We start from the raw sequence: 144,179 nt of genomic DNA, 5'->3' as shown, positions 1-144,179 counted from the left end.
ACTTACAACACAATCAAGTTGCATTGGAATGAACAATGTCTTTCTCACCATAAGTGACCTTTGGATTATTACGAAAGAGATCGAATTTAGAACCTTTCACATCCAATTCCATTTTTCCAAAAAACTTGTTAAGTTCTAACATCATGGATACTTCTTTCTCCATAATCATGGAATTTTCTGGAAGATCATTCCTTTTCACACTCAAAGCATCATTGGCTTTCTTTGGTACCCACTTCTGAGTGCATTTAGGAACAACCAGAACCTTCTTCCCATTACTCTCTTCAAGTTTCTTGGAAGAGAATTGGATTGACTATTCTTTTGCAAGTTAGTATTTCTCCAATTGGGAGCTTCGGATCTTGTCTTAGTCTTTACGAATTTATCCTTTTGATAACCATTACGATTGTGAAAAGGATTCGTATGATGTTTATATGAAAATATAGGTCTATCACAACACTGATTCCTTTACCTAAAGGTTGGACAGTTATAACTTGTAATGTTAAGGGGATTAGTCTTAACATATGATCTTGGTTTCACAACTTCTTGTGATGCCCAAACAAGAACATCATGAAGTTTCTCATTCCTTATACGGAAACGACATCTCCTTTCCAGATGACCTTTATTTCCGCAATAGTGGCAAACATAAGGAATGTTCTTACCTCGATCTGTATGTGCTGTTTTTGGAGGTTGATATATATTTCTCTTTCGAACTTTAACTACCGGTGAAGGTATTTCACTTTTGCCATCACCGGAAACCTTTTGTTGAGAAGAATCATTAGCCTTGACAAATTTTACCTCTTTGCTAATACTTGGAGCATCTATTCCATTATAGCCCAATCCTCGTGTATCACGATGATTTTTACTTGCTCTTAGCATAATGGTTAACTTTCTTGAACTAGTATTGAACTTTTTCAAGTCATCTTCCAACATCTTGATTTTATCAAGAGCAGCTGCTAAATCAGCCTCAAGACATTTTTCTCGAGTGAGAAAAGCGCTTTCTCTGTCATCAAAACTAACTTGTTGAGAGTTAATCCCTGCTTCAGATTCTGCAAGTTTCTCTTCCAAAGAAAGAGTACTTTTGATTAGGGCTGCACATGGGCGGGTATGGGCGGGTACAAGATCAAACCAACCTCGCACCCACAGACTGCGGGTTTTTTTTCTTCAAAACCAACCCCACACCCACAAACAGCGAGCAGGTTTTGTTACCCGCCCGCTGCGGGTTGGGAGGGTATGGGTTTAAACCCGCTTAGACCCACTTTATAATTAAATACTCATTCACACACACATGTTTTACTTAAGTTCACAGATGAAGATTAAGTGTTGAATCTGTTGATTTTTCGATTGTTGTCGATTTCTGGTGAAGATTTGAAGTTGTTGTTGTTGATTTCTGGTGAAGATTTCTGGTAATTGTCGTTCGTAGGTGAAGAAGAAGAATTGAGGAGGAGGAGGAAGAGGAGAGGCCGAACATAGACAAGAGTGTAGAAAGTGAATGAGGGTTATCGGTTATCCTATCTACTAGTATTAGGGTTTCATAATGGACGGTTAGGATTAGTTTTATCTAATGGTATATAATCTACGGGTTTTTTGGGCGGGTAGTAGCTTAAACCAATCTCGCACCCACAGACTGCGGGTTTTTTTTCATAACCAACCCCGCACCCACAACGGGCGGGTATGGACTAAAAACCCACGGGTTTAGCGGGTACGGGCGGGTTTGGGTTTGGTGGGCGGGTCTTGTGCAGCCCTACGTTTGATAAAGATTATCTTCATACGTAGGTTTTCCTCAGAATCCTTGAGGATCGATTCGTTAGAATGATTCGAAACATAAACACCTGTTGTTGATGGTGGTTTTTATCTTAGGGTTAAAATCGTAAAACTTTAGTCAAACAGTGACGTCACACTTGAGTAATAATGTCGCCACCAACACATTTATTGAACCATTCAACATGTCTGCATAAAATTACCGGGGTACCTTTTTTATGTATATGCCATGCTCCACGGCAGAGCCCTCGGTACTGACTGGTATCATCTCTGCACATGCCAGCTGCGCATGCTAGCCAAATGTGCCAACCATGCATGTCACACCACCATGCCAATGGCATGCCATGCCAGCCACATCTCCGCGCCAAAGTCATACTATGCCATCCGCACCACCGTGCCAATGGCATGCCATGCCAGCCACATCTCCGCGCCAAAGTCATACCATGCCAGCCGCACCACCGTGCCAACGGCATGCCAGCCATGCCAGCCACATCTCCGCGCCAAAGGCATACCGTGCCAGCCGCACCACCGTGCTAACGGCATGCCAACCACATCTCCGCGCCAAAGGCATACCATGTCAGCCGCACCACCGTGCCAACGGCATGCCAGCCATGCCAGCCACATCTCCGCACCAAAGGCATACCGTGCCAGCCGCACCACCGTGCCAACGGCATGCCATCCATGCCAGCCACATCTTCGCGCCAAAGGCATACCATGCCAGCCACATCTCCGCGCCAAAGGCATGCCAACCATGCCAGTCGCACCACCGTGCCAATGGCATGCCATGCCAGCCACATCTCCGCGCCAAAGGCATGCCAACCATGCCAGCCGCACCACCGTGCCAATGGCATGCCATGCCAGCCGCACCACCGTGCCAATGGCATGCCATGCCAACCACATCTCCGCGTCAAAGGCATGCCAACCATGCCAACCGCACCATAGTACCAATGGCATGCCATGCCAGCCACACCTCCGCACCAAATCCATGTCGGCCATGCCTCCATGCTGATGGCTGCCAAACGAGGGGTTGCAACAATCAACGACCACCCTTCCTTCTGAGATGCAAATCTCAGTCGTCCAAGTTCGCCACCAAACGCGTGGAAACTTTTGGCCCAATGCCAAGCCTTAATTTTGGCCGCGCCTAAACTATGCCAAAACCCTAATTTTGGCCGCGCCTAAAACTATGCCAAAATCCTAGCTTGGCCGTGCCTAAACCATGCCAAAGCTACGCCGGCCATACCTCGATGCCGCTGGCTGCCAAACAAAGGGATGCAACAATCAACGACCACCCTTCCTTCTGAGATGCAAATCTCAGTCGTCCAAACTCGCCACCAAACGCGTGGAAACTTTTGGCCCAATGCCAGGCCCTAATTTTGGCCGGGCCTAAACTATGCCAAAACCCTAATTTTGGCCGCGCCTAAAACTATGCCAAAATTCTAGCTTCGCCGCGTCTAAACCATGCCGCTGGCTTCCAAACGAAGGGTTGAAATAATTAACGGCCACCCTTCCTTCTGAGATGCAAATTTCAGCCGTCCAAGTTCGCCAACAAACGCGTGGCAACTTTTAGCCGAATGCCAAGCCCTAATTTTGGCCGCGCTTAAACTATGCCAAAATCCTAGATTGGACGCGCCTAAACCATGCCAAAGCCATGCCGGCCATGCCTCCATGCCGCCGGCTGCCAAACGTAAGGTTGCAACAATCGACGATTATCCTTCCTCCTGAGATGCAGATCTCAGTCGTACAAACTTGCCACCAAACGACTTCTGGCAATCTCTTGGCTACGGTGCCAAAGCCCTAATTTGGCCACGCCAAAGCCATGCCTCCATGTCGCTGGCTGCCAAACGGAAGGTTGCAACAATCAACGGCTATCATTCCTCTTGAGATGCAGATCTCATCCGTACAAACTTGCCACCAAACGACTTGTGGCAACCTTTGGCTATGCTGCCAAATCTTTGGCCACGACACATACTTAGATATGCCAATTCTTTGGTCACGGAACCAAACCCTAATTAGCCACGCCAAGAGCATGCGCAATCCAGGCCAACACCGTGTCCACGCCACTGGCTACCAACGGAAGGTAACCACAATCAACGTCTAACCTTCCTCTCAAGATACGAAATCTCGGGCGTCGAAAGTCACCACCGAACCGGCAAGCCTCTGAATCTTAACTTGCCAAATAATAGAAACATGCTACACGTTTTCCACGAAAACACTTGAGACATCAAAACATGTCACAAACTGGGGGATGCTCATCAGGGTATTGGTCTGGAGGTTTACAGCGTGCGGCGTACACTACGCCCGTTACAAGAAAGTGTCATAAGAGTGAGGCGGTTAGTAAACACAAGAAGTAATGGTGAAACATTTCCTTTATTATGGAAACATCAATTCCAGACGTTACCCATTATCGCTTTCTTCCATTTAATCAACCGTTTCCAATTCTTACGAGACCAGGGTGCGTTTCGTTGCGACTTGTATAAATAGTTCTCACCTATTTCCACCAAAGAACAAGTTTTGGTCAGGAGAATACAACACTCAGAAATCACTTGTTAGCTTCCCAATCTGCTAGCATTTCACTTTCTGATACAAGTCATCAAACAACCACTCTTCCAGAATCAACTATTCTGGTCTCAACACTCTCTTCGCTTCCCTCCCTAAGACCAACCCTTCTCCTTCACTTTGTGACCGAAGCAAGCCTGGAACGGCCATTTATTGGTTTAGGCCGGATTTGTACATATTGATCTCTCGAATCAAAGTACTCCCTTGCAGTACATTTTTTAGGGTTTAGACTCGTTTCTCACCCACAACACACGAAATTACCGAAATCAGAAGAAATCGTTTTCACCCTCAAACAGTTGGCGACCACAGTGGGAGATTAATATCTCGTTTACAATATCAATTTCCAATTACCGATTTCATTCTTCTACCCAGATATCAAGGTGGTAGAAGCAAACGATCCGCTCAAGGATCAATGACTCAGTTACCAGGCGGCCCAGTTACCAGTTATCACACGAAAAGGAGTGACTGGGGATTTCTACGATGGTAGAAGCAAACGATCCGCTCGAGAATCAATGGCTCAGTCACCAAACGGCTCAGTTATTTATTATCATACGACGGGGAATGACTGGGGACTTCTCGCGAGAAACACGACGTCGCCAATAAAACGCGGACTTACGCCCTGGGATCCATTTTATTGGGGGGGGGGGGGGGGGGGCTAAAAGCAAGTAAGTCTTGTCAGGAAAAATACTTAACCGATTACTTTAGGTTTCCGCATTGAAACCAAACACCATGTTATTCCCAAATTTCATTTTATACTTTCCACTGTCATAAAACATTTACGGTTCCATGACTCTCCTGGAATTTCTGTGCTACTTACAGTCATAATCAAAACAACATTATTCTAAAATAATTCATCCCAAAGAATAATCCAAAACCCTCATTAGCAACAGTTATCTATCAACCCAAAAATCCAGAAAACCAAACCATAAACTAGGCGTTTTATTTTCCTTTCAAAAATAAAAAACTAAGCAAAAGAAGTTCAGAAGACAGAAGTACATTCAAGGGAAGACATTCAGCAATGGCTTGCTCTTCTTAGAGAAAGCCTCTTTCGTGCTTTGGAGAGCCGCCCGTTTCAGATTCAACTTTTTGGACAACCTTTCGATTTCCGCTTCCTGTTGTTTGATCACATCCGCGGAAGGGTCTTCGATCGCCTCGGCCTGCAACTTTTGGATCTCGGTAAAACCCTCCACAAACCAGGGAACGTCGAACTTGTAGTCTACTCACATGTCACAATGGAACTTCCAAATTGAGATTACATCCTCGGAGTGTGGTCAGTCACATTGCACATGTCGTCAATCGAAGATAAGAAGGCGCTTCAACGTCCTCAAGCAGCGGCTCCGCTTCAACGTCCTCCAGCAAAGGCTCCGCTTCAACGTCATCCAGCAACGGCTACGCTTCAACGTTCTCTCCATAAGTCGTTCCACTTCAACATCCTCCAGCAGCGGCTTCGCTTCAACGTTCGCTCCAGGATCCGAAACCGAAGCTTCAGCGTTTTTCTCCATAAGTTTCAACGACCTCTCCAAGATCCGAAGCCGCTTCAACGCCACCTTCCTTCCAAGGTTCGTGCTCGTGGCCGCCGCTCCCCCTGTCATGGATCATAATCGTAGCCAGCCAATTTTCATAGTCGTGGCCACCTTTTGATACATCCCGCCAAAGCTCGTGGTCATGGACAGTTTGCTCTCTTACGCATCCAGCCAATCCCTTTACTTCCATGGACTCCCATATAATTCCAGCCAACCTACTTTTTTCCCACGACAATGTATTCTCTTCTGATCACATCTGCTGCCAAGAACTGTTGTCGCTCGTTTGTAAATACCAGCCAGAGCTTCACCGTAGAAACAATCACTACAAAGGTGGAAACATGTAAACCACACTTGGGGACTGAGAATCTATACAGAATCCCTTCTCTGTCAAATATCAGAAGACACGGTCAACCAAAAGGTCATAGCCACGATAAGGACATCTACCCTTCAAGGGTATAGCGTAAGAATATCTTCACTTCTCTGTCTAGAAGACTCCTGCAACACTTTAAGAGGCCGCGGTGTATCCCAAGCCTGCTTAGAGGAAAAAACTTCATAAACTAAAAAAAAAAAGTGTGACTGGGGACTGCTCATCGCAGTCCATCCCGACAACCGTCAAAGACTCATGAGATAACTCAAGAGACGCGGCTGAAACATTTTCTTGAAGAAACAGAGAGAGCCACGATAAACAACATAGCTCTCTCATTTCTACCACTTCTTTATCCAGAATATTTCGTCCATGTGATATTCCGGGCATCCCAGCGTCACATCCAGAAGAGTACAATAAGCTTGTATCAAATCCCGTGGACGTGGATGCAAGGCGATGCAATGAAAGAAGGCTACACATGGGGACTACCAGCATGATACGCTTTCACTCCCCTCAACCAGGTTAGTTCTGATTTCAACATCATCACTGTCGAAGTTTTACAAGCCGCAGGGATTTCTCAACATGAATCCGTACATGTGCATTGAAGACTCCAAAAGCACGCCACAAAGATATATTCACCAATTCGGCCGTGCCATCGGATCTAACAGAAGTATAACTGGGTACTGCTCATCGCATCCCATACCATACGATAGTCCAAGATTCAGAAGATGGTTCGAAGGATGTCGCTTGGAACAAAGTCCTTGAAGACATGATAGCAACACATCAGCAACAGAACGTCTCCCAACTCATCTAATTCATCCAGTGGCTCCGGAAGATTTCGACCATACAATCATCCACAACATATTGTAATTGCGATCAGAAGGGTCAGGCACTGAACAACCTAAAGTCAAGGATGGACCGACAACGCAACCACAATCTCCAAGATTAGACCTGAACATGATCGTTGCCGAGCATATGTTTCAGCCATCCGTCCTAATAATGCAGTGGAGTTTGGTAAATTTTGGAATCAACTGGAGAGACATTGCAGACAAAAGCACGGATTCGGTCGGGCAACAGAAAACATAAGAGGGTCGATACCTCTTTTCATGCGGACGAAGTTTCTAGATTTTTCACAAATTAAATATTTCTTATTGCTCCATGAACGGGAATAGATGATTGGGCGCGACTATGCTACCTCGGGCCCGCAATATCCCTCCTAAATTCTTCCTGAGTTTTACTGTCGGACTGTTTTCACCTCCTAAACGAGCTCAAAACCTAAACATACTCGCTCAGGGAGATAGAAAATTCTTTTCCGATCAGAATGGAGGGACGGACCATCAAAATTCGAGTTCGTATGAGAATTCTACAACGATTTTAGTAAAGGGCGCTAATTAGGGTTTCGGCATGCCAAACCCTAATTTAAACAAAGTTTCCAGGCTCCATCACCACCGTTTGATAGCCGAAGTTCCAGCAGTTTGCATCCTTCCAGCGCCATCAGCTTGCATCCTTCCAGCGCCAGCATCTTGCATCCTTCCAGCGCCAGCAGCCTACATCCTTCCAGCGCCAGCAGCTTGCATTTTTCCAGTGCCAGCAGCTTGCATCCTTTCCAGCTGTTTGTGGGTGAAAACTGTTTCTGCTGATTTCGGTAATTTCACGTGAGTGCGGGTGAGAAACGAATCTAAATCCAAAACAATGTACTGCACGGGAGTACTTTTGATTCGAGAGATCAATCTATACAACCCTGTCCTAAACCAAGAAATGGCCGTTCCAGGTTTGCTTCGGTCACAAAGTGAAGGAGAAGGGTTGGTATTAGGGAGGGAAGCGAAGAAAGTGTTGAGGCCTGAATAGTTGATTCTGGAAGTGTGGGTGTTTTGCGACTTGTATCATAAAGTTGAACTGGCGAGCTAAATGGAAAGATACCAGGTGATTTCTGGATGTGTATTGTTCTCCTGACCAAAAAACTTGTCCTTTTGTGGAAATAGGTGAAACCTATTTATACAAGTCGTAATAGAACGTACCCTGGCCTCGTAAGAAATGGAAACGGTTGAGTAATGAAAGAAATCGGTAACGGGTAACGCCTGGAATTGATGTTTCCATAATGAAGGAAGCATTTCACCATTACTTTCGTATTTACTAACCACCTCACTCTTATGACACTTTCTTGTAACGGGCGTATTGCACGCCGCACGCTGTAAACCGCCAGACCAATACCCTGATGAGTATCCCCCAGTTTGTGACATGTTTTGATGTCTCGAGTGTTTTCGTGGAAAACGTGTAGCAGGTTGATATGTGTGGCATGGTGGCATGCCAGTGGTCGTGGCATAACGACGTGCTAGTAGTTGTGGCATGGTGGCATGCTAGTAGCTGTGGCATAGCAACGTGCTAGCAGCTGTGGCGTGGCAGTGTGTAGAGACGTGCTAGTAGGTGTGGCATGGTGCCAGCAGCCGTGGCATATCGACGTGCTAGTAGACGTGGCATGGTGGCGTGCCAATAGACGTGGCATACCGACGTGCTAGTAGCTGTGGCATGGTGGTATGTCAATAGCCGTGGCATAGCGACGTGCTAGAAGTTGTGGCATGGTGGTGTGCTAGTAGTCGTGGCATAGAGATGTGCTAGTAGCTATGGCATGATGGCGTGACAGTAGACGTGGCATAGAGACGTGCTAGAAGGTGTGGCATGGCGGCGTGCCAGTAGCCGTGGCATAGTGACGTGCTAGCATATGTGGCATAGCGACGTGCTGGTAGTCGTGGCATGGTGGCGTGCCAGTAGCCGTGGCATAGCGACGTGGTAGTAGTTGTGGCATGGTGGCGTGCCAATAGTCGTGGCATAGCGACGTGGTAGTAGATGTGGCATGGTGGCGTGCCAGTAGTCGTGGCATAGCGACGTGCTAGTAGATGTGGCATGGCGGAGTGCCAGTAGCCGTGGCATAGCAACGTGCTAGTACATGTGGCATGGTGGTATTCCAGTACCGTGGCATAGCGACGTGCTAGTAGCTGTGGAATGGTGGCGTTCCAGTAGCCGTGGCATAGCGACGTGTTAGCAGCTGTGGCATGGCGGTGTGCCAGTAGCCATGGCATATCGACGTGCTAGTAGATGTGGCATGGTGGTGTTCCAGTAGCCGTGTCATAGCGACGTGCTAGCAGGTGTGGTATGGCGGCATGCCAGTAACCGTGGCATAGCGACGTGCTAGCAGTTGTGGCATAGCGATGTGCTGGTAGCTGTGGCATGGTGGCGTGCCAGTAACCGTGGCATAACGACGTGCTAGTAGTTGTGGCATGGTGGAGTGCCAGTAGCCGTGGAATGGTGGCATTCCAGTTGCGGCGTGTCGAAAGTTAAAATTAGCATCATGGACGGATTCGGTTGCAACTTAGCCTGAATTAGGATTTGGCGTGTTGAAACCCTATTTAGTGCGTGTAATATGCGTTTGCAGGCACGTTTGAAAGCTAGCACATTTTTGGGAAGCTGACATGATTTGGGAAGCTAGCAAATTTTTGGGAAGCTGGCATGATTTGGGAAGCTAGCAGGCTTTGGGAAGCTAGCACATTTTTGGGAAGTTAGTGTGGTATAACGACCTATTTTGAGACCGTGGAAGGTTTGGAGCAACCTGATTGGTCGATGGGAAGTGGGGGCAGCACGCTAAGGACGTGGCTACACTATCAATGTGCGGTGGCGGATTTGAAGATGCCTAATTGGTCAATGGAAAGAGGGCCGACATGCTAGGGCGCGGACGCACTTTTAGTGCGCTGTGGCGAATTTGGTTGCCTAGCTTGTCTAAGCATGGCTTCGACCAACAGGGTCTAGTATACGGCGCGAGGCGCAAAACCCTAATTTGTGAGTTTGTTGGGTTTATGAGTTCTTTGCGAGTTATCACAATGATTAGCTGGATTTTTGTATGTTTGCCACAATCTACAGAATGCAGTATGCTTTCTGTTTGAGCCTTTCATGCAGTGGCCTTAACTTTGGTACTTGGAGGTTTCATGCTACTCCACTGCGAGTAAACATAAATTCGTCATGCTATACCGATTTAAGGGTTCTGCTGAGGAACATAGCACACAAAAGTACTCAGCGAGTCTAGTATTGGCGAGGCACCAGAAAAAAGTATATTGAGCGGTTCAATAAATGTTCCGGTGGAGAGGTTAGTACTCGCAACACCGTTTCCTTGTAGAGTGACGTCACATATGATGCAATGTTTTATGATTTTAACCCTAAGCTAAAAATCACCATCAACATTAAGTCCCCTGCTTAGCTCGGAACATGGGCCTTGTTGCGAGGTAAGCATGAGATGGTGACAGACGAGGGCAAAATCGAAATGGCAAGTTATGAGAAGATGGTCAGGAAGATCTGACTAAACTTTTTCGGGAGGTAAAGAGAATTCATAACTCTTGCATGGGTGACTTTGCTTAAATTTTGTGATGCTGGCTAGGCCACGAGGTGGTAGAGATGGTTGCTGGCTGAGACGCAGAATGTTGGCATCAGCTTAGAAGGGAGTCTCTAGCATAGAATTGGCGTGAAAGGGAGCTGTTGGCATTGCGCGGCTTGAAACAGAGCCGCTGGCATCGGTCGGCTTGGCTTGGCTTGGGAGCGGCTTGGACGCGGCTTGGATTGGCGCGGCTTGGAATGGGAGCCGCGGGCATTGTGCGGCTTTGTAAGCGCGTCTGGTAAGCACATCTTGTAAGCGCGTCTGGCATGCGCGTCTGGTAAGTGCGTCTGGCAAGCGCGTCTGGCATGCACGTCTAGTAAGCGCGTCTGGCATGCGCGTCTTGTAAGCGCATCTGGTAAGCGCGTTTGGCATGCGCGTCTGGTAAGCGCGTCTGGTAAGCGCGTCTGGTAAGCTCGTCTAGCATGCGCGTCTTGTAAGCGCGTCTGGCATGCGCGTCTGGTAAGCGCGTATGGTGAGCGTGTCTTGCATTGTCTTGGCCGCGGACTGTTGGTGCTGGAACTTGGATACCAATCGGTGATGATAGCGCTAATGGATTCAGTCCGTGGGACGATGGAAATGGAACTTGGAAGGCTTGCAGGGTGGATCACAGAATGCTGGAGCATTGGCGCTAACTTAACCACAGAGTGCTGGAGTCATGGAGAGTTGCATGTTGAGCGACTGGTGTTCTTCGTGCTGTCGCGCTGTTGGTTCGGTCATGGAGCGGAGATATTGGCACACTACTTGTTAAGCTATGGAGCATGAGTGTGGTGCGCCCAGTCATCTATTCCCGTTCATGGAAGTAAGGAATCCTTATTATGTTCAAACTCTAAAAACTGCGTTCGTATGGAAAGGGGTATCGACCCTCTTCTGTTTTTGTTGTTTGTCCAGCTCCGTGCTTTCATCTGCAGTATCTATCTCCTCTTTGTCATTTGTTAGCGGTGGTAGAGAGAGCATTAATGGTAACAAAGCAATCTCCAAATCAGCATCAAGGCGATCCAGGAGAACTCAAGGTAGGTGCTCTCGCATGTGCCCGCACAACAGTTCCATCGATCTTCTCCAGAATGTGTAATAAGGTTCTGACTCTAGAAGGATGAGTATCTGACAGTGGATTTCAAAATTTACCAAACTCCATTGCACTCTTGGGATGGATGGATGAAATAATGTCAGGGCTAACTTTGAGATTGTGGTTGCATTGTTAGTTCATCCTTGACTTTAGGTTATTTGGTACCTAGACTTTTGATTGCGATGATGATATATTGTGGATGCTTGTATGGTCGAAATCTTCCGCAACCATTGGGTGAAGTAGATGAGTTGAGAGATGTTCCGTTGCCGATGTGATGCTATCAAGTCCTCAAGGACTTCGTTCTAAAAGACATCCTTTGAATCATCTTCTGAACCTTGGACTGTTGTATGGAATGGGATGCAGTGAGCAGCGCCCAGTTATACTTCTGTTAGATCCGAGGGTGTGGCCGGATATGTGAATGTATCTCCGTGGCGTGCTTTTGGGGACTTTGACGCACGTGTACTGCTTCATGTTGAGAAATTCTTATGGCTTGTAAAACTCCGACAGTGATGATGTTGAAATCGAAAACAACCTGGTTGAGAGAAGTAAAGGCGTCCCGTTCTGGTAGTACCCATGTGTAATTATCCTGAGCCTATTTTCTCGTAGAAGATATGCTTCTATTGCATTCGTTGGTAAGGTGGTGACTGCGTTTAAGCTTCTAAACACGAAGGAGGCTTCAGTCCCCAAGTGTGGTTTACATGCTTATATCCGGTATGGTCGGTGAGTTGACCATGATAAGGATATCACCATCTCGCATCTGTAGTGGTGACTCTATTACTTCTTCTATGTGAAACTAAAACATGGAGAAGTACGGATTACCCTTGTAGCAATTGTTGCTATGGTGAAGTTCTAGATGGTATCGACAAACGAGCAATAACATTTCTTGGCAGCATATGTGATCAGAAGAGACTACACTGCGTGGGAAACAAAATAGGTCGGCTGGAATTGTATGGGCGTCCATGGAAGCAAAGGGATCGGCTGTATGCATAAGCGAGTAGACTTTCCATGACCACGAGGTTTGGCGAGATGGATCAAAAAAGTGGCCACAACTGCGATCCTTGGCTGGCTGTGATCACGATCCTTGACAGGGAGGAGTGTGGTAGCTACGGGCACGAACCTTGGAAGGAGAGAGTGTGGCGGCTACAACACGATATTTGGAATGAATAAGTGGCGTTGGAACGGCTTCGGCTCTTGGAGAGGACGTTGAAGATTATGGAGAAAAACGTTGAAGATTCGGCTTCGGATCCTGGAGCGGATTATGGAGAGAATGCTGAAGCGGAGCGGCTGCTGGAGAGAACATTGAAGTGGAGCCGCTGCTGGAGAACGTTGAATTGGAGCCGCTGCTGGAAAACATTGAAGTGGAGCCGCTGCTAGAGAACGTTGATGCGGAGCGACTTCTGGAGAGAACGTTAAAGCGATTCCTGGAGAAAACTCCGATGAGGGCGCCATTAACCCTTGACTTCGAAAAATGACTTGATACGATATGGTATATGGGAAGACGTCACAAATAGTGTTGGTCGACAAGTAGTGTTTTTCTCCTCATGGGAAAGAATACGCTTCTTCTGTTTGATTTTCTTGCAACTCTCAGAGCCTTGACGGTTACAATGTTGAAGTCGGAAGCCGCGTCAATCAGCATGCTGTCAAACTCGACATCCTTCAAGTGAACAGTAGTTAGGAGTCCCCAGTTCCATCTATCAATCGTGTTTTCCAAGAGAGGTTGGGGTTCGGGAACGGCTTCAGCTAGTGGAGGCTTTCCTGATGCAGTGCGGTTGAGGGCTGCAAATATGTCTTGACGCCGTGACTTAGAGAAATACAGAATATCACATAAATGTTTCATCATAGACTGCACGATTTTGTGGGAGAAGTCCCTAGAAATCATGCAGCTCCTGATGGGAAGAGGGTCTATGTGAACTCAGGAGGGTTGCTGATTTTCTTTGCCCCGATTTTGAAGAAGTCGTTCCTGATCTTCATGTGTGATGGAATTGGATTGTTGATTCCTTTCTACTGGGCGTTTAAGAGCAACGCGAGCCTCTTCATCTATAAACGCGCGTCCTGCTGAAGTTCCTGCGTCGGATGTTAAAAGTATTCCTTGTCAGTTCCATCTGGGGTTGACGTGAATCTTGTGGTAATTGCTCTTTTAGTGTCTTGAGGAAAATAGGTATCTCTTTATGAGTTGTAGCCATGTCTGTCTGATCCTTACGAGAACCTTTTGTCTTTCTATCAAATCAACAGTGGTAAGAGGAGATCGGATCCTTCTGGCTCCTCCAGTATCTCTTCTTGATGGTGGAGTAGCAGCGTCTCTGGTGATGGTTGGAGCTGTCACACTTGAAGAAATGTTGGGAGCGGCGGCATCGGCTTTGGCTCTGATGATCGGCGGCGTAACACCTGAAGGAACGTTTTCCGCGCCGCTGGTGTTGGAAGGTGTTAACCCCACTGGAAGGAACGTTAACACCGGGAATAATTTCAGTACCAGTGTTCTCAAGGTTTGTTGCTAATCCGGACCGTTTCCGAGGATGTAATCTCGAGTTGGGAGTTCCACCGGGGCATTGCATAAACTTTGAGTTCAGCGCTCCATGTTTCGTTGAGGGTTTCACCGAGATACAAAAGTTACAAATTGAGGCGACTGAGGGCTCCTCCGCGGATGTGATCAATCAACAGGAAGCGGAAATTGGAAGGTTGTCCAAAAAGTTAAAGCTGAAACAGGCGGCTCTCCAAAGTGCGAAGGAGGTTTTCTCTAAGAAGAGCAAGCCATTTTTTAATGATTTTCCTTGAACATCTTCTGTCTTCTGAATCTCTTTTGCTTAGGTTTTTTTTTTGTAAGGAAAACGAAACGCCTAGTTTATGGTTTGGTTTTCTGGTTTTTGGATTGGTAGATGATTGTTACCTACGAGTGTTTTGGCTTATTCTTTGGAATGAATTTTTGGAATAATGTCGTTTTGATTGTGACTGTTAGTAGCATAAATATTCCAGGAGAGTCACGGAACCGCGAATGTTGTATGAAGGTATAAAGTATGGGATGAGATTTTTGGGGGATAACATAGTTGTCGGTTTCCAATGCGAAAACCTGAAGTAGTAGATTGTATACTCTGTCTACTAAGACTTACTCGCTTTTAGGGTCTCCCAACAAAATGGATCTTCCGGGCGTATGTCTGAGCTTCATGAGCGACGTCGTTGTGTAGTGATAAGTCCCAGTCATTCCTCATCATGTGATAACTGACAACTGAGTCATTGAACCCCGCGCGATCGTTAGCTTTTACCATCTTGATGTCTGGGTTGAAGAATGAAACTTGGAATTGGAAATTGATATTGTAACCGAGAGATTAATCTCCTGTGGTCGCAAATTATTTGTGGGTGAAAACCATTTCTGCTGATTTCGGTAATTTCGTGTGAGTGCGGGTGAGAAACGAATCTAAACCCAAAATAATGTACTGCACGGTAGTAATTTTGATTCGAGAGATCAATCTATACAACCCTGGCTTAAACCAAGAATTGGTCGTTCCAGGTTTGCTTCGGTCACAAAGTGAAGGAGAAGGGTTGGTCTTAGGGAGGGAAGCGAAGAAAGTGTTGAGGCCAGAATAGTTGATTCTGGAAGTGTGGGTGTTTTGCGACTTGTATTCGAAAGTTGAACTGGCGAGCTGAATGGAAAGCTACCAGGTGATTTCTGGACGTGTATTGTTCTCCTGACCAAAAAACTTGTCCTTTGGTGGAAATAGGTGAAACCTATTTATACAAGTCGTAATAAAACGTACCCTGGCCTCGTAAGAAATGGAAACGGTTGAGTAATGAAAGAAAGCGGTAACGAGTAACGCCTGGAATTGATGTTTCCATAATGAAGGAAGTGTTTCAACATTACTTCTCGTATTTACTAATCGCCTCACTCTTATGACACTTTCTTGTAACGGGCGTATTGCATGCCGCACGTTGTAAACCGCCAGACCAATACCCTGATGAGTATCCCCTAGTTTGTGACATGTTTTGATGTCTCGAGTGTTTTCGTGGAAAACGTGTAGCAGGTTGCTATGTGTGGCATGGTGGCATGTCAGTGGCCGTGGCATAGTGACGTGCTAGTAGTTGTGGCATGGTGGCATGCAAGTGGCCAGGGCATGGAGATGTGCTAGCAGCTGTGGCATGGCGGTGTGCCAGTAGTCGTGGCATAGCGACGTGCTAGTAGTTTTTGGCATGGTGGCGTGCTAATAGTCGTGGCATAGCGACGTGCTAGTAGTTGTGGCATGGTGGCGTGCCAGTAGCCGTGGCATAGCTACGTGCCAGCAGGTGTGGCATGGCGGCTTTCCAGTAGCCGTGGCATAGCGACATGCTGGCAGCTGTGGCATAGAGACGTGCTGGTAGTTGTGGCATGGTAGCGTGCCAGTAGCCGTGACATAGCGACGTGCTAGTAGTTGTGGCATGGTAGCGTTCCAGTATCCGTGTCATGGTGGCGTGCTAGTAGCCGTGGCATAGCGACGTGCTAGTAGCTGTGGCATGGTGGCGTGCCAGTAGCCGTGGCATAGGGGCATGCTAGTAGCTGTGGCATGGCGGTATGCCAGTATCCGCGCCATAACGACGTGCTAGTAGTTGTGGCATGGATGCGTGCCAGTAGTCGTGGCATAGCGACGTGCTAGAAGGTGTGGCATGGCAGCGTGCCAGTATCCGTGGCATAGCGACGTGCTAGCAGCTGTGGCATAGCGACGTGCTAGCAGCTGTGGCATGGTGGCGTGCCAGTAGCCTTGGCATAGCGACGTGCTAGTAGTTGTGGCATGGTGGCGTGCCAGTATCCTTGGCATGTTGGCGTGCCAATTGCGGCGTGTCGAAAGTTAAAATTAGCATCATTGACGGATTCGGTTGCAACTTTGCCTGAATTAGGGTTTGGCGTGTTGAAACCCTATTTAGTGCGTGTAGTATGCGCCTGTAGGCGCGTTTGGAAGATAGCAAGTTTTTGGGAAGCTGGCATGCTTTGGGAAGCTGGCATGCTTTGGGAAGCTAGCATGCTTTGGAAAGCTAGAACGTTTTTGGGAATCTAGTGTGGTATAGCGACCTCTTTTGAGACCGTGGCAGGTTTGGAGCAATCTGATTGGTCGACGGGAAGTGGGGGAATCACTTTAGGGACGTGGCTACACTTCCAGTGCACGGTGGCGGATTTGAAGCGACCTAATTGGTCAATGGAAAGAGGGCCGGCATGCTAGGTCGCGGCCGCAATTTCGGTGCGCTATGGCGAATTTGGTTTCCTAGCTTGGCTAAGCATGGCTTCGACCAACGGGGTCTAGTATACGGCGCGAGGCACAAAACCCTAATTTGCGAGTTAGTTGGGTTTATGAGTTCTTTGCGAGTTATCACAATGATTAGCTGGATTTTTGTATGTTTTCCACAAAAAATCCTTATCTATATAATGCAGTATGCTTTCTGTCTGAGCCTTTCGTGCAGTGTCCTAAACTTTGGTACTTGGAGGTTTCGTGCTACTCCGCTGCGAGTGAACATAAATCTGTCATGCCATACCGATTTAAGGGTTCTGCTGAGGAACATAGCACACGAAAGTACTCAGCGAGTCTAGTATTGGCGAGGCGCAAGAAAAAAGTATATTAAGCGGTTCAATAAATGTGTCGGTGGAGAGGTTAGTACTCGCGGCACCTTTTCCTTGCAGAATGACGTCACATCTGATGCAAGGTTTTACGATTTTAACCCTAAGCTAAAAACCACCATCAACACCAGCGCCAGCAGCTTGCACCTTTCCAGCGCCAGCAGCTTGCATCCTTTCCAGCGCTAGCAGCTTACGTCCTTCCAGCGTTAGCAGCTTGCGTCCTTCCAGCGCAACTTCTCCACCCATAGCCGATTGCACCAACAGTCCGCATAGCAAGCGAGAGACAATAAAAGCCCATGCCAAGCCTATGCCTACGGCTCCGTTCCGTGCCAAGATTAACTAACAATTTCGCGTTCCCAAGCCAAGCCAAGCTGATGCCAAACGTCCACAACTTCAGCCAGCGAATCCTCTTTGCCTCCCGAAAAAGGTTAGCCGGATCTTCCTAACCATCTCTTCATGACTTGTCATTTCGATTTTGTCCTTGTATGTCACCATCTTATGCTTTCCTCAATGCCCATGTTCCGAGATAAGCAGGGGACTTAATGTTGATGTTGGTTTTTAGCTTAGGGTTAAAATCGTAAAACCTTAGTCAAACAGTGACGTCACACTTGAGTAATAATGTCGCCACTAGCACATTTATTAAACCATTCAACATGTCTGCGTAAAATTATCGGGGTACCTTTTTATGTATATGTCATGCTCCACGGCAGATCCCTCGGTACTGACTGGCATTATCTCTGCACATGCCAGCTGCGCATGCTAGCCAAACGTGTCAACCATGCCAACCGCACCACCGTGCCAATGGCATGCCAAGCCAGCCACATCCCCGCGCCAAAGGCATACCATGACAGACGCACCACCGTGCCAACGGCATGCCAGCCATGTCAGCCACATCTCCGCGCCAAAGGCATACCGTGCCAGCCGCACCACCGTGCCAACGGCATGCCAGCCACATATCCTCGCCAAAGGCATACCATGCCAGTCGCACCACCGTGCCAATGGCATGCTAGCCATGCCAGCCACATCTCTGCGCCAAAGGCATACCGTGCCAGCCGCACCACCGTGCCAACGGCATGCCAGCCACATCTTCGCGCCAATAGCATGCCAACCATGTAAGCCGCACCACCGTGCCAACGGCATGCCAACCATGCCATCCACATCTCCGCGCCAAAGGCATGCCAACCATGCCACCACCGTGCCAATGGCAGCCATGCCAGCCACAACTTCGCGCCAAATGCATGCCAACCATGTCAGTCACACCACCATGCCAATGGCATGCCATGCCAGCCACATTTCCGCGCCAAAGGCATGCCAACCATGCCAGCCGCACCACTGTGCCAATGGCATGCCATGCCAGCCACATCTCCGCGCCAAAGGCATGCCAACCATGCCAGCCGCACCACCGTGCAAATGGCATGCCATGCCAGCCACATCTCCGCGCCAAAGGCATGCCAACCATGCCAGCCGCACCACCGTGCCAATATCATGCCATGCCAACCACATCTCCGCGCCAAAGGCATGCCAACCATGCCAGCCACACCATAGTGCCAATGGCATGCCATGCCAGCCACACCTCCGCACCAAAGCCATTCCGGCCATGCCTCCATGCCGCTGGCTGCCAAACAAAGGGTTGCAAAAATCAACGGCCACCCTTCCTTCTGAGATGCAAATCTCAGCCGTCCAAGTTCGCCACTAAAGGCTTGGCAACTTTTGGCCCAATGCCAAGCCCTAATTTTGGCCGCGCCTAAACTATGCCAAAACCCTAATTTTGGCCGCGCCTAAACTATGCCAAAACCCTAATTTTGGCCGCGCCTAAAACTATGCCAAAATCCTAGCTTGCTCGCGCCTAAACCATGCCAAAGCCATGCCGTACATGCCTCCATGCAGCTGGCTGCCAAACGAAGGGATGCAACAATCAACGTCCACCCTTCCTTCTGAGATGCAAATCTCAGACGTCCAAGTTCGCCACCAAACGCGTGGCAACTTTTGTCCCAATGCCAGGCCCTAATTTTGGCCGCGTCTAAAACTATGCCAAAATCCTAGCTTGGCCGCGCCTAAACCATGCCAAAGCCATGACGTCCATGCCTCCATGCCGATGGCTGCCAAACGAATGGTTGTAACAATCAACGGCCACCCTTCCTTCTGAGATGCAAATCTCAGCCGTCCAAGTTCTCCCCCAAACGCGTGGCAACTTTTAGCCCAATGCCAAGCCCTAATTTGGAAGCGCCTAAAACTATGCCAAAATCCTAGCTTGGTCGCGCCTAAACTATGCCAGCCATGCCTCCATGTTGCTGGCTGCCAAATGGAAGGTTGCAACAATCAACGGCTATCCTTCCTCCTGAGATGCAGATCTCAGCCATCCAGACTTTCCACCAAACGACTTGTGGAAATCTCTTGGCTACGGTGCCAACTCTTGGCCACGGTGACAAATCCCTAATTTGGCCACGCCAAAGCCATGACGGCCATGCCTCCATGCCGTTGGCTGCCAAACGGAAGGTTGCAACAATCAACGGCTATCCTTCCTCTTGAGATGCAGATCTCATCCGTACAAACTTGCCACCAAACGACTTGTGGAAACCTTTGGCTACGCTGCCAACTCTTTGGCCACGACGCATACTTAGCTATGCCAATTCTTTGGTCACGGCACCAAACCCTAATTAGCCACACCAAGGGCATGCGCAAGCCATGCCAATATCGTGGCCACGCCACTGGATACCAACGGAAGGTAACCACAATCAAAGGCTAACCTTCCTCTCAAGATGCGAAATCTCGCCCGTCAAAAGTCACCACCGAACTGGCAAGCTCAATCTTAACTTGCCAAACAATAGCAACATGCTACACATTTTCCACGAAAACACTCGAGACATCAAAACATGTCACAAAATGGGGGATGCTCATCAGGGTATTGGTCTGGCGGTTTACAGCGTGCGGCGTACACTATGCCCGTTACAAGAAAGTGTCATAAGAGTAAGGCGGTTAGTAAACACAAGAAGTAATGGTGAAACGTTTCCTTCATTATGGAAACATCAATTCCAGACATTACCCGTTACCACTTTCTTCCATTTACTCAACTATTTCCAATTCTTACGAGACCAGGGTGCGTTTCGTTGCGACTTGTATAAATAGGTCTCACCTATTTCCACCAAAGAACAAGTTTTTGTCAGGAGAATACAACACTCGGAAATCACTTGTTAGCTTCCCAATCTGCTAGCGTTTCACTTTCTAATACAAGTCGCCAAACAACCACTCTTCCAGAATCAACTATTCTGGTCTCAACACTTTCTTCGCTTCCCTCCCTAAGACCAACCCTTCTCCTTCACTTTGTGACCGAAGCAAGTCTGGAACGGCCATTTCTTGGTTTAAGCCGGATTTGTACAGATTTTTCTCTCGAATCAAAGTACTCCCTTGCAGTACATTGTTTAGGGTTTAGACTCGGTTCTCACCCACAACACACGAAATTACTGAAATCAGCAGAAACTGTTTTCACCCTCAAACATCTGCGTAACATCTTCTCAATTGCTTATTTTTTCGACAGAGAGGAGTCAGAAGAGGTATGACATGAGAAGTTGTCATTTTCTTCTTTTCCAACGAATTCAAAACCTTAATATACTCTGAGACTTCCTCATCAACCTCTCTATCAATATCTGAATCACCTTCATCAGAAAGTTCATCCAACTGTTCTTCTAGGAGCGTTTCCCAGTTATCAACAGTTTTTACATAAAGAGAATGTTTAGATTTTGACATAGATGTGACAGTTCTCTCAGGTGAATCCAAGGTTTGAAAACATCTGGTAATTTCTGACATGGTACGTTATTAGAGATAGACTCGTTCATAATCAGATCGCAACAAACACAAACTTATGAGTTCTTTAGTGTGTTTGCCTTCTCTGATACCAATTGAACAAGCGGGGGTCTAACAAACACACCCAATATTTCGATTAGCAATCTGTATGGACTAACTTCAATATACTTTTAAGAGAATCAACTAGACAGTCAGACTCAATTTAATAAAAGTATATCAAAGAGTTATATCTCACTTTTTATATTCAATACTTACTTAAGCAAATAGAAATCTGTGAATCTAATTGAATACAAGATAAATTCACTTGAACAGTACCAAATACCAATGTTCAAGGATCAATCAATTTCAATCAACAACCAACTTTTGGATTTCCCAATTGATTGATTCAACGCACAACCTGTAATATTTCAATTATATAAACAAATATAATACTGAAAAGAAATAACACAGACACCAGAAATTTTGTTAACGAGGAAACCGCAAATGCAGAAAAACCTGGGACCTAGTCCAGATTGAACATACAATGTATTAAGCCGCTACAGACACTAGCCTACTACAAACTAACTTCGGTATGGACTGTAGTTGAACCCCAATAAATCTCACACTGATCCAAGGTACAGTTGTGCTCCTTATGTCTCTGATCCCAGCAGGATATTACGCACTTGATTCCCTTAGATGATCTCACCCACAACTAAGAGTTGCTACGACCAAAGTCGAAGACTTTAATAAACAAATCTACATCACACAGAAGTCTACAACAATAGATAAATCTGTCTCTCACATAAATATCTACGAGTTTTATTCCGTCTTTTGATAAATCAAGGTGAACAAGAACCAATTGATAAACCAGACCTATATTTCCGAAGAACAGCTCAGTATTATCAATCCCTTCACGATAATCTTAATCGACGCGGCGAAAGAAGATATTGTGGAATCGCAAACGATGAGACGACGATGTTTGTGATTACTTTTATATCTTTCCTATCAGAGATATCAATCTCAAGCCAATCGTTACGATTATACTCAACACGATAGAATCAGCAAGATCAGATCACACAACTACAAGAAGGTAGTGTCGGTCTGGCTTCACAATCCCAATGAAATCTTCAAGTCGTTAACCTACAGGGTCTCGATAAGAAACCTAAGGTTAAAGGAGAACCGACTCTAGCTTATACAACTAGTATCACACAAGAGGTGTGGGGATTAGGTTTTGCCAGTTGCTAGAGTTCTCTCTTATATAGTCTTTCAAATCATGGTTTGCAATCAATGTTAGCTTAGTAACAAAGCATTCAATATTCACCGTTAGATGAAAACCTGATTAGATTCAAGCTAATATCTTTCGACCATTAGATCGAAAACTTAGCTTGTTACACAAAAATGAAATGCACGATTTTAGGTTTGTGTAACCGTACCCAAACATGTTCATTTGTTGGTTCAACAATAGTTAACCAAATGGTTAGCCATATGAGCACTTTCATATCTACCATATTCTTCTTTACTATAACTAGTTCAAATGACTCGAATGAACTAGTTAGAGAGTTTTTCAATTGCTTAGATCTTATAGAAGTATACAAGACACAATCGAAGCAAAAATGATTTGATTCACTCGAATCGATTCATGAACATTATAGCCACGGTTTGCAAACTTGCATTCCTTAGTTTATATAAGTATAAGTTCACGAATAATCTTTTTTAGAAATAACCAACCTAAGTACGCGGACTAGGTACGCGGACTTAAGTATCCAGAATAAATTTATAAAAGGTTTATAAACTCCAGCAGATTTTCTCGGGAAGAGAACCTCCGTCAGTTCGCGGACTGGGTTCGCGGACTCTGTTCTGGTTTTCCTGAGCAGCAAAGTACGCATACTTTGGTTCAAGGAATAAGGACTTATACATATATGTTTTACCACATAATGCTTATATACAACAATGGTTATATAATCTAAACTCTCATTTCAATCATTGAAACATTCTTAGAGGACGTTATATAGTTGTTATTCACAAACTATTTTTTGTCAACGCCATTTTCAAGTGATTGAAACTTAACATGACTTTCGTCACTAGGTAAAGATGAACTTGGCCAAAGCAAAAGCTTACCAACACATATTTCGAGAAATAGATAAGCGAGATAAACTCGGCTCAAAATAGCAAATGTGTATAATCAAAATTTATACAGGAAAACGAATTTTGTCTCAATATAGGAGATAGAGTACATAGACTTATGAGTGATAGATAAGTTCAAGTCTCCACATACCTTTTATTCGATGAAGTTCCACCAGTTCCTTGAGTAGTTCTTCGTCTTGTATTATGATCGACATGGAGTTCTTGAGCTCAACTACACTTTCTATCCTAGTCCGAGACTTAGCTATAGTAGACTAGACTTATAGTTTTGGTCACTAACATTGACAAACATGCTTGAGATAGCAACACATGCGAGTTCGACCGAACAGTGCTCTAACATAATATTATACAGTAATTTTTTTTTTTAAATAATACTCGTTAAAATAATAATCTCTCTAAAATAAGAAAAATTCTTTAGTCCCAATTAGGCTTGCACAGGTTAAATTTCTTCTCGCTAAAATAATAATCTCTCTAAAATAATAATTTTTTCCGGTCCCAACGCTATTATTTTAAAGCAGTTTTACTGTACTCACAAATATCTAAAGTTTTTTTCAATGCTTGGAATACCTTTTCTATTCTTAGAAAAATACTTTCGATCTTTGGAAAGTCCTTGAGAAAATTTTGGAAAAATATTTTCAGATCATCTCAATCATACTAGTTCGGAAATATTCTAATGATGTTTCCGAAAGTGTATATTTTCACAAATAATATACCTTGATTAGGTATCTCAATCTTGGAAACCAAGTTTGATTCATTATATAAACCATTTATACGACCGATACTTCCCTCTATGTTTTGTCTGCGGTCAAAGATGAGTGAAAATACTATTGATGTTGAATCTCAACTTTGAAAACTTGAAAACTTTCAAGTTGAGCTTAAATGCTATTTCACAAAAGAACACAAAAAGAATCATATTTCTTTTAAACTTATGCTTATGTTGACGGGAGATTTTGAAGTTGCTCGTGAACTTATGGAAACTGCAGTTTTGAATGAAAAGTTTCTTGAGTCAAAACTCTTAAATTTGATCGTGGAAGTAAATCTCTTGAAAAAGAGACTCAATCATCTGAAAGAAAAGAGAAGACTAAAAGATCAAATCACTGAGGAATCTTCGGTGAATAATGAGAGCACTTCTAAGGATTAAGTTATATGTTGTAATACATAATCAAAGAAAATAGACATCAGCTTTTTATTTCTTTCAATAATTGTATAAGGTCAATTTTATTTTGAATAAAACTATCTTATTTATGAATAAAATTATTATTTTATAATTTTTCTTGTGATAGTTTTTGATTACATAGCTTGTGCTTGAATGCTTTATATTATTGCTATGTATGTTTATGGTTTGGGTGACTTTTTGATTTAGCGGGATTGAGTTCTAGCCCATGTTGGTAGGCTTTATCAAAGGATCATGAGGGGTTCTGATTGAAACAATATGTGAAAAAGTGACAATATGTTGAATCGTTTGGTTTAAAAGCATATGTGTTTCGAGGTTTCAACTTTTGCATTGCATTAGTTAAAACCAGTTTTCAACCTTTCTCTGGTAAAGGTTGGTTGTTGTTGTTCCTTTGTTCTTGCGAGAGGATGACAACATGATGATATCCGCCCCGGAAAGATATGAAGAAAAAGGGAGAAGAGGATGCGGAATTTGAGGCAACGAATTTGTTAGTTAATCGTTTTCCTGTTTAAGAAAAGCCTAATTTTATTGCATATATTTATTGCTTTTGCTTAACAAAATTTTGGTACAATTGATGTTTATTCCATTGTTTGTGTATGGATGTGTGTGTGATTCAATCGTTTCCGGTTAAGAAAAACTATTGTTATCTTGCTTTATTGTTTGGTATCAATTGTTTATGCTTACAAAATTACGGTGCAATTTTCGTACTTTAATGTCTATGTTGTTTCAATTGCTTCGGGTTGAGGTAAGTAATTATGCAAGTTGATTTATTTGGTTTGTATGAATTATTTGTGGCTTAACAAAAGAAAAGGTCTTCGGGATGAATTGTTTAGTCCAATTCCATTCCGTATAAGAGAAACTAAGTTAATTTTGATCTTAGTTAGACTTATAAAAGTGGAGGTTTCAGTTATTCAAGTCTAATCGAATGCCTTAGCAAGAAATGCTAGTTAACTAACCTAGTACTTGTCTTGTTTAAAGTGAAAGGTATAAGTTATTATTTGAATAATTAGAACTTGATGAGAAAAATAGAGTTAATTTTGATCTTTATTTTGGTCTTATCGAACAAGCAATTGTATTTGTGCAATCGGTTTAGCAAAGGAACTAAGGTGCTTAGTCGATTTTTGGTTTGCTAAACTATTAGGGAAAATTTCTTCGGGCAATTGTTTCCTTGGTAACATATCAAAACAAAATTATTTTGTAGTTTCGGTTTTGATATTGGTTATCAAAAATGGTGTGTGGAACCCTCGTGCTTAACTCTTATAGGTTGCAAGTCTCTTTGTAATATTTGTAAGATCCTTTCGGTTTGTCCTTTATTTGCTCGTACCTTTGTCATTTTGTGACAAAAAGGGGGAGAAATATATGGAGTAAACAAGTGATTTGATATTGATTTGGTATCACTAAGGGAAAAAACAATGGCGCTTAAACGTTATATCTAACAAAAGAGTAAAGCATAGACTAAGGGGGGATACTGTTAGAGCACTGCTCGGTTGAACCCACTAGCATTGGTATGTCAAGTTAGTTGTCAATTTTAGTTTCCAAAATGAATTCTTGATTTAGCATACTAAAGATAGTTTCGGACTAGATTAGGTTTAAGAAGTTGAATCGAAGCTATCCTCAAAGATAGAAGATTGAAGACTACAACAAGACATCAACAAGTACTTCATAAACAAAGGTATTTTATTGATTTCATTTGGATTCTTGTTCAATTATACCTTTCTAATCTATCAAGTTAAATGCTCACTCAATGGAACAATTCCAATGACGGTAAATGTACATTTATGTATATATACTTGAGGTTATTTGATTCATGACCTTGGAGACAATAACGTTTATTCTTATAAAGAATCTCGTGTTATAATGGATGAGCTTACGAATCCAACGAGCCAAGAATCACTCAATTCCGAGTTATAACGATGAAGTTATGAGTGATTTATTAAAGTTCGTTAGTAGGAAACAATCCATGGGCTGTTTGTAACAGTTCACGGACTTGGGCCCAATTACGTGACTAAAATTTATTTTTGGTCAAGTTGGTGATGTTTCCTTGTCTAGGAAAGATGACTATTAATCCATACATATTTGATTACCATATTAAAGTGTTTGTGATAACTTTTAATTCATGTCTAAGTTAAAATGTGATTTATTCACATAAATAAATATTTGCTAATTAATTATTTATTTAATTATTTATGCATAATATTTATAACTTAGGAAAGACTCCCATAATTAGGAGAGTTTTGAAAAAGGAAAATAGCTTTTCTTAGCTTCCAAGCTGTTGTTCACTATAAATAAAGAGTTCGTGAGTTTACACGTTTTTTATCCCCTTTTGGAAAATTGGCGTAAGCTTTGCAGGTTGTTTCCATGTCTTCTGTTCTTCGTGAACAAGATTGAGATAAAAGTCTTTGTATTGGGGATCATAAAGCCAAGTTGGATTTAATCTTCGTGATTGATCATACAACTTGTAATCTAGGTTTTTCACCTCTTGTATATTCTAAGGTTTTCTCTTCTGATATAAAACCATTCAAGAATTGTTGATCATAAACCCTAGGTTTTGATAGATTTCAGTTTCCGATCGTATACCAACACTTGTTAGTCGAAATCGGAAGCTAGAAAGAAAACTTCGATTAATGTATCTCGTAAAAATCCTTAAGAAGTTTTAAACAAGATATCTCTAGATTTATTCTAGTTGTTCTTGTTGTAGAATTATTAGGATTTTCTTAACTTGGAAATTGATATTTGGAATCACCCAAGTTTACTAACGGAAATCAGGTTCACAGACTCCTTGTGTGTACGTATACTGATTGTAAGTTAAAACCCTAATCTACAAGTTTGTTTTGATATCACTTTTACCTAGTAATTGTTTTTATCAAAATAAACACAAGATTTCCAAAACCTTGATTTACATCTAAAGGGAAATAAAACCGGTGTTTTATGCAAAAAAAATATCAAATCGTATCAATCGTGTTGGTGTATTTTCTAAAGAGAACTTTGGGTTCTGCTAGAATATTTGTGTGAAGAATTCCTAAAGAGAATCGGTATTCTGCTAGGAGTTCTATAAGTGCTGAAGCAGGTATTACATCTAGTCCGAATATGTAGTAGGAAATTGGTGTAACAGCTTTTAATCAGTGTGTGTTTATTCTGGACTAGGTCCCGAGGTTTTTCTGCATTTTCGGTTTCCTCGTTAACAAAATTCTGGTGTATGTGTTATTTCTTTTCTGCATTATATTTTATTTATATAATAGAAATATCACAGGTTGTGCGTTAAGATCAATCAGTTCTTGTATCCGGCCTTTGGGTTGTTGAGCGAATTGATTGACACTTGAACATTGGTCTTTGGTACCGTTCAAGTTGATCCTCTTATATTCAATCGGGCTCGCAAATTCCTATTTGCTGATTGCGGATTGAATCAAGAGATAGAGATATAAAACTCTTCGATATACTTTTTATATATTGATTCTAAATGTCTAGTTGATTCTCTTGAAAGTATATTGGAGTTTTTCTATTCAGATTGTCAAACGAAATATTGGGTGTGGTTGTTAGACCCCCACTTTTTCAATTGGTATCAGAGCAGGCAAACACGCTAAGACCTCATAAGTCTGTGTTTGTAGCAATCTGATTCTATGGAGAGAGGTGATATCTCTGTAAACGTACCGCCAGTCTTCGTTGGCACGAACTATTTATGGTGGAAAATTGCTATGCGTTCTTTCATTCAAGCGCGAGATTTTCAATCATGGGTTCGTATTATTAATGGCTATGATCCTCCATCAGTTACAGTAGACGGTGTAACTATTGAAAAGAATATTGGTGATTATAATGATCTTGAGATTCTTGTTGCAAAGCAAAATTCTGAAGGATTAAATGCGATCATCCACGCCATTACCCCAGATCTTCAGCACCACGTTACTACGTGTAATAAGTATAAAGATGCTTGGGATATCTTAGAAACTGTCTTCGAAGGGAATGCCGCAGAGAAAGAAGCAAGGATTCAAAATATAGCTTCTGACTGGGAAAACCTTCGCATGTCTGATGATGAAACCTTTGATGAGTTTAACCAAAGACTTTCTCAAATATTTAAATCTTCATTTGCATTAGGAAGAACTATTCCGGAGAAAGAATTGTGTGCAAAATTCTCAGGTCTCTACCATCAAGTTACGAGTCTAAGAAACATGCCATTGAAGAAGGAAACGATCTTTCTACACTCTCTAGAAATACTCTTGCTGGAAAGTTAAAAATCTTTGATAATGAACACGCAAGAAAAGAGGTGATTTCTCTTAAAGCTGCAAACAATTCTGAATCCTCTAAGGATAAATCTGGTTCGCCAGATACTAAGGATGTTACTCCATGATAATTTAGAAAATTACTGAGAGACAGGAAAAAGAGGTTTTCTAAAAGTGTAACATCTCCTAAGGATGATGTACAATGCTATAACTGTCGTGGTTTCGGGTACTTGTCTTCAGTATGTCCTAGTTGGAGCCGTAGACAATTGGCATATGCAGCAGATTTGCCTACTCTTCATGATGGACCTGAATATTATAATCCTCAAGAGCTCGTAGGCGAGGTTGCATTAGCTTCTGGAAAAATTCTTTCGTATATTGATACTGATTCTGACGAAGAAGTGTTCCATGTTGATCCAGTTGCTAATAATCTTCTTAAAGAATGTCATCGGAAACTTTAGGAAGCTGATAGTACCATTTTCAGTGAAAAAGTTAAATATGACAGACTTCATAGTCGGAATAAAGACTTGCAAGACCAACTTGATTCTAGTGGTGCAAGAGATTATCTCAACGAGATACGAAATCTTAAAGAAGAAATTGCCGAAGGTCGAGATCGGGAAATTATTCTTCAATCAAAGATAGATAACATGGAGAACGTAGATATGAAATCGTTATTGTATCCAGAACGAGAAGATCTCAAAGTTCAATCTGAATCATCCAAGAATGATCTAGTTATTGCACTTGAGAAGGTCAAAAGTTTGGAAGAAGAAACCTCGATCTTAAAAGAGAGGTTGTCTAGAAATAGCAGCTCAGATAAATTAACCTCGATATTGGGAGCATGTAGAATTCATCGTGATACACGAGGATTGGTATATGAAGGAGTAGACGCTCCTAGTATTTGTAAAGAGGTAAAAATTTCAAATCTAAAGATTCTTCTCAACCAAAACCTTCCATGGTTAACAAAAATAAAGTATCTCTATCAACTGCTGATAACGAAAAGAGGAAATCCTGTCAAGTTCCAAAGCAAGAACATAAACATTCATGTAACACTAAAAATAACTTTTTCCATTCTACTAAACATTGTTTTTATTGTGGAAAACCAGGTCACTTGCAAAGGAATTGTAGATTTCTTAAACGAGATAAAACCAGATCTTATTCTGTTAAGATGACAAGATCTGATGTTCCAAACTGGAGAAAAACTGAGTCTCATAATATCAGTTTTTCAGTATTCCCCCCAAGAATTTCCATAATTATATTGGGGAGAAAAAGAAATACGTTTCTCCAAAAGCTGCTCAGAAATGGGTATCAAAGAAGACCAATAAAGCAACGAGTACTATTAAGAAGGATCTCCCAGACAAGAGTTCGACAAGGGATAACATAAATGTATGGAACAGTTATTGAAAGTTTCAAGGAAGTTGTTAAATTCCTAGATTCCATGTTTGATTTTGTTTCGAATACTTGTCGTGAGCAAGATTTTTGCTCACCTCAACACAACCTGATTGTATTGAAAGTGCATCCTCACCATGAAGCCCTATTAAATACGGTGAGTATTGCAAAAGAATTGGGCGCACATATTGTGTTGGGTAATTTCTGGATATGTGGAACAATTTATTGTTTTGAGCTGAGTCTAACTCGCTTACATATTTCTCAAAATATGTGTTGGTATGTTTTCGCTTCAACCAAGTTCATCTTTACCTAGTGACGAAAGTCATGATATGTTTCAATCAACTTGAAAATTGCTTTGACGAGAAATGGTGTAACAACTGCAAAACGTCCTCTAAGAATGTTTGAATGATTGGAATGAGAGTTTAGATTACATAACCAATGATGGACATAAGCATTGTTGTGGAAAAACATTTATGTATAAGTCATATTCCTTGAACCAAAGTTTGCAAACTTTGTTGATCAAGAGAACCGGAAGAATGGCGTGAGCCAAGTCCGCGAACTGCCGAAGTTCTCAAACCCGAGAATTTCTGCTGGAGTTGGAAAACTATTTGCGTGAAGCTAAGTCCACGAAATCAGTCCGTGAACCCAGTCCGCGAACCGGCGAAGTTCTCATACCGAGAATTTATGCTGGAGTTTGTAAACTCTGCCCGGTAACTTAAGTCCGCGAACCTAGTCTACGAACTTGAGTTAGGTTATATCTAAAGAGGATTATTTATGAACTTATACTTATATAAACTAAGGAATGCATTTTGCAAACCGTGGCTATAAAGTTCATGAACCGATTCAAGTGAATCAAATCGTCTTTGCTTCAATTGTGTCTTGTGTAGTTACATAAGATTTCCTTGCAATTGAACAACTCTCTAACTATTTCATTTGAGTTATTTGAACTAGTTATGGTTAAGATGAATATGGTTATATACCACATGTATGAGTCTTAATTACCTAACTTGATTTGTGATTGGAATTCTTAAATATAACAGGTTAGAAGCAATTATCAAAGTCATGGATGTTGGTTTTTATTGTCAAAGAATCTTTTTCATACTCTTATGGTAACCATTCTTGGTGTAAATCCTTATGGAAAAGATTATTCTTCCTTCTAATCATATCAATTCTTGTTCATACAAGTTTGTATCTTAGAAAAGATGATCACAATATTTGATCTCCATGATTACATATTGTGTATTATTACCATGAGATAGTTTTATTGTTCAGTAACTGGATCTCATGAGAGACTTTCAATGATTGGTTCTTAGTTCGTATCTCCTTGTGGGTTTTCTAAAATCCTTATCTCTGGAATAAGGTCACTCTTGATGTTCTTTCGGGAATGTTATCTTATGGGGGAGAGTTCTTAAATGAACTTGTGCTTAATTGCTATATCTTTGAGGGGAGGAGCGGTTGCGGAACATGTAGGGGTCAACTTGTATCTTAATAAACTCCTTGATGAATGCATTTAGCTTCGGCTTTATGATTGCATCTAAACAATTTGGTATGGACTTTCTTTTAGTCTTGAAATGACTCTTTTGGAAATTTCATTGGGATCCCGTTCTTGTACCTTTGCCAATTTTATTGACAAAAAGGGGGAGAATTAATATGTAGTTCACATTAAAAATACATATGGTTTCCGGATCATTATGTAAGGGGGAGTGGTTTCCATGTGAGATGGAGTATTGACTAAGCGGGAGTGATACATATCACCATAGTATTATGTCAAAGTTGTGATACAATGAAACTTTGATACTGTGTAATAATAATACTATGATGAATCTTCAACGAGTACGGGATGAACACGTGCAGATTTGAAGAACCAAGGAAGTCAAGATTGTCGTTTATACTTTTAACAAGTACAAGCCATATGTAAAATGGTTTTGTCACTAAAATTTACAAAGGGGGAGATTGTTAGAGCACTTCTTGGTTGAACCCACTAGCGTTGGTATGTAAAGTTAGTTGTCAATTTTAGTTGCCAAAATGCATTCTTGATTTAGCATACTAAAGATAGTTTCAGACTAGATTAGGTCTAAGAAGTTGAATCGAAACTATCCTTAAAGGATGAAGATTGAAGATTGAAGACTACAAGAAGACATCAACAAGTACTTCATCAACAAAGGTATGTGATTGATTTCATTTGGATTATTGTTCAATTCTACCTTTCTAATCTAACAAAGGTATGTGATTGATTGGGTGTGGTTGTTAGACCCCCGCTTTTTCAGGTAGCATATCATATTGATACTTGTGGCTATCTTAACTACAAAGGGAATAACAAAGACGTGTGGATTGAACATCTACCTATATTACCTTTAGGGGGAGTATTAGCTTTGTTATTATAATGTCAACAGCGGCATTAAAGGATTGAATGTATACAGGTTATTGTGATGTTGAAACTTGGGATCAAGCATATGTGTAATAAATTCTTGTAATTTGTTTATACATATGATGTAAGAGTTTTGTCACTAAAATTGACAAAGGGGGAGATTGTTAGAGCATAGCTCGGTTGAACCCACCAAGCGTTAGTATGTCAAGTTTGGTTGTCATATTTTAGTGAACCAAAACTCATTTAAAGAGTCGCTTGATTATTTACTAGATTCAACTTCGTATAGGTTAGCTTGAAAGTATTAATATATAATACATTACAAGTATTACGTGAAGACTTGAAGAATGTGAAGAAGTAAGGAGCTACAACGACGACATCATCCTTCCACTTGAGGTTAGTAATATTTGACTTGAACTGTTTCATTCCCTAACTTATCTTTCAAGTCGTGCATATTGAAAACATAACTATGAAGCTGTGAATATTATACTCTAGTTAGACATAGTATTAAGGAATTACAATACGAAGTATAACGTCCATCTTTTGAACTTCGTATATAAGACATCGACATAATCGTATGAATGCTATTGTGATTATGTATGGGTATGGGTGAAGATTTCGTCCTAGGAAACAATGTTTTACATTCGTTTAAAGGAAGTAAATTCATAAACTTGTTTTGTGAATCGAAATGGAAATCGCTAGGCTTATTGGTATTGTTATTCATTGCAAATATTTTGAATTACCAATATGTGTGTTTAGTATAACCGATCATAACTTGTTTATGTATCTTGGTAAAACTATTCACAAGGCCTTACTTTTGTATTGGTATGACTTTTATTTGTGAAACCGATCTTAAGTAATCACCTGAGATGGTAAGATCGATATCTTGAAATTGGTGTGACTAATACTAGTTATTGGGTAACCGATCCTAGTAAGAGGTGTGACCGATCACAAGAGAGAGTGTAATTGATCCTGGTAATAGGTTTAACAAGTTTTGGTAAGTTGGTGTAACCGAACCTATAACTTGGTCAACCGATCACAAGTTTTAACATAAGAAGTGGTAACCGATCCTAGTACCCACTTGGAGGTAGAACCGAAACTTTATGTTGAGGTAGAACCGTGAAACCCATTAATGGTGATTTGATAGGATAATCAATCACATAGTTCTTGGAAGTCAGATGAACCAATTTTAAACTTTTTTGGAAGTGTGGCAAATCGGTTCCAAGATTGTAAATATGAAAAAGGATTAACAAAGTAAAGATGTCGACACACTTTGGACATGTGCAATAACTCTTATCTTTTATTGTTCAAAGATATTCCTTAATAGCTAAAGGAGAATCCCAGATCAAAATAAATTGAGAATCTTTTGATTATGGTTTTTAGTTTTATATGCTTTTAATTTCCAGCAATTAAAATGCATATCTTTAGAAAATAAAAATTAGTAATGTGCATTTACTAGTTTGAGATTTTCTACTGAGATTTCGGTCAATATTTGGACAAATCATTTCCAGGAATTATGAAAACCGTTTTTGGCCTTATTGCATATTTTGAGAATATTTGGTTTTGGAAATTCCTTGGTGTCCAAACTTCCTTGTCTATAAATAATGAAGTTTGCATTTCAAGCAAACTAATGCTCAGAGCCAGCAAAACTACCTAGTTGTGTTGTTACTGGTGGAGCCGTCTATTCGGAGAGGAAAGTATCCTAATTAGGCGAAATCTCTTACGACCGCTCGTTTTAAAAGACTTATTTGGGATTGGGAAGCTCTACGAGTACCGTTGGTGGGAAACTAGATAAATGCAATTTAGTTTTCGATTGATTTGATTGACAAACGGTTATTGAACTTTGATTGCACCTAGTTTGTTTATGCTTGAGAATCTTTTCTTCTGATATAAGATTCACTCAAACTAGATCGAAGTGTCGACAGGGATCTTTAGAACTGTTTGTAGATCTAAAGACGTCTTGTGATAATCCATCGTTAACAGACTCTGTTTTGTGTGTGATTGATCACAAGAGATTCAAGTTGATTGTGCGCAGGTGTTTATTGAAGATCAAAGAAGATTTGAAGACAAAGAAGATATTTGGGTTCATAATCTTTGGTGTGCACAAAACTTGATCGGCTGGGGATCCAACTATAATCGGTTTATCTTTGTGATAGATTTGATTGATTAGTTGAGTAGATCGGAATCAATACATTTATTTTGTGATTAAAAGTGTTGATTGCATAGTCTTAACAATTACTTTGGTAGTTGTTGAAAAGATAGATCTAAGGACCTGACAAAGGAGTTTATTGGGATAAACGGAAGAGCCTTTTGTCAAACTCATATCACATTGTTTGAAAAGAGTTGTTACCGAATAGATTTGTTGTTCCTTTACTATTTAAAATACGAACCAAAGGAATTGTTCCAAGTGCGTGACTTATTGCAAGTTGGAGGCGCAGGAATACTGAGGGAACTAGGTGAACTATAGGTTTAGTTGCTTGGTTTCAACTATACGAAGTTAGTTTGATTTTGTATAGCAGCTCTAAGAGTATTCAATTTTTTACAAGTTCCCGGGGTTTTTCTGCATTTGCGGTTTCCTCGTTAACAAAATGTTGCTGTGTCATTTACTTTTATTTTCCGCAATTATAATTGTTGTTATTATAATTTAAAGTAAATTACACAAACGTTAATTCCTATTTACCTGATAGCAATCCTATTGTGTTTGGTTAAGTCTGAACCTATTATCAAGTAAACATACTTCGTTGTTGTATTGTCTCGATCTTGCATCCATAGTCAATCACACAAGTTATCTTGTTGTCGTATTGTCTCGATCTCGTATTCATAGACGATCACACGAAGTGTGAACCGATTAGTTATATTGTCTCCACTCAGTTCATAGACAATCATTTTCGGAGAAAGGACTTGTAGGTGGAAAATTTTTAGATTAAGGTATATTTTGGTACCGTGTTTTCAATCTTTATTTCTCAATTCAATATGCAATCAAACAAATAGATATTTGCGAGCCAGATTGAATATAAGAAATAACTTGGACGGTATCAAAAACCAATATCCAAGTGTCAATCAATTTAATCAACAACCAAAGGTTGGATTCACGATTGATTGAACTTACGCACAACCTGTGATATTTCAATTATATAAACAAATATAATGCGGAAAAGAAATAATACAGACACCATAAATTTTGTTAACGAGGAAACCGCAAATGCAGAAAAACACCGGGACCTAGTCCATATTTGAACACCACACTGTATTAAGCCGCTACAGATACTAGCATACTACCAATGAACTTCAGACTGGAATATAGTTAAGCCCTAACCAATCTTACACTGATCAAGGTACAGTTGAGCTCCTTACGTCTCTGAACCCCAGTAGGATTCTACGCACTTGATTCCCTTAGCTGATCTCACCCAAAACTAAGAGTTTCTACGACCTAAAGTCGAAGACTTGATAAACAAATTTGTCTCACACAGAAAAGTCTATTGATATAGATAAATCTATCTCCCACAGAAATACCTATGAGTTTTGTTCCGTCTTATGATAAATCAAGGTGCACAGAAATCAATTGATAAGCCGGACATGAACCACTTATATTTCCGAAGAACAGCCTAGTATTATCAATCACCTCACAATAATCTTAATCTTATGGAAGCGAAACAAGATATTTTGGAATCACAAACGATGAGACGAAGATATTTGTGACTTCTTTTAATCTTACCTATCGGATATAAATCTCAAGCAAATCTTAGAAAATATAATACTCAATTACCATAGTATTAGTAAGATTAGAACATGCAACTACATAGAACATAGTTGGGTCTGGCTTCACTATCCCAATGAAGTCTTCAAGTTGTTAACCTACATGGTTTTGGAATAAACCTAAGGTTAAAGGAGAATCTACTCTAGTCGCAACTAGTATCACACAGGAGGTGTGGGGATTAGGTTTCCCAGTTGCTAGAGTTCTACCTTATATAGTTTTCAAATCAGGGTTTGTAATCAATGTTACCTTGGTAACAAAGCATTCAATATTTACTGTTAGATGAAAAACTTGATTATACTCAAGCTAATATCTTTCAACCGTTAGATCGAACTTAGCTTGTTACACACAAATGAAATGTACCTTCATTTAGATATGGGTAAATGTACCTAAACGTGTACACTAGGTTGGGTCAACAATAGTTAACCGAAGTTAGCCACATGAACACTTTCATATCAACCTTATTCATCTTAATCGCAACTAGTTAAAATGACTCAAATGAAACTAGTTATAGAGTTGTTCAATTTCTATATTCTCATAGAAGTATACAAGAACACAATTGAAACAAGATCGGTTTGATTCACTCGAATCAATTCATGAACATTATATCCACGGTTTGCAAAATATTGCATTCCTTATTATATAAATATATTGGTTCATGACACAACGACTTCTAGAACTTAACACACTCAAGTATGGAAACGGGACGCATACTTAAGTAGCCGGACTTGGACTGTGTCCGTCAGTATGCGAACGGGTACGCACACTATCACACATCCAAAACATCAGTTGAATTAGTACACGTATGGGTACGCATACATTAGTTCCCGAACTTCAACTGAGTCTTCCAGTACGCGTAAGGGTACGCATACCAAGGCTCCCGGACTTTACCTGACCTCGCCAGTACGCATACGGGTATGCATACTATACCGGTCTTGGATCAACATATATGCAAGTACACATACTATGTCTATAATCCAATTATGGTTAAGTGTTCTAAACTCTATTTCAATCATTGAAACATTATTAGAGGATAGCAATAGTTGTTTTCACAAACTATTAGCATCCAAGCGATTTTTAAAGTGATTGACATAATCAGTACGAAACATTCCGAGTCTACATCAAATGAGATGTTACAAGGCGATTTTCATATGCTCATCTTTTGAATTTCTTCAAGAACATATAATGAACTTGGTTAAAAGCGAAAGCTTACCAACACATATTTCGAGAAATATGTAAGCTAGTTAAACTCAGCTCGAAATATCAAATGTGTATAATCGAATACTATATAGCTATACGACTTTTGTCTCAATATAGTATATAGAGTAAAAATAGACTTTTCGAGTGATAAATGAGTTTTATTCTCCACATATCTTTTGTTGATGAAGTTCCACAAGCTCTCCTTAGTAGTTCTTCGTCTTCAATTGATGAACGCGGTGAAGTCTAAAGCTCAACTACGCAATCTATTCTAGTCCGAGACATGGTTATAAGTAGACTAGAAATCAAGACTTATAGTTTTGATCACTAAACTTGACAAACAAGCTTGAGATAGAAACGCTTGCGAGTTTGACCAAGCAGTGCTCTAACAATAACTAGAAATTACAAAAAAGAAACATTTTTCCTTTGATAATCAGGAGGATGACTTTCCCATTCCCTTGATACACTAAACTTATCTGCTAATTTAGCTAGAGTATGCTGTTATATTGAGTTTACGAGGGACATATGTACATACAAGTTGTTGGAAAACCGAAATACTTATTTTACAGTCATATGTACATAAGGAAATTGTGTACAACTAATGTTAAACTGTTCTCCATTAATTGCATTCACCAATGAGTGATTGTTAGATATGAAAATTTTGTTTTGCATCTGGTGATTAGTGGCCCATTCTATAGCTTAATAAATAGCATGAGCTTCTGCGACTATCACTGACCTAGCCTTGTTATTCCAGATTTGGCTCTTGTAAAATGATCGTCTGGTGTATACCAAATAATTCTGCATCCTGCATTAGAAAAAGATTCCTTCGTAGATGCATCAATAAACCTTAGCATCGATTTCTGGTTAGAAGCTACATCATTATGTGTGAGATAATTCTTATACGCGCAGCTATATTAGAAAATGAATGCTTTTGCAAATGCTGATAAAATTAACTTGTCTGTTATATGGATTGTAGTTGAGTTTTGATACCCTGTATAACCCTTATAGGATCCTACTATAAATTTTTTAAGATAGCTTTGCACCTAGCCTTCCAAAGTTTTCACAATATAATGACATATATTCTATGATGTTCATGTATTTCAGAAGCAGGTTTGAGACTAAACCAATTCATAATCCAATCACCAACACATGGAACGTAGTAAAGGGTAGAAATCTCCTGTGGGAAGAGACCAAACCAAACAGCTTGTGCAAAATCGCATTCATGAAATAAATAGTCAGAGTTTCAGCAGCTAACCCACATAAAAGACAAATCATATCAGCAACAATACCAAATTTAACAACACCATTTTCAGAGGTAGAATGTCGTGGAGACACTTCCATATAAAGAGTTCGAATTTTGGAAGTATATCCATATGTCAGAGTCGAAGCTAATGTTTCTATTCTTGAGCAGAAGCACTACATTGGTCCCTAATCAAAGTTGAGTAAGTAGATTTGGTAGTGAAATGTCCAGTGTTTGTCAAAGACCATCTAATTGTATCAGTCTCACAATTAGAAATTATTATATGATGTATCCTTTCTATCTGGTCCGGACTAAACAATTCAGATAAAGATGAATCCTCCCATTCGGTAGTGTCATGGTTCATTAGTTAAGAAACTTGATTATAATCTTGCGAATGGTAATTTGTAGGTCTCTATAAAACCTGAGAATAGTCTCCATCCATAAATCTTGTTATATACTAATGTATTCTCATGTGGCCACCTCCCAAATATAGTATTTCCTAACTATATGAAAACCTTGACACAAACCTTTCCAAATCCAAGTACCCTTCTTCCTTAAATTAGAATGCATAATCTAATGTTTAGCAAAATCTTTGACTTGAAAACTCTCGGCACGAAGTATGAAGTTCAGTAACTGATCTCCAAGTCATTTTGGCTAATAAAGCCAATGTTAACTTAGAAAGGTTTTTAAAACCTAAACCACTGAATTTGTTTGGTAAGCAAAGTCTATTCCAATCTCTAGGTTTGAAGCCTTTCTGCTTTGTTTGATGTTCCCACCAATATATTCTTTGTATTTCATTTAATTGTTTAAAGGAAAATGGGATATTTGATATATAACAACTGAATTAAGAACAATCTGAATCTGAATAGCTCTTCCCTGCAGAATTAATTTTTCCATCCAACCATCTAGTTCCCGCTGCATTTGAGTTATTAGAGGGTTGAAAACTAATAACTTTAGATCTATTAAGAAATAATGGAACACCTAGGTACCTGTCAGATAGTTTCATATGTTTCATTTGAAGTAAATAAACTATTGTATTCTTACAACACCTAGGTATATTTTTACTGAAAGTAATTCCACTTTTCAGCGGATTAATGACCTGTCCAAAATCCCTGCTGTAGCTCAATAAGAACTCTTGAGAATGTTTGAGTTCAGAAATGTTAGCTTAAAGAAATATCATAACATCATCGGAAAAAAATAAATGTGAGATTGAAGGACCCATTCTGGCTGGTTTAACCCCGTGAATAAGTTTTTGGATTTCAGCATGAATAAGGAGTCGAGACAAAGCATCCATACAGATAATAAAGATACAAAGAGACAAACTTTCTTCTTAACGAATCCCTTTAGTAGGCATAAATATTTTTGTTATAGGAAAAGCCAATATGGGTTGAGGAAAGCTGACTTTTAGTCATGAATGTTTGACTAACCATCAAGTAATAGGGTGTAATAGAGAAACGACCAAAGTCAAGAATTCATCACTTTCATTCAAAGCAAATGAAACAAGTATAAACCAGAGACCGTTGTCCCTAAATCCTAACTATTTATTCTCGAGGTGAGTTGATACTTCTTTTATTTTCCATTTTTTTTGCGCAGTAAACGATATATATACAATAAGTGATGATAAAAATCTAAAACTTATCCCACCTTCTGCCCTAATTAATCATAGTAAGCGTTTTGGATAACACTTACAAAGTTGACTGTAATGCAGTGATAGGAAAAGAAAATACGTCTAATTAATCTAGTTTAGTTTGAAGATCAAGTCATTTACTATTTGACAGAGAAGGAGCAATTCCTATTTTGACATTTGCAGTGTCCATATATTTAGGAATGTCAGCCATGTTGTTCATGAGCGGGTTTACATGACTGTAGTAATACTATTGGTAAAACTCTCTGGTCGCAAACCAGAGAAGCGTTACAAATGCGAAGAGATGAAAAACCACGTCGAGACTGGTAACGCAAATTACGCTATGGTCAAATTATACTCTCTCCATTACAACTCTTAAACTGTCTTTTTGTATGGGTTTGATGATGAATTTATTAAATTGTTATTAATGTTTCATGGCTCTCTGTTGATGCATGTCTATCAACTTGCTTACCCATCAGTGCTTGATGGATTGTCCATGGCTCTATACGTATATTAGAGGTTTGTTTTATTTGCACCAAAATTAATGTTTCACTCGTATTTGACCAAAAGTCAGCTTTCCCCAATCCATATTATCTTTCCCTATAACAAAAATTGGCGTAAAGGCTGACAAAGAATATCATTCAAAAGAAAAGAAAATTCTAGGAGTGTTAATATAATGATAGATCATACTGCACCATTCCTCACCAAAACCCAATTGGTTAAACACATCTCTAACAGAAGACCACTCTAAACTATCAAACACTTTATACATATCTAACTTTATTGCCACATCCCTTATGCTTTAGTTTCATTATAAAATATTATAAATCCACTAGATTCAGGTAGTATATGTTTTGATCCATATAAATCCTGATCCAATACACTCCTATAAGTTTGCTAGGGATCAAAGTAATTTGTAAACATGGAAATTAGTTCGCGGACTTGATTTATCCCAAAGTAACTATTTCTTGAACTTTAATGAATCAAGCCAAAATCATCATTATAAACAAAGGACTCTCTGCAACCTATAATATCAATCCAGTCACGTTGTGTCCTAGTTAGAGATATAGGTGTCCTTTAAAGACCTAGGTTTATTTGTGAAACATAATTAAGTTACAACTTTTAAAGTCTTCACTAAGGGAATCACGAAGTCCGGTTAGACTATCTTTTAACTGATAGATCTTTGTTATCTGGAATTTTATCTTGATCATCGTAGTTCTTTTCTATTTTGAGATTCGTCTCTTATGATATACGGCCATTCAGGAGCTATTTATTGGGGAAATAAGTTTTATAGAAATTACAAAGCGCTCTTCGTCTCAGACTTTGTAATTCCACAAGATTGATATCTTAATTTATTTTAGATTGATCCTGCGAGGTAGAATCAGTTAGGCACCTCTATAACCTTTTGAAGAGAGTAAGTTGTCTTAATTATTGAGGTTTGTTTGATTATTTTTTTTGAAGATCCCTCAGAGTAAAAATATTTTCATTACCTTTATTGAAATATATCTGAAGAAAATCAATAAGCTACCTATTAGGGGCAGGCTAGTTAAAGTATTCACTTCGTCTGAAGCATCTTTTAGGCCTGAAAAAGACGTCATTCAGGGGAATCAAGTGTGCGAGACCCTATTTTATGATTTAATTTCCTTCATATATGTTTCTATCGAAGTAATATAAATATATTTTCTTTGAAGGATATCCATGTAAAAAGGATATCAAACACACCTCAACAATTTAGAAACTGGCTCTCTTCAAAAGTTACTGAGATGCCTAATTGATTCTACTTCCCATGATCTATATAAGAAAAGTTTAGATGTTAATCTTGTGGAACTATAAGGTCAGAGAAGAAAAACTCCTTGTATTTACATCAATCTCATTCCTAAATCAATAGTTTTTGATTGGCCGAATGGAAGAAGAGAAAAACCTTTATAATTCGAATCGAATATGCGATTCAAAAACTAAATTCACGGGTCTTGAGAAAAATGAGTCATTCATTAGATTCGTCTCGTATTTGAAAATTTTGGAGTGACTAACAATGGTTACTATTTTTTTTTCAATAATTGAAAACGTTCAACTTTGTTCTTCTTTGGGAAATTAGAATGTGAAAGGTATTTTATATAGGAACAATTGGGAATATTCAACATGATCGTATCTTTCATTTTGATTTTCTGTTTCTTATGTTATTACTTGGTGTACACTTGTTTACATGCAAAATCTTGTGTGGAATTTCAACCGGAAATATGGGTGATGGTGGTGCTTCGTTCGCCACACCTTTTCTAATCATTAGAGTTTAGATTTCCAGCCTCTCAACTAAATGATGAATGAATCATTGCTTTTTTCATGTGTTATCTCAACTAAATGATGAATGCATCATTGATTTTTTCATGTGTTAGATATTAGTAACAACAGAAAAGTCCTTCTGTTTCATGTGTTATAGGTAGTAATAAGTTTGCAGTATGATATTAGTTTAATTTGGTTTATTGTAACTTTGTGTTGTCATAATGTACCTCATTATGAAGTTACTTGGTTAGAATGATGCATTTATTTTAAGGAAATTTTATGTGTTATTTCTATAACCATTTACTATTTATTATGTGTAATGGAATTATTGGAAAAGTTTGAAGCGATTATATCTTTCGGTTTGATTTTTTTTCTTATTTATTATTTGGTATATACTTGTTATTTACATGAAAAGTGTTTTGCGGAATATCAAAAGAAATTATTGGGCATGGTTGTGTTTCTTTTACCATTTTTTTTTAACTATTAGAACTTAGATTTCCAGTTTCTCAACTAAACGTTAAATGTAGTGTTGCCAGTTTCATGCGTTGGGTACTAGTAACAACAAAAAGTATCATTTTGTTCCATGTGTTAGGTATTAATAAGTTTGCACCATAATATTTGTTTACTTTGGTTTATTAAAACTTTGTGTTGTTAAGCATCGCACACCATTGTGTACCTCGTTACGATGTTTAGTTTGTTAGGTCGGTTTTATTTATTAAAGCAAGTCTTTCGTGTTGTTGTTATACCTATTTATTAGGTGTAATGGAATTATTGGGAATATGAGATATACTATATCTCTTGTTTTGATTTTTTTTCTTCTTCTTATTTTAGTATTTGGTGTAACTTGTTATATACATGCAAAATCTTGTATGAAATATTAAAAGGAATTACGGGGAATGGTGGTGTTTTATTTGCCACACATTTTCTAATTATTAGAATTACATTTTCAGCTTCTCAACTAAAGCTTAAATGGTTGCTTGTTCTATGCGTAGATACTAATAAGATTTTCCTCAATGTATTAAGTACTAATAAGTTTGCACTATGTTGGCGTACTTTGATTTATTGCAACTATGTGTTAACTGTTAAGCATTGTACGTTATTGAGTATGTTTATAATCTGTACAAAGAAAATAGGTTTTCAGGCCGAACACATTTTGGATTGAGATTTGTCACTGTTCTGGAGGTTAATCAGCACACTCTACAATGGTATCACTAACATCTACAACGTATTTGTAAAGAACCTGATTTGATATTTAGTATCAAAGCTACCCCGAGTGCCAATATTTAAGCAACTATTGCATGTTGGTGTATGTGTGTTCATGTGTTGTGGTGTGGGTTTGTAAGTTTCTAATAGTGGTGGGATCTTACAACCTATAATGCATGTTGTTGTTAAAGGCTTGGTAACTTGACTGCTTTTGTTCTTCCTATAAAAATTTCATATTTGGTCTATCTTATGTGATAATAATATTGTTGTTGGTACTCATTATATTCATATGAATCTATTGAAACGGTATGACAAGGTACAAATGACTTGCTTCTTGAGACGGAGAGTCCCGCAACAAGACACGTGGCTTATGCAGTCATAAGTGGTGATGCAGTTTTTTTTTATAGGCCCATGCAGAGCCGTATGGATTGTTGACCAGCTAGGCCACTGAACCCAAAAAGTTTGAGCCCAAAATGTTTAATTTTTCTTGAGTATATCCAGCTGATGTTTTACAATATATAGGTCTACTCTCTATCAGATGTAACTGAAACTATGTTAGATATAAGAAATAAGAATCAAGGTTTAGATTTTGGCTTTCTTTATTTTATCATTCTCCTTGCTCGGAAAAAGAAGAGCCTCAACACTTGCCTACCCTCTTTATATCAATTCAGATCCAGTTTAGTACTCAAGAGAAAGCCAAAATTAGGCTTTCAAAAAACTGAAAAATAGAAGGAACAAAAGAATACAACCAAAAGAGCAAAACCATAATGAAACTTTACAACAAATCTAAAATATGTTATTGAATGCGTCATCCATAATGTTAACCTCATTAGGCCTGTCGCTTTATTCTTTTATAAATCAATGTAATCTTGAATCCCTCCCATCTAGGGCATCAGATGAAAACCTATAGAAGGAAGATATGGTTTTATGTCGTTTGGTACCTAAATTTCATTTATAAGTACAAAGTCTGGAAACTGGGACGTATATTAAATATCATTGCCTAATTGAATTTTTAAAACAATATTTCTTTTGTTTCTTCACTTTTTCATTTTTGTCTTAACTGTTAGAAAGTAAAGTATTATTTTTCCTGAAATGGAGGTAGCTAATATAAATTCAACGTTCAATCTTATAATAGTGGTGAGATATTAGAACGTGTGATGCATGATAAGGTTTACGAATAAGTAATTCAAAACCCTGATTTAGTTGTAGATATTGCATTCATTATCAATTGGTGCTCCTAAACAAACAATCATACACGATTATAATTAATAATACAACATGAATGATAATGGTGAGATTAAAATAAAAAAACCAACGTATCAACATATTAATCAAGTAGTACGTCTCTGATATTACACGACATTTTTAACTAATAAGGAAAAGTTTAATTACTTAGAAGTATTTACAACAAGAAGTAAAGCAAACCCTAGAATCACCGAGAAATTCTTCACCGTCGCAACCCCTAGCTACTTACTCTTTTATCTCATATTCTCTAGTAGAGTATAATATTATGTCTTCTGAGAGTACCACGAGTTTTATTATACATCTGTCACAAGTTCAAGCCTTTTAAAGTCATTCCAGGCACGCGTTTCTTCAGTTTAGAATCAAAAATGCGTCAAAACATGTCCCAGAACATGCCGAGCTTGATAAGTTTAATTTTCTCCGGGAAAGCCAGTTTTTGGCTAGGTTTTTGGTCCCACAACCTAGACGAAATTTCTTCTGTGAACTATGTTGTTTTTGACCAAAATCTCATTCCGATGTTTGGTTAGGTCATCCGAAGCCGGAACTTTTCCTAGTTGCATAATCCACCATAAACACTTGTATTTATCGTTGAAATCTAACTTTTAAGTTTTGTTAGGTCATTAAAATTCTTCCTAGTTTAATATTCTCCCGTAACAACTTTATTTTAAGGCTTCAATGTCTGCTAACTAGGTTGGAAGAAAAGTCCGAACATATCTCTATACAAATTTTTTAAAGCTCGTTTTCATTATCTACCTTCAAAATTTTGTGCCTCAATGAACTTCTTTCCTCTTTGAATGCAAAACCCCTAAAGAATTCAAAAACAAAGGAAACCAAAGCATAATAACACGAAAACTAACATTAAAGCAACGTATTTGAGCATCAAACTAGTGCAAAGAATGCATCTATTAATTATCTGGTCTCCTTATTTATTACCTCCCTATGTTTCAAATGCCTTCTTTTATGGTTAAGGAACTTGAAAGAATTAAGAGAAACTTTCCATGGAGTTCTTCTGGTGCTACCAAGAAGAGAATTTGGGTTGTTTAGTATGAGGTTGTATTTCCTAGGAATATGTGTGGTTCTAAAAAAAAATCAATAGATAAAAAAAAACTTAAGATTGTTAACCATGCACTTCACTCTAAATGGATATGGAGATATGGTTCTAAAAAAATCAGCTCTTTGGTTTGGTGTAAATAAATATTATTTCGCTCCAAATGTATTTATAATGGGGGTGCATTTTGAAATATGAAATATTTCAAAATGAAAATATGTTGAGTCCTACTATGAAAATATTTTGAAATATGAAATATATTATCTCGTTTTCATTATCTACTATGAAAATATGAAATATTTCAAAATGAAAATATGAAAATATTTCACTACTAGATTATGGGGTGCATTTTGAAATATGAAAATCTGGTTGTTATGAATACTAATATGTTGAGTCCTATTGTCACGCGCGCACTCGCGTGACAACAAATATGATCTCGCATCCGATCACCGTTCGATTTCATCAAACGAGATAGATTCGGAGATTAGAGATATAAAAAGATTTTACTTAAATTCAATGTCATGAACACCCATTAACTTTAAATCTATTTTTGTTCAATCTTTAAATCAGTATTGTTGTTGGAACTTGTGCAGAAACTATTTCTAATGTTACTTTCTGACTTCCTCAATAATTAATCAAATGAAGAAACAAATTTTGTTATTAGTAGCAGATTTTGGTAGGTAAATTTGGTGGGTTATTTTTCTTCTGATTTTACACTAGGATTCAAATAAATTTATCTATCATCTGTCGATAAAAATTGTTTTATCCATTTGTTCTTTGTCAAGATCTATTGCAGTTGCTGTGAAACAATGTATTTGATTCACCAGTGGTCTTTAATTTTGATAGATTTGTTCAAAGGTTGTTAGTATTATAACTATATGATAAGTCTAAGGAACTTCATAATTGTGATTTGAATGTACTTGTTGCAGCTGTTAGCTAAATGGTATTACAAAATTTTGAGGCTATGGTTTTAGTATTCTTTATATAGTTCAGGCTTACTGATTCATGGAACGTTGAGCAATGGTAAGGCATATTCCTATGCACATGTCAAACATTATATTTTGCCATATATGCACCCACTATGGGTATGCCAATTTAAAGTGCTAAACATATATGCCTAACATGTCATATATAACATATAGGCATAAACGACAGACTTTCCAGCGAGTGATAGAGTGTCCATCGCTAGATGGTCAACCTAGCGCTCGTTGGTTATTCCAGCGCCAACAATGGTCACTATGTCGCTCGCGGACTTGATCATAGTTTATCAGTTCCTCATCCAACGAATACAATGTCCCCCCTCTATAAATATTGAAGTTCAAACTCATTTCAACTCACACCAGAATTTCTAAATCTCTCTAGAATTTCTTAATCTCCAATTTTTTTCATCACTCTTCCATTTCTTTAAAGCGCATAGCTGATAATATGAACAAGTCTGAGTTCATTGCAAACCAACATGCTGCCGAAAATCAAAGAATTGCTAATCGTGCCACTATGCAAAGTCGAATTAAGAGACGAGTACCAAAATTTACTATTGAAGAAGATGAATGTATTTGCAGGAATTATGTTTTTTGTATTGAGACTATATACGAAGAAGAATCCCGTCACCAAATTTTTTGGGAAAGGAGGTTTAGAAAATTGAAGAACAAACAATGAACCACAACAATCGTGATGTTTCAGCGTTGTCTCATCACTTCACTGTAATATATAAGGAAATTAGTAAGTATCTTGTTTTACTTCAGCGAGAAGGTCCAAACATGAGGGATGGTGAAAACATGATGGAACTTGAACAAAGATGTCGTGTGGAATATCCCCGCATCACCGGAAAAGACTTCCCATTTGGAAGTTGTTTCGAGATTTTAAGAGAGTTGCCAAAATATAATCTAATATTTATGTTTTAATTTCTTAATTGTCAACTTAATATTTGTCCTACTTTAGTTTAAATTAAAATGTAAGATTGGATTAAGAATAGAATTAAGCTTAATTTTCAACAATACGAGTCAAATTTTCAAATTCATTAAACTTCAAATTAATCATTAATAGTCATTTTACATGATATAAAACTAGACAATAATAATTTGAAAAAACAACTAGATTTTAAAAATAAAAATTTGGGACAATATTCTTCATCTTGTTAATCTTCTTCATTTCACAAAACTTCCAATCAATGCGCTCATGGACGAAATTTCCTTTGTTTATCTTCTTTTTTGGCTTCAAATTTGTTTTGCCTTGATTTTCTTTCCCATGAACTTTTCTTTGTCTTTTCTTAGTTGCGGTTTTGACTTGGTTAATATCCAAAACTTGAAGACTTCTTTGCTTCTAACCTATTTCTTTATATGTATCACATATCTTTTTAACTACTTCTTCAAGCACTACTCCGTAAAAATCAAGTTGGGTTTGAAATTGTGTTATTTGGGAAAAATAGAAAAAAATAAATTAGATTGAGAAAGAGAGAATTTAGATTGACAAAGAGAGAAATATTAAAAAAAAATTACACAAAAATTTTGTTGGTGCTAGACTCGATATCGAGCGACCTTCATAGCAGCGCTAGCGATAAAAAACATTATCGCTGACAATATTATCAATATCATTCGCTAGAAATTCTGTCGCTCAGTGGTTTTTCCATAATGGCACAATTCGTTACCTGATATGCCAAACAGGTTTTTTTTGGCATGTGCATGGAAATAGGCCTAACAAGAGGAAACGATCCATGTTGAGATAAAAGGGAAAAGGCAAAAAAAAAAATGAAAAAATCATAAAGGTAAGATAAGGACCGAATACGAATTAGAAGAGAATATATGGGTGCTAGAGATGAAGAGAAACATTGAGCACTGAAAGGCAATAGTAATTTTCAGATCCAAATATCTACATCTCTAATCAACTGATCCGACGACCCTGAAGCGCGGGCTCATATTTGCTGTCACGCGAACACGTGCATGACAGCAGGACTCCTAATATGTTTTTCATTCATCCAAGTAGGACCTATAAACAAGAAAACTGCATCTCCACTTCTGATTACACAAGCCATGTTTCTTGTTGCGGACTCTCCATCTCAGTCATTTGTCCCTCATCACATTCTGTCAATAGATTCAAATGGATATAACGAGCAACAACATTATCACATCACATACCATTAAGTAAAGCACAGATGATTATCTTATGTGTGTAGAATAAAGATGGAGCCAAGTTACTACAAGTCTTCAACAATGCATCACAAGTTCTAAGATCCCACCACTAATAGAAACCTACCCACCATGGCACCACCAAACTAGATAAAACCTTCAGTCCCCGCCGTGCCCCCTGATATTAATAATAGCACGACTAATACAGCTAGAAAGCAGATGCTGGTGAGGGGCACAAATCCTATTTACTTAAACACTGGCAGTTAATGTGGCTTCGATACCAAATATCAAAGCAGGTTCTTATCAAGTGTGTTACAGATGTAGTTACTAATACCATTGAAGAGCCAGGTGATTAACCTCTAGAATAGTGAGAAATCTAAAGCCCAAATGTAATTTGGCCTGAAACTTGGTTTTCATGCCCAGGCTATAGATGGATTTGAAACTGCAACTAAAAAAGAACTCCAGAAAAGAAAGTAAAATGCACACAAGAGGGCACATACCTAGTTATCATAGAAGCGGGAACGACGCCTTTGAAACCTGTGACATGAAAATTAGAGCAAAGGTATTAACAAAGTGAGAATCAACGTACTGAGCAATTGGAGGTCCTGAATGAGTCCAATCAGATACATCTGCCAATATACAGAGGATTTGGTTCCTCTGGTTCAATCTAGAAATTTACCCATAAATATTATACGAACTGAATATCTACTGACAGAAAATTGAAATGCTTCATAGTCTTCAGCTTAACCGTTTAATGGCCCTTTTCCCCTTTTATTATCAAGATTTAAGACTGTACAGTGATTTAACACTTGTGAAGTAAAGACTAAAAAAAACGAGGCTGCCGAATATATGAAATGAATTATGCATATAATACAACAGACATGAAGAATACCCAAATTTTTAACATATATATTGTGTTCTTTATAAATGAAAAATCAATGGCATGAGTAAGGAACTGACTTAAAGATTCAGTGTTTATTATGGAACAATTGTCACATTGTCTTGCCACATTGTCACAAAACAGAGGAACAAACAAGAACAAAACAGTTGCGGAAAAAATCCAAATCTTGCGACATTGTCTCCTTTCTAGATATAGCAACAATTGCGGGGAAAAAAATTATGGAACAAAACAGCAAAGTAAGAAAGAACCCATGTTCATTTATTTTCAAAAGATAAACATGCTGAACAAACAAGTATTTACAGGAAAGGAAGACTTCAAAAAGTAGTAACAAGAAACATGACAACATTCAGATGAACAGAGAAACTAACGTTTGAACTCGAAAATTTTCAAAACATGGGGAAGCTTCCAAAAAACATGCTTCACTGACCTGCGGTGACTAGCATTGCCCCTACTGGTGTCAGTTACTCTACCCATGTACTCGTCATCAGTCTCATCAGCTCTATACTCCCCAATTTCAACAGATGTCACAGATCCATCATCAGAAGTCGAAGCTTCATAGCTAGAACGTCGACGTCCTCTCCTCGTTTCACCGACTCTTGCCCTTCTTCGATTTCTTGATGCCCTTAAATTATCAAATACCTGATATAATATACATGAGGTCCACCAGTTCCCATCATCCCCAGGGAAGTCCTCATACTCATCTCGGTTATCATCATCACCGTACTCGATAACATAGTCCCCAAGAACTACCCCATGTGGTACCTCTGAATGGATGGTACTCAGAACATCAATAATCTCAGACGACTGCTGAAAGTTCTCCCAATCAAGTTGCCGAGCAGGGTCTATCTTGGATGGACTAGCATGAGGATGTTCGACCTTGGCATGCTTCTGAAGCTCGGGGTAGTTGCCAATAAATGTACAGTTATCCTGATCGCAACATCTTTTCTTTTTGTTCAAATGAAGACGAACTTCATCAAGCACTACCCATCCTGTAACTTCCCCTCTACACAGGGGGCAAGCGGGGCGTTCTTTATCTTTTGATTCCATTGGCTGTGCTGTTTCAACTGACGTTGCATCTGATGTTGGTGGATCTTCTTCCACCACTGGAATACCAAATGCACTTTTAAAGCGATCGAGGCAGTTTGAATGAGTATGGCCAGTATCGCACATGAATGGTCGACATCCATTCCCAAAAGAGGTGCATTGGAGGAGGACTCCATTGTGTGGGAAATCCAAACATATTGGGCAAATCACATCTTCCCAATTCGGAACCAAGTTAGCAAGTTCCGAGTTTGATGTGCTGGGCAGGATCTTGCTCCCATGAAAAGTACCAGAGGCCATGAAGAGTATGTCTATAAACTAACAGTCATTATCGGTCTTGTGGAGATTATCCAGTCCTCTTCTAGTTCCAAGATCAAAGGCTGTCCAGCTAAGTTACATGTGTAATATAAATCCGAACAAAAGGGGTCCAAAGTACCTCACCTGCACATAATCAATAGTTACAGAAACAACATAGAAGATTTTCTCAAAATAAACAGCATCAACCTAACCAAGTAAAACACATAACAAAGTACGCAACAGCGTGCAGTGCTTGACAGCACAAAGGTGCAAGAAATCAAAGTAAGTAAACCAATATCTGAGTGCAAACTTACTGGTACCTAACACATCAAACCAAGGGATATTTTCTACCGCTACTAGTACCTATCCCGCGAGACAAACAACACTGCGTTTAAGGTTTAAGAAGCTGGAAATCTAAATTTCAGAAATCAGAAAAGAATAGCAAAGGAAACACCACCATCCTCGTAATTACTTTGGATATTCCGTACAAGACTTTAACAATCGAATAGTAACAAAAGCAAAAAAAAAAAAAAAGGAAAGATATAATTATGTTGAATCTTTAATTTCACTATTACACCTTACATTCCAATTTTCAACAAATCAACTCAGCTAAAAATGTTTTCAATTGTTGAAACATAAACATGTTCCAACACAAACTATACCCATATCAACCTCGACAAATCCATACGGTTCTTCTCTAATTACCGAATCCAAAACAACAAATACAAAGAATTCAAAATATTGAACATGGTTAATTTTATCCCCAATTGCAATACCCCCCACAAACTCAAAGATCGCTACTTTGTTCAATACTGCATGTTAGTGTGTCTTAATAGTGATGGGTTCATGTGTTGAGCTGATCTGCTCAATCAAATTATCCTCCTTTTTAATGGATTCCACTGAATCAAATAAACAATTTTCAAAAGTCCAACTACCAAAATTAAATCAAGGGGCCCCATAAATCAATCATATCATGATTTGATCATTCAGGGTTCCTTATAAAAGGATCAAATTAGTGACATCCATTAAAAAGAAAAAAACAACCCAGAAATGAAATGAGAAAAATGATATATGAATGATTTTTTTATCACTGAAATTGGAAATTGAACAAACAAATCGAACCTCAAATCTGTCCTTCTTCTTCTTCTTCTTTCTGTTTCTGAGAATCGAAGCTGAGAGGGAGAGAAAGTAAACCCTACGAGAGAGAGAGAGAGAGAGAGAGAGAGAGAGAGAGAGAGAGGAGGGAATGGTTTGATGTTGTTGTTGTTGTTAAGGTCTTAGGTGAGTGCTTCTTGAGCTTCTTTCTGCTAATAAACATATGACTCGGACTTCTGAGTAGTAGTGATATTATATTCCGCGGATCACCGCTACATACGTTTGCATGTTTGGGGATTTGACAAAAGTCAAGTGATAGGGGAGCACGCGTGTGCCCGCCATATGCAAGGATCCTACAAGGAGTTTCTTTGTTTCTGACTCGAAATGACTTCTTCATCTGACTCAAAGATAGTTGAAATTTGAATACTAGCGGCCTGTTCGGATATCAGAATTAGAAGTCACAAGCAAAATGTTTTTGCTTCACAAAAAAGTAAATATTTTGGCTTTTAGCATGTTTGAATATCGGAAGTGGAAGTGTTCCTGCTTCTCTGATAGTGGGAATCAGTTCAAAAAATTAGAAGTAAAAATGTTTTACTTCACAAAAAGTTAATCTTCTTTTTTTGTTTCTAAAAGTCATTTTGAAATTCTATCGCTAAACTAATTTTTAGCTTTCCGACTTGTAAGAGTCAAAAAGCAACTTCTCAAGTATTATCCAAACAAGCTTTTAACATATTCATTTCTAGAAATCACTTTGAAATTGCGACCCGAACTAACTTCTGAATTCTTTAGTAATTTTCTAAAATGACATCCAGATAGGCTATAAAAGTCATTCTAAACTTGTGTACCTAAACTAATTTCTATTTTTTTTTGCTTCAAGAAGTCAAAAAAACAATTTCTAAAGTCATGTACGAACAAAATATAAGGTTATATGAAGCTTAGATATAAAATACCTTCTAAGTCAAGTATAAAATACCTCTGAGTCACGTTTGTGAGCCAAATCATACTCAAGTAAAACATTAAAAAAATATATAAAAACCAATGATCTGACTGGTACAGAACCAGATTCAAATTCCAAATAAGAACAAAACCAACAAAATACATTTTTCCGGAGAGTGTCGATTTGTAAATTTCTGACAGGTGACGGTTACGAGAATGGCGGGGAAGTGAAGAATACCCGACGACATTCAGGGAAGGATGTAGACCCATCGGACAGGGATAATCATTCTGGTCCAGGAAGAGGTGGCGACACCAGTCTGAGCTGTATGAATCACTGAAATGACGACAAGAGTTGATCTATCAATAGAGGTAGCAGCCAGTGGCGGAGATGGAAATTTAATTTGGGAGTGGCTTTGGGTTTTTAGGGGTGGCTCAAGCCTATTAATTGGGCTTATTTTTATCAGCCCAAACCCTAATCTGTGCGTGGTTCCGCCCCTGGTAGCAGCAGCCCTTTTATAATATGAATGCACGTTTTTCTCACCCTTGTGGCTTAAGAAGGAGAATCCTAGTGGAATGATTGATTACAGACCAATTGCTTGCTGCAATGTGGTGAAGATACGCGAGATTATAAGCCCACTGTAATTGTCATTGTAGCACGTGTGTGGCCCAGCCCATAAGGGCCATGCGGACTTGACGTCATCCCCACCTTCCTCCAGTATATCACTGGCAGTCCCTAGTGAGAACGGCATGCACCTTGTTATGAATTTTGTCCCTCATAACATATTTATTAAAATTTGCTCAAAAAATAAAACCAAATTGTCACGCAGGACTCTTTAAGAGATATTCCTCTGTTTTTAGAAACACAAAATTGGTTAGAAAGACCAAAATCAACAATTCCTGGGTGAAATGGACAGTTAGATCTTGATACTGTTTAAATGGACAAAAATGTAAAAATAGGCAGGATGTAATCAGTTTCATCGTGCCCATTTTCAAATATTTTTTCTTATTTTTAATTTACACAGGATGTATCCAGTTTCATCCTTGCTATTTTTTAAATTTAAGCAAGGATGAAACCAGTTTCATCCTTACTATTTTTTTTTGGCCATTTCACCCAAACTATTTTTTTACTCGTCCATTTGAACCGTGATTTAAAAATATTTGGACAAATGACCCATTTTCCGTTTTAGAAAAGAATTACTATTGTCTTTCTTTTTCTTTTTTTAATTTAACATACGTTTAGACTGAAATGAAAAAGTGACAATACCTCTATCTAGAAACCACGGTGGTGATATGTATATTGGAGATTTCAAATGTAAACACTAGGATATCTCGAAGAAAATCTATCAGGGTGGAATGTGGGCTAGTTAGAAATTCAATTATCGGCTACTAGAGAGCAAGTAGTAGCTATCCAGATTCCAGCAGCATATTTCTATCACTTTCTGATTTAGCTTAGTAAAGTGGATTTTGTTGACAATGTGATTAAAACTGAATGGTTCACATAATTTTATGTGTATTATTGAATTAGCAAGTTGGTATGGACGAATTGTCTTTTCTTCTTACCGTATTCTGACGACCACTGCGTTCAAGAAATGTGCATTATATTTACACAAATGACCTTGGTCTGACTAATTTATTGGAGATTGAGAATCGGGATTGACGTAGTAAATCAGGGTATTTTTGTCTTTTGAATAAACAATAATACCACCATTTTGTTTCTTCTACAACACCCTGAAAATCAAATTAGTTTATCAAGAAAGAATTCTTTTATTGAGATTTGACAATTTTAGACTCAAGAATTGCCGACCTAAATTATTAATAGAATATTAATTTTATCAAAAATAATTAAAAAAAATTGGACTTTGTTTTTCGAATGGGAATGAAGATAAATCACACGAGACATCTAAAGAGCCTTATTGAAATGCTTTGCCTTTGTCTTGTTCATAGAGGTCTGAACGTTACTTCTGTGTGGCTGTCAAGTGGAAAGTATCGCTCATCTGAGCAGCTGTGTCCTTCTACTGGGCAAGTGTGGGACTAGTGCAAGAATAATGATGAGGTTGACCTCATAGATGGTCCAGTTGATGTGAATTGGGTTTGAATGGTTAATGATGCTAGACTGAAAGCTGCGAATTTTAATGTTCTTTGGGAAGCTTTATTTGCTTTCCTTGTCTGGCAATGAGTTCCTTGCAGTCCACAATATTCATAGCTCTAATCCAGTTGGAAAGGACCAAATAAATGATAAGTGGGGAGCCAAATTGTAAAGCCTGCAACCAATTTGGCTATCCAATCTCTTGGACATCGTAAAACAACGATCATTCGCTGACTTCAGATAGGCACCGTGAAATCAAAGTTAAAGAAATTTAATCACTGTGTATTCAGACTTGTTAAGGGTGGTGCATCCATCCACACTTCGGGGATGGCAAAAAGCTGTACTGAAAAGCTATAAATAGCATTACATTTAGTTTAAATGGTTGACAAAAATATGAGAGGTCTCCAGATAATTCCACACATATCAAGAGTTCTATAGATCTGATATATTTTACAGCAGATGGATGTTTGTTCAATCATCACAACTATTACTAGTGAAAAACACGAAAAGCTACAGATACATAATGGGGTTGGAATACAATGAGAATGATATATCGAATGAAATACGTGGTTTTAACGTCTTAGAAAGACGAACAAAGAACCTCTGGAACCTTTTCCTAACCTGATTTTTTCGTCTACGTAGCTAATCTCCAGTTTAACCTCACTCTCCCCACCATAAGTGAAATTGAAACCCCCAACCTTCAATTCTGGAGGCTCGAATATAACTTGAATCCATTTTTCATCCAATACATTTAGTGCACCTGTACCACGCAATATGTAAAAGAGAATTTCAAAGACCAATTTCATAATGATTGTAAGATAAATTCGTCTTTGTAAAGGGGGATAGATTTTGCTTACCTTTCAAGGAAACCTCTCCATCTATGAAACCAAATAAAGAAAACGAGACTTTATTTTTAACGCAGGCAGGAGCTTCAACTACTTGAATCATTTGTTTGGTTTTAAAAAAGACACGCCCTAATGCACTGCGGTAGCCACCTCCAGGAGATGTAGGCACAGAACAATACAGCACATCCCACTCTGAAAACCAAATTTGGTATGCGCCATATGTTAACAATCCAACCAGTAATCCCACGAAACATCAAAGGCATACAAACTAAGTTAGACGATGAAAGTAGCAGTAAGGATTTACCTCCAAATATAAGTGGGCATTTAACAGGCTCATCAACACAGTACTTTTGTAATTTCTGAGCCACTTCAGCTACCTCTTTATGCCCTTCTTTAGTTAGCGAAACTCCTCGATCAGTTCCAGTCACCTAATTAAGCAAAGTTTTACTTAGTTTCTATCATTGCACTGGCCGCACTACAACCACACAATAACTTTAATAGTTTTTCAACATTTCACAAAGACGAAGTATCTATGTTGTGTTAGGCGCTAGGCGAGGACCAATCCCTTCGCCTTGCCTAGCTCCTACGCGCCCAGAGAAAGAAAAAATTGTTCACATTTTTGCGCTTATCTAGGCGCCCAGCTCACTTTTCACAACTCATTGAAGAACCATCTTGTTTGAAGAAAAAACAGCCATCCATCTAACTCTCCCCTAATTAGTTCATTCTCCTAAGAGAGATCTAGATAAATTTATCTTTAGATTGGCAAATCTATCAAATTTCATAGAAATTTAATTAAACTGAAACCACAAATATACTATTAAATGAAGTTAATAATTAAGAACTAGATGTCTAGAAATAAGAACCTTGGAGAGAATAGATGCAACAAGATCCTCTGGACCAGTTCGGATATCCTCAGTCATGGAGATAGATGATGATGCAGCAGAAACCCTCAACTTGTTTTGCTTCTTCTGATAGGATTGAGAATGAAGAGGAAATGAAACATTGATGAATGCATGGTGATGATGATAAGGTTTTGAATTGAAAATTAGGGTTTTAGATTTGGAGATTTCAGGGCCTCTAATTGAAGAAAATAGACCTGATGAAGATGCCATTTCTTTTTTCTTTCACTTATCTGTTCTTGGGGTTTCAGTAGAGTAGTGACTGTGGAAACCAAGGATTTTATTTTTTTTAACATGTTGTTGATCGGAAATCTTACTTGGGCCAACATCACCACTGGTTGCATGACACGTGGTAGGTTTCAAATTCTTCATCTCCTTTCTTTTTTTCGTTTTGTACAGTATTATCCATTTGGAAAGTATCAGTGATATATAATCTGACCATCTGTATACACTAAAATGTTACATATCCCTCAAATTTCCCCATGATAATGTGGCAAGGGTACTGGGTTCGTAAGGTATTGGTTTGTAAGATAATGATCCCCTCAACAGTTGGAAAGAGCCAAATTGGAGGAACATATCTGTATATAGAGGATTTGTGAGTTTTTGTCCATTCAGCAAGTTTATGGGCAACAAAAATACAATAACAAGGTTAAGAGGCAAACAAACAAGCGACTAAACTAGGAGAGAAAAGCTGATTATTCTTAAAAATAGCATCCGTCCTAGAATCGCCATCAAAGTCACCAGCTGAAAATTGTTCGATGAGATTCTTAGCATCACTTTCAATGATGGTATGTGTGAACTTGTGCTCCATAGCGTTCTTCAAGACTGCCCAAATAGCTCTGGCTTCAACTTCTTCAACATAATTTACTTCAAAAACTATAGACGCTCAAAAGGAGACTTTGCTAGCAAAATCCCTCATCACATAGCCTGCACCATTGTTCCCAGATAAGTCATCATAGGCGCCATCAGTATTACATTTCATCCAGCCAATAAAATGGGGCATCCATTTATCACAATAAGCAATAGATATAGTGGGAGAGATATGCAAATTATGCTTCCTAGTTAAAAGCATGGCTCTAGCTCTATGCAAGACATCTAAATGAGTTTCCTTGATATTTTGAAAAACCAGACAATTCCTACTTTTTCAGAGAGACCAAAGGATAATGACAAAAAAGTATTGAGCTTCATTAGGAAGCTTAGAGACCAAATCAACCAGCCAGAACATCATCCAATCTAGAAATGATTTGTTTCTAAAGGCATGAGTATTAGCACATAAAAAAAGAAAGAAACCAGACACGACTAGCAAAAGGACAAGGGACTGACCCGTAAAACTATTATTTCGCTCCCGCATGATTTTCTCTCCCTTTTCTTCAACTCCTCAAGAACAAAAAATAACCGATTAGGTGAGCTCCACACTTAAGATTTTTTTAATTTCAACACACACCCTATTTTATTTTCTTATGATTATAGTTTAAAAGATCTACTTTTATAATCACAATTGTTTTTCCCTAATTTGATTATTGAACTAATTTCGGTAGAGCTTAGGAATCAACATGATACAGAAGAAATTTCGGTAGAGTTTAGGAACAAACATAATAAGGAAGAAATAATCTTAATAAATCAACCTTTCAAATGTTTTTTCGTCATGTTTGATATTAATTCCACGGAGAATAAATAATGGCCGGTATTTATTATTTTTTTTCAAAAAACACAAATTTAATCCTATATCTCTTTCAATTTATCTCATATAAAAAAAATGGAGTCCCTTTAACAATATCAAATGGATGTTCCCTAAAATAAAATTACAGAAACGATTAATCAAATTATCACTGATGTAATTTAATTTCATCCACATAATCTCAAACCCTAAATGATAAATCTCTAATTATTTCTGACATTCTATACACCGCCACACAATTCTTGATTCTTCCTTTACTGGTGTTTTAAGTTCCCAAAATTATATGGGAAACCTATTATCATCTTGATCATAAAAATAAAATAATTTCAATCTATGTTAATTTTATTAAACCATTGACTTGTATTTTTGATGTTTTTAAACTAGAATGGTGTTTTTTTTTTGAAGGTAATCATTTATTTATTAATTAGGTGATGGTTACAATTCTAGGATACTTAACTCATATTCTATCATTGAATACAATTTGTTGGATTAAATCCGGACAAGTGTGTTCAGAGCAAGTTGTTGTCGCTGCTGTTATTTGTTGTAGTTGGTCATTGACTGCTTTGTTGGCCAGTTCATCCGCATCTTGATTCGCTCCCGTAGAATGTGTGTGATATTGTATTGCGGGATAATTTGAAGTAGTTGTTGAATTTCTCGTATCATCTGGTTTAGGTACCATGGTTTCTCTTGATGTGATTGTAGGAGAGACAACAGTGCTTGAGAATCTTCTTCAAACCATATTTTTTGCCATTGGTGTTGAGTCTTAATTTATAGTTTATTTTGGGGTCAAGAAAAAAGATATTAAGTTGTCAAACATATTCAAGAGCAGTTATTAATTCTTTGGCATTTGATCGTCCTGAGAATATGGTAAAGAGAAACAAGTTAGTGAATGAGTTAGTTTGACGTTAAGGAAAAACAAGAGAAACAAGATTGCATACAAATGCTACAAAAGAGTCCTAAGGGTATCACCACCTTACCTCGGTACAAGTTTTTCCTTTTTTATTTCAGAAACTGGAATTGATTTTTCTTTATACGTCTGTCAGGAAAGCAGTTTTGACTATGCCATTAGTGCTCAGAATTTTTTTCACTGCTTGAAGATTCATTTTGTTGCACTACCTCCAGATAAGCCACCCATCATCTATACTAATGCTAAAAAGGAGTGTCGCAGAACGCATAAAAAGGCTAAAAAAAATGTATCATCTGGCATAGAATTTGGTATAATAAATGGATAATTGGATTGTTAGAACCACCTTTACACTCTAATGATTACAATCTGGATGATATGAAAGGATAGAAGTTTCAATACTAAAAGGTAATACATTTCCTTAATAATTTATTGTAGTCATCTTTGTTGTTTATGAAAATTTCTTTCTAAATTTTTTGGAATTCCTTAATAAGAGTAGATATGATATGATTAACCATTATAGATAGAATATCAATCTCATTATGTATTTTAATAAACTCTACAAAAACCACCTCACGTCCATTCGTTCTAATTCCATATAATTTCACATAATTTCATCAAAGTTTTATGTAAAATGGGAAAAACAGAAATGTATAAGGATAGACTTAATATAATAATGAAGACATTTGGAAATTTTCATTTGACAGACTAACAATTAATGTAAGATATCTTAAGTTTAATTTTTTTTTGGGAAAGTATCAAATATATTTGGTTTTATGTTTTCAAGAAGACAACACCACAAAACTAAAATAAGTATCCATTATCATAAAATTTAATTATTATATCGATCAACACTGAGTTGACTATGGAAAAAATAATATATATTAAAAACACAATCAACTACATAGGTTTTTCAAAATTACTTCACAGTAACCTTATTTTGTCTTTCATGGTAGACCTTAATTAATTTAAGTAGGCCCAAATAAGTCAAAAAAATGAAACAATTTATGGTTACTTTTTTTTTTCTATCTGATATGTCAAATTGATATGTTAGTTGTGATGAATATCGACCACTGAGAATGAGAATACTATGAGTCACAAAGTTGAAGATGACTTACACGATTGAAGGCCATGAATCCCAAATCCAAATCAACAATCTTTGAAATCGAAGAGTTGAGATTCAAAAGAGGGTTTTGAAATTTGTGTTGATGATTTTGATTTGGGAATTGTTTTGGTTTATGGCCTGGCACTTTGTTGTTCGAGAGTTTGTTCTTCGAAGGATAATTATGAAATACGAAAAGTATTTATTGGCATGTATTAGTTTACTTTAGGGATTGAGTCTAATGTTTCAAAATTTGGGTTATATTGCAAGTGACTATTGGAGGCATGAATATGCCATGGAAGTGTTCGACTAAATGTCGATTAGAATTTCTTAATTACGTACATATACCGAAAATGCACAAGTTGAATCATTTTGAAACAAGTTATGATTTTGTTGTTTGAAAATACCTCTCTTAGGTGTGTTTAAATTCTAAACAGAACATATTGGGGAAGCGTGGAAAATCAAGTTAAAAAAAAAAAGAATTACAATTTAATGTCTAGGATTTTTGGTTTGTTTTCGTTAATATTATGTTCTTTCTAATCTGTATCAATGATTTTAGTTCTTACTTCTCAGGCATACGTAACATTTCTATCTTTATGTTGTGGGTTTTTACTGTCACACTCGGATTAACTGCTATTGAGGGTTAATTCAGTCGATATTTGAGGACACGGAGTCTTTCTACTATTTAATGAAGAAGTTATTCAGAATATATGTCATATTTGTAGTGCTTTTTCATTGATAAACTCCTGAGCAAAAGTTGAACAAGTGCGAAACTTCCTTCAATATATGTTTTTAGTCGTGAGATCAGCACCATGTAAGAATGTTCATCAACTTGTTTTGGTCGATTGAAAAAACCTTAATTTTATATCTTATAAGTTGTTTGGTTTCGCTTAGCTCCATCAATGTTAGGATTTATTTTCATAACAAGCCTTTGGATTTGGTTTCTTTTGTGCTGCGTTTACATTTCTATTTGCTGAATTTCTTGCGAAGCGGAAAGAGTCATTATCTATCTTGAGGGATGAAACAGTGAAAGTAGAGCAGTACGAAGAGTTCACACTAGAATTTTATAAGAGCTAGGAAATGTACTAATGCTTCATGGCAGATATTGCAAGTGTCTAGGTTAAAGAGTTTTGATGGGCGCTGATTTAATACAAGGATAATCGATGGCGCTAGAAACATGGTCTAGTTACAGAACTGTTGTTCAAGACTAACAAAGTGAGTCATTTCGATAATAGTATAGAGAAGAAGAAAGTGAATCATATAGGGTTGTTCAATTTCAAACCTGCCTTAGCTAATCAAGAAAATGGTCACTATGCATTGCTTTACCTTTTCTTCTCGAAGATTTAAATAAAGATTAATGATCCTACTTACATCTATGATCCTATTTATATTTATAATTCGATTCTCGAGGAGTATACCTTACTTCCACGATTCATAAGACGAGAAGATATAAATGGTGGTTGTATGAACTTTGGTGTTGCATTTCATAATAGCAAACATTAAGGTTGTTTGAATTTTTTGGAGGATAAATAAAAGTTAGGATCTAGTACTGGAGTCATAGAGATGTTTACTTTATGAACGGAGAAACAGGTGTCATTATGAAACACATATGACATTTTTTTTCCTGGTAGATTTCCTAGGGGCATTTATGGTGATAGTGTATTATATTTGGTCTCATATGGTTTGCAGAGAATTGCGAGTCCTGATTTAGAAAACAACTAGTTCCATCCGATTTTGTCTCTACCCTTTCCAATCGAAGTTGATTTAATACAACCTATGATGTTAAACCAGAAGTTATGTCTTTCACTTGAAGATGACCTCGAAGAAGGCGGTAAGATTATAATATGGATGTTCGATGATATGGTCGAGAAAAGAGTTGTTTACATTTTCGAAAGATTAGAGAAATTTGTTAAAAAATGATTCTTTTTTTGTGAATGAAGATATGAATCGTTAATCAAAAATAATCTAATTTTAGCATGACAAAAGTTTATAATATTCTCACTGATGCGAAGGATATACTCTTCTAGGACTGTAGCATCTTACTTTAGCCTCTACGATAATTTATTCTTGTATCTATTGGTACAACTATACAGGGTATTTCAGGTACATTATCGTGCACTGAGGTCAACTCTCCCTAACAACCCCCACATCGAAAGTTCCAAAGAGTACATCGTCCGACTTTAAAGAACATCGATTAATGCTAAAGGTTTTTATTTCCCTCAAAATTATTAACTAATTTTCTTGTTTGACTACACCAGAGGGTTGTTTCGTATCCGATAACCTAACTATCTCGCCTTATATTTTTCTTTTTCTTTTGTAATCCTGGATTGCTTTTTCTAGTTAATTATTGCTCTTTCTGATTTTAGGTTGTTATTGTAGTAGTATAATCTCTTTAAATTTAATTAATTAATTTTGTACCCACTTTTTGGAATAAATAATAAATAAATATAAATTGTTTCCATTTTGTACCCACTTTTTGGAATAAATAATAAATAAATATAAATTGTTTCCCTTTTCTGACTGTATTTGGGCCTACTTAAACTAATTAAGGCCTACCATGAAAGACAAAATAAGGTTACTGTGAAGTAATTTCGAAAATCCTTTGTAGTTAATTGTGTTTTTAATATATAAAAGTAGAAAGCACGTGTGTTGCACGTCAAGAAAAACACTACGCCTGTGGCTCTTCCATGTTGAATGGTACCTGCATCCACCAAAAGCTATCATCATCATATGATCAATACAGATGCATCACAAATTTTATTTGGTTCTTATGCTAATAAAATCCTGACATGTGAATAGATTTTCATACTAACCAATGTTTAAAAAATTTGTTCATATATCCTAAAGAGATCTAAGGCCTAAAACAAAGATTTACAACTGTAAATGGTGAGCAAATAACATGGATCTAAATATGAACATAATAGTTTTTGCATGGCTCGACCATTAATGAGACATACATCCATGAGTTTGGTTTTCACTATGATTAATTTGTTTAGATAAGAATCCATTGGAAAGAAGTGAACTTCTTGGTGTGCTCTAGAGGCTACTTAGCGCTTCCTCGAATTATTCCTTATCAGCCGGTCCCGAATAATACTTCTAATGCAACTCTGAACCTAATACGTGTATCTTATGAAGAATTCGAATTATGCTCAAATTACGCACTCTGAATAAGAATTAGTCGCATCAATCCGGCCCAATTAGTTTAAATCTAACTTAGTACTGGGCGAAACTATAATCCCAAACACTCATTCCCCTATTTTTTCAAATTCCTGAAGAACAGATAAGAATCCGCCGCATCAATCCGGCCCAATTAGTTTAAATCTAACTTAGTACTGAGCCAAACTATAATCCCAAACACTCATTTCCCCTATTTTTTCAAATTCCCGAAGAACAACTATCAAGGAGATTCGAACCGCTGGCTCTTTGCTTATTTACTCTAATCCCAAACCTTTGTTCCATACATTAGTTATTATATATTAGTGTAAATATTGTATATATATATATATATATATATATATATATAAAGGAAAGTTTCAAAATCATGTCACTTTCCCATTAATCTTGCAAGTAAAATGTGTTTTCTTATGGTATAGTATGCACAAAATTTTATATCCCGAATTCATATCTCAAAAAAAAATTATACACGTATGTACTTCGTTCCAATTTATAGCCGAATCACGAATTGTTGGATGGATTTTTAACCGGACTTATGAATCCGAATAATACTCGTATATTTATCGTTTTGTATGTTTGCCGAATTATGAATTTCCAACTAGGCTCTAGAGAGAAGAAGATATAAGCCAGTGTAAAGGAAAAAACGAGAAAAAGATCCCTAAAAACCCCATCACACAATTTCTTTTATAATGAGAGTGGTGTACTTCGAGTCACAATTATGCCCCGAGGGCTATAACTAGATAGGATAAGGGCTAGTAGAAGATGAGATACCATAAAGATGCTTATTGTGGAGCTAAGTTACTTCGATATCATCCTTATACACATGTCTTTTAGCTATATTGCTACTACAAATGTCTAAACTAATACTCACACGTAAGAGTGTTGGGTAAACTATAATATAAAGGTTCACTAATATTATCAATACAAGGAATATTAAATTTGTACCGAGTACCAATTCAGGGAAATAATGGTACCTTATTATCAATACGGTGAATTATCTTTTTGGAAAAAAAACAACTAATATTATAGGATATATTCAAGAAACCATCTCTAAAATGAGATAATATGGTTTTTTGGTTCAACTTTATAATAAATTAGAGTTAATAACATCAGTTTACAACTTTTTACAACCATGATCTATTGATCTCACTTAAATGGTTCATTTCGGTATGGTTTAATTGGAACCATGTACACCCCTATAAAGCCTGGCGTTTTTAGGGGCCACCCCAAAGGATTTAGGGGCCATCAATTTATACCCAGCTAAAGATTCTAGTTAAGGGGTACCCTATATGATATTGAAGTTACATAAACGCCCTTCTGGTAAAACTGTATAAAAACCAAATCAAAAACAATTCTACTCATTTCAACTCTTCTTCTTCCAGTTTCATATTATCTTCCGATTGTGGAAGAAAAAAAAAATTCCTCGCTCAACCGAAACATCGCCGCGAATCGTAAAATCAAAACATCGTCGATTCGTTTATAAAACAATGGATAAGAGAAATGAAACCCACAGACCTAGAACCAAAAATGTTGCTCGGGGTATCAATCCAAACATTGGAATTTTAGCAAGAAATAAAGAAATTGTTGCTGCAAATGAAGAAGAACGCGAAGAACGCGAAGAAGAAGTACCCGGCAATGTAGTCGGTGGTGGCGATTCCGATAGTCAAACACTTCGTCAACTTCAAATGGCCCCAATTAGGTAAGAATCTATCATTTTTGGGGTTTATTTCGCTTTAAGTCGTCGAATCGAGAAAAAAAAATTCTAGGGTTTTCGATTATTTATCCAGATTCGGACGATAATCATGCTCATTTACTTCCGAATGTAGTCGTGTTCTTCATTTCTCAAGAACATCGACAGTATTCGGGAGAAAGATTTGATGATTATCTGCCGAATATTGGTGGCCATATCTTCCTGGATACAAACTGCTAATAATCGGTAGTTTAATGAATTTTTTGGCTACCGAATATATTTAAGTAGACACACAGTATTCGGAAGAACACTCACTACCGAATGTATATATTGAAAAAAATCTCAAAATTTCTGATATAGGAAAAATCCCATTTTGGGGCCAGTATTTATTCGGAAGACAATATAATGTTTTATACCTCCGATTGTGTAGGATAAAATTTTAGAGTTTCTGAACTCCAGTTGATGAATATTCGGTTGTAAACATGTTTAGTTATATTCCGATTGTTTTTTATTCGGAAACATTTGTGTCTTCTTACTTCCGAATTTGTACATTCGGGTTATAGTTGTGCACTTTGTCTTCCGATTGTGTAGGATGAAAAATTTACAGCTTCTGAACTCCAATTGATGTATATTCGGTTGCAAATATGTTTAGTTAGCTTCCGATTGTTTTGTATTCGGGAACAATATGTGTCTTTTTACGTCCGAATGTGTTTATTCGGGTTATATTTCCATACTTTGTCTTCCGATTGTATAGTTTGTAAATATTGTTCCTTTCTTTGTTGTTTAGACAAAGTCGAGAAGGGAGGAAGAAAGTGACAGCTAGTGCTAGGAGGGAAAGGAGTGCCAAAGATAATTCAAGTGCTCAACAAAGCGAACAAGAACAAAGCAGTCAAGAAGGAGTGCAACCAAGTGTTGAACAACAAGGCAGTGAACAAGGGGTGCGACCAAGTGTTGAACAAGCCGCTCAACAAAGTGCAGGACCAAGTGTTGAACCAGTTGATCCAGTGCCAAGAGTAGAAGAAGGACAACCAAGTGGTACCCAAAAAGCCAAAAAAGGAAAAGATGTTGTAAGGAATGATATTGCTAAGAAAGCATCACATCTTGTCCCTCAGCACTTGAAGAAGAAGGGTATTCCAGCAGGCACAATCCTTGGACTACCGGCGGATGGAGGAAAATTGCTATTTGGATACAAAGACTCATGGGCCAGAGAAATATACGAAACCGAGGTAATAAAATTACTATTTTTTATTAATGTATTGTCTATGTGTTATATCGTAATATTTGTATTAAGGATTTTTTTATGTACTTTAATAGGATCATCAAGATGCGGTCCGTCTACTCAAACCTACCGCCGCACCAACAAAAATGCTTGCGTGGCCTTTATCCGGTGAATGTGAAAGGTTCAAGACAATTGTTGCCAACTCGGGGTTAGCTAATGCCGCCGAGAATTCATTGTTGGAACATGATCGTGTGGCCATATCGGCGTTCGTGGAGAGAATGTATCCTGAGACTGATACTTTCCATATGCCGTTTGGGGAGATGACGAACCACCCGAGGAATGACTTCATTATCGACACTGGTAGACGAACCACCCGAGGTGATGAAAATTCTCCAGACTATATGAGTTGGTATAACAAGGTATCACATCCTTTGGTTATCCGTGAAATCAAATCCAACACTACTGCGGCGGGTTCAAGTTATAATTGTATATCAAAGACAAACCAGCTGGTTATGATAGACTGGTGCGTGTTCTTATATTTTTGTTCATTTTATATTATTCCTATAAATCTTAGGTAAATAAGGTTTGATGTTATGTCATTACGTATAAAAAACAGGTGAATAGGTTCAAGCGTGTTTCCAAAATGTTAAATGCATGCCTGAAGAGCGGAGATCCCATGCCAGCTGAGAAGATCAAAGAGGCTAGAGATCTAGTGATAATATGGATAACGAAGATTATGCTGTCCAGTTTGGGGAGAAAGTAACGAAGAGGCATCCGCCCAAGGTGGCAGTATCAAAGACGGGTAAAAGAACTCGAGCTTCATCGAGCGCTGAAGCTGCTCCAACTGAAGCTGCTCCAACTGAAGGTGCTCAAACCCGTGGTCGTGCAGGGCTGGGAGGTAGTCACGGTCGTAAAGTAAAGAAGAGCAGATAAATGACAATGATTTTTGTTGTACATTCGGAAATTTGTTTGGGTAACTAAGTTAGACAAGTTCAAATGACAATGATTTGTGTGGTATATTCGGAAGTTCTGGTAACTAATTTAACTTCCGATTATTTCAAAGACAAAATTTGAAAAGTATGAGTTTTTTCAAATTCTGATTTTTGGGCCATCGTACATTCGGAATTTTACAAAAAACCTATCCTCCGAATATTACAAGTTCAAAACAAACCACGCCATGGCTCCAGGTGGTTCCAAGGGCCAATATTAAAGGTTAGACAACCCATAATCGGAAGTTTTGGTAACTAATTTAACTTCCGATTATTTCAAAGACAAAATTTGAAAAGTATAAGTTTTTCCAAATTCTGATTTTTGGGCCATCGTACATTCGGAACTTTACAAAAAAATTATCCTCCGAATATTACAAGTTCAAAACAAACCACGCCATGGCTCCAGGTGGTTCCAAGGGCCAATATTGAAGGTTAGACAGCCCATAATCGGAAGTTTTGGTAACTAATTTAACTTCCGACTATTTCAAAGACAAAATTTGAAAAGTATAAGTTTTTCCAAATTCTGATTTTTGGGCCATCGTACATTCGGAATTTTACAAAAAACCTATCCTCCGAATATTACAAGTTCAAAACAAACCACGCCATGGCTCCAGGTGGTTCCAAGGGCCAATATTGAAGGTTAGACAGCCCATATTCGGAAGTTTTGGTAACTAATTTAACATCCGATTATTTCAAAGACAAAATTTGAAAAGTATAAGTTTTTCCAAATTCTGAATTTTGGGCCATCGTTCATTCAGAACTTTACAAAAAAATTATCCTCCGAATATTACAAGTTCAAAACAAACCACGCCATGGTCCAGGTGGTTCCAAGGGCCAATATTGAAGGTTAGACAGCCCATAATCGGAAGTTTTGGTAACTAATTTAACTTCCGATTATTTCAAAGACAAAATTTGAAAAGTATAAGTTTTTCCAAATTCTGATTTTTGGGCCATCGTACATTCGGAACTTTACAAAAAAATTATCCTCCGAATATTACAAGTTCAAAACAAACCATAATCGGAAGGTTTAGTTTTTATTACCCTTTCGATTATTCTATGTAAAAAAACTGTTTCCTGGAACCAAACAACACCATAATCGGAAAGAAAGTTGACTCATAACATAACCGAATATTACAATCGGTAGGTTGTTTAACAAAATAATCTACCGATTTCGTATAATCGGCTAGTTTTTATATTAATAATACTCCGATTACATCCATTACATAAAATTCAAACGGCCTTAACCTTACAATTTCGTCAAAAGCACCTAAATCCATACTCCTAATTGACCATAAAAGTATTAAAACAGATCATAACTTCCAGTGACCATAGAAATTGTCCCTCTTGATTTTGTAGCATCCTTCATGTTCAAATCGTTTCCCGTAGAGGTCCACATACCGGCGATCCGCAAGATTTCTCTGAAATTACGAATGAGTAACAAGTTAGTACTAACTTTTGTTAATGTGAGTTGGAGTTACAGAGATACTTACTCGTTTTTCATACGTCCACCAAGGAAAAGCGTTCCTAACAAACCGTTCCTCATCTTCAAGTTTGTCAATCTCCTTATCGAGCGCATTGTTTCTCATCTTAATATCATTGGATGATCTTCGAATTCGATTACCATCTAAGGTCTCAAATACCATTAAGATACGGTTCCATATCTGCTCTTCGGATTCCGATTTGTGGAGCTTGTGAACACGATCATGAGCAGTTACCACAACCCACGCTCTATAAATAGCACAATCTTCTTCTTCGGCAAAAGCAATATCCATGTTAGAGAGGAAAGAGTTTGGTGCAATTGGGGTGATAAATATGAGTTTCTTCATATAGGTTTAGGGTCCAACGGCTTTTTTTGTTTTTCCCAAAAACTCCAACGGCTAATTTGACGAAAGTTGAATGTGGAGAAACCAATAATCGATAGGTATTGTATTTAGCATATCTACCGATTATGGCAGCTTTCAAAATTTGAATTTGGGGCAACTTATAATCGGTAGGTTTTGTAATATATTTAACTCCCGATTAACGCTGCATCCAAAACACGAACCAAGTGGTTATGGCTGGCTGTGTACACTCAAAACATATGGAATATGGCAAGGGTTCGATCTGGGGCTCCTTATAATCGGTAGGTTGTTTAGTTGTATTCCCTTCCGATTATAGCAGCCTTCACCTTCTTCTCTATAACTCTAACAACTCACAAATGAAAAAGAAATGGAAAAAATGAAACAGAAATCATTCTAATACTGCACCGACTACAATCGGAAGTCTGGGAAATATTTTGGCTTCCGATGCAATCGGAGGATAACAATGTTATCATATCCTCCGAATAAATAAGGGTAATTTCGCCATTACAAATTATGCGAGATAAGGACTGGCTACATTTTTCCTTTGGGTGACCTTTTTTGTTTTATTGTTGGCCCCTAAATCCTTTCGAGTGGCCCCTAAAAACGCCAAACTATAAAGATGTAGAGAGTTTGTGCGTGAGATTATTTGCACCCACTAAATTTTGAATTGCAATATGAATTAGTTTGTTTTTTTATGTACTTTAAATTTCTTGTGGATGCAAAATTGCACATGATAATGGTAAAAGTGATATTTGTATCATTAGTGGTTCAAATGCAAATTGATTACTTAATTATTGTTTTTTACTCTATGCAACAAACTATCTCTAAATTTTCTTAAAGGAAACAAATGAAAACGGACTAGAAGGTAGTCAGCTGCAACAATTGTCGTTAGGGATGAAACACGAAATCCTCAAGTTATTCTGACATGCCATACTGTTGTTATCGACTCTTGGCATTAATGTGCACAATTCCTTCTCTAATATTGATGTATACGGGACGGGGTTTATGATGCTATCACAAGTGACAAGCTTATATAACATGTGAACTGTCATATTTATCAAAAGATTTTTGTTATGAATATCAGAACAAAATTTATCCGATCCCAGAGCATATCAGCTCTGGCTCTGTCCCTGCACCCCTAGGCTATGTGCACAAATAAATAACTAGGCAAGCATCTTACTAATACTAATATAAAAAAAACAACTCTATTTGGTAGGAGACGTCCTAAATTACTTAGTTGTCCTCTTTTTTTTTTTTATATATTTACAGAAATGTTATTTTTTTTAAAATATATCAAAAGTCGTAAGAACTTAATATCTTTCAGAATATACACCATTTATAAAATTTATATATTTAAAAAGCTCTTTTAATTATCTACGTAACGAGTACAAATAAGAATATTATATTCTTTTTACGCAAAAAATTTCATGCTTTCAAATTAGTATCGTTGGATGAGTAAAATTCAAACATGTGTTCTTACTAGTACATATAGATAAAAGATTATTCTCGCACCTTGATTAGTCTATCTTTAACATGATTTACATACGATGACACCAAAATTTGGAAGGACATATGGATTAATCCAGGCTTTCCAGAACCACCTACACCAATTAATGACCTCTACATATTCTATGAAGTTGTTTCTGAATTGCTCATCCTTGGTTCTAATACATGGAATGTTGATCTCCTAAACCAACTCTTTGATGTCAACACTGCCAGGAGAATCCAAAATTTGCTTATTGACTCATCAAAAGAAGATGTGGTGCTCTGGATGCCTGCAAAAGATGAAAATTTTCCAGTCAAAAGCACATACAATATTCTCACCAAATGCAGCAGGGTTGTTCACATTAATGGTGTCAACATAAATCCAGCAGTTTGGAAAAGGCTTTGGAGTTGCAATGTAGCACACATGATCAAACTCTTTGCATGAAAATGCATTAGAGAGTTAAACACTACTAAGATCAAGTTGACTACTTACAATAATGATCAGGATAGTTGGTGCAGCATATGTGAGCAACAAGAAGAAACCATTGAATATCTCCTATTTTATTGTAGGCATGCCAGAGCAGTTTGGAGGGGTGTCAACATTAATGTTGATGCAGTTAAGGCTAATTGCAGCAGTGTTTCTGATTGGGTTCTTAGCTGGTTCAGCAATTCCAACAACAATACTGATGAGTGATGACTTTACACTGTAATGATAGGTTCATGGGTTCCCTGGAAAGATAGATGTGATGCTGCTTTTCACGGAGTATCTCTAAACCTTACTACTATTGTGCATAAAATACAATACTTTTTAGCATCCCATCTGCATGAAACACCTAGTTCTACCTTATGCATGAGTGTGAACACAATCTCTAGATGGATACCACCATTAGATGGTACTCTTAAACTTAACATATATGCATCTTTGATCATGATAATAACTAATTGGGTACTGGTATTGTTTTACGTGACCATACAGGTGGTTTCAAGAAATCAGAGGAACGTACACAGATGGAGTTTTGAGTGTAGAAGAAGGGGAATGTTTAGCTGTGCGTGAAACTCTGAGGTGGGCAAGAATCAAACAACTTGCCAATATGCAAGTGGAAGTGGATGCTAAAAACGTTATTCAGTCTATAACTGAAGACACTCTTCTTATCCAGTGAGAGAATAGGAATATCATCAAGGAAATAAAACATTTAGCTTTAAGTTTTAGACATTGTTGTTTTTCTTTCATCAATAGAGTTGATTATCAGGTAGCAGATTGCATATCTAACAGAGTTAGAGAGTCTGCCACCAATGCTTTTGAGTTTGACAATAATTTTTCTGCTGATATTTGTAGTCTTCTAGCAAAAGACACAAACTTTACTTCATCATAACTTCAATAAAATTCTTGCTTTATCAATAAAAAAAAAATGATACCAGATTAGGCGGGGATACCATTTGAGCAATCCGACGATCAGGATTGCCCAACATTTCTTTGTCCAAAATCTGATGTAAGCGAGGTGTAAGTAAAAGTTCCAAATGAGATTGGAATTAAAAGAGGAATCAGCTCAGAATTTCAGTCTTCCCCACACTTTCACTCATTGGCTTCTCTACTCCAGAAATCAGTGTTCCTTCAAAACCGTAGGTTTCTTTCTTCTCTGTATTACAACATTTTATGTATTGAGCTCTCCAGATTTCCTGAAAAACAAGGTGAAGATCAGCTTAATCAGGGGGAAATCGAAAACACAAATGGCTTATAGACGTAAAAGTGGTTTTCTATGGAAGAAATGTGTCGGTGAAAGAGCAACAACAACAACAGTAATATCAACCATTCCAGAAGAGATATACTATGAAATTCTCTTAAGATTACCAGTGAAATCACTATTAGCTTGTAAGTGTGTTTGCAGGAATTGGTATGCCCTAATCTCAGCTTCTGATTTTGTTAAATTGCACCATGAACTTACTATCGAGAAAAATAACCCTATGCTCATGCTTAAAGTTAATGGAATTACTCAGTTTTACTCCATAAGTTATGATTCATTACCATCATCATCAGTGTGTGAAATTAAAGATTATGCTATTGAAATGGATCACCCATTCAAGTCATATTATTCTGTTGGATTTTCGGGTTCATGTAATGGTATAATTTGCATATGGTTGATTGATTTAAGTGATGATATTGATAAGGATTTATTTTGTCTTTGGACCCCGCCACAAGAGAATATAAAGAATTGCCCAAATCACCAATTGAAATTAGTATAGACAATATTTGCGTACATGGTTTTGGTTATGATCACAAGACTGATAATTACAAGTTGGCAGTAGGTATAGAAGCTAATGGAAGCAAGGATAGTATTCTAATCCAAGTCTATACTTTAGCATCAAACTCATGGAAAATCGGTCAAACCTTATCTTATCGTTTTATTCATTTTCAAACATCTGGAGTGCTCGTTAATGGAAACCTTCATTGGTTAGCGCTAGGTCAAAACAACTGTCTATTACTCTCTTTGGATATTGCTGATGGGAGTTTCAAAGAAATGCAACTACCAAGACATCTCCTGGAGATGGAGATGAATAAGGATATATGTATAGGTGTGTTGCAAGGGTGCCTTTGCTTACTTGTTAGCTCATATGTTAATGGTGTTAAGGATTCTGAAGTATGGGAGATGCTTGATTATGGGGTTCAGGAATCTTGGACTAAGCGTTATGTCATGGCCCATGAAAGTATTATCAACGAGCGAAAATATTTCAGGCTCGTGCGGTCTTTGAAGAACACGAGATTCTACTCTTGACTGGCAGTATTCTAGTTTTGTATGAACCAAAGCATGGAAAGGCTAGAGAACTAAAAATCAACAATGTTCCATTCATGAACGCCGAGACTTATTTTGAAAGCTTAGTTTCTCTAAATTCTGGTACTTATGTTGGGGGAGAACTTGAGACGACAGATGAAGAATCTATAGATTGGCAAAAATTAAGTGATTATGTTTTTTACTTCGTGGTATTGGTATTTTTACTGGCACATATCTATGTACTTTTTTTAAACTGAATTATGAAAGGGTATTAAAGTTTGAGACTATAAAGTTACGATGCTGCATTTTAATATATACCATGTTACTGGAATGAAATTTACGTGTTGCATCCAATCTAGAGCAATATTTCTTCCTGTATAGACTGTTTTGCAATTTAAGTTCTAGTTGATTTTTAAAGCAGTTAATCGTTTAAATATCTTTTTAAGTGTTGAAACTTAGACTCGTGTTTCTTTTCTTCATTTCCCTCGTCATTTTATATCATCTTATAGTAGTTTTACTAAGCTGCAAGGAGAATCCACAATTTTATGAGAAATATGTACTTGCTTCCTCTGTAACCTTACTATTATTGGTTTGTGCTCAGCAGGGGCTCTGGAAACTGGAAAGGTAACTCATCTTTCTCTCTTCTTCTCTGTCTATTAAGTTTTTGAACATGTATCCTTCTTATGACATATCTATTAGTAAATTGGGATTTCAAACTATCCAAGGTCTGAAGTAAACAATTCTGATGTTGGATTCTTTGTACTAAGCGGTATGATTCACATAAAACTCGAATTCTTAGATGTATGGTTTAGGATGAGATTTGGTATTGTCTAGATTGATATTTGTTTATCGATGTTTATATATCCACAATTAAACTTTCCAATACAGAATGCTTTATAGACTGAGTAGTTGTGAAATCGATTCTTCATTCTTTCTTCTCATCCTTAATGGTTCACATTCATAATAGTGTGGTTACTTGGCAATTTGGCATTAGCATTACTTGAACAGAGAATTATGAGTCCTTCGTTTTACTTCACCACCAGTACTTTCATGGAACTAATGAAAAATAACACAAAATCAGTTGAACATTGGTGGCCCAGCAAGTTCAGGTCTTCCTTAAGTTGCTATGTGGGATATTGTTCCTTACTATGCCGTCCTTTTGGGCAGCATCTGTTTTTGGATCAGAGCTAAAAGATCTATTCCATTGTGAAACCGTCTGGTGTTTTATTTATCTTATGAAAAGATTTTTGAGTTTAAATTGATCTTGTTAAATTTTTGCTGAATCTGGAGGAACCTAAATCTTATGCAGTGTTATATTTTACTCTTTACAAGAACCGGTAGATATATCTCAAGATGAATTCAGTTGATTTGATTCTAGCTTCTTAGTAGACACTTGAATGTGATATGATATTTTTGTATCCTCATTGGTCGAGAATTGCTAGTTGCAGTTGCACACATGAGTTGGGTTTGCACAACTTAGTTAGCTGAAAACAGAACGATACTTTTGTTTCTGATGTGAAATTGCCGGAGTTACAATATTTTCAGCATGTTGGTCATTATGTTAGCTTTGGCATAAGTGATCAAACAATGGACTCTCTACATGAGTATCAATACGTGGGTCTTTAAATGTCCAGAGTATGTGTATCTGATGGCTGTGCATATCATTACATTGGCATCTGGCAGACCGAACTGGTAGCATTTTCGTTCATTTAGACATAGAAATAGTTACAGCTGACTGTAGAAAAAGTTGCACCTGACAGTAACCATTGCGGTGTATATAGATTTACTAACTCAGTTCTGTAATTCCAATTTACTTATTTCTGGTGGGCTTGCACTAAAGCTTTTAAGTAAAAATGTCAAAATAGTTAAATTTTAATTACATCAATTATTCCAAACTGCCTGACAGCTCTCCTGAGAACGAACTTCCACTACTACCAGATTTGGATCCAGTTTGTGAATTGGTTACTCCTTGAGCTTTCTTCATTTGTCTAATCTTGAAAAGATCTACTGGAAGTGGTTGGGTTAGAGCCGGGGTTTCATCATTTTGTTGCCTGTCCATGTCTTTTCTCTTAACCCCTGGATGGATTTGTTTAGTTAAGTTGACAGGCACACCACCTGGGTTGGGGCACGACTTGTTTGCACCAGAAGGATCACTCATGACAGGTCCGGGGGCTAATTTCCCTACCGAAGGAACATTACTCTGCAGTAATGTAGATAATACTATGTCCACATCCGGCGCAGGCCCATCAACAGAGAGCAAGTTTCTAACAAATGCTTCCAAAGCTGCAGGAAGCACTTCCAGAATTTCATCAAGTGATTTTGTTGTCCTAGTCCCCCTAACTAAAGGTGCAGCAGGAGCAGGTAGTAAAGAGTTCGAAGCAGCTGGGAGTTCTGTGGTGTTAGGAAGTGACGCTTCTTGCTTTTGCCGGGAGTCATAAATAATCATCTGGGTAATTCACTGTCCATGATGTATAAAGGTCATTTTGATAGAGTTGCAGATTTGGTGAAGGCACATTTTAACAAGCTCAGAATTGAATATGGTGAACACTCCAATTTTGATGTCTGTTTCCGTATCCGGGGAAGATTTGGTGCAAATAACTATCCTTCCATAACTCTTCATTTTCGACAGGCCCGATTATGTTATTCAAGATTATAAAGCTAATTTTGTGACATTTGGTGAAATTGTTTGTTTAGCCATTTTCCGTCAAGATAGCGTATACACCAGGTTTTATTTTAGGAGCACTGCAACAAGCTAATAAGCAGATTTTGTATAATATTATGGATCAATCACTCTCATTTGCAACTGAGTATTGCCAATTAGGTTCTTGAAGTGAGGGAGTCAGGGACTGCGCCATCTCTAGCTTAGGACAATTATTACTATCCATCTGCTGTAAAAAAAAATATTTCAGATTTATTAACATCTTATGCGGAAATCTTGATTCGGTTTCAGAGATAATGTTAATAGTCCCACATTGGCGAGTACAAAGGACTGAGTGTGAAAATGAGAGTTATAAAAAAGGACGGGAGTGGCTTGGAAAAATATGATCCTTCAGGCAGATAATGGGATATGATGAGTGGTCAAAACTCACCTAATTCTATGTGAGAATTGGGTGTCCAGCCTAAGCCTGGTTACGACAATATGGGCACTCCCATTTCTTTCCAATCTGATCCCTACTACTACCAACCCTTTAAAACTTAAAATCAAAATATTTCAACCTTACAAACACAAGAGATGATTTGATAAGTTAATGTATTCTTTGAAATTCCAAGTTTAGGGTTCCAAGATTAACATCACTAGCAGGTTTGTTCAGAGACATAAAACATACAAATATGTAAATTGAAAGAAACCATAATTCTAAATCAGTGAAATTTTAACTTAATCTCACCGTAGATACATTCCATTAGAAGCTCTCTTTTCTATCACTCTGAATTCGCATTACTCTTTTCTACAACTTGATATCAATCAAGTTATGTAGAAACAAAATCCCCTCTCCATTCAAACATTTCCTTCCTTTCAAATCTGAGAATCAATCTCAGAATTGTTATTAGGATTTCAAAGTTTCATTTATCCCCTGCTCGGGAGGAGTAGAGTTAAAACAGACGAATGGAAGTGTCTTTCCATTTTAGCTTACAAAAGTTTTGTCCCGTATTCGGGTAAACTATATATTAGCCTTTGATTTATATACCACAACTCCAGACTAGCCAGTATCGATCCGAACGTACAGGATCTGTAATTTGACTGTGAAGTTTCCCTTCATTGGCTGCATGGCAGGCCATTTTTGAAAATTCTTTGTAGAACTTCTTTTATTTTTCTTCTAACAATTACTCATATTTCACTATTAAACTCGGTCATCGCTCTCAATCCAAAGAAAGGGTTTAGTATCAAAATGATTCATATAGACTCGAAAGAATCACCGTTACATCAAGGTGATCATCTAACACCAGACGATAGGCTTCAAAGACTCTTCGAACAATCCAAAGCTAAAGCACGTTACATGGAGTCGCAAATACTACTCGAGAGCAATGCAACACGCTCCGTGAATCCTGATGTTGTACGTTTTCCCGTGGTTTATGATTTAAGGTCGTTTTATGTTGCAATGGTTGGTTTAGGTACGTTTGGTGAACAAAAAACGTTCATGAATTATTATTTAATGATTGATACAGGTAGTGATCAAACATGGCTTCAGTGTGAAGGTGCCTCTAAAACTTTCAAACAAGATATGCCACTTTATCCTGCCAGATCGTCAACTACATTTCGTATTGTTCCTTGTAAAACGCATCCTCTTTGCACCGGAGATAGGTGCGCTCTTGATGGTGATTGCACTTACAAATTGGCCTATGGGGGTGGATCAGTTACATATGGTGTTATTGCCGAAGAAAAATTCACTCTAGGCTCCGATGCAGGTGGCTTCGAAAGTTTTCAATTGCAAATGGGTTGTGGTCTTGTCCAACTGAATTTCGAAAGGGATAGGGTAAAAATCGCCAATATAGCAAACCTGATCTTATTTCAGGAATACTCGGTCTAGGATCAGGACAATGGTCTTTTATAAACCAATTAGGTCCTGTTGGACAAGGAAAATTTTCTTACTGCTTAGAGGCGTATAACATGAAAATCTAAGGATCAGATACATATTTAAGATTTGGTGCAGATGGGACAATTGGACACGGAGGCCAAGAAATACGCACAACTCCCTTTCTTGTGCCTAAGCTATTTAAGACTTCGCTCTATTACTTAAATCTGGAAGATATCAGTATAGGTAAGACGAGAATAGTATTTCCAAGAGGTACTTTCGAGCTTACCAGCCGAGGAACAGGCAGTTGTATCATAGATTCCGGTACTCCACTATCCATGATGTACAGAGGTCATTTTGATGAAGTCGAAAATTTGGTGAAGGCACATTTTGACGAACTGGGAGTTGAATATATTGGCAAAATACACAGTTATGAAGTTTGTTTCCGTCTACCGGGAAAATTTGATACTGCTAACTTTCCTTGGATAACACTTCATTTTCAAAGGGCCGATTATGTTATTTCAGATTATAGAGCAAATTTTGTGATGCGAGATTTTGAAACTGCTTGTTTAGCCATTTTCCCTAAGGATACCGATACCGGGCCTTTTATTTTAGGAGCTTATCAACAAGTAAATAAACGAATTTTGCATAATATTATAGATCAGTCACTCTCTTTCGCTGACGAGTATTGCGAATTAGGTTCCTGAAGGGGGAGACAATGCCATCTAGCTTAAAAATTAGCCAGGAATAAATCTATTAATTTTGTATGGACTTTAATAAATTATTATTCATTTTTTTTATTCTTCTAGTCCCTCTGTAAAGAAAAATTATGTTGTTAGATAGGATTGTGATCCCTTTTGCAACACTGATGCCAGCAAATAAGCGCTGATACATAAATTTCACAAAAGAAGGAAGCTCAGGACCACTTGAGATAAGTACATATGAACCAGCAATTTTTTTGACAGAGTTTCCTGATTGCTTCAGGATTACTTCGTTTTTAAATTTTTGTAAGTTAAAACTTGGTTTTGTGGAGAGAAGAAAACCATTTTGTTAGTCTACTATTTTGGGAGCCTAGTTATCGTAAAATCCTAAAACTGACGATCTAAATAAGAGATATAGTTGTCTCACCAGGTTGATTTCCATGAAGCTGAATGCTTCCACCTGCCGTATTTGCTTGTACAGCCATCTGTTTATTTATTCAAAATTTAAGATTCTTAGAACTATCAGACAGTTTTAAATGGTTTATCAGTCGACATAAGAGGACCTTAAAAGTAATTCCTGTCAATCAGTGTCCCCTAGGCAAGCAAGAAGAAGTAACTACAATCTCTTTCCTTTCTCTTCTCCAATCAACAATACAGTTCCGTCTTCTACAATACAGGTTATGCAGAAACAAAATCCCCCTCTCCATTCAAACATTTCCCTTGTTTCAAATCTGAGTTAGAAACCCATTCCTAATTTCGGAATTGTTGTTAGGATTTCAAAGTTTCACTTATTCCCGACCTGGGAAGAGAGTTAAAACACACTGAAGGTTTTATATAGCTTGCAAAACCTTAGTCCCGCATCATATAAATTACATGTCAGCCTATGATTTATATACCACGAAACCAGACTAACTAGCATTGAGTCAGGTGTACAGGAGCTGTAGTTTGGCTGCGGAGGTGCCGTGCGCCCATGGTTGCTGCTCTCCCTCCTCTGAGGGATGGGTTGAGGTCACACTTTATTTTCTTTTTTGGGCATGCCTCACAAGCTATTCTGAGGATATAGGATTATAGAAACTAAGTAACATTTGTTTGTTTATTTAAGCTCATACTTAGCAACGAGCTTTCTGTAGATGCCAGAGGACCACAAAATAAAGTAAATACCATTGCTGCATGAGAAGATTTCGAACACCTGAAGGGATATTCCAAACTAAGGGTGCACACGGTACGGTTCGGCTCGGTTCTTGCCGAGACCGAGTACCTGTACCTTACAACCTTCGGTACCAAAAAAATGGACCGGTACCGGTTCCGGTTCCATTTCAGGGGAAAAAAAACAGAAATCTACTGCCCTGTTTTTTACTTTTTTACCTGTTTTTTTACCTATTTTTCAATATCTCAAAGCAACAACTAATAAGTAGCAATATTAATAGCAAACCAAATAAACAATGTCTTGAAAATCTTAAAAAAGAAGTAGCAGTAGTCATAGACACACACTAAGTCTTGAAAATGAGAAAATCTGGAAAAAAAAAACAACTAGCAGTCTAGCAGTGCTTCTGTAATCTTGAATCTTGATCTTCTAATCCATATCAGCAGCACTTGTGGTGTCATCACTGTTGATAGGACCAAGTAACGCTGCAAAAAAATAATAATAGCAGTTAGTAACTATTAGACTATATCTATTACTGCCAAACACAAGTAATAATGTAATATGTTACCTTCTTCAACTTCAACATCATCATCTGGTATGTAATCAGATACAAGATCAAGTCTAACAGCAGTATAATGAACCAAATCGTAATCCCAGATTGCTAATTATAACTAGTAGGAACACCTAACCCATATTAACTTTATAAACAAAAGTTACAAAACCACAGAATTGGAGCATCACTGCAAGTAAATGCACTTTGACAACACCAGAAATCAGAACAATTACTAACACCCTAATTTCATTAACAAAAAGAAAAAGAAGTACTCAAATTACTAAAACAGCACCATTACCATTCAAAAATTAGCACTAGACACTAGACAGTGAATTAGGAACAACATAATCCAAAACAAAAACAAATCTCTAACCTTTTCCTTCTCTTTCTCCACTCCCTTAGATAATCTGATTGATACTTAATCCAGTTCAGTTCCTTTCTTTTCCCTTTGTCTTACCCTGTGAAAGTGAAACCCTAATATAATCAGACATAGATTTCAAGATTAAAAGATTCAAAACTTCACAAAAGTAATGTTACCTTCTTGAAGATCAGATAATGCTGTCATTCAAATTATGAAGCTCAATTATTGCCTGTTGAACAGATTAGGAAGAAAAGAAAAAGTTGAACCCCAATTAAAATTCAAAACTAAAACAAACCAACAACTCAAATCAAAATGAATACATAAAAATACAAACCAATGCTCAGATTCATCAAAAATGCCCAAAAATAAATAATTCATGAACAACCTAATCAATCCTCAAAGTTCACTGGATCTAGACCAATCAAAACCAAAATCATAAAATTCTGATAACAACTAAACATGATTTGGCGAGTCAACTAAAACAATTAGAAACCACATACAACATGATCTTCGTAATGAATCACCACAAAAAATTACAAACCTAACTTCGTAATAAATCACCACAGAAAATGAAAATCCGCAACATCTGATTACCTCTTAGTAAGAACTGAGACATAAACTCATATCAATCAACGAGACAGAGGAGTAATCCAACAGAGTTCTTCACTTATTCAGTTATTCTCCTTCTCAGAGACAGAGGAGAGAGTCAAGAGACGGAAAGAATAGAAATTAGAAACCCTAGCCTATAATGTTTGCTTATATACCACCACTTAATCCAACGGTTATTATTGATCTATCATCCCCTAAATCTGACGGCTACAACCAATCGGTACAGACGGTACGGTTCGGTACGGGATTAGGCCAGGGCCGTGTACCTGTACCTCCCTAGCCTCGGTTCCTATTTTTAAGACCGGTACCTGTACCCCATTCCTCGGTTCGGTACAAAACCAGCTACGGTTCCACCGGTTCCGGGACGGTCCGTCGGTCCCTGTGAACCCTTATTCCAAACGATGCTGCCCTTGCTAAAAGGATAATGCGATCCAAGTCCTCATCGGCTAAGGATAAACCACATAAAGGGCATAAAGTCTAGGATATACTTATCCAAGAATGGTTTGGAGGGCAGAGCAAAGACATTTTCATAAGAAGATTTCCAATTTTGGGTCGCCCAACTGCCTCCTTTCTAGAAGATTAAAAATGAAAGAAGCTCTAATAAGTTTGAAATGAAACACAAAAACATTTGGATTTAAAGATTGTTGGGTTCCTCCTCTAGAAAAGAGAAACCCTCCAAAAATAGGCGTATGCCGCTTATATATGGCAAGCACACGGTATTCTTTAGTAAAAGGCGAAAGAATAGTTCGCTTTGTGCTTACCACACGGCTGCGTGATTCTTTAGCAAGAGTGAAGAACTAGTTATATACAGATCATTTTAAGGATAGTTATGCTTTGTAACGTATGTGGGACTAATCTTTTTTCATTGCAAGTCTCAGTTGAGATTTAAAGTCACCACCGGTCCAAGTTATCTTGCAGCCCTAGCTAGATCCCATCCCCTCAAACATTTTTACACACTTGGTCTTAGCATGGTATCATCATTCTTTAAACAACTTTTTCTCTCTTCTTACGACTCCTGCAGCATGACAAAAATTCGATTAAGATGCAAAAATGAATAACTGAAATCTTAAAGAGCTAGTGCAGAAATCATCGACTCCTCTAAGTATTTTACAAGGAGATTATCAGTGAAATTAATTGAAAAGATGCAATTAAACCCCATATACCGTTGCCAACAACAATTGGAATCTTAATGCAGGAATGTGCACAAAGTTTGATGATCAGATTTCTCAATGAAGTACTTCGGCTGGATATATATATATGCATTGTTCCAAGTCTCAGATCAACCCCTAATGTGCTGCTGAAGTTTCTTCAAAATGCAAGGCTCGAATCATATTTAACTAGCTATTGGATTTGCAAATTACAAGACTCACTTTAGAATTCGGTTTGGCCGCAGCTGATGAATTTCAACTGGATATTCATTTAACCAGACTTCATTTTCTGTAGCTGTAAACAATAAGAATAAGGGACATGGAAAAGTTTCTTAGCTGCACAAATGAGAAAATCTAGGCTTATGAAATTGGCAGGGGCCGCACGGACGCGTTCCCCCTCAGGAACAAATTATGACGTAGACTCTCCCTCAATGGGGAGATCTTAGGCAAGCGCCCTTCCAAAGTGCAATGGAAGTCACTAACATAGGCCATGATCCTTCATGATCAACCATAGACCCCGTCCAGGGAAGTATGATTTACAGTTGCATTTCACGCTTGGTTTATAGGGATGTTTTTCTCAATCTTTTCTCCTACCTAACCTATGTGGTTCTATTATTACCTTTCATTTACACTATTCCTTGTTTTCACGGATAGAAGTTAACCTACAATTTTCTTACCATCATTGTGCCCAAAAGCACTATTCCTTGAAACTTAAAAGCGCGATAGGGGCCATAGAGCGTGCTTCAAACAAATCTGATCAAGTGAATATGATATTCCAAGTCATCAATAATCCATCAGACATGTTCTTAGCTTAGGTGTTATTGCACTCTGGAGTTTTGTCTCAGGGCCTGCATACTCTTTTGGCTTACAAGGAGATGGAACACATATTACACCCCTGCAGCAACGCACGCCTAGGCAGTACCGCAAGATCTGAAAAGCTTAATAATTAGATTTGGTGGGGGTGCACCAGGCCATTGCAGTAGTGCAACGCAAAGGCGACGCATGAGAACCCCAGCAGCAAGCTGCTGTGATGGGAACTCCCCCATGAAAAAAATTAATTTAATATCGTGTGAGCCGATGGCTCACATATCAGATATTAAACTGATAAGAACAGATACTACACTTGATCTTAGCCAAAAGGCCGAGAAAGGTATACTTCTTCGAGTTTCACAATTCAACTTTTATAGGTCACAGAATTCACAATATGTTACAGCTTAATCGTTGTGGGGCAAAAGCTAAAACACTAAACATTAGAATTCACAAAGATAGTCAGACAGAGATTTTAAGCGATGGAAACAAAAAAAAATCACCATTATAGAGAACTACAAATCCACGGCTATGAATTCAATTTTCACAGCCTCATAACTACGAGTCATAATCTTCTTTGTGACGAATACATGACAGTGAAACCCAAAAGGTACGTGTTCAACTGAGATTTATATTTTGCAACGCACATGTAGAAAATAACCAAGAGGACGCCGATTCGCATTCAGCAAGAGAATGTCGATTCACAAATTCATAAAAAGAAGGAAGGACTACTGCAGATATAACAGAAAGACCACGCGGCTTCTGGAAGTCAACTCTCCAAACCTAGGAAGCATAGATATATATCAATCTGATTCCACAAGTATTTGTATCACCACCAAATAATATTTCTTACAGTCAGCAAAGTCTAAAACCTTAACTCCGCCGCCACATCCAGTGCCAAACATAATTACCCAAACTGTAGGTGCACAACATGGAAGTCAGAACTCCCGGATACAGCAAACCCACACCATGGAAAGACTATCCGCAACGACAACAGCCCAAGGACCGGAAAACTTCCAACATTTAATCAACTATGCACAAATGGGGGATACCTTCACGCTATTTTGCTTCACCATCATTGAACTCTTTGCTTCTGCAAATGATTGGTAATGGTTGTGATGCTCATGGGGTTGAAGTCGTGTGTGCTTTTATATTTTATCTTTTGAGTATTTCAGATCACACGAGGAATTTTCTTGTGCTATTTCGTTGTTGTAAGTTTGTCATTAAAATGTGTTAAGCTTTTATTAGAAAATAACTACTAGTGTTGTAAACTTATAAACCGACCAAGTAATTGGAGAGTAGTAACTCATTAGTTCCCTATTACTATTTGCTGAAAGAGATCAGGTCGTTGGACACTCTCTCCGATTTCATTTCATTTGATTGATTTTCAGTTTTTCACTACAAGACTGAATAACACAGATATAGAGTACATAAACATTTGAATTATGTTGACCACCTGAGCCGGTGACCGACATACAGATTGACTCACTATTGCCAGTAACCATACTCATACATTAAGCATGCACAACACACACAAATCACACGCTTTTAAGACCAGAGTCTAATGCAGGTGCAGAGATACTGAGCTTGAATATGAGAAAATAGAATCTCACAGTAGACAAACCTTTTGTAAGGATGTCTGCAATCTGTTCTCGGGTAGACAAGAAAAAAACCTTGGCCGCAATTAATTCTCTGACATAATAAAAAGCAATCTCAAATATGCTTTCATTCTGTTGTGAAAAATGTTAAGTCATGTTATCACACCACAATACTGGAGGTTTAGAGCGTTTCAAATGAAGTTCAGAGCAAATAATTTCGGAAGTTGCATCAGCTAAATCAGCCTCAATGCTGGATCTGGAGACAGTCTTTTGTCTCCAATAGCACCAAGATATTAGGTTTGGTACCAAAAATATTGCCATGCCACTTGTCAGAGATATCTCCAGCCTAGTCAGCATCAAAGTTGGCTTGCGTTTGTAAATAAGATGATCCACTTCTTCTACTTTAGAAGACTCTTCTTCTTCTGAATTTTCTACTGCCAGTCAAGTTTGTTCTTAGATTCATCTTCCTTATTATCAAACCCCATCACATCATTACAATAAAACTTGATAGCAGAAACTACTCATTATGGCGTGCGCAATTTTTGCCTTATCTTCAAGGCTACGACCTAGATGGTTACGTTACCGGTGAAAAACCTTGCCCCTAGGCTTTTCTTGCTGATAAATCCACAATTTGCTCCTTGGAAAAAACAAGATAAGATCCTCCTTGGTTGGTTATTCTCATCCCTCACTCCTGGTGTTCTTCATCAAGTTCATCGTCTTACTACCTCTAAAGAAGTTTGGTCTTCTCTTGAATCTATGTTTGCTTCGAAATCGGATGCTCATACTCATCATCTTATATGCGAGCATATATAGATCGTGCTTGTGATATTGTTAATAGTCTTGTTGCTGCAAATACTATTGTTACCGATAGTGAATTCGTCATTGTCTTCTTGCTGCATTAGACACTTCTTATGATTCCATGGTTACTTATGTCACCACTAATATGCATGGATTCTATGAAAACTGAAGACTTTATTACTTACCTCCTTACCTTTGAGCTACGTCTGGAGCAACAAACAAAAGATCTAAAACTCTCAACATGTGGCTAATATTGCTTCACATAACTCATCTCGCCCATCATCCTCACCATCTGGTTTTCAGCCTCGGAACTGTACCAATGACCTTTCTCGTCTACATCTTCATTCAGAGTATAAAGATCCTGATTAGGAATGCACAAACCTTAAATATGTATCTAATCCCTAGGTTGCAATGCCTTCACTGATATACCAAAGAATGCAACCCAAGTATGGTAGCATACAGGATCCGCAGTATCTGTAGTGTTGCTGGAATGCACTGTTTTTTCACAGATGTCTAAATATAGATAAATAATAATATTTTATAAATTCTAATTAGGCTAAGTTTCTAATTTTCCTAATCACAAAATATTTACTCATTTAAGTCTTTAAACTTTAAGTCCAGTGATCTGATTGATCTTCTGTAGGTGTCCGAGCCTTGAGACATTAATAACAAAATATTTTCTTTAATGTCTAGACAAAACAATAAGATTTTTATTTTCTCAATAAACAATTTCTTCAATCTCTAGACAAAAATAAATAAATATAAATTCTAAGATTCATTAAAATAAAAATTCTTTGCATTGGAAACAAGATTTGTTTGTTTTATTGCAATGAAAACAACATTTCTTTGCATTCGGAACATGGTTTGTTGTTTTTAGTGCCAGAATAACCAATTTCTAGTAGAATATGACAAAAAAACATAATTTCCAATACCCTAAAATAATTCTTTATTAAACCTTAACATGTATACGGGTATACAAGTTAACAAAAGTCAAATTCTAATTAGGCTAAGTTTAAGTTTCCTAATCACAAAATATTTACTCATTTAAGTCTCGATATCCAAAGGTGTATGAGCTTTGAGACATTAATAAGAAAATATTTTCTTTAATTTCTAGACAATTTAGTAAGATTTTTATTTTCTCAGTAAACAACTATAAATTGAAGTCTGAAGGTGCACATAGTTGTCCATTAAAGTCTGTTTTATCTAAAAAATGGAGAGAACTTTTTTCATTTTTTTCTAATAATTACTCATGTTTCACTAATATTAAACTCGGTCATTGCGGTGAATCCAAAGAAAGGGTTTAGTATCAAAATGATCCATATAGACTCCAAAGAATCACCTTTATATCAAGGTGATCATCTAACACCACACGACAGGCTCCAAAGACTCGTCGAACAATCTAAAGCTAAAGCACGTTATATGGAGTCGCAAATATTTCTCCAGAGCAATACAACACACTCTATGAATTCCGATGTTGCACGTCTGCCCGTAGTTTACGATGCAAGGTCGTTTTATGTTGCAACGGTTGGTTTAGGTACGTTTCCTGGCAAACAGAAAACATTCATGAATTATTATTTAATGATTGATACAAATAGTTATCAGACATGGCTTCAGTGTGAAGGTTCCGATAAAACTTTCAAACAAGATATGCCACTTTATCCTTCCAAATTGTCAACTACATTTCGTATTGTTTATTGTAATACGCACCCTCTTTGCACCGGAGATAGGTGCACCGGAGATGGTGTGTGCATTTACGAAGCAAGCTATGGGGGTGGATCAGTTACAAATGGTGTTATTGCTGAAGAACTATTCATTCTAGGCTCCGATACTGGTGGCTTTGAAAGTATCCAATTACACATGGGTTTTGGTCTTGTCCAACCGAATTTCGAAAGAAGTTGGGGTAATAATCACCTATACGGCAAACCTGATATTATTGCAGGAATACTTGGTTTAGGATTAGGACAATGGTCTTTTATAAACCAATTAGGTGCTACTGGACAAGGCAAATTTTCCTACTGTTTAGAGGCGTTTAACAGTAAAATCGAAGGATCAGATACATATTTAAGATTTGGTGCAGATGCGATAATTGGACAAGTAGGCCAAAAGTACAGAGAACTCCCATTGTTGTGCCTGAGCTATTTCAACGCCGCTCTATTACTTAAATCTAGAAGATATCAGGTAGGTAAAACGAGAATAAGATTTCCAAGAGGTACTTTCGAGCTTAAAAGCCAAGGAACTGGCGGTTGTGTCATAGATTCCGGTACTCCAATATCCATCATGTATATAGGCCATTTTGATAAAGTGGCAAATTTGGTGAAGGCACATTTTAACGGGCTCGGAGTTGAATATGTTGTAAAACGATTGAGTTATGAAGTTTGTTTCCGTCTACCAGGAAAATTTGATACTGCTAACTTTCCTTCGTTAACACTTCATTTTGAGAAGTCCGATTATGTTATTTCGGATTATAAAGAAAGTTTTGTGACACTAGATTTTGAAACTGTTTGTTTAGACATTTTCCCAAAAGATGAGGATACATGGCCTTTTTTTTCTAGGAGCTTTGCAACAAGTTAATAAATGCATTTTATATAATGTTATGGACCAGTCCCTCTCTTTCGCTGATGAGTATTGCAAATTAGGCTCGTGAAGGGGGACAATGCCATTTAATAAAATTATTATTCATTTTAATGTAAAGAAATATAATGTTTGTTAGATAAAATGAATAATTTTACCAGGCAGTCTCTTTTTCTTTTTACCTCAGAAAACCATTTTGTTATTGTGAAATTCATCTACTATTTTGGAAGCCTAGTTATGATAAAATCCTAAGACTGACAAGCTAAATAAGAGATATAGTTGTCTCACCAGGTTGATTTCCATGAAGCTGAATGCTTCCACCTGCCGTATTTGCTTGTACAGACATCTGTTTATTTATTCAAAATTTAAGATTCTTAGAACTATCAGACAGTTTTAAATGGTTTATCAGTCGACATAAGAGGACCTTAAAAGTAATTCCTGTCAATCAGTGTCCCCTAGGCAAGCAAGAAGAAGTAACTACAATCTCTTTCCTTTCTCTTCTCCAATCAACAATACAGTTCCGTCTTCTACAATACAGGTTATGCAGAAACAAAATCCCCCTCTCCATTCAAACATTTCCCTTGTTTCAAATCTGAGTTAGAAACCCATTCCTAATTTCGGAATTGTTGTTAGGATTTCAAAGTTTCACTTATCCCCGGCCTGGGAAGAGAGTTAAAACACACGGAAGGTTTAACAATTTGGTGTGTTTTTATATAGCTTGCAAAACCTTAGTCCCGCATCATATAAATTACATGTCAGCCTATGATTTATATACCACAAAACCAGACTAACTAGCATTGAGTCAGGTGTACAGGAGCTGTAGTTTGGCTGCGGAGGTGCCGTGCGCCCATGGTTGCTGCCCTCCCTCCTCTGAGGGATGGGTTCAGGTCACACTTTATTTTCTTTTTTGGGCATTGCCTCACAAGCTATTCTGAGGCAATAGGATTATAGAAACTAAGTAACATTTGTTTGTTTATTTAAGCTCATACTTAGCAACGAGCTTTCTGTAGATGCCAGAGGACCACAAAATAAAGTAAATACCATTGCTGCATGAGAAGATTTGGAACACCTGAAGGGATATTCCAAACGATGCTGCCCTTGCTAAAAGGATAATGCGATCCAAGTCCTCATCGGCTAAGGATAAACCACATAAAGTCTAGGATATACTTATCCAAGAATGGTTTGGAGGGCAGAGCATTTTGGGTTTGCCCAACTGCCTCCTTTCTAGAAGATTAAAAATGAAAGAAGCTCTAATAAGTTTGAAATGAAACACAAAAACATTTGGATTTAAAGATTGTTGGGTTCCTCTAGAAAAGAGAAACCCTCCAAAAATAGGCGTATGCCGCTTATATATGGCAAGTACACGGTATTCTTTAGTAAAAGGCGAAAGAATAGTTCGCTTTGTGCTTACCACACGGCTGCGTGATTCTTTAGCAAGAGTGAAGAACTAGTTATATACAGATCATTTTAAGGATAGTTATGCTTTGTAACGTATGTGGGACTAACCTTTTTCATTGCAAGTCTCATTTGAGATTTAAAGTCACCACCAGTCCAAGTTATGTTGCAGCCCTAGCTAGATCCCATCCCCTCAAACATTTCTACACACTTGGTCTTAGCATGGTATCATCATTCTTTAAACAACTTTTTCTCTCTTCTTACGACTCCTGCAGCATGACAAAAATTCGATTAAGATGCAAAAATGAATAACTGAAATCTTAAAGAGCTAGTGCAGAAATAATCGACTCCTCTAAGTATTTTACAAGGAGATTATCAGTGAAATTAATTGAAAAGCTGCAATTAAACCCCATATACCGTTGCCAACAACTTAATGCAGGAATGTGCACAAAGTTTGATGATCAGATTTCTCAATGAAGTACTTCGGCTGGATATATATAGATGCATTGTTCCAAGTCTCAGATCAACCCCTAATGTGCTGCTGAAGTTTCTTCAAAGTGCAAGGCTCGAATCACATTTAACTAGCTATTGGATTTGCAAATTACAAGACTTACTTTAGAATTCGGTTTGGCCGCAGCTGATGAATTTCAACTGGATATTCATTTGACCAGACTTCATTTTCTGTAGCTGTAAACAATAAGAATAAGGGACATGGAAAAGTTTTTTAGCTGCACAAATGAGAAAATCTAGGCTTATGAAATTGGCAGGAGCCGCGCGGACGCGTTCCCCCTCAGGAACAAATTATGACGTAGACTCTCCCTCAATGGGGAGATCTTAGGCAAGCGCCCTTCCAAAGTGCAATGGAAGTCACTAACATAGGCCATGGTCCTTCATGATCAACCATAGACCCCGTCCAGGTAAGTATGATTTACAGTTGCATTTCACGCTTGGTTTATAGGGATGTTTTTCTCAATCTTTTCTCCTACCTAACTATGTGGTTCTATTATTACCTTTCATTTACACTATTCCTTGTTTTCACGGATAGAAGTTAACCTACAATTTTCTTACCATCATTGTGCCCAAAAGCACTATTCCTTGAAACTTAAAAGCGCGATAGGGGCCATAGAGCGTGCTTCAAACAAATCTGATCAAGTGAATATGATATTCCAAGTCATCAATAATCCATCGTTATTGCACTCTGGAGTTTGTCTCAGGGCCTGCTTACTCTTTTGGCTGACAAGGAGATGGAACGGATAAGAACACATATTACACCCCTGCAGCAACGCAGGCCTAGGCAGTACCGCAAGATCTGAAATGCTTAACAATTAGATTTGGTGGGGGTGCACCAGGCCATTGCAGTAGTGCAACGCAAAGGCGACGCATGAGAACCTCAGCAGCAAGCTGCTGTGATGGGAACTCCCCCATGAAAAAAATTAATTTAATATCGTGTGAGCCGATGGCTCACATATCAGATATTAAACTGATAAGAACAGATACTACACTTGATCTTAGCCAAAAGGCCGAGAAAGGTATACTTCTTCGAGTTTCACAATTCAACTTTTATAGGTCACAGAATTCACAATATGTTACAGCTTAATCGTTGTGGGGCAAAAGCTAAAACACTAAACATTAGAATTCACAAAGATAGTCAGACAGAGATTTTAAGCGATGGAAACAAAAAAAAATCACCATTATAGAGAACTACAAATCCACGGCTATGAATTCAATTTTCACAGCCTCATAACTACGAGTCATAATCTTCTTTGTGACGAATACATGACAGTGAAACCCAAAAGGTACGTGTTCAACTGAGATTTATATTTGGCAACGCACATGTAGAAAATAACCAAGAGGACGCCGATTCGCATTCAGCAAGAGAATGTCGATTCACAAATTCATAAAAAGAAGGAAGGACTACTGCAGATATAACAGAAAGACCACGCGGCTTCTGGAAGTCAACTCTCCAAACCTAGGAAGCATAGATATATATCAATCTGATTCCACAAGTATTTGTATCACCACCAAATAATATTTCTTACAGTCAGCAAAGTCTAAAACCTTAACTCCGCCGCCACATCCAGTGCCAAACATAATTACCCAAACTGTAGGTGCACAACATGGAAGTCAGAACTCCCGGATACAGCAAACCCACACCATGGAAAGACTATCCGCAACGACAACAGCCCAAGGACCGGAAAACTTCCAACATTTAATCAACTATGCACAAATGGGGGATACCTTCACGCTATTTTGCTTCACCATCATTGAACTCTTTGCTTCTGCAAATGATTGGTAATGGTTGTGATGCTCATGGGGTTGAAGTCGTGTGTGCTTTTATATTTTATCTTTTGAGTATTTCAGATCACACGAGGAATTTTCTTGTGCTATTTCGTTGTTGTAAGTTTGTCATTAAAATGTGTTAAGCTTTTATTAGAAAATAACTACTAGTGTTGTAAACTTATAAACCGACCAAGTAATTGGAGAGTAGTAACTCATTAGTTCCCTATTACTATTTGCTGAAAGAGATCAGGTCGTTGGACACTCTCTCCGATTTCATTTCATTTGATTGATTTTCAGTTTTTCACTACAAGACTGAATAACACAGATATAGAGTACATAAACATTTGAATTATGTTGACCACCTGAGCCGGTGACCGACATACAGATTGACTCACTATTGCCAGTAACCATACTCATACATTAAGCATGCACAACACACACAAATCACACGCTTTTAAGACCAGAGTCTAATGCAGGTGCAGAGATACTGAGCTTGAATATGAGAAAATAGAATCTCACAGTAGACAAACCTTTTGTAAGGATGTCTGCAATCTGTTCTCGGGTAGACAAGAAAAAAACCTTGGCCGCAATTAATTCTCTGACATAATAAAAAGCAATCTCAAATATGCTTTCATTCTGTTGTGAAAAATGTTAAGTCATGTTATCACACCACAATACTGGAGGTTTAGAGCGTTTCAAATGAAGTTCAGAGCAAATAATTTCGGAAGTTGCATCAGCTAAATCAGCCTCAATGCTGGATCTGGAGACAGTCTTTTGTCTCCAATAGCACCAAGATATTAGGTTTGGTACCAAAAATATTGCCATGCCACTTGTCAGAGATATCTCCAGCCTAGTCAGCATCAAAGTTGGCTTGCGTTTGTAAATAAGATGATCCACTTCTTCTACTTTAGAAGACTCTTCTTCTTCTTCTGAATTTTCTACTGCCAGTCAAGTTTGTTCTTAGATTCATCTTCCTTATTATCAAACCCCATCACATCATTACAATAAAACTTGATAGCAGAAACTACTCATTATGGCGTGCGCAATTTTTGCCTTATCTTCAAGGCTACGACCTAGATGGTTACGTTACCGGTGAAAAACCTTGCCCCTAGGCTTTTCTTGCTGATAAATCCACAATTTGCTCCTTGGAAAAAACAAGATAAGATCCTCCTTGGTTGGTTATTCTCATCCCTCACTCCTGGTGTTCTTCATCAAGTTCATCGTCTTACTACCTCTAAAGAAGTTTGGTCTTCTCTTGAATCTATGTTTGCTTCGAAATCGGATGCTCATACTCATCATCTTATATGCGAGCATATATAGATCGTGCTTGTGATATTGTTAATAGTCTTGTTGCTGCAAATACTATTGTTACCGATAGTGAATTCGTCATTGTCTTCTTGCTGCATTAGACACTTCTTATGATTCCATGGTTACTTATGTCACCACTAATATGCATGGATTCTATGAAAACTGAAGACTTTATTACTTACCTCCTTACCTTTGAGCTACGTCTGGAGCAACAAACAAAAGATCTAAAACTCTCAACATGTGGCTAATATTGCTTCACATAACTCATCTCGCCCATCATCCTCACCATCTGGTTTTCAGCCTCGGAACTGTACCAATGACCTTTCTCGTCTACATCTTCATTCAGAGTATAAAGATCCTGATTAGGAATGCACAAACCTTAAATATGTATCTAATCCCTAGGTTGCAATGCCTTCACTGATATACCAAAGAATGCAACCCAAGTATGGTAGCATACAGGATCCGCAGTATCTGTAGTGTTGCTGGAATGCACTGTTTTTTCACAGATGTCTAAATATAGATAAATAATAATATTTATAAATTCTAATTAGGCTAAGTTTCTAATTTTCCTAATCACAAAATATTTACTCATTTAAGTCTTTAAACTTTAAGTCCAGTGATCTGATTGATCTTCTGTAGGTGTCCGAGCCTTGAGACATTAATAACAAAATATTTTCTTTAATGTCTAGACAAAACAATAAGATTTTTATTTTCTCAATAAACAATTTCTTCAATCTCTAGACAAAAATAAATAAATATAAATTCTAAGATTCATTAAAATAAAAATTCTTTGCATTGGAAACAAGATTTGTTTGTTTTATTGCAATGAAAACAACATTTCTTTGCATTCGGAACATGGTTTGTTGTTTTTAGTGCAAGAATAACCAATTTCTAGTAGAATATGACAAAAAAACATAATTTCCAATACCCTAAAATAATTCTTTATTAAACCTTAACATGTATACGGGTATACAAGTTAACAAAAGTCAAATTCTAATTAGGCTAAGTTTAAGTTTCCTAATCACAAAATATTTACTCATTTAAGTCTCGATATCCAAAGGTGTATGAGCTTTGAGACATTAATAAGAAAATATTTTCTTTAATTTCTAGACAATTTAGTAAGATTTTTATTTTCTCAGTAAACAACTATAAATTGAAGTCTGAAGGTGCACATAGTTGTCCATTAAAGTCTGTTTTATCTAAAAAATGGAGAGAACTTTTTTCATTTTTTTCTAATAATTACTCATGTTTCACTAATATTAAACTCGGTCATTGCGGTGAATCCAAAGAAAGGGTTTAGTATCAAAATGATCCATATAGACTCCAAAGAATCACCTTTATATCAAGGTGATCATCTAACACCACACGACAGGCTCCAAAGACTCGTCGAACAATCTAAAGCTAAAGCACGTTATATGGAGTCGCAAATATTTCTCCAGAGCAATACAACACACTCTATGAATTCCGATGTTGCACGTCTGCCCGTAGTTTACGATGCAAGGTCGTTTTATGTTGCAACGGTTGGTTTAGGTACGTTTCCTGGCAAACAGAAAACATTCATGAATTATTATTTAATGATTGATACAAATAGTTATCAGACATGGCTTCAGTGTGAAGGTTCCGATAAAACTTTCAAACAAGATATGCCACTTTATCCTTCCAAATTGTCAACTACATTTCGTATTGTTTATTGTAATACGCACCCTCTTTGCACCGGAGATAGGTGCACCGGAGATGGTGTGTGCATTTACGAAGCAAGCTATGGGGGTGGATCAGTTACAAATGGTGTTATTGCTGAAGAACTATTCATTCTAGGCTCCGATACTGGTGGCTTTGAAAGTATCCAATTACACATGGGTTTTGGTCTTGTCCAACCGAATTTCGAAAGAAGTTGGGGTAATAATCACCTATACGGCAAACCTGATATTATTGCAGGAATACTTGGTTTAGGATTAGGACAATGGTCTTTTATAAACCAATTAGGTGCTACTGGACAAGGCAAATTTTCCTACTGTTTAGAGGCGTTTAACAGTAAAATCGAAGGATCAGATACATATTTAAGATTTGGTGCAGATGCGATAATTGGACAAGTAGGCCAAGAAGTACAGAGAACTCCCATTGTTGTGCCTGAGCTATTTCAACGCCGCTCTATTACTTAAATCTAGAAGATATCAGTGTAGGTAAAACGAGAATAAGATTTCCAAGAGGTACTTTCGAGCTTAAAAGCCAAGGAACTGGCGGTTGTGTCATAGATTCCGGTACTCCAATATCCATCATGTATATAGGCCATTTTGATAAAGTGGCAAATTTGGTGAAGGCACATTTTAACGGGCTCGGAGTTGAATATGTTGTAAAACGATTGAGTTATGAAGTTTGTTTCCGTCTACCAGGAAAATTTGATACTGCTAACTTTCCTTCGTTAACACTTCATTTTGAGAAGTCCGATTATGTTATTTCGGATTATAAAGAAAGTTTTGTGACACTAGATTTTGAAACTGTTTGTTTAGACATTTTCCCAAAAGATGAGGATACATGGCCTTTTTTTTCTAGGAGCTTTGCAACAAGTTAATAAATGCATTTTATATAATGTTATGGACCAGTCCCTCTCTTTCGCTGATGAGTATTGCAAATTAGGCTCGTGAAGGGGGACAATGCCATTTAATAAAATTATTATTCATTTTAATGTAAAGAAATATAATGTTTGTTAGATAAAATGAATAATAATTTACCAGGCAGTCTCTTTTTCTTTTTACCTCAGAAAACCATTTTGTTATTGTGAAATTCATCTACTATTTTGGAAGCCTAGTTATGATAAAATCCTAAGACTGACAAGCTAAATAAGAGATATAGTTGTCTCACCAGGTTGATTTCCATGAAGCTGAATGCTTCCACCTGCCGTATTTGCTTGTACAGACATCTGTTTATTTATTCAAAATTTAAGATTCTTAGAACTATCAGACAGTTTTAAATGGTTTATCAGTCGACATAAGAGGACCTTAAAAGTAATTCCTGTCAATCAGTGTCCCCTAGGCAAGCAAGAAGAAGTAACTACAATCTCTTTCCTTTCTCTTCTCCAATCAACAATACAGTTCCGTCTTCTACAATACAGGTTATGCAGAAACAAAATCCCCCTCCATTCAAACATTTCCCTTGTTTCAAATCTGAGTTAGAAACCCATTCCTAATTTCGGAATTGTTGTTAGGATTTCAAAGTTTCACTTATCCCCGGCCTGGGAAGAGAGTTAAAACACACGGAAGGTTTAACAATTTGGTGTGTTTTTATATAGCTTGCAAAACCTTAGTCCCGCATCATATAAATTACATGTCAGCCTATGATTTATATACCACAAAACCAGACTAACTAGCATTGAGTCAGGTGTACAGGAGCTGTAGTTTGGCTGCGGAGGTGCCGTGCGCCCATGGTTGCTGCCCCCTCCCTCCTCTGAGGGATGGGTTCAGGTCACACTTTATTTTCTTTTTGGGCATTGCCTCACAAGCTATTCTGAGGCAATAGGATTATAGAAACTAAGTAACATTTGTTTGTTTTTTAAGCTCATACTTAGCAACGAGCTTTCTGTAGATGCCAGAGGACCACAAAATAATAAATACCATTGCTGCATGAGAAGATTTGGAACACCTGAAGGGATATTCCAAACGATGCTGCCCTTGCTAAAAGGATAATGCGATCCAAGTCCTCATCGGCTAAGGATAAACCACATAAAGTCTAGGATATACTTATCCAAGAATGGTTTGGAGGGCAGAGCATTTTGGGTTTGCCCAACTGCCTCCTTTCTAGAAGATTAAAAATGAAAGAAGCTCTAATAAGTTTGAAATGAAACACAAAAACATTTGGATTTAAAGATTGTTGGGTTCCTCTAGAAAAGAGAAACCCTCCAAAAATAGGCGTATGCCGCTTATATATGGCAAGCACACGGTATTCTTTAGTAAAAGGCGAAAGAATAGTTCGCTTTGTGCTTACCACACGGCTGCGTGATTCTTTAGCAAGAGTGAAGAACTAGTTATATACAGATCATTTTAAGGATAGTTATGCTTTGTAACGTATGTGGGACTAACCTTTTTCATTGCAAGTCTCATTTGAGATTTAAAGTCACCACCAGTCCAAGTTATGTTGCAGCCCTAGCTAGATCCCATCCCCTCAAACATTTCTACACACTTGGTCTTAGCATGGTATCATCATTCTTTAAACAACTTTTTCTCTCTTCTTACGACTCCTGCAGCATGACAAAAATTCGATTAAGATGCAAAAATGAATAACTGAAATCTTAAAGAGCTAGTGCAGAAATAATCGACTCCTCTAAGTATTTTACAAGGAGATTATCAGTGAAATTAATTGAAAAGCTGCAATTAAACCCCATATACCGTTGCCAACAACTTAATGCAGGAATGTGCACAAAGTTTGATGATCAGATTTCTCAATGAAGTACTTCGGCTGGATATATATAGATGCATTGTTCCAAGTCTCAGATCAACCCCTAATGTGCTGCTGAAGTTTCTTCAAAGTGCAAGGCTCGAATCACATTTAACTAGCTATTGGATTTGCAAATTACAAGACTTACTTTAGAATTCGGTTTGGCCGCAGCTGATGAATTTCAACTGGATATTCATTTGACCAGACTTCATTTTCTGTAGCTGTAAACAATAAGAATAAGGGACATGGAAAAGTTTTTAGCTGCACAAATGAGAAAATCTAGGCTTATGAAATTGGCAGGAGCCGCGCGGACGCGTTCCCCCTCAGGAACAAATTATGACGTAGACTCTCCCTCAATGGGGAGATCTTAGGCAAGCGCCCTTCCAAAGTGCAATGGAAGTCACTAACATAGGCCATGGTCCTTCATGATCAACCATAGACCCCGTCCAGGTAAGTATGATTTACAGTTGCATTTCACGCTTGGTTTATAGGGATGTTTTTCTCAATCTTTTCTCCTACCTAACTTATGTGGTTCTATTATTACCTTTCATTTACACTATTCCTTGTTTTCACGGATAGAAGTTAACCTACAATTTTCTTACCATCATTGTGCCCAAAAGCACTATTCCTTGAAACTTAAAAGCGCGATAGGGGCCATAGAGCGTGCTTCAAACAAATCTGATCAAGTGAATATGATATTCCAAGTCATCAATAATCCATCGTTATTGCACTCTGGAGTTTGTTCAGGGCCTGCTTACTCTTTTGGCTGACAAGGAGATGGAACGGATAAGAACAATAAACACATATTACACCCCTGCAGCAACGCAGGCCTAGGCAGTACCGCAAGATCTGAAATGCTTAACAATTAGATTTGGTGGGGGTGCACCAGGCCATTGCAGTAGTGCAACGCAAAGGCGACGCATGAGAACCCCAGCAGCAAGCTGCTGTGATGGGAACTCCCCCATGAAAAAAATTAATTTAATATCGTGTGAGCCGATGGCTCACATATCAGATATTAAACTGATAAGAACAGATACTACACTTGATCTTAGCCAAAAGGCCGAGAAAGGTATACTTCTTCGAGTTTCACAATTCAACTTTTATAGGTCACAGAATTCACAATATGTTACAGCTTAATCGTTGTGGGGCAAAAGCTAAAACACTAAACATTAGAATTCACAAAGATAGTCAGACAGAGATTTTAAGCGATGGAAACAAAAAAAATCACCATTATAGAGAACTACAAATCCACGGCTATGAATTCAATTTTCACAGCCTCATAACTACGAGTCATAATCTTCTTTGTGACGAATACATGACAGTGAAACCCAAAAGGTACGTGTTCAACTGAGATTTATATTTTGCAACGCACATGTAGAAAATAACCAAGAGGACGCCGATTCGCATTCAGCAAGAGAATGTCGATTCACAAATTCATAAAAAGAAGGAAGGACTACTGCAGATATAACAGAAAGACCACGCGGCTTCTGGAAGTCAACTCTCCAAACCTACGATAGATAGATATATATCAATCTGATTCCACAAGTATTTGTATCACCACCAAATAATATTTCTTACAGTCAGCAAAGTCTAAAACCTTAACTCCGCCGCCACATCCAGTGCCAAACATAATTACCCAAACTGTAGGTGCACAACATGGAAGTCAGAACTCCCGGATACAGCAAACCCACACCATGGAAAGACTATCCGCAACGACAACAGCCCAAGGACCGGAAAACTTCCAACATTTAATCAACTATGCACAAATGGGGGATACCTTCACGCTATTTTGCTTCACCATCATTGAACTCTTTGCTTCTGCAAATGATTGGTAATGGTTGTGATGCTCATGGGGTTGAAGTCGTGTGTGCTTTTATATTTATCTTTTGAGTATTTCAGATCACACGAGGAATTTTCTTGTGCTATTTCGTTGTTGTAAGTTTGTCATTAAAATGTGTTAAGCTTTTATTAGAAAATAACTACTAGTGTTGTAAACTTATAAACCGACCAAGTAATTGGAGAGTAGTAACTCATTAGTTCCCTATTACTATTTGCTGAAAGAGATCAGGTCGTTGGACACTCTCTCCGATTTCATTTCATTTGATTGATTTTCAGTTTTTCACTACAAGACTGAATAACACAGATATAGAGTACATAAACATTTGAATTATGTTGACCACCTGAGCCGGTGACCGACATACAGATTGACTCACTATTGCCAGTAACCATACTCATACATTAAGCATGCACAACACACACAAATCACACGCTTTTAAGACCAGAGTCTAATGCAGGTGCAGAGATACTGAGCTTGAATATGAGAAAATAGAATCTCACAGTAGACAAACCTTTTGTAAGGATGTCTGCAATCTGTTCTCGGGTAGACAAGAAAAAAACCTTGGCCGCAATTAATTCTCTGACATAATAAAAAGCAATCTCAAATATGCTTTCATTCTGTTGTGAAAAATGTTAAGTCATGTTATCACACCACAATACTGGAGGTTTAGAGCGTTTCAAATGAAGTTCAGAGCAAATAATTTCGGAAGTTGCATCAGCTAAATCAGCCTCAATGCTGGATCTGGAGACAGTCTTTTGTCTCCAATAGCACCAAGATATTAGGTTTGGTACCAAAAATATTGCCATGCCACTTGTCAGAGATATCTCCAGCCTAGTCAGCATCAAAGTTGGCTTGCGTTTGTAATAAGATGATAGATGATCCACTTCTTCTACTTTAGAAGACTCTTCTTCTTCTTCTGAATTTTCTACTGCCAGTCAAGTTTGTTCTTAGATTCATCTTCCTTATTATCAAACCCCATCACATCATTACAATAAAACTTGATAGCAGAAACTACTCATTATGGCGTGCGCAATTTTTGCCTTATCTTCAAGGCTACGACCTAGATGGTTACGTTACCGGTGAAAAACCTTGCCCCTAGGCTTTTCTTGCTGATAAATCCACAATTTGCTCCTTGGAAAAAACAAGATAAGATCCTCCTTGGTTGGTTTTCTCATCCCTCACTCCTGGTGTTCTTCACAAGTTCATCGTCTTACTACCTCTAAAGAAGTTTGGTCTTCTCTTGAATCTATGTTTGCTTCGAAATCGGATGCTCATACTCATCATCTTATATGCGAGCATATATAGATCGTGCTTGTGATATTGTTAATAGTCTTGTTGCTGCAAATACTATTGTTACCGATAGTGAATTCGTCATTGTCTTCTTGCTGCATTAGACACTTCTTATGATTCCATGGTTACTTATGTCACCACTAATATGCATGGATTCTATGAAAACTGAAGACTTTATTACTTACCTCCTTACCTTTGAGCTACGTCTGGAGCAACAAACAAAAGATCTAAAACTCTCAACATGTGGCTAATATTGCTTCACATAACTCATCTCGCCCATCATCCTCACCATCTGGTTTTCAGCCTCGGAACTGTACCAATGACCTTTCTCGTCTACATCTTCATTCAGAGTATAAAGATCCTGATTAGGAATGCACAAACCTTAAATATGTATCTAATCCCTAGGTTGCAATGCCTTCACTGATATACCAAAGAATGCAACCCAAGTATGGTAGCATACAGGATCCGCAGTATCTGTAGTGTTGCTGGAATGCACTGTTTTTTCACAGATGTCTAAATATAGATAAATAATAATATTTTATAAATTCTAATTAGGCTAAGTTTCTAATTTTCCTAATCACAAAATATTTACTCATTTAAGTCTTTAAACTTTAAGTCCAGTGATCTGATTGATCTTCTGTAGGTGTCCGAGCCTTGAGACATTAATAACAAAATATTTTCTTTAATGTCTAGACAAAACAATAAGATTTTTATTTTCTCAATAAACAATTTCTTCAATCTCTAGACAAAAATAAATAAAAATAAATTCTAAGGTTCATTAAAATAAAAATTCTTTGCATTGGAAACAAGATTTGTTTGTTTTATTGCAATGAAAACAACATTTCTTTGCATTCGGAACATGGTTTGTTGTTTTTAGTGCAAGAATAACCAATTTCTAGTAGAATATGACAAAAAAACATAATTTCCAATACCCTAAAATAATTCTTTATTAAACCTTAACATGTATACGGGTATACAAGTTAACAAAAGTCAAATTCTAATTAGGCTAAGTTTAAGTTTCCTAATCACAAAATATTTACTCATTTAAGTCTCGATATCCAAAGGTGTATGAGCTTTGAGACATTAATAAGAAAATATTTTCTTTAATTTCTAGACAATTTAGTAAGATTTTTATTTTCTCAGTAAACAACTATAAATTGAAGTCTGAAGGTGCACATAGTTGTCCATTAAAGTCTGTTTTATCTAAAAAATGGAGAGAACTTTTTTCATTTTTTTCTAATAATTACTCATGTTTCACTAATATTAAACTCGGTCATTGCGGTGAATCCAAAGAAAGGGTTTAGTATCAAAATGATCCATATAGACTCCAAAGAATCACCTTTATATCAAGGTGATCATCTAACACCACACGACAGGCTCCAAAGACTCGTCGAACAATCTAAAGCTAAAGCACGTTATATGGAGTCGCAAATATTTCTCCAGAGCAATACAACACATTCTATGAATTCCGATGTTGCACGTCTGCCCGTAGTTTACGATGCAAGGTCGTTTTATGTTGCAACGGTTGGTTTAGGTACGTTTCCTGGCAAACAGAAAACATTCATGAATTATTATTTAATGATTGATACAAATAGTTATCAGACATGGCTTCAGTGTGAAGGTTCCGATAAAACTTTCAAACAAGATATGCCACTTTATCCTTCCAAATTGTCAACTACATTTCGTATTGTTTATTGTAATACGCACCCTCTTTGCACCGGAGATAGGTGCACCGGAGATGGTGTGTGCATTTACGAAGCAAGCTATGGGGGTGGATCAGTTACAAATGGTGTTATTGCTGAAGAACTATTCATTCTAGGCTCCGATACTGGTGGCTTTGAAAGTATCCAATTACACATGGGTTTTGGTCTTGTCCAACCGAATTTCGAAAGAAGTTGGGGTAATAATCACCTATACGGCAAACCTGATATTATTGCAGGAATACTTGGTTTAGGATTAGGACAATGGTCTTTTATAAACCAATTAGGTGCTACTGGACAAGGCAAATTTTCCTACTGTTTAGAGGCGTTTAACAGTAAAATCGAAGGATCGGATACATATTTAAGATTTGGTGCAGATGCGATAATTGGACAAGTAGGCCAAAAAGTACAGAGAACTCCCATTGTTGTGCCTGAGCTATTTCAACGCCGCTCTATTACTTAAATCTAGAAGATATCAGTGTAGGTAAAACGAGAATAAGATTTCCAAGAGGTACTTTCGAGCTTAAAAGCCAAGGAACTGGCGGTTGTGTCATAGATTCCGGTACTCCAATATCCATCATGTATATAGGCCATTTTGATAAAGTGGCAAATTTGGTGAAGGCACATTTTAACGGGCTCGGAGTTGAATATGTTGTAAAACGATTGAGTTATGAAGTTTGTTTCCGTCTACCAGGAAAATTTGATACTGCTAACTTTCCTTCGTTAACACTTCATTTTGAGAAGTCCGATTATGTTATTTCGGATTATAAAGAAAGTTTTGTGACACTAGATTTTGAAACTGTTTGTTTAGACATTTTCCCAAAAGATGAGGATACATGGCCTTTTTTTTCTAGGAGCTTTGCAACAAGTTAATAAATGCATTTTATATAATGTTATGGACCAGTCCCTCTCTTTCGCTGATGAGTATTGCAAATTAGGCTCGTGAAGGGGGACAATGCCATTTAATAAAATTATTATTCATTTTAATGTAAAGAAATATAATGTTTGTTAGATAAAATGAATAATAATTTACCAGGCAGTCTCTTTTTCTTTTTACCTCAGAAAACCATTTTGTTATTGTGAAATTCATCTACTATTTTGGAAGCCTAGTTATGATAAAATCCTAAGACTGACAAGCTAAATAAGAGATATAGTTGTCTCACCAGGTTGATTTCCATGAAGCTGAATGCTTCCACCTGCCGTATTTGCTTGTACAGACATCTGTTTATTTATTCAAAATTTAAGATTCTTAGAACTATCAGACAGTTTTAAATGGTTTATCAGTCGACATAAGAGGACCTTAAAAGTAATTCCTGTCAATCAGTGTCCCCTAGGCAAGCAAGAAGAAGTAACTACAATCTCTTTCCTTTCTCTTCTCCAATCAACAATACAGTTCCGTCTTCTACAATACAGGTTATGCAGAAACAAAATCCCCCTCTCCATTCAAACATTTCCCTTGTTTCAAATCTGAGTTAGAAACCCATTCCTAATTTCGGAATTGTTGTTAGGATTTCAAAGTTTCACTTATCCCCGGCCTGGGAAGAGAGTTAAAACACACGGAAGGTTTAACAATTTGGTGTGTTTTTATATAGCTTGCAAAACCTTAGTCCCGCATCATATAAATTACATGTCAGCCTATGATTTATATACCACAAAACCAGACTAACTAGCATTGAGTCAGGTGTACAGGAGCTGTAGTTTGGCTGCGGAGGTGCCGTGCGCCCATGGTTGCTGCCCTCCCTCCTCTGAGGGATGGGTTCAGGTCACACTTTATTTTCTTTTTTGGGCATTGCCTCACAAGCTATTCTGAGGCAATAGGATTATAGAAACTAAGTAACATTTGTTTGTTTATTTAAGCTCATACTTAGCAACGAGCTTTCTGTAGATGCCAGAGGACCACAAAATAAAGTAAATACCATTGCTGCATGAGAAGATTTGGAACACCTGAAGGGATATTCCAAACGATGCTGCCCTTGCTAAAAGGATAATGCGATCCAAGTCCTCATCGGCTAAGGATAAACCACATAAAGTCTAGGATATACTTATCCAAGAATGGTTTGGAGGGCAGAGCATTTTGGGTTTGCCCAACTGCCTCCTTTCTAGAAGATTAAAAATGAAAGAAGCTCTAATAAGTTTGAAATGAAACACAAAAACATTTGGATTTAAAGATTGTTGGGTTCCTCTAGAAAAGAGAAACCCTCCAAAAATAGGCGTATGCCGCTTATATATGGCAAGTACACGGTATTCTTTAGTAAAAGGCGAAAGAATAGTTCGCTTTGTGCTTACCACACGGCTGCGTGATTCTTTAGCAAGAGTGAAGAACTAGTTATATACAGATCATTTTAAGGATAGTTATGCTTTGTAACGTATGTGGGACTAACCTTTTTTCATTGCAAGTCTCATTTGAGATTTAAAGTCACCACCAGTCCAAGTTATGTTGCAGCCCTAGCTAGATCCCATCCCCTCAAACATTTCTACACACTTGGTCTTAGCATGGTATCATCATTCTTTAAACAACTTTTTCTCTCTTCTTACGACTCCTGCAGCATGACAAAAATTCGATTAAGATGCAAAAATGAATAACTGAAATCTTAAAGAGCTAGTGCAGAAATAATCGACTCCTCTAAGTATTTTACAAGGAGATTATCAGTGAAATTAATTGAAAAGCTGCAATTAAACCCCATATACCGTTGCCAACAACTTAATGCAGGAATGTGCACAAAGTTTGATGATCAGATTTCTCAATGAAGTACTTCGGCTGGATATATATAGATGCATTGTTCCAAGTCTCAGATCAACCCCTAATGTGCTGCTGAAGTTTCTTCAAAGTGCAAGGCTCGAATCACATTTAACTAGCTATTGGATTTGCAAATTACAAGACTTACTTTAGAATTCGGTTTGGCCGCAGCTGATGAATTTCAACTGGATATTCATTTGACCAGACTTCATTTTCTGTAGCTGTAAACAATAAGAATAAGGGACATGGAAAAGTTTTTTAGCTGCACAAATGAGAAAATCTAGGCTTATGAAATTGGCAGGAGCCGCGCGGACGCGTTCCCCCTCAGGAACAAATTATGACGTAGACTCTCCCTCAATGGGGAGATCTTAGGCAAGCGCCCTTCCAAAGTGCAATGGAAGTCACTAACATAGGCCATGGTCCTTCATGATCAACCATAGACCCCGTCCAGGTAAGTATGATTTACAGTTGCATTTCACGCTTGGTTTATAGGGATGTTTTTCTCAATCTTTTCTCCTACCTAACTTATGTGGTTCTATTATTACCTTTCATTTACACTATTCCTTGTTTTCACGGATAGAAGTTAACCTACAATTTTCTTACCATCATTGTGCCCAAAAGCACTATTCCTTGAAACTTAAAAGCGCGATAGGGGCCATAGAGCGTGCTTCAAACAAATCTGATCAAGTGAATATGATATTCCAAGTCATCAATAATCCATCGTTATTGCACTCTGGAGTTTGTCTCAGGGCCTGCTTACTCTTTTGGCTGACAAGGAGATGGAACGGATAAGAACACATATTACACCCCTGCAGCAACGCAGGCCTAGGCAGTACCGCAAGATCTGAAATGCTTAACAATTAGATTTGGTGGGGGTGCACCAGGCCATTGCAGTAGTGCAACGCAAAGGCGACGCATGAGAACCCCAGCAGCAAGCTGCTGTGATGGGAACTCCCCCATGAAAAAAATTAATTTAATATCGTGTGAGCCGATGGCTCACATATCAGATATTAAACTGATAAGAACAGATACTACACTTGATCTTAGCCAAAAGGCCGAGAAAGGTATACTTCTTCGAGTTTCACAATTCAACTTTTATAGGTCACAGAATTCACAATATGTTACAGCTTAATCGTTGTGGGGCAAAAGCTAAAACACTAAACATTAGAATTCACAAAGATAGTCAGACAGAGATTTTAAGCGATGGAAACAAAAAAAATCACCATTATAGAGAACTACAAATCCACGGCTATGAATTCAATTTTCACAGCCTCATAACTACGAGTCATAATCTTCTTTGTGACGAATACATGACAGTGAAACCCAAAAGGTACGTGTTCAACTGAGATTTATATTTTGCAACGCACATGTAGAAAATAACCAAGAGGACGCCGATTCGCATTCAGCAAGAGAATGTCGATTCACAAATTCATAAAAAGAAGGAAGGACTACTGCAGATATAACAGAAAGACCACGCGGCTTCTGGAAGTCAACTCTCCAAACCTAGGAAGCATAGATATATATCAATCTGATTCCACAAGTATTTGTATCACCACCAAATAATATTTCTTACAGTCAGCAAAGTCTAAAACCTTAACTCCGCCGCCACATCCAGTGCCAAACATAATTACCCAAACTGTAGGTGCACAACATGGAAGTCAGAACTCCCGGATACAGCAAACCCACACCATGGAAAGACTATCCGCAACGACAACAGCCCAAGGACCGGAAAACTTCCAACATTTAATCAACTATGCACAAATGGGGGATACCTTCACGCTATTTTGCTTCACCATCATTGAACTCTTTGCTTCTGCAAATGATTGGTAATGGTTGTGATGCTCATGGGGTTGAAGTCGTGTGTGCTTTTATATTTTATCTTTTGAGTATTTCAGATCACACGAGGAATTTTCTTGTGCTATTTCGTTGTTGTAAGTTTGTCATTAAAATGTGTTAAGCTTTTATTAGAAAATAACTACTAGTGTTGTAAACTTATAAACCGACCAAGTAATTGGAGAGTAGTAACTCATTAGTTCCCTATTACTATTTGCTGAAAGAGATCAGGTCGTTGGACACTCTCTCCGATTTCATTTCATTTGATTGATTTTCAGTTTTTCACTACAAGACTGAATAACACAGATATAGAGTACATAAACATTTGAATTATGTTGACCACCTGAGCCGGTGACCGACATACAGATTGACTCACTATTGCCAGTAACCATACTCATACATTAAGCATGCACAACACACACAAATCACACGCTTTTAAGACCAGAGTCTAATGCAGGTGCAGAGATACTGAGCTTGAATATGAGAAAATAGAATCTCACAGTAGACAAACCTTTTGTAAGGATGTCTGCAATCTGTTCTCGGGTAGACAAGAAAAAAACCTTGGCCGCAATTAATTCTCTGACATAATAAAAAGCAATCTCAAATATGCTTTCATTCTGTTGTGAAAAATGTTAAGTCATGTTATCACACCACAATACTGGAGGTTTAGAGCGTTTCAAATGAAGTTCAGAGCAAATAATTTCGGAAGTTGCATCAGCTAAATCAGCCTCAATGCTGGATCTGGAGACAGTCTTTTGTCTCCAATAGCACCAAGATATTAGGTTTGGTACCAAAAATATTGCCATGCCACTTGTCAGAGATATCTCCAGCCTAGTCAGCATCAAAGTTGGCTTGCGTTTGTAAATAAGATGATCCACTTCTTCTACTTTAGAAGACTCTTCTTCTTCTTCTGAATTTTCTACTGCCAGTCAAGTTTGTTCTTAGATTCATCTTCCTTATTATCAAACCCCATCACATCATTACAATAAAACTTGATAGCAGAAACTACTCATTATGGCGTGCGCAATTTTTGCCTTATCTTCAAGGCTACGACCTAGATGGTTACGTTACCGGTGAAAAACCTTGCCCCTAGGCTTTTCTTGCTGATAAATCCACAATTTGCTCCTTGGAAAAAACAAGATAAGATCCTCCTTGGTTGGTTATTCTCATCCCTCACTCCTGGTGTTCTTCATCAAGTTCATCGTCTTACTACCTCTAAAGAAGTTTGGTCTTCTCTTGAATCTATGTTTGCTTCGAAATCGGATGCTCATACTCATCATCTTATATGCGAGCATATATAGATCGTGCTTGTGATATTGTTAATAGTCTTGTTGCTGCAAATACTATTGTTACCGATAGTGAATTCGTCATTGTCTTCTTGCTGCATTAGACACTTCTTATGATTCCATGGTTACTTATGTCACCACTAATATGCATGGATTCTATGAAAACTGAAGACTTTATTACTTACCTCCTTACCTTTGAGCTACGTCTGGAGCAACAAACAAAATCTAAAACTCTCAACATGTGGCTAATATTGCTTCACATAACTCATCTCGCCCATCATCCTCACCATCTGGTTTTCAGCCTCGGAACTGTACCAATGACCTTTCTCGTCTACATCTTCATTCAGAGTATAAAGATCCTGATTAGGAATGCACAAACCTTAAATATGTATCTAATCCCTAGGTTGCAATGCCTTCACTGATATACCAAAGAATGCAACCCAAGTATGGTAGCATACAGGATCCGCAGTATCTGTAGTGTTGCTGGAATGCACTGTTTTTTCACAGATGTCTAAATATAGATAAATAATAATATTTTATAAATTCTAATTAGGCTAAGTTTCTAATTTTCCTAATCACAAAATATTTACTCATTTAAGTCTTTAAACTTTAAGTCCAGTGATCTGATTGATCTTCTGTAGGTGTCCGAGCCTTGAGACATTAATAACAAAATATTTTCTTTAATGTCTAGACAAAACAATAAGATTTTTATTTTCTCAATAAACATTTCTTCAATCTCTAGACAAAAATAAATAATATAAATTCTAAGATTCATTAAAATAAAAATTCTTTGCATTGGAAACAAGATTTGTTTGTTTTATTGCAATGAAAACAACATTTCTTTGCATTCGGAACATGGTTTGTTGTTTTTAGTGCAAAATAACCAATTTCTAGTAGAATATGACAAAAAAACATAATTTCCAATACCCTAAAATAATTCTTTATTAAACCTTAACATGTATACGGGTATACAAGTTAACAAAAGTCAAATTCTAATTAGGCTAAGTTTAAGTTTCCTAATCACAAAATTTACTCATTTAAGTCTCGATATCCAAAGGTGTATGAGCTTTGAGACATTAATAAGAAAATATTTTCTTTAATTTCTAGACAATTTAGTAAGATTTTTATTTTCTCAGTAAACAACTATAAATTGAAGTCTGAAGGTGCACATAGTTGTCCATTAAAGTCTGTTTTATCTAAAAAATGGAGAGAACTTTTTTCATTTTTTTCTAATAATTACTCATGTTTCACTAATATTAAACTCGGTCATTGCGGTGAATCCAAAGAAAGGGTTTAGTATCAAAATGATCCATATAGACTCCAAAGAATCACCTTTATATCAAGGTGATCATCTAACACCACACGACAGGCTCCAAAGACTCGTCGAACAATCTAAAGCTAAAGCACGTTATATGGGTCGCAAATATTTCTCCAGAGCAATACAACACACTCTATGAATTCCGATGTTGCACGTCTGCCCGTAGTTTACGATGCAAGGTCGTTTTATGTTGCAACGGTTGGTTTAGGTACGTTTCCTGGCAAACAGAAAACATTCATGAATTATTATTTAATGATTGATACAAATAGTTATCAGACATGGCTTCAGTGTGAAGGTTCCGATAAAACTTTCAAACAAGATATGCCACTTTATCCTTCCAAATTGTCAACTACATTTCGTATTGTTTATTGTAATACGCACCCTCTTTGCACCGGAGATAGGTGCACCGGAGATGGTGTGTGCATTTACGAAGCAAGCTATGGGGGTGGATCAGTTACAAATGGTGTTATTGCTGAAGAACTATTCATTCTAGGCTCCGATACTGGTGGCTTTGAAAGTATCCAATTACACATGGGTTTTGGTCTTGTCCAACCGAATTTCGAAAGAAGTTGGGGTAATAATCACCTATACGGCAAACCTGATATTATTGCAGGAATACTTGGTTTAGGATTAGGACAATGGTCTTTTATAAACCAATTAGGTGCTACTGGACAAGGCAAATTTTCCTACTGTTTAGAGGCGTTTAACAGTAAAATCGAAGGATCAGATACATATTTAAGATTTGGTGCAGATGCGATAATTGGACAAGTAGGCCAAGTACAGAGAACTCCCATTGTTGTGCCTGAGCTATTTCAACGCCGCTCTATTACTTAAATCTAGAAGATATCATGTAGGTAAAACGAGAATAAGATTTCCAAGAGGTACTTTCGAGCTTAAAAGCCAAGGAACTGGCGGTTGTGTCATAGATTCCGGTACTCCAATATCCATCATGTATATAGGCCATTTTGATAAAGTGGCAATTTGGTGAAGGCACATTTTAACGGGCTCGGAGTTGAATATGTTGTAAAACGATTGAGTTATGAAGTTTGTTTCCGTCTACCAGGAAAATTTGATACTGCTAACTTTCCTTCGTTAACACTTCATTTTGAGAAGTCCGATTATGTTATTTCGGATTATAAAGAAAGTTTTGTGACACTAGATTTTGAAACTGTTTGTTTAGACATTTTCCCAAAAGATGAGGATACATGGCCTTTTTTTTCTAGGAGCTTTGCAACAAGTTAATAAATGCATTTTATATAATGTTATGGACCAGTCCCTCTCTTTCGCTGATGAGTATTGCAAATTAGGCTCGTGAAGGGGGACAATGCCATTTAATAAAATTATTATTCATTTTAATGTAAAGAAATATAATGTTTGTTAGATAAAATGAATAATAATTTACCAGGCAGTCTCTTTTTCTTTTTACCTCAGAAAACCATTTTGTTATTGTGAAATTCATCTACTATTTTGGAAGCCTAGTTATGATAAAATCCTAAGACTGACAAGCTAAATAAGAGATATAGTTGTCTCACCACCAGGTTGATTTCCATGAAGCTGAATGCTTCCACCTGCCGTATTTGCTTGTACAGACATCTGTTTATTTATTCAAAATTTAAGATTCTTAGAACTATCAGACAGTTTTAAATGGTTTATCAGTCGACATAAGAGGACCTTAAAAGTAATTCCTGTCAATCAGTGTCCCCTAGGCAAGCAAGAAGAAGTAACTACAATCTCTTTTTCTTTCTCTTCTCCAATCAACAATACAGTTCCGTCTTCTACAATACAGGTTATGCAGAAACAAAATCCCCCTCTCCATTCAAACATTTCCCTTGTTTCAAATCTGAGTTAGAAACCCATTCCTAATTTCGGAATTGTTGTTAGGATTTCAAAGTTTCACTTATCCCCGGCCTGGGAAGAGAGTTAAAACACACGGAAGGTTTAACAATTTGGTGTGTTTTTATATAGCTTGCAAAACCTTAGTCCCGCATATAAATTACATGTCAGCCTATGATTTATATACCACAAAACCAGACTAACTAGCATTGAGTCAGGTGTACAGGAGCTGTAGTTTGGCTGCGGAGGTGCCGTGCGCCCATGGTTGCTGCCCTCCCTCCTCTGAGGGATGGGTTCAGGTCACACTTTATTTTCTTTTTGGGCATTGCCTCACAAGCTATTCTGAGGCAATAGGATTATAGAAACTAAGTAACATTTGTTTGTTTATTTAAGCTCATACTTAGCAACGAGCTTTCTGTAGATGCCAGAGGACCACAAAAATAAAGTAAATACCATTGCTGCATGAGAAGATTTGGAACACCTGAAGGGATATTCCAAACGATGCTGCCCTTGCTAAAAGGATAATGCGATCCAAGTCCTCATCGGCTAAGGATAAACCACATAAAGTCTAGGATATACTTATCCAAGAATGGTTTGGAGGGCAGAGCATTTTGGGTTTGCCCAACTGCCTCCTTTCTAGAAGATTAAAAATGAAAGAAGCTCTAATAAGTTTGAAATGAAACACAAAAACATTTGGATTTAAAGATTGTTGGGTTCCTCTAGAAAAGAGAAACCCTCCAAAAATAGGCGTATGCCGCTTATATATGGCAAGCACGGTATTCTTTAGTAAAAGGCGAAAGAATAGTTCGCTTTGTGCTTACCACACGGCTGCGTGATTCTTTAGCAAGAGTGAAGAACTAGTTATATACAGATCATTTTAAGGATAGTTATGCTTTGTAACGTATGTGGGACTAACCTTTTTTATTGCAAGTCTCATTTGAGATTTAAAGTCACCACCAGTCCAAGTTATGTTGCAGCCCTAGCTAGATCCCATCCCCTCAAACATTTCTACACACTTGGTCTTAGCATGGTATCATCATTCTTTAAACAACTTTTTCTCTCTTCTTACGACTCCTGCAGCATGACAAAAATTCGATTAAGATGCAAAATGAATAACTGAAATCTTAAAGAGCTAGTGCAGAAATAATCGACTCCTCTAAGTATTTTACAAGGAGATTATCAGTGAAATTAATTGAAAAGCTGCAATTAAACCCCATATACCGTTGCCAACAACTTAATGCAGGAATGTGCACAAAGTTTGATGATCAGATTTCTCAATGAAGTACTTCGGCTGGATATTATAGATGCATTGTTCCAAGTCTCAGATCAACCCCTAATGTGCTGCTGAAGTTTCTTCAAAGTGCAAGGCTCGAATCACATTTAACTAGCTATTGGATTTGCAAATTACAAGACTTACTTTAGAATTCGGTTTGGCCGCAGCTGATGAATTTCAACTGGATATTCATTTGACCAGACTTCATTTTCTGTAGCTGTAAACAATAAGAATAAGGGACATGGAAAAGTTTTTTAGCTGCACAAATGAGAAATCTAGGCTTATGAAATTGGCAGGAGCCGCGCGGACGCGTTCCCCCTCAGGAACAAATTATGACGTAGACTCTCCCTCAATGGGGAGATCTTAGGCAAGCGCCCTTCCAAAGTGCAATGGAAGTCACTAACATAGGCCATGGTCCTTCATGATCAACCATAGACCCCGTCCAGGTAAGTATGATTTACAGTTGCATTTCACGCTTGGTTTATAGGGATGTTTTTCTCAATCTTTTCTCCTACCTAACTATGTGGTTCTATTATTACCTTTCATTTACACTATTCCTTGTTTTCACGGATAGAAGTTAACCTACAATTTTCTTACCATCATTGTGCCCAAAAGCACTATTCCTTGAAACTTAAAAGCGCGATAGGGGCCATAGAGCGTGCTTCAAACAAATCTGATCAAGTGAATATGATATTCCAAGTCATCAATAATCCATCGTTATTGCACTCTGGAGTTTGTCTCAGGGCCTGCTTACTCTTTTGGCTGACAAGGAGATGGAACGGATAAGAACACATATTACACCCCTGCAGCAACGCAGGCCTAGGCAGTACCGCAAGATCTGAAATGCTTAACAATTAGATTTGGTGGGGGTGCACCAGGCCATTGCAGTAGTGCAACGCAAAGGCGACGCATGAGAACCCAGCAGCAAGCTGCTGTGATGGGAACTCCCCCATGAAAAAAATTAATTTAATATCGTGTGAGCCGATGGCTCACATATCAGATATTAAACTGATAAGAACAGATACTACACTTGATCTTAGCCAAAAGGCCGAGAAAGGTATACTTCTTCGAGTTTCACAATTCAACTTTTATAGGTCACAGAATTCACAATATGTTACAGCTTAATCGTTGTGGGGCAAAAGCTAAAACACTAAACATTAGAATTCACAAAGATAGTCAGACAGAGATTTTAAGCGATGGAAACAAAAAAAATCACCATTATAGAGAACTACAAATCCACGGCTATGAATTCAATTTTCACAGCCTCATAACTACGAGTCATAATCTTCTTTGTGACGAATACATGACAGTGAAACCCAAAAGGTACGTGTTCAACTGAGATTTATATTTTGCAACGCACATGTAGAAAATAACCAAGAGGACGCCGATTCGCATTCAGCAAGAGAATGTCGATTCACAAATTCATAAAAAGAAGGAAGGACTACTGCAGATATAACAGAAAGACCACGCGGCTTCTGGAAGTCAACTCTCCAAACCTAGGAAGCATAGATATATATCAATCTGATTCCACAAGTATTTGTATCACCACCAAATAATATTTCTTACAGTCAGCAAAGTCTAAAACCTTAACTCCGCCGCCACATCCAGTGCCAAACATAATTACCCAAACTGTAGGTGCACAACATGGAAGTCAGAACTCCCGGATACAGCAAACCCACACCATGGAAAGACTATCCGCAACGACAACAGCCCAAGGACCGGAAAACTTCCAACATTTAATCAACTATGCACAAATGGGGGATACCTTCACGCTATTTTGCTTCACCATCATTGAACTCTTTGCTTCTGCAAATGATTGGTAATGGTTGTGATGCTCATGGGGTTGAAGTCGTGTGTGCTTTTATATTTTATCTTTTGAGTATTTCAGATCACACGAGGAATTTTCTTGTGCTATTTCGTTGTTGTAAGTTTGTCATTAAAATGTGTTAAGCTTTTATTAGAAAATAACTACTAGTGTTGTAAACTTATAAACCGACCAAGTAATTGGAGAGTAGTAACTCATTAGTTCCCTATTACTATTTGCTGAAAGAGATCAGGTCGTTGGACACTCTCTCCGATTTCATTTCATTTGATTGATTTTCAGTTTTTCACTACAAGACTGAATAACACAGATATAGAGTACATAAACATTTGAATTATGTTGACCACCTGAGCCGGTGACCGACATACAGATTGACTCACTATTGCCAGTAACCATACTCATACATTAAGCATGCACAACACACACAAATCACACGCTTTTAAGACCAGAGTCTAATGCAGGTGCAGAGATACTGAGCTTGAATATGAGAAAATAGAATCTCACAGTAGACAAACCTTTTGTAAGGATGTCTGCAATCTGTTCTCGGGTAGACAAGAAAAAAACCTTGGCCGCAATTAATTCTCTGACATAATAAAAAGCAATCTCAAATATGCTTTCATTCTGTTGTGAAAAATGTTAAGTCATGTTATCACACCACAATACTGGAGGTTTAGAGCGTTTCAAATGAAGTTCAGAGCAAATAATTTCGGAAGTTGCATCAGCTAAATCAGCCTCAATGCTGGATCTGGAGACAGTCTTTTGTCTCCAATAGCACCAAGATATTAGGTTTGGTACCAAAAATATTGCCATGCCACTTGTCAGAGATATCTCCAGCCTAGTCAGCATCAAAGTTGGCTTGCGTTTGTAAATAAGATGATCCACTTCTTCTACTTTAGAAGACTCTTCTTCTTCTTCTGAATTTTCTACTGCCAGTCAAGTTTGTTCTTAGATTCATCTTCCTTATTATCAAACCCCATCACATCATTACAATAAAACTTGATAGCAGAAACTACTCATTATGGCGTGCGCAATTTTTGCCTTATCTTCAAGGCTACGACCTAGATGGTTACGTTACCGGTGAAAAACCTTGCCCCTAGGCTTTTCTTGCTGATAAATCCACAATTTGCTCCTTGGAAAAAACAAGATAAGATCCTCCTTGGTTGGTTATTCTCATCCCTCACTCCTGGTGTTCTTCATCAAGTTCATCGTCTTACTACCTCTAAAGAAGTTTGGTCTTCTCTTGAATCTATGTTTGCTTCGAAATCGGATGCTCATACTCATCATCTTATATGCGAGCATATATAGATCGTGCTTGTGATATTGTTAATAGTCTTGTTGCTGCAAATACTATTGTTACCGATAGTGAATTCGTCATTGTCTTCTTGCTGCATTAGACACTTCTTATGATTCCATGGTTACTTATGTCACCACTAATATGCATGGATTCTATGAAAACTGAAGACTTTATTACTTACCTCCTTACCTTTGAGCTACGTCTGGAGCAACAAACAAAAGATCTAAAACTCTCAACATGTGGCTAATATTGCTTCACATAACTCATCTCGCCCATCATCCTCACCATCTGGTTTTCAGCCTCGGAACTGTACCAATGACCTTTCTCGTCTACATCTTCATTCAGAGTATAAAGATCCTGATTAGGAATGCACAAACCTTAAATATGTATCTAATCCCTAGGTTGCAATGCCTTCACTGATATACCAAAGAATGCAACCCAAGTATGGTAGCATACAGGATCCGCAGTATCTGTAGTGTTGCTGGAATGCACTGTTTTTTCACAGATGTCTAAATATAGATAAATAATAATATTTTATAAATTCTAATTAGGCTAAGTTTCTAATTTTCCTAATCACAAAATATTTACTCATTTAAGTCTTTAAACTTTAAGTCCAGTGATCTGATTGATCTTCTGTAGGTGTCCGAGCCTTGAGACATTAATAACAAAATATTTTCTTTAATGTCTAGACAAAACAATAAGATTTTTATTTTCTCAATAAACAATTTCTTCAATCTCTAGACAAAAATAAATAAAAATAAATTCTAAGGTTCATTAAAATAAAAATTCTTTGCATTGGAAACAAGATTTGTTTGTTTTATTGCAATGAAAACAACATTTCTTTGCATTCGGAACATGGTTTGTTGTTTTTAGTGCAAGAATAACCAATTTCTAGTAGAATATGACAAAAAAACATAATTTCCAATACCCTAAAATAATTCTTTATTAAACCTTAACATGTATACGGGTATACAAGTTAACAAAAGTCAAATTCTAATTAGGCTAAGTTTAAGTTTCCTAATCACAAAATATTTACTCATTTAAGTCTCGATATCCAAAGGTGTATGAGCTTTGAGACATTAATAAGAAAATATTTTCTTTAATTTCTAGACAATTTAGTAAGATTTTTATTTTCTCAGTAAACAACTATAAATTGAAGTCTGAAGGTGCACATAGTTGTCCATTAAAGTCTGTTTTATCTAAAAAATGGAGAGAACTTTTTTCATTTTTTTCTAATAATTACTCATGTTTCACTAATATTAAACTCGGTCATTGCGGTGAATCCAAAGAAAGGGTTTAGTATCAAAATGATCCATATAGACTCCAAAGAATCACCTTTATATCAAGGTGATCATCTAACACCACACGACAGGCTCCAAAGACTCGTCGAACAATCTAAAGCTAAAGCACGTTATATGGAGTCGCAAATATTTCTCCAGAGCAATACAACACACTCTATGAATTCCGATGTTGCACGTCTGCCCGTAGTTTACGATGCAAGGTCGTTTTATGTTGCAACGGTTGGTTTAGGTACGTTTCCTGGCAAACAGAAAACATTCATGAATTATTATTTAATGATTGATACAAATAGTTATCAGACATGGCTTCAGTGTGAAGGTTCCGATAAAACTTTCAAACAAGATATGCCACTTTATCCTTCCAAATTGTCAACTACATTTCGTATTGTTTATTGTAATACGCACCCTCTTTGCACCGGAGATAGGTGCACCGGAGATGGTGTGTGCATTTACGAAGCAAGCTATGGGGGTGGATCAGTTACAAATGGTGTTATTGCTAAAGAACTATTCACTCTAGGCTCTGATACTGGTGGCTTTGAAAGTATCCAATTACACATGGGTTTTGGTCTTGTCCAACAGAATTTCGAAAGAAGTTGGGTAATAATCACCTATACGGCAAACCTGATATTATTGCAGGAATACTTGGTTTAGGATTAGGACAATGGTCTTTTATAAACCAATTAGGTGCTACTGGACAAGGCAAATTTTCCTACTGTTTAGAGGCGTTTAACAGTAAAATCGAAGGATCAGATACATATTTAAGATTTGGTGCAGATGCGATAATTGGACAATTAGGCCAAGAAGTACAGAGAACTCCCACTGTTGTGTCTGAGCTATTTCAAACGCCGCTCTATTACTTAAATCTAGAAGATATCAGTGTAGGTAAAACAAGAATAAGATTTCCAAGAGGTACTTTCGAGCTTAAAAGCCAAGGAACTGGCGGTTGTGTCATAGATTCTGGTACTCCAATATCCATCATGTATAGAGGTCATTTTGATAAAGTGGCAAATTTGGTGAAGGCACATTTTAACGGGCTCGAAGTTGAATATGTTGGAAAACGATTGAGTTATGAAGTTTGTTTCCGTCTACCAGGAAAATTTGATACTGCTAACTTTCCTTCGTTAACACTTCATTTTGAGAAGGCCGATTATGTTATTTCGGATTATAAAGCAAATTTTATGACACTAGATTTTGAAATTGTTTGTTTAGGCATGTTCCCAAAAGATGAGGATACATTTTATATAATGTTATGGACCGGTCCCTCTCTTTCGCTGATGAGTATTGCGAATTAGGCTCGTGAAGGGGGGACAATGCCATTTAATAAAATTATTATTCATTTTAATGTAAAGAAATATAATGTTTGTTAGATAAAATGAATAATAATTTTCCAGGCAGTCTCTTTTTCTTTTTACCTCATAAAACCATTTTGTTATTGTAATTCATCTACTATTTTGGAAGCCTAGTTATGATAAAATCCTAAGACTGACAAGCTAAATAAGAGATATAGTTGTCTCACCAGGTTGATTTCCATGAAGCTGAATGCTTCCACCTGCCGTATTGCCAATACTAGATTGCTAAATAAGCAAGCGTGAGTTCCGATACAGCTTGTAAAATACCTTCTCAAACCCAATCAACTTCTGAGAATAGCATTTGGATATCATACCGGACTCTGAGCACCACGAATCATTGCAGCTTCGTCCTCTTGAAAATCCTGTCTCGATAAGTTTTGAAGGGGCCCATATGATTATTCAAACCGATAATTACACATCTGTCTGTAAAGTGTTTCTTACTTTTCCTTTTTTCTTACGACTGCCCACGAATTCGTAACTGCTACCATGATGCAGAAATAAAACAGAATGCAAGTTAACCTCAACCATCTGCAATTCAATCGCCTGCAAAAATGTAAAGGATGCTTTCGGCTCTCAAAACTGGGAAGGGTGTATACTAAAACAAGAATCAGTTATAAAAAAAATATGCACAGATTCTATAAATGGAGATTTTGTAGTTGCGGAAAATCCCACGGTTACACCCGTTATAATGATAATAACACAGCTTAAGTTTTATGGATTAACCCAAACATTAATGATTGTATACACCACTCTAACACTAATATGATCTTCTCAAGCGTTTTATATTGAATGTATGATGTTCTTACAATGATCTCAAGAAAATAGCTTCTTTATTTTCTCTCTAGAAATGTTCCTTAGCACTCTTACTCAACTGAACCTCCTCTCTCTCTTATTTTTGAATCCTTATATAGGCAAATACATTAGTAGAAGACAACCAAAGTTTACGTGCAAGATCTTAGTTGATCGATCTTATTTCAGTTTGTCTTATTCGTCAGGATTTTAGAGCCGTCCCTATCTTTCGCGATACTGTCTCGTGCTTCCTCTGGTGAATATCGCGTTGTATTTATCGTGTGACTCCTCTTCGTGCTTCACCTTTATTATCGCGTGATTACTCTTCGCCTAATTTCTCTCTTCTTCGTGCTTATGGTTGTTCTGGTTAGAGCGAAGCTGTAGATTTGTTTTGTGCGATATTTCACCCCTACATTTTGTCTTCTCTCGCTTTGTTCTTCTGTAAGTGGAGCAATGCGAGAATTCAAGTTTCGCATTCGTGACTTTTTGCCTTCTTTTACCCGACATTTTTTCGGTTTTTCCGTATGATTATTTCCACGTGCAGTAACTTTACCTTTTCTCGATTGACACATCAAGGTTTCCATTCTTGACCGGTTAATGCTATAGCAGGTATGTCTGTTTTAATAAATACTTCTGAAGAGAGAGAGAGATTCGTCTTCTTCATCTTATTTTTTCCTTCTTCTTTGCTTCGGAAGAACCTATCCCCATAGAATTTGTTTGTTAATTCAAGCCAATCGCTAGACCTTCTTCTAATGAATCATCCCCTCAGTAAGCATCTGTGTTTTGCTTGAATGTTTAATGGTTAACTGAGTTGTTTGGGTTTTCCGTATTTCTGCTGTTGCTAGTGTTCTTGATGTTTATCCCAATTTTAGTATTTCCGTACTTGAATCTGTTGTTTCAGACCTTTTCTGTCCAAGCCTCCGGTAAATCCTGTTGGTGATCGGAAAAGGGTGGCGAAAAGAGATTCTCAGAAACGGAAACTTTCGTCGGGTAAAGAGGGATCTCCTCAGAAGAAGAGAGGTTCGCGCAGCAGGGTCCTCGTGCATGTTGTGAGTCCATTAACGCTGATTCCTCCAGATACTGTCGCACCAGCGAAAGGGCGAGATGACTGCTAATCGTTCTCCTCGACCTCTTTCTATACTTGCCCCTGTTCGTGATCCAGAAGATTCTACTGTGGTATGCTCTTCTCTCGATGCTGTTATCGCGAAGGATTAGCAAGACGCGGATGTTGTTGTGACCAGTGTGGCTGCCGCATCTTCGAAATAGTCTGGGTTAATCTCTATCGCGCTAGGTTCATCGCCTCCAAAGACTGAATCTTAGTCGTCCCAACTTTCCAAGTGCGATAATCTTACAGCCGTTGAATCAGAGGTAAGTTTCTCCCCTGTTGATTTTTATTCCTTTCTTTATTCATCTTTGTTCTTAAGCTTTGGTATTGTAGGAATTTCGCCGTCGTTTGGTTCAGGTTGAGGAACTCTGCAAGTCCGAACAAATCATTCATGATTTGAAGAAGCAAGTTTCCGATCTATCTACTGGAGAGAATGACGTTGCTAGACTTCGCGCGAAGAACGAAAAACTTAAAGGTGAGATTCTGTGAGACCCATGCACGTTTTGCTTTTGCATCGCTCTTCTTGATTTTAGGCCTTTCGTACTTAAGCTTTAAACCGAAAACGCACGTCCGAATGATATGAGTTTGAGTTTTCCGTGAAAGATTCCCGAGACGAATACGCCGCCTTTAAAGCTCAGATTACTCAACTGGAGAATGATCGCCTAGGCTTACATAATCAAGTAGTGAGACTTCAGATTGATAATTCTGGTTGACGTGCTCGTTCCGATCAGCATTGTTCCTTGTCTGGTCAGCTCGTCAGGGCTCTAGAGGTGTCCAATATGCTGAATCGCTCTATTCCTGACGAGAATGGAACCTTGTCTGATGACAACCGTGGTTTGACGGATATTAAGCTTTCTTTTGATGGTGCATATTATAGGCTTTACCGGGATCGCAGTTTATTAAAGCGTTCTCTTCAATCTCAGAAGGATGTATCCAATGATCTGGCGCCAAAGTTGGCAAAATCATCGGAAGAAAGAGATGAGGCTTGCCAGAGTAGAGATAAAACACTAAGGGATCTGCAGTTATTTTAAAATGTTAATCATCATCCTGTAGTTTCGCATGATCTTTGTGTAAATGTTTCGCAGAGTGAAGGTAGACGCGAAGGATGTCGTAATTGTTTCCTCAGTATTTTTTTTCTGTTTAAGTTTTGCCGTTCCAATACATCTTTTTCGCAGAGAAATTTGTCACGCTGAAGAAGAAGCTTGTGACTTCCCAAGAGGGGATGACTAAGGCTCTCAGAGAACGAGATTCTTCCTCCCGACAACCATCTACAACTTCTCTCTTGGTAGCCGAAATTTCGCAGGAGCGTGATGATTTGAGACAGGCCAAGGATGAGTTGGAGTGTTTTTATTCTATTTTGGATCAGGAGTACCAGTCTTTCGTACAGGGGGCTGCCAGGAAATATTCCAAGGCGACTCAAGGACGCGTAAATGAGGAGTCTCAACTCGAGGTTACCTGGGCTTGTGATAAGCATGGGACCAAACACGAAGTGTATCCTCATGTTTCTATCAGCAATGATGAAGAAGATGAAGATCTGGATGCGACCTCTCCTTTGGGCGAACATGTTGATAATAAGGGATCTGGTCCTGTTGATGCTGGCGATGTTGAGAAAAAAAAGATCGTCCTCATACTAGTGGTGGGGATGTCTTGAGTCATCAAGCTACTGATGGTACTAGTGTCTCGGTGCAAGCTACTGATTCTTATCCCGAGACCATTGACTCTTCTTTGGCTGTTGTTGATGTCGTCCCTTCGTAGACTCTTTTCTTTTCTTTATTCGTAAGCATATTTGATTTTTTCTTGGTTCTGGGTGCTCCCAAGCTTGGGGGGCGGGATTTGACTTTGATTTTTCCCTTTTATTTATGCGTTCAAAACGGTACAAGTAATCCTAATTCTATTTTTATTTATATTTAATCTTATCATGTTTCTAAGCATTTAACCGAGAATGTGGGAAGTATGCGATTTTATTATTCCCATACTTGCCTCTGCTTTCCACCTTCGAGGGAATACTAACTTTTTATCATGTTATGCGAATGTGGTTCATGTAATCTAAACGATACCACAATAAATGATACGTATTGATCTCTATACCTTGGTAGCTATTACTATAAAGGCGAAATTCAGAATAATAATAGATGAGAAACTTAGAAAACAGAGCACAAGTAGTAATTCGAAGAAATATCTTCTCTAGATTATGAACAAGATAACGATTACAATTCTCTCTTTTTTACTCCCATAATCTTCTTTAAACAGTGGATTAACCTTAAACTGTTTGCTAAGCTTGCATAAGTATTGTTTCAAGCTTTCTCTAGGTTTTTTGTGTGTGCCCTTAGATATTATCCAAAGCCCTCTATTTATAGCCTTCATCGTTCTCAGACGACCAAGGACTTCTATTAGGAATCTATTTCCTAGACTAAGAGTATTGCCTAAAACAAAAATCTTCTCTAACCAGGAATTCTGCCTAAACAAGGATTCCTACCTAGAATAAGATTCTTCCCTCAACTTATCTTGAGGTTAACTAAGTTCCCTAAAGGAGTACGGATACACCTGTATCAATAAAGGTTAGAAGCGAATATATGTTTTAACCTACGCGAATATTGAATGCGAACAGTAGAGTGATGCAGGTAATAGATCAAGGCGAAAATTAAATTTAAGATTGTTTTTTATCATACCATTTATGCATAAAGTCATATTAATGTGATTGAGTATAGTGTGCGTCGCATGGTATTGGGATTATCGTGAGGGTATGGACCTTTTATTAGTACTTTCTGACAAAGAAATATCTTAATTTGAATAATACTTAGCTCAATAGGAATGTGTTCCCTTTATGCCTCAGCGTGGTCTTTCCATCCCCTAGTTTCTTTCGCGCTCCTTTATTATTGATATCCGCATGATCATTATAGGTCTTATTTTCCTCATAAGTAATGTCTTATTGCCTTCCCCCACATAGAGAACTTAACGGACTTATGGTTGCCTTGGGTAGGGTCTTCAACATTGGGCGACGAAATATCAGTTCCATGTGCTCTTGCGAGTCATTGGACATCGATCTCGAGTCATATTTGCCTCCCCGGATCATATTTGTGACAATATACCTGGCCTTAGATACTCCCGTGAGTAAAAGATCCCCAACACATTGTCGTATTTTCCCTTTCAAGGAGGTCACCCCTAACCATTTCATTTTGCCTCCTCCCATCCAGTAGTTATTCAACAACCAGTGTTATCTTGACCTCATGCTTTTCGCATATGTGTCTTATGGGCACGAGATTACACCCTAAGTGGGGTTTCTTTGGACCGAGTGTATCCAAGCCAGGATCTCCTTCTACTCCACTGGTCATGTTTCTACACCCCATGCCGGAGAACTTATTCGCTGAGTGGTTCGTCCTCAGTGGCCTCCAGCGGATAGGCTTTTATTTCGCCCCAATACAGTAACTTCTCCAGGATATCCCCAATTATGACGCGTGTTAGGGCTTATAGTCGCCTCTTACGTAATCGTGTTAAAACGCCGTCGCACGATCACGCGAACTAAGTTGACATGCCACAACTGGCTTCCCAGCCTCCCTAATTAGAGGTTTTAAATAGTAACTTGCTGCCCCCTATTGAGGTCTTACGAGAAATTTTTGTAACTTTGTCGCGTAGACTTTGTTTCGCCTTTGGCTTGTTCGCATATTTGACAGAACTTTGCTTCATATTAAAATTTATTTTGTTGGTACATATCTTGATTTCTTCATTACATCATTTCATCGTTGCATATGTCTCTTGGATGGTTTGTCACATGTGATGCATATCCTCGTTCTCTCCTTCAACCATTACTTTCGCGGGATCGACCTTGGTTTCCTGCAGATGACCTGTGATCTTTCCCTTGCGAACTGGATAATTTCTCATATCGCTATTATATATTTCAGTATTCTGATCGTTCCATCTTGACACCAAATCTTGCAAGTTTTCGCCTTATTTTCTTTTCAAGCCGTATTGTGTGCTTCTTCCCGTTTTAAGCAAAGCAAGCTGTGCATATATGTTAATAAATGCATCTTGCAATTCTGGGAAGTGTGTGGTATATGTTTCTTGCGAGCATTCGTGCCTCATTACCTTGCCTTGTTTTGGTGTTTTCTTCATCTTTCGCGCATTCGTATTCACATTTATAATATTTCATTCAGCCTTTTCCTTCCCCTTTGCATTTCGCCAATAATTTATGTTTTCATCATCTTCATCCCTTTCACAATCCTTTTCCTTCATCCTAATCGCGTTGATCATTAACCTTTCCGCTCGCTTATCGTCTTTCACATTTCGCCTTTGTTCTTCCTTTAGTTTTGCCTTTCCCTCATACTGTTTCACATCATTCTGTTACATCTCTTCCCACTTGTACAATCCCCTAAGATTTCTCCTATGCCGGATGGCATGGAAAACCGAATTCGCCTATGATAGGTTGACGCGATTCCCATTACTCCATGAATCCAGGGCCTCCCAATGATGGTGTTGTATGACGATTCTACATTTACCACGCAAAACGTTACCATTGTCTCCAGGGTTCCCGTAGGAATAATCATGGTTACCTCGCCCTTTGGTCTCGATGCGACATTATTGACACTGTAGATTTTATACGTATAAGGGATCAGATCCGAGTCGTTGTACCCCATGGTTTTGAATGCGTGGTAGAACAGAATATCCACCGAGCTCCCCGTGTCTACTGAAATCTTATTTATCGCCTGATTTTTCTTCTCTTTGTCTTCTTTCCATTTAGAGTGCGGCCACATGGTCATGGTGACGAATAACGGGTCAGAATGCATTCCTACTCGTGCTGGTATATCTTCTACAGTAAAGAAAATCGAATGTTTTTGCCAATCTTCAAGTGGTTGACCTTTCGTCATTAGTTGTATTTCTTCGCCATTTCTGTCTCTTTTATAGACTCGACTTAAGACATTATCATGGAAGTTGCTGAGGTATTTAGTAGAATGAATGATTGAGTTTATCTGCCTTGAATTATATCCAATTTCGATGCGATGAATGACAACTGGTTGTTGAGGTGGTGGCGCCCTTGGTAATTCTCTTTCTTCCAGAAATTGGTTCAACTTTCCTTTCTCAATTAATTCCAGCAAAAACTTCTGCATGTTTCTGCAGCGTGCGGTGCTGTGGCTGTGAAAATGATGATATGCACAAAATTCGCCATTTCTTCCTTCCCGTGGAGGTTGTTTCCCTATATTCCCTGGTAGGGGTATTTCTTCAGTTAGTATGACCGCCTCCCAGATCTTTTCTATTGAGGTGTTTAACCTAGGAAGTTTCACATCTTCGAATGGTGGGTAGTATGGTCTTCGTTCAAACCTTGGGTTGTGGTTGTATCCCGCTCTTCGGTCATTGTTGAATCTGCCCCTGGTTATCGTACCTCCACATTGGATAGTTGTATCCATATTCTCTCTGAAACCATTATTCATCCTTGCTTTATAGAGCTACCTCTCTCGCGGTACTCTCCTTGGTCTTCTTTCCTGTCCGACATTGTGGGTACTTTTGACATTACTTGCTATTCGTGGCATGAGTATCGCACTTTCTCCTTTCGCGGTTGTGATGGTCGTCAAGATGGTGCTCATTTCTCTCTGTTTTTCTTCCAACATTAGAAACTCCTCCTGATATTCTCTTAGTTCTTGTATATCAATTTCGTGTCTGAGTTGAAGTATCTCTATGTACAAGAGATCAGTTATGTATAAAGCATTCAGAAAGGTGAGGATCAAATGTCGCTCTGATACTTCTCATGCTAAATCGCTACACATGGTTCTCCATCGCGTGGTCACGCTTCGCAGACTCTCTCCGTGCACTTTCTTTAAGTTAAGCGCTTTTTTAATTCCTGCTTTAGCTCGGTTGCTGGTTATGTAGTTCCCCAGAAACAGTCTTTGCAGTTTCGCGAATGAAGTCACTGATCCTTCGCACAAATTATAGAACCATAATGAGGCTTCTCCAGTCAGGCTCACGGGAAAATACTTGCATAACACCACCTGATGCTGGGCCCATGGCATTAGTGTGAGGTTATATGCTTTCATATGTTGTACAACATTTCCTGTTCCGTCAAAGATGCTGGAGAACATGGGCAGGACACATTTCACAGGGATGGGTGCTTGTAATATCTCGCGTGAAAATGGCGATCGCTCCGCCTCCTCTATAGCTTCTGCCAACTTCATTTTTACTCCTCCTCGCCTGTTGTTGTTTTTCATTTCCGCTTTGAGTTCTTAAAGTTGTTTCAGTATAGTTTGGTTCACATTAGTTTGCTCCCTCTCCCTCTGTATGACTGCCTCTAATGCTCTTTGTTTTATCATGCTTTTTTCTATTTCCCCTCTAGTTTATCACTCCAACATGGTTTCTCTTCTACATCTTTGTCTTTCGCATTCCGAACTACTTCCTCTTCTATCGTCGTATCTCTGCATTTCTTGTTCTGGGTTCTCTCTCCTTTCTCGATTCCTCCTTCTTTCTCTTCCTTATTGTAACTTTCTTTCTAGGTCGCGTGCATTTTCTCTTTCTCGTTATCTTTGGCGTACTCCTCTTTCATACTCGGCATGGTTGTTTTGTATTTTCCTATTTTCGTTATGATGTTCTCTTCTTCTCCTTGACGAACTCCTACTTGTCTTAGTTTCTGTTTCCCCAGTATGAGTTCACGCCTGCATTTTTTTCATTTATCCGGTTATTTTCTTCTCTTAACAAGGGGTTTTGTCTTTCCAAGTTTACTCGTTCTTCTGCTAACTCCGCGTCTCTTGCCTTGCTTCGGTCGAGTCTTTGCCTCAGCTCTCTTTTAATCCGCATATCTTGTGCGAGGCGCTCTCTTAACTATTGGATGGTCAGATTATCCTCATCACCAGGGTTTTCTCCTCTTCCTCGTGTCACCTGGTCTTCATCTTCTATTGTTTCGGTAACAGTCGTTTGCACAATACCTTCTTCGTAAATGACTATTTCTTCGTTGTTATTTTGTTGTGTTGGATTTTGGGCGACATCATCGCCGTTCTGCTGACCTGTTTATATGATAGAAAGTAGGCTGCGGTTGCGATTCTATCGCTCTAAACCTCATCTTTCTCCAGTAGTTGAAGTTTCATCTTCGCCTCTTGTTCCTCTTATACTTGCCACTCTGTTGCTTCTCCGTGTGGCAATAACGTGCCCTGCTCTTGAGGCGATTTGCACCATTCTGTTGACGAGGGGTGTTGGTGAACAAGATTTGGTTGTAGTTAAGTCTCTTAGGGAAATCTTATGAAAGAAACTCGACGAAATGTTCTTATCAAGGCTTTGAAAGGTGAATGACTCTTTGGCTGGGACTTTCCAAACACGACAGTGGTATGTCTATCGAAACTTCATGATGATGATGACTTTTTGAAGATGGGGATTTCTTTTGAAAATAACGAGTTGTCTTCAGAAAAATGATGATTTCTAGATGTTAACTAGCAGGTGAGGATAAATCCTTTACTCCTCCCTGTTTCTAGCGCCAAAATGTAGTTGCGGAAAATCCCACAACTACACCCATTGTAATGATAATAACACAAATCTTAAGTTATATGGATTAACCCAAACATTAATGATATTATACACCACTTTGACAATAGTATAATATTCTCAAGAACTTTATATTGAATGTATGATATTCTTACAATGATCTCAAGGATATTTGGTGTACAACAATGGAGAAATATGAGGTAAAGGCTAAGCTCCAACGACTTCTTTCTTTTCTCTCTAGAAATGTTCCTTAGCACTCTTACTCAACTGAACCCCCTCTCTCTCTTATTTTTGAATTCTTATATAGGAAAATATATCAGTAGAAGACAACCAAAGTTCACGTGCAAGATCTTAGTTGATCGATCTTATTTTAGTTTGTCTTATTTGTCAGGATTTTAGAGCTGTCCCTATCTGTCGCGCTACTGTTTCATGCTTCCTCTGGTGAATGTCGTGTTGTATTTATCGTGTGACTCCTCTTCGTGCTTCTCCTTTATTATCGCGTAATTACCCTTCGCCTAATTTCTCTCTTTTCATGCTTATGGTTGTTCTGGTTAGAGTGAAGCTGTAGATTTGTTCTGTGTAATATTTCTCCTCTAAAGAGATTGTTAAAGGTGTAATAAGATAAAATGTTTGATGAAATTTATTGATCAAAGATATGCCACATGCGCCATGAACTTTACTTTTAGGTGTCCTAACCAAAATGAACCGTATAACTGAACGAGATTACCAAAGACCAAGAAGGTTGTTGAAAACCTACACACCTAGTATTAAGGCACACCATTTGTGCTTGTGCTTGACATTAGAACTCCGTGTAGTCTAGGGCTATCATCAGAAACTTAGCTAGTCAATGAATTGACATGCACATTGATTTAGCCTGGGGTGGATCCATCAGGAAACATTTACTTTTGGATTTATACATTCACCTAATAAAAAAATCGTGTTTCAGTTGTGAATCATGATTTTGCGAGTAAGGAATGTAAAATAAATATGGTTAAAGTTTATGCATTGAACCGCCAATGGAATCGTTTGGTAATTAACGGAGAACATACAAAAAGATCAAGGACAAAATACGAGAAAGAACAAAACCAGGATTCAAAATATAGAAGCCAAATGCAAAAGTCGATTGACTGGGCTACCTCTAGCTGACTATGGAAAACCATTAAATCAAAATCGTTCTCCAGAACTTTTGATATGGAGAAATGAAGGGCTTAACATGTATTTTGTGGTTGATAACTATTAGCTGAGATGCTCAGCTACATGTATGTTAGCTACAATGTCCTTGGTTCTAGTGCCAGTGTATGTATACTGTGTATGATTAAGGTATATTAGTGTTTATGGGTAAAAAATGTTTCTGCTGGTTTTGGTAATTCGGATGTGTGGATGAGAAACGAGTCTAAACCTAAAACAAATGCACTGCACGAGAGTACTTTATATTCGAGAGATCAATCTGTACAATCCTGGACGAAACCAAGAAATGGCCGTTCCAGTTTTGCTTCGGTCACAAAATGAAGGAGAAGGGTTGGTCTTAGGGAGGGAAGCGAAGAAGGTGTTGAGACCAGGATGGTTAATTCTGAAGGTGTGGCTATTTTATGACTTGTATCAGAATTTGGAACTGGCTTGCAGAATGAAAGCTATCAGTTCTTTGGTATTTTTCTGGATACTGTGTTGTTGTTCTCACCAAAACTTGTTGTTTTGATGGAAAATAGGTAAAACCTATTTATACAAGTCATAATTGAATACAACCTGGTCTCGTAGAAAGTGGGAGTGATTGAGTGATGAAAGAGTGGAGTAATGTGTAACTCCCAGAAACCACTCCTCTATTATGAAGAAGACAGGTTTGTTTACACCCGCTACTTCTTGCCGCCACTAACTTCTTTGTTTCCTGACACTTTCTTATGATGGACGTGTTGCACGCCGCACGTTGTAAACCGCCAGACCAATATCCTGATGAGTATCCACCAGTTTGTGACATGTTTGATGTCTCGAATGTTTTCGTGGAAAACATGTAGCAGATTGCTACGTGTGGCAAGTCAAAGTCAAGAGACTTTCCATAAGAAAATAACATGTGGCGCTATTTAGGCTTGTCTTGGTTGGTCGCCTAAGACTTGCCACAGGCCTGTCAATTCTGTGGCGAATTCGGACGACCGAGATTGTAAATCATGAGAAAGGGTGGCCATTGATTATGGACACATTCCGTTTAGCGCCTGATAATGACACAGTGGAGCCATTGGCATGCCAATGGCATAGTGGCGTACTTAGCGCATGTCGGTGGCACGGTGGTGCAAGTAGCGCCTAGCGTATCCATGGCCGCTAGATTTTGGCATATTGGTGTTAGACCCAAATATGGCTTGGCAACACTAGTTATAATCACCACGTCAGTCCCAATGCTCTGAGTAACATGATTTGGCTTGGTTGGCGTAGTAACTTCGCCTAAATTAGGGTTTGGCATGTCGAAACCTTAATTAGTGCGTGTGGCATGCGGCCGCGGCATGGTAACGCTTTTTGTGCAAATGGTGCCATAGTCTCGCCAAAGGAAATATGGTAAGACCATAGTGTGGAAACGGATACATGAGCAAGGGTTGCTATGAGTGGCTATGATATGGCGCCATTCCTAGGGTTTCCTGGGTCCACATGGCTCGCGGCATGTTGTTGGCCCGCAGTGGCATGATTTGTTGCCACGACTGGAAATTAGGGTTTCGACCATCACCACTAATGCAAGGTCGTGTTTTTTGATTAGCTTATCCTAATTGAAGTCTGTTATGGCGTTGGCCACAAACAGAAGGTGGGTTAGCACGTATGTGCGCTTTTTACGGCACGTTGGCACGTTCAACATGCTACTGCGACAAAGTGGCATGTTTGGCATGCTGCTGCACGTTTGGCATGTTGCTGCACATTTGGCATGCCAGCTCATTAGCGCAATATGGCACGTTTGGCTCGTTGGCGCGGTTTTTGGGAATACAATGGCTTTGTGACCATTTGGCGCGGTTTGCCTCTTTTAACACTGTGACAAGTTTGGAGCAGCCTGATTGGTTAATATATAAGAGGGGTCGGCCAATCATGGGCGTGACCACACTTCTAGTGTGGTGTGGCGGATTTAAAGCGACCTGATTGGTCGATGGTAGGGCCGACAAGTATGGGCCCATCCACAACTTATGTGCATGTGGGAGGTTTAAAACGACCTGATTGGTCGATGGGAAAGAGAGGTCGGTCGGCAACATGGGGTGTGGCCACTTGAAAGTGGCGCCGGCTGGTCTGTGGCGTGGTCACACCTCTCTTTGTTGCTGCTCATGTTACGCGACTCCTTGATTTCTGATTTTCGGTAGGACTTTGCACCTATTAATCCATGGCGGATTAATTACCTAGTTTGCTTAGGCTTAATTTCGACAGGCAAGGTCTAATATACTGCGCAACGCGCAAAACCCTAATTTTTGCAAATTAGTCAGGGTAATATCTGAATCTTGTGAATCATCACAAAATTGATTGAATTCTATGTGTTGACACAGAGTTCTTTAAGTTCATTTCCAGAGAGCAGTATGCTTTCCAATTGAATACTTTATGCAAAAACCTTATCCTTGATACTTGGATATTCGTGCTACTCTGCTGCGAGTGAACACAAATTGTCATGCCATATCAACATTAAGGGTTCAGCCGGGGAACATAGCACAGAAAGCATTCAAAGAAACTTATATTAACTGAATAATACATGCAAGGTGCCCAAATTTACAGAATATCTGGGATTGTTGCTACATGCACCATTCTTGGTAAATATCATGAGAAAATATTGAGTTGCTCAATAAATGCGCCAATGAAGTGGTTGAACACTCCTCAGTTTTACATGGCCCTGTCTCTTTGCAGAGTGACGGCCTATTAAATGCAGCGTTTTACAAATTTAGCCCTGAACTAAAAACCACCATCAACAATTAGCAAAGGACCAACGATAACAAACAGGTAAATGTATCGATTTAGCTTCAACTTGCAGAACATCCAACATAAAATTGATAAGAATTAACATATAGTAGAACCTCTATATAAGAATACTTCATATAGGAATAACTTCCATATATAAATACAAAACTTTGGTCCCGATTTGGGCTAGTTATATTTAAGAATAAACTCCATATTGGAATAATTCATAATTTTTTTCGGTCCCGTCTTAAGGAACTTACCTCCATATAAAAATAATTTGTAATATTATATAGATAATATAGGTCATATCGTACATTAAAGATTAAGACGAAAAGTTTTTTTTAACCAATTTGGAAAAGTCTTTTACTTTTTAGAGAGTGTGATGTTTTTTTTTTGTTTTCTGTATGAGTTATTCAAATATCTTTGATCATATGATTTTATTTGTCAAATTTCCATATCATTGTTGAACTTTGTGTGGATTGTGTTACATAGAAAACTTCGTATATTGATTAATAATGTGAAACTAAACAAATTTCACATGTGAAACTAAAGAAAATTTATCTTTTCCCAGGTATTGTCTCGGTATATTGTGTTGCATAGCAAACTTCCTATATATATTTAACTTGCGTATCATACATGTGAAACTAAACAAAATTTAACTAATATTGGTATTTCCTAGGAACATTGTGATGTTTGTTGTATGTAATTATGTTTTCTCCTAGATACATATATAACAAATTTTTATTGATTGTTTCAAGGTAGACCTCTATATAAGAATAACCTCCATATAAGAATAATTTCTTGTGGTTCCTAGGATATTCTTTTATTAGAGGTTCTACTGTATCAGATTTCACTTGTAATATTTTTCTTTATAGTAAAGTAAAAATCAGATAGTAAAATAGCAAAAAGAAAAGGTTCTTGCAACTCACATACCAAACATTTGGAGTAATTCCTGTCAATCAGGAATATTATCCCCTAAAGGAATAAGAAGAAGTAACTACAATTTCGTTCAATTCACTGCATTGCTGCTTGGAAAATTGGTATAAACTTACATCGACACCCAACGTAGCAGTGTTTACTAGTAATAATTATCTAGCAGACATCATACCAAGTTTAATGCCCAAGTAACTAAAAGTTGCTAACAATCATCATTTGTAGAATCAAAATACCATTTTAAAGGATGTAATGCCAGTCACACATAGTTAACACTCGATTAATGAAGACAAATATCATTTTTAGAACCATTCAAAAACTTGCTATGATGCAATTCTTAAAAAAAAACTTGAGAAATCAATTGAAAAAACGTCACAGCATGAAAGTGTTACAGCGAAACAGGGTTGTAATGCATGCACCAAAGAATGCAACCCAAATATGGTAACATTAAGATAGGACAACAATATCAAACATTGAAACGAAAAGAGAGAGCAAATTGATGAAGTGGTCAAAAATAAAACACTGTCACAAGAAAAGCACCTGCACTTGAGTTGCTAGAGTCCCCATTGTCTGACCGCATGCCATTTTGGAACCCCATTGTTAAGGAAAAAAACACCTGCACTTGAGTTGCTAGAGTCCCTATTTTCTGACCACATGCCATTTTGGAACCCCATTGTTAAGGATTTAATTACAGTATAACTTGTTTAAAGTAATACTCGATAATATAATATTCTCTTTAAAATAATAAAATTTCATGGTCCTGACTCGGGCCCTTAGTGCTAAAATAATAAATTCGATAAAGCCAAAAAATAATACATTTCAAAAGTTTCACTTAAGCATTAATAGGTCCGAAATAATATGTAAAATAATGATTCTACTGAAGACCACCATCAACATTAAGTCTCCTGCTTAGCTCGTAATAGTAGCATTGTTGCGGGGTAAGCATGAGATGGTGACAAACAAGGATAAAATCAAAAGGGCAAGACATGGACATTACACCAAATTCTGGGATTAGAAAAATTAAGCCGTTACTAAAATGTGTTGTAACGGCTCTTGCCTGTTACAAAAGTGGGTGTTACATTTTTTTGTAACAACTTTGTGGTCGTTATGATTTTTTAAACGTCCCTCGCAACAGCTCTGAGCCGTTACGAAATTGCCACGTAGTAACAGCTCCGGGCCGTTACGAATTTCTTTTGTAACAACGCTGTCGTAACAGCTTGCATCCATTACGAACTTTTTTGTAACATCAAAAAAATTACTGCCAGTCAACCTTGACCTGGTCAAAATAGGTCAACATTGACTGGCAGTTAATTTTCTGCCTGAAATAAGCCGGAATTCTAAATTCAATTAGCTGCACAAGTCCGCATTTTATAATAATAATAACTTGTTCTATTCTGTCAACAACTTAAGAGAATTCCTAAGTTTCGAGGGAATCCATCGTCTGCTTAGAAACTTAAGAGAATGCCTAAGTTATGTGCGGCCTAAAGCTCATACAAATTTGTTCACAACTTAAAAGCATATAAGATAAATCTACCAAACGCATAACTCACATAACAGTCGCCTTCTCTTGCGTAATGTATCTATCGCAAATCTGCAGCACTTCGCCTCACCTGATTCAACAATACGACTCAACACCTAGAGGAAATGAGTTGGTACCTAAGCCAATTAAAAAAAGAGAACAAAGTTACCTCCAACTTGTGCCAAGGATTTCAAATTATATTAGTTATAAAAATTCAATGAAAAACAGTTCACAAACACTTTCTTAGCCAAACCAACAAGTTAACAGCCCATGGTTATGCATGGTAGAGGACAATGCATCCTACAAAGAGAGTTGAGTGATCAATGCATCTTAATCCAACAAAAAAGATGGCAGGGGGCAGACATGCTATCAACATCTTGACAACAAAGTTTTACAGACAATCAAGGTAAAATGATAACAAAAATTCTAGAAATCTGGTCACTACACCTCAGACATGCTATAATCAGGACTGCCTAAAATACAGAATGCTATAATCACAGTGATTCCTCAACCACAATTTGCAAAAAACGATAAAAATAATAAAGAAGATTATACCCTCTTTGTCTTGTCGTCCTCTGTACGCATCCAGAAACCTTTATACGCTGCCCTATGGACCTCAGAAGTAAAATTAAAAATCAAAATAAAACCCATGATGCTGTCTATAAATAGGGGAAACATCCTCAAAGTACTCTGAATCAGCAAGCAATGAATTGGAATAGGATATAGGATATGTTAAACCATTATAAAGGCAAAAACAAGATTTACTTTTGTCATAAACTGTACAAGAGGACCGGAGGCTAGAAAATAACTTCGGTCTCATACGCACAAGCTTCAAATAACTCAACAGCCTACGCCCTACAGCGTCCTCTTGTAAAAATCTGTTGTCATACACAAATTCACGTGACCAAATAGCTCTTCTATACTGCCGTGATCAGTCAGACTGCTACAAAAGAGCACCGTCTTATACCACCAGACATAATCATCACGAAATATGTAAGACAAGGAAAAATCTTGAACTCTTAGGTTTCTTTTCCAATGTTACTAAATAGGCTAAGGTTTAGGTACCAATTCACAAAACAAACTACTGATAATGCGGAATAGATCGACTTACCTTAATAATATGATCCAGAACCACTACTACTACCACCACCTCCAAGGTAACTGCTACCACCCAAGCTGCGTCTGGAATATAGTGATGACGAGTAAGAGCTACTGCCAACCTGCCACCAAAACACAAGTAAATATAAGATGTCAAGAGAAAAGATTTAAATTGCAGAACTGGTAAAAATTTTAATGCATACATCAGGTCCACGAGAGATATAATCACCAGCGTAGCTGGTGTACATTTTACTGACATCATTGCTGCCATAAGAACCTGACACCATAAAATAGGAATCATACACACAATTTGTAAACACTCAGACCACCCAGAAAAGACTCGAACTCGAAACAACACCAAAAATAAATAATTAAACTCCCTACCTCCACTATAACCTAGACTCTGACGACTGCCATAAATCCCATGCGAGTCTTGAGCAGAGAGAGAACTTCTGCTGCTAGCACCATACCCCAGGTGAGATCTCCCAAGCCTAAATCATAGCGGGGTATTATAAATAGGTGCTTAAAAGAAACCAACTACAGCTACTAGTAGTAAGATGGAACTCACAAACCTGTCATTGTAAGCTTCCTCATAATGAGAAGCACTGCCACCTTCCCCATAATCTAGCTGGAACCTTTGTCGCGGACCAACATCAGCATAACGTTGAGGAACATCCCTCTAAGGTAACATACACATAAAAAATAATCAGACTACTAAAAAAACAAATAAGTCCAACTATTGCAATAATTGTACTCAAGACTAAAACCCCCGAAACTAATCAAATAAGGACCAAGGTTATTAGATGTGCATACTTGGTCTCCTTGTGTAGGACCAAAGTTTGATAACCATTTCACCACAGAAGATGGTACATTTATAGCCATGGCTGTTGTTGGATCTGTTTCGCATACACGAGGTAGAGACAACGCATCACAGTTCACAATCACATCAGGCTGGCAATACATAAATTAAACTTATTATATGATTTTGAAATCAGTTCATGATTGCCCACATCAAAAATTAAAATAATTACGAGTTTGCAAACCTTTTCAAATGTAGTGGAGATTGAATCAAGACCTTGTCCAGTTTGTAAGAACCCAGGACTATATGTAAAACTTATGCAGGACTAGGAGAAGTTCCAGATTTGTCTGTGTCCATCGGCTCGCCTGCAGTGAATTCACCCTCCCCTGCGCTCGCATCGACGTCAGCACCATCAGTTTGGGGTTCAGCTGTGCTTTGTGGTGGAGGTGATGGTGATTCTGCTGGAGTAGGTGGCTTCGGCGCTGCTGGCTTGGGTTTCATCATCACTGACCTGCAAAACTTGTTCCAACGAAACAAACAAAATATATTCATCACTCAGGAGAAAGTGGATGAGGAAATCAATCACAAACCCAAACTTGCTTACAAGAGTTTCAAACAAAGACCTGATGCGTGTCGTAACCACAACAAATTAATTAATATTTTTCTCACTAATTAACAAGTAATATAACGATAGTAAGGATCGTTCCCACGAGGAGCAAGAGGTTTTAGTTGTCTTATAATGTCACAAAGGGGGTTTTGGTTTTAGATATTATAAAGAAAAATAAATAAACAAAGCAATTAAAAGATACAGGAAAATCAATAAGAGAGACAAGACTAAGGAATCCTTCTTCGTTGCAAAACAATGATTCAACTTATGTTCTTTTCCATTTTTTATTAGTCACAGATTATCACCAACCGTAGGTAAAGCAGCTAGCTCAGTGCTAAACCCCTAAATCCCTAGTATCACCGGATACAGAAGTTCTCGACTACCGGATTCTATTCACCAAACCACCTAGTAGTATCTCACTCAAGATGTAATTTAGTTAAACGCATTAAGATTTATGAATTTATTAGGTTAATATTAGTAGTTAGACTCTTAGCTCAAGGTTTACTTGCTAACGTTGTTTTCACACACAATTGCTCCACGGAATCCCTCCGCAAGATCTCGTGTTTGCTACTTGTGTAAAGAGTCAGGAAACGATTACTTATCCCCTAACTTTCATTAGCTTTAGATCAATTAACAAATCAATTTAGTATGCATCCCAAACGACCTATCAATCAACCATGAATGTGTAAACATTCCTATTAGTAAAAACAAACGATAATCATGTGAAAACTTCAAAGTAGATTTAAAACAAAACTCAAAACATGCCAAAAAATAGGAATTCATCCTCAATCAATAAAATTAGCTACTCATGCTAAGGAGTTCACACAAAGAATAAAGAAAAGAGAAGTGTTGTGTGTGTAAAAGGTGTGTAAAAATTGTGTAGAGAACTTCTCTATTTATAGGCTTCAATTTCCTAGCAATCCTCTTAGGAATAGAATCCTCATTCCATAATAACACCATTTTCCCTTTGTAGCTCAACTTCCAAATCCAAGTCTTTCTCAAATCTTCCATCTTCTCTTTCCAAATCCAAGCCCAATTATTCAAACCCATGAGTCTAGATGAGTCTAGAAAATTCTTCATTAAATGAGTCGCCTATGAAATGACAATATTGCCCATTTCGCAAAAATTGGGTGATTTCTTCTTCTTTTCCTCCGTGCGACTCCAAAATACCTAATAACTCAAAAACATGCGTAAAATTCATAATTTACAAGAAAAATAGCAGAGAAAGCATAAACAATAGATAATAAATAGGATGTATTCTACACCCTATCAAGACCCATCCAATAAAATGGCGGACCTCAGCGAATCACGAGACTCGTCAAGTGCAGTACCAATCGCAGATTACCAAACTACAAGAGTTTCAAACAATTTCACATCTTCAGAACAATAAATCTTTGAAATGGAGAAAAGATAATCATAAAACAGAGAGGAAAATAAAATCTTATCCACCTATACATTCTGCTTTGTTCCTTGTATACGTTCTATCCACATATTACGAATAATAACACGCCGTCCTTCAACAACTGGGTTTTCCAGAGGAAGAGTACAGTAATCAATGACCTGTCACAATTAACATAGAAATTTAGCCATAAGAACAGTGTATGGCATGATTCTAGAAATGAAATCCAAATCAACACAGTAATTCCAGAACAATCAAATCAAAATAATAGAAAAGAAAACACAAACCTCCAATTTACGAAGTTTTGGTAACCAAAACGTACTTAAACCATCAAGAGTGGTTGGTCTATCACATGCATAAGTTAATACAACAACATCTGCTAACTTTAATTCTTGACCAAGTGTAAATTGATACCTATCAAGGGCCTCTGCATTACTATTACGTCAGCAGACAACAACACTAGGTTAGCATATTTAGGCAGATAGTCTTCCTGTTGCTGCTTCTCTCTCAACCATGCTTCTGATTCCACACACTCCTTAATGACCTTCCACATTAAGTCGAGTTCTTTCCTAAGTGATTTGCATACAAATATACAAAGAGAAACTCATTTTCTTTTTCTATACATGAAGGAAGGCTCATATTTGGCTAATACTAATAAGTGGAAGTGCAACAATTAGGCATCGATAATGGGCAGAAATTGAAATAAATATTACCTCCATAGCATTCAAAAAAGCATTGAACAAAGTAGGAAGTGCTCTATTTGTAACAAACGCATCCCCTTCTACCGACAGATTCTCAAATCGCACTTCAATTTTAGGAATATCATTTCCAACCCTGGTATAACAACCAAAACCAATCAGTACATGTAAACAAACCTTATTTACAAGTGAAACTCCCTCAAACTGATTAACAAACTGAAACCCTTAAATATGATTAACAAACTGAAAGCCTAAAATCGAAATAACCCAAACCCTAAAACATATGACGAAAGACTTACACAGATGAAATACAAATGATGAAATCGAAACTCTAAACTCGATTAACAGATGATGAAATTGAAATTCTGAACTTGATTAACAGATGTGATTCTACAGGGAAGAAGAAAAAAAGATAAGGAAGAGAAAATCTAACAGACAAAAAGAAGAAACATATACCTAAAGTGAGATTCAAGATCAGTTCTTGAAAGCTCCAACCCGACGAACCCTAAAATGAAATGGAAAAAAAATTTGGTATCAAATGAAATCCAAAAATCTGATTTAAAAGATGATAAAACCCTAAAATCGAAAAATTGATGATGACTTATGCAGATCGAAACTAAAATCGAAACCTAAACTCGTTAATCTTACACAGTTCTTCAAAGATCAAAAGATTAACGGGTGTGGAGATGAGATGAGACGAGAGGAGAGGAGAAGAAAGAACAGGAGCAGAAGAGAGAAAAGAAAAAACTGAAAATGAAATCTCGATTTGGCTAAGTGCTAAGATATCCTCAAAAGCACGCATGTGAGTCGCACACGCATGGGAGGAAATATCCTCTGGTATAACTCATCGTGGGTGGAAATATAATGCCACACATGTGAATGGCACACGCACATTCTGAAGGTGTTACCACCCAAGTGTGACCAAGCGTGTGACTGGCACGCGTATAAAAAATTCGTAACGGCTTATCCCTGATACAAAATTTTAAGAAATTAGTAACGACTTCCACCTGTTACGAATTTTTCGTAACGACCATTTGTAACGGGAAATTCGTAACGGCTCATAATCCGTTACGAATTGCTGTTACTAATCCGGGAATTTGGTGTAGTGGGAGAGGTTGCCAGGAAAGATTCGACTAACCTTTGGTTGAAGGCGTGAGTAGCCTATGATCCTTGTGTTGGCGGTCTGGCGTATTTCCGGCTTGACCATAGGGTGTTGGCATCAACGTTGCAATTTTGGTCACGGAGCGTTAATGCTGGCGCTGCGACTTTGGCCACGGAACGCTGATGATGGCGCTGCAACTTCGGCCATGGACTGTTGACGCTGGCGCTGCTGGCTTGGCCATGTGGATGGATGTCATGGAACATTGATACTGCGGGCTCAAATGCCTTCTTCTGGGCGTGGCCCAAAAGAAAACTTTCTTCTGTTCGAATTCAAAAGTGTTACATACATAAAAGGCATCGCCCGTCTTTCATTCCCTGCTCCATCAGTTTTGCTTCTGTAGCGGTTGCTTCATCGGCTTTGCTTCTGTAGCAGTTTCTCCATCGGCTTTGCTTCTGTAGCGGTGAGCTTCCTTCCATCAGCAGTCTAGATGAGTCAATTTTCCCAGATAGATAAGTATCTAATCCAGTTAACATCCCGTATCTAGAGCCTTAATATACGGTAGGACAAAGAGTTTTTTTCTCAGGTTTCATCAGTTTGCATGATATAAAAGACCACTTTAAGCCTTTTCTTTCATATAGATCACCATAGAATTGCATTCATCTTTCTTCCAGGTATTGTTGCATATACTCTCGTAGCTCCTCTTTCATCTTCTTTTACCACATAGGTTGTTGATGCAGGCATAATGCTTCTTTGCAGTATATAATGGGAACTCCTGACAATGATCATCCTTCCGATTCTTCGTAGAAAAGCTTTGAAGTTGACAAACCCAGGGTTTCTGCACATGAAGAAGTATTGAACAAAATAGATCATTTGTTTCGTGAAGCCGGCCGGATGATACGAGGTATGCCTCTCTCTCATCTACGTATTGTTCGGACGCTTGCCCAAGATTTCATGGCTTCGGTCAATATGGAAGAAAAGTGGAGACATGATGAAGCGTCCCAATGTGTTAAGGCGTGTCAACCTGACGAAACATCTCAACATCCTAATGTCAGGGCCGAAAGGTTCTCCGCTCGACTGAAGCGGTGAAGGATCGAGCCTAAGAAACCCCCAGGCGAGAGTAAGTTCAATTATCATGTTCATAACGGCATCGTAATCCTTGACTCTGATGTTGAGGAATCAGAGTATCCTCAAGAGACTGTTGGAACAGTTGCTAAGAAGGATTCCGGCGCGGCCCAGGATGCCGAAACTGTTATTGGAGAGGCTGAAGCGACTGTTGAGGATGCTATTGAAGCAACCATTGGAGAGGGTGCTGAAGAAAATGTTGGATCCTTTGGAGAGACCGCTGAAGCAAGTTTTGGAGATGGCGCTGGAACATGCTTTGGAGAGGATGGTGAGGTAGCCGCTGGAACGGCTTCTGGAGGTGATGTTTGCTGCCGTAGAGGGTGTTGGAGCAGGTATTTAAAGGAACCCTAGTGGAGGCGTTGTTGACCCTGGCGTTGATATTGACAACTAGTTTTCCCATTTTGTGATTTCCTTCCGTAGAGAAAACAATCTTTTCGTAGCTTGTAGATGTTTTTGATACTTCAGGGTTTTTTTCCATGTGACTGGAGCCATGCTTCACCGAGTAATATTCTTTCATTTATGTTCTTTGATAATTTCATATCTTCAATTGGATGAGTCAATAAAATCCCCCAAAATAATCCCAAAAACCCATTTTTGCGAAAAACAAGTTTTTTATTCCTCCGGAGCGATTCAGCAGACGGGAAGCCAAATCACATAAATAGCGCAGCAATGATGCTAGTAGATGTGTCGTATTCTCTTCGTTTAGCTACTTCCATAGCAACGCCCCGCACGCCGTTGGAAACAGTAACTCAAAACAGGGAAAAACAGTGGCAATAGTTAAGGATTTGACCAAGCTTTTATTGGATCTTCCCTTGCAAATTATACCGGACGTTCGTGACATGCCGCCTGGGTATGAAGAAACATGAGCCTTCACAAGCTAGGAAGCACGTCGTGGGCATAAGTCGAGTCCATATGCTCTTAAAGGAAGGTGTCTGCGCCGTCACTTGATGATCTTCTTCCTTGCATATTCCCTTCTTCGGTATTTTTCTCTTTTTTTTATTAAGATATTTCGTGTAGGGTTTCCAATTGATAGGTAATGGCTTTGTTAGGGTTTGGATTTACTTGGTATTTTTCCTTTAAGATGATTCAGGAAAACTTATTTTTTAAGGAAAGATGCTCTTAATTGAAATTGAAACCCTAATTATGAATGCAAGCAGTGAATCATTTTTATAGGAATTACAAATATCGCATGAAAGGGGAAATTGCTGAAGGAAATACTAAAAGGAAAACGCTGGAGGAGAAGGTAGCACATCGTTTTAGGTGTTGAAGGTCTTGAGCCATCGTGAGTGAATTGTCACGCCTTCCAATTTGTCGGCATTGATGAGTTTGCAGTAACCACCTAAGATAACATATTCCACCAGGTATGGCTCGTCTTCCCTTTTTGTAGGTGAATCAGGTTTAGCGGTTACCTTCACTTTTACATCTCCAACTTGAAAAGTGGTCACCTTGACTACCATGTCTCCAATTTGAACGGGTTTGGGCGTTGTACAACCGCTTGGTTCTTGAGCTCGTTATCTTTGACTGAGGCAGTTTCTAAATTTTTGACGAAGCACTTGAAAGGACCATCACTCCATTCACATCTCTTAGTGACGCCCGGGTTGATAACTGGATCGAGTCCCCATGCCTGGCTGAGAAGAGAAGTGACTAGGTGCAGAAAGGGTTGTTCAATAAGACTTACTTGTGTTCGGAATCTACAGATGAACTTCGACGGGCTTTCTCCAGGTAATTGAGTTATATTGGTAAGTTTTTGATACGAAAACATGTAATCTTCAGGGTTGGATGGCTTGTTGGAAATCCTTTCGGGTATTGACACCGGCAGAGGGGATACTCCTAATTTTGTTTTATTGCCATGTACCCACGAGCGCCCCAGAATCATCTCATAATTTGGGAATTCTTTAAAAATGTGGAATTTTCCGTGTGTTAAAGCATCTCCCACCCTGATTTCGAGATTGCTGCAGCCGTAAGAGTTCATTGCTTCTTCTTCCGGGTTTTTGACCACAATTGGGGAGTGAGTAGCTTCTTACTTTGGAACCCCCGCAGATCTCAAAGTATTGACAATAACAATGTTGAAGTCAGGGGCCGCGTCGGATTAATGCGCTATCGAACTCGACATTCTTCAGGTGAGCAGTGGTCAGCAGTCCCCAGTTGCACTTTCCAACAGTGTTTCCCGAGAGAGGTTGGGATTCGGGAGCAGTTTCTTCGATAGAAAAGAGTCGCCTTCCCGTCACGAAGTGGTTGAGGGATGTAAATATATCTTGACTCTGCGCTTTGGAGAAATAGAGGATTTCACGCACACGTTGCATCATGGACTGCACCGTCTTGTGGACAGAGTCCCCAGAAAGCATACAACTCCTGACTGGAAGGGGATCTACGTGAACTCCCTCATTGCCTAGTTGAAGTTCTCCCGCCTCCACCTTCTCCTTGAAGATGCGGTTCAACCTATTGCATTAATTTGTCGGGTGATGGACGAATCTACGGTAACGACAATACTTGGGATTTGCCATTTCCTCTTCAGTTGGCGGACGCCTGATAGGAGGCAGCTTGATGGCATCATCTTTAATCCATGCTTCCAAGAGTTCAATTACCTCCTCGATTGG

The 144,179-nt window shown here is 38.1% G+C and overlaps 8 protein-coding genes, 1 long non-coding RNA gene and 16 other non-coding genes across 26 annotated transcripts; 7 read left to right on the top strand and 18 right to left on the bottom strand.

The window, feature by feature from the left end:
* Positions 1–48,641: 48,641 nt before the first annotated feature.
* On the bottom strand, positions 48,642–52,554 carry LOC113355577. Of its 2 annotated transcripts, XM_026598472.1 has the most exons (4): positions 52,380–52,551; positions 50,347–51,401; positions 49,519–49,555; positions 48,642–48,973 (listed from the first exon to the last, which is right to left on the bottom strand). In XM_026598472.1, exons 2-3 carry the CDS (start codon positions 51,258–51,260, stop codon positions 49,519–49,521), a joined length of 951 nt encoding a protein of 316 aa, XP_026454257.1. In that variant the 5' UTR covers positions 51,261–51,401; positions 52,380–52,551; the 3' UTR covers positions 48,642–48,973. The 2 variants fall into 2 exon arrangements, with proteins under 2 accessions (XP_026454257.1, XP_026454256.1); XM_026598471.1 differs by lacking the exons at positions 48,642–48,973; positions 49,519–49,555 and having other exon boundaries at positions 50,157–51,401; positions 52,380–52,554.
* Positions 52,555–55,713: 3,159 nt separating this feature from the next.
* On the bottom strand, positions 55,714–57,375 carry LOC113355576 (probable plastid-lipid-associated protein 8, chloroplastic). Its single transcript, XM_026598470.1, has 4 exons — positions 57,083–57,375; positions 56,524–56,647; positions 56,232–56,411; positions 55,714–56,134 (listed from the first exon to the last, which is right to left on the bottom strand). Exons 1-4 carry the CDS (start codon positions 57,329–57,331, stop codon positions 55,947–55,949), a joined length of 741 nt encoding a protein of 246 aa, XP_026454255.1. The 5' UTR covers positions 57,332–57,375; the 3' UTR covers positions 55,714–55,946.
* A 15,553-nt stretch (positions 57,376–72,928) lies between these two features.
* Positions 72,929–73,971, top strand: LOC113359165 (F-box protein CPR1-like). The gene is made up of 2 exons (XM_026602842.1): positions 72,929–73,319; positions 73,367–73,971. The coding sequence occupies exons 1-2, from the start codon at positions 72,929–72,931 to the stop codon at positions 73,969–73,971; spliced, it is 996 nt and encodes a 331-aa protein (XP_026458627.1).
* A 3,059-nt stretch (positions 73,972–77,030) lies between these two features.
* On the top strand, positions 77,031–77,140 carry LOC113362491. Its single transcript, XR_003365745.1, has one exon. It is a non-coding gene; the product is annotated as a small nucleolar RNA Z279/snoR105/snoR108 (small nucleolar RNA).
* A 715-nt stretch (positions 77,141–77,855) lies between these two features.
* LOC113359164 (aspartic proteinase nepenthesin-2-like) lies at positions 77,856–79,186 on the top strand. Its single transcript, XM_026602840.1, has 3 exons — positions 77,856–78,078; positions 78,133–78,372; positions 78,618–79,186. The coding sequence occupies exons 1-3, from the start codon at positions 77,856–77,858 to the stop codon at positions 79,184–79,186; spliced, it is 1,032 nt and encodes a 343-aa protein (XP_026458625.1).
* A 3,312-nt stretch (positions 79,187–82,498) lies between these two features.
* LOC113362304 lies at positions 82,499–82,618 on the bottom strand. Its single transcript, XR_003365681.1, has one exon. It is a non-coding gene; the product is annotated as a U5 spliceosomal RNA (small nuclear RNA).
* A 748-nt stretch (positions 82,619–83,366) lies between these two features.
* On the bottom strand, positions 83,367–83,528 carry LOC113362553. The gene has a single exon (XR_003365798.1). It is a non-coding gene; the product is annotated as a U1 spliceosomal RNA (small nuclear RNA).
* A 423-nt stretch (positions 83,529–83,951) lies between these two features.
* LOC113362562 lies at positions 83,952–84,149 on the bottom strand. The gene has a single exon (XR_003365803.1). It is a non-coding gene; the product is annotated as a U2 spliceosomal RNA (small nuclear RNA).
* Positions 84,150–87,659: 3,510 nt separating this feature from the next.
* Positions 87,660–88,769, top strand: LOC113359163 (aspartic proteinase CDR1-like). The gene has a single exon (XM_026602839.1). The coding sequence runs from the start codon at positions 87,660–87,662 to the stop codon at positions 88,767–88,769; it is 1,110 nt and encodes a 369-aa protein (XP_026458624.1).
* Positions 88,770–90,070: 1,301 nt separating this feature from the next.
* On the bottom strand, positions 90,071–90,190 carry LOC113362306. The gene has a single exon (XR_003365683.1). It is a non-coding gene; the product is annotated as a U5 spliceosomal RNA (small nuclear RNA).
* Positions 90,191–90,927: 737 nt separating this feature from the next.
* Positions 90,928–91,089, bottom strand: LOC113362552. Its single transcript, XR_003365797.1, has one exon. It is a non-coding gene; the product is annotated as a U1 spliceosomal RNA (small nuclear RNA).
* A 410-nt stretch (positions 91,090–91,499) lies between these two features.
* Positions 91,500–91,697, bottom strand: LOC113362274. The gene has a single exon (XR_003365668.1). It is a non-coding gene; the product is annotated as a U2 spliceosomal RNA (small nuclear RNA).
* A 3,629-nt stretch (positions 91,698–95,326) lies between these two features.
* LOC113359162 (aspartic proteinase CDR1-like) lies at positions 95,327–95,911 on the top strand. The gene has a single exon (XM_026602838.1). The coding sequence runs from the start codon at positions 95,327–95,329 to the stop codon at positions 95,909–95,911; it is 585 nt and encodes a 194-aa protein (XP_026458623.1).
* A 1,709-nt stretch (positions 95,912–97,620) lies between these two features.
* On the bottom strand, positions 97,621–97,740 carry LOC113362302. Its single transcript, XR_003365680.1, has one exon. It is a non-coding gene; the product is annotated as a U5 spliceosomal RNA (small nuclear RNA).
* A 736-nt stretch (positions 97,741–98,476) lies between these two features.
* LOC113362551 lies at positions 98,477–98,638 on the bottom strand. Its single transcript, XR_003365796.1, has one exon. It is a non-coding gene; the product is annotated as a U1 spliceosomal RNA (small nuclear RNA).
* Positions 98,639–99,055: 417 nt separating this feature from the next.
* Positions 99,056–99,253, bottom strand: LOC113362561. Its single transcript, XR_003365802.1, has one exon. It is a non-coding gene; the product is annotated as a U2 spliceosomal RNA (small nuclear RNA).
* Positions 99,254–102,885: 3,632 nt separating this feature from the next.
* On the top strand, positions 102,886–103,470 carry LOC113359160 (aspartic proteinase CDR1-like). The gene has a single exon (XM_026602837.1). It carries the CDS (start codon positions 102,886–102,888, stop codon positions 103,468–103,470), a length of 585 nt encoding a protein of 194 aa, XP_026458622.1.
* A 1,713-nt stretch (positions 103,471–105,183) lies between these two features.
* LOC113362305 lies at positions 105,184–105,303 on the bottom strand. The gene has a single exon (XR_003365682.1). It is a non-coding gene; the product is annotated as a U5 spliceosomal RNA (small nuclear RNA).
* Positions 105,304–106,041: 738 nt separating this feature from the next.
* LOC113362550 lies at positions 106,042–106,203 on the bottom strand. Its single transcript, XR_003365795.1, has one exon. It is a non-coding gene; the product is annotated as a U1 spliceosomal RNA (small nuclear RNA).
* A 411-nt stretch (positions 106,204–106,614) lies between these two features.
* Positions 106,615–106,812, bottom strand: LOC113362560. The gene has a single exon (XR_003365801.1). It is a non-coding gene; the product is annotated as a U2 spliceosomal RNA (small nuclear RNA).
* A 3,621-nt stretch (positions 106,813–110,433) lies between these two features.
* On the top strand, positions 110,434–111,015 carry LOC113359159 (aspartic proteinase CDR1-like). The gene has a single exon (XM_026602836.1). It carries the CDS (start codon positions 110,434–110,436, stop codon positions 111,013–111,015), a length of 582 nt encoding a protein of 193 aa, XP_026458621.1.
* A 1,712-nt stretch (positions 111,016–112,727) lies between these two features.
* On the bottom strand, positions 112,728–112,845 carry LOC113362320. Its single transcript, XR_003365695.1, has one exon. It is a non-coding gene; the product is annotated as a U5 spliceosomal RNA (small nuclear RNA).
* Positions 112,846–113,579: 734 nt separating this feature from the next.
* LOC113362549 lies at positions 113,580–113,741 on the bottom strand. Its single transcript, XR_003365794.1, has one exon. It is a non-coding gene; the product is annotated as a U1 spliceosomal RNA (small nuclear RNA).
* A 410-nt stretch (positions 113,742–114,151) lies between these two features.
* LOC113362563 lies at positions 114,152–114,348 on the bottom strand. The gene has a single exon (XR_003365804.1). It is a non-coding gene; the product is annotated as a U2 spliceosomal RNA (small nuclear RNA).
* Positions 114,183–123,105, bottom strand: LOC113361023. The gene is made up of 3 exons (XR_003364914.1): positions 123,095–123,105; positions 119,365–119,368; positions 114,183–114,322 (listed from the first exon to the last, which is right to left on the bottom strand). It is a non-coding gene; the product is annotated as an uncharacterized LOC113361023 (long non-coding RNA).
* Between the last annotated feature and the right edge of the window lie 21,074 nt (positions 123,106–144,179).

Source organism: Papaver somniferum, chromosome 3, assembly GCF_003573695.1.
Source record: "Papaver somniferum cultivar HN1 chromosome 3, ASM357369v1, whole genome shotgun sequence".
Lineage (NCBI taxonomy): Eukaryota > Viridiplantae > Streptophyta > Magnoliopsida > Ranunculales > Papaveraceae > Papaver > Papaver somniferum.
This window is presented reverse-complemented; position numbering and strand designations above follow the sequence as displayed.

Bases quoted from the DNA above. Each gene is read 5' to 3' on its own strand.
- LOC113355577 (XM_026598471.1), bottom strand. From the start codon at position 51,260: ATGGCCTCTGGTACTTTTCATGGGAGCAAGATCCTGCCCAGCACATCA.
- LOC113355576 (XM_026598470.1), bottom strand. From the start codon at position 57,331: ATGGCATCTTCATCAGGTCTATTTTCTTCAATTAGAGGCCCTGAAATC. The intron at 56,648-57,082 runs GTTCTTATTTCT...TTGCTTAATTAG, and splicing joins TTGCATCTATTCTCTCCAAG to GTGACTGGAACTGATCGAGG. The intron at 56,135-56,231 runs GTAAGCAAAATC...TGCGTGGTACAG, and splicing joins TGGAGAGGTTTCCTTGAAAG to GTGCACTAAATGTATTGGAT.
- LOC113359165 (XM_026602842.1), top strand. From the start codon at position 72,929: ATGGCTTATAGACGTAAAAGTGGTTTTCTATGGAAGAAATGTGTCGGT. The intron at 73,320-73,366 runs GTATAATTTGCA...GATATTGATAAG, and splicing joins ATTTTCGGGTTCATGTAATG to GATTTATTTTGTCTTTGGAC.
- LOC113359164 (XM_026602840.1), top strand. From the start codon at position 77,856: ATGATTCATATAGACTCGAAAGAATCACCGTTACATCAAGGTGATCAT. The intron at 78,079-78,132 runs GTACGTTTGGTG...TGATTGATACAG, and splicing joins TGTTGCAATGGTTGGTTTAG to GTAGTGATCAAACATGGCTT. The intron at 78,373-78,617 runs GTGGCTTCGAAA...GATTTGGTGCAG, and splicing joins CACTCTAGGCTCCGATGCAG to ATGGGACAATTGGACACGGA.
- LOC113359163 (XM_026602839.1), top strand. From the start codon at position 87,660: ATGAATTCCGATGTTGCACGTCTGCCCGTAGTTTACGATGCAAGGTCG.
- LOC113359162 (XM_026602838.1), top strand. From the start codon at position 95,327: ATGATTGATACAAATAGTTATCAGACATGGCTTCAGTGTGAAGGTTCC.
- LOC113359160 (XM_026602837.1), top strand. From the start codon at position 102,886: ATGATTGATACAAATAGTTATCAGACATGGCTTCAGTGTGAAGGTTCC.
- LOC113359159 (XM_026602836.1), top strand. From the start codon at position 110,434: ATGATTGATACAAATAGTTATCAGACATGGCTTCAGTGTGAAGGTTCC.